This window comes from Sabethes cyaneus, chromosome 2 (assembly GCF_943734655.1).
Source record: "Sabethes cyaneus chromosome 2, idSabCyanKW18_F2, whole genome shotgun sequence".
NCBI classification, from domain to species: domain Eukaryota; kingdom Metazoa; phylum Arthropoda; class Insecta; order Diptera; family Culicidae; genus Sabethes; species Sabethes cyaneus.
In genome coordinates this window covers 85,497,038-85,641,216 of record NC_071354.1, presented here as the reverse complement: position 1 = coordinate 85,641,216, position 144,179 = coordinate 85,497,038, and the positions used below count along the sequence as shown (strand labels likewise).

The window sequence follows — 144,179 nt, the reverse complement described above, 5'->3', positions numbered from 1 at the left end:
AAACTTACTATTTTAGCACTGAAATTTATAAATATAAATTTTGAAACTGTAAATTTAAAACTTACTATTTTGGCACTGAAATTTAGAAACATAAATTTTGAAACGGAAAATTTAAAACTTACTATTCTAACACTTAAATTTAGAAACATGAATTTTGAAACTAAAAATTTAAAGCTTACTATTTTAACACTGAAATTTTGAAACATGAATTTTGAAACGGAGAATTGAAAACTTACTATTTTAACACTGAAATTTAGAAACATAAATTTTGAAAGGGAAAATTTAAAACTTACTATTCTAACACTTAAATTTAGAAACATGAATTTTGAAACTAAAAATTTAAAATTTACTATTTTAACACTGAAATTTAGAAACTTTAATTTTGAAACTGTAAATTTTAAACTTACTATTTTAACACTGAAGTTTAGAAACATAATTTTGAATCTGAAAATTTAAAACTTTTACTAGTTAAACACTGGAGAATTTAGAAACATAAATTTTGATACTAAAAATTCAAAACTTTTGCTATTTTAACACTGAAATTTAGAAACATAAATTTTGAAATGGAGAATTTAAAACTTACTATTTTAACACCGAAATTTAGAAACATGAATTTTGACACTGAAAATTTAAAACTTACTATTTTAACACTGAAATTTTGAAACATAAATTTTGAAACGGAGAATTTAAAACTTACTATCTTAACACTGAAATTTAGAAACATGAATTTTGAAACTGTAAATTTAAAACTTACTATTTTGGCACTGAAATTTAGAAACGTAAATTTTGAAAGGGAGATTTTAAAACTTACTATTCTAACACTTAAATTTAGAAATATAAATTTTGAAACTAAAAATTTAAAACTTACTATTTTAACACTGAAATTTTGAAACATGAATTTTGAAACGGAGAATTGAAAACTTACTATTTTAACACTGAAATTTAGAAACATAAATTTTGAAAGGGAAAATTTAAAACTTACTATTCTAACACTTAAATTTAGAAACATGAATTTTGAAACTAAAAATTTAAAATTTACTATTTTAACACTGAAATTTAGAAACTTGAATTTTGAAACTGTAAATTTAAAACTTACTATTTTAACACTGAAGTTTAGAAATATAAATTTTGAAATTGAAAATTTAAAACTTACTATTTTGGCTCTGAAATTTAGAAACATAAATTTTGAAAGGGAAAATTTAAAACTTATTATTCTTACACTTAAATTTAGAAACATGAATTTTGGAACTAAAAATTTAAAATTTCCTATATTAATACTGAAATTTAGAAACATGAATTTTGAAACTGAAAATTTAAAACTTACTGAAATTAAGAAATGTAATTTTGAAACTAAAAATATAAAACTTTTACTAGGCAAACGCTCGAATGTAGAAACATAAGTTTTGAAACTGAAAATTTAAAACTTTTGCTATTTTAACATTGCAATTTTGAAACATAAATTTTGAAACCGAGAATTTAAAACTTACTATTTTAACACCGAAATTTAGAAACATGGATTTTGAAACTGAAAATTTAAAACTTGCTCTTTTAACACTGAAATTTAGATATTATAAATTTTGAAACTGAAAATTTGAAGCTTACTGAAATTTAGAAACATAATTTTGAAACTAAAAATTTAAAACTTTTGCTATTTCAACACTGAAATTTGTTATTTTTATGCTCCTGATTCATTTGATTTCCTTTTATTTTGTTAATAATTTTTTTGATTGCTAAATTTATATTTTTGTAAAATTCTTTTACTCTGTATATAATTTTATTTTATTTTTTTTGCCTTCGGGTTTATTAATTTTTTTTTCACTTTTGTACTTTGTATGACGTAATTTTTTTTATAATTCATTTTTTTGTTTTCTTATTCATATTAATTTTACTTTTTACACTTGAAATTTTTTTTACTTGAAATTTTCATTAAGTCGTATGAATAAAAAATTTGCTTTAATTCTCTCGTGAAAATTACACACGAGAAAACAAAGCAAACTGGCTTATTCATACGACTCGATTGTCACTTTTGTTTTCTTTTTCCTTCACACAAATCAAATTTTTTAACCCTTTATAAGACAGTGGCTACTATATTGCCACCAACGAACAATATTAGTTTTGCTTCTGTAATAATGTTGATATTATTATAGAGGCAAAACAAATATATTTCATTGGTGGCAATATAGTTGCCACTGCCTTATAAAGGTTTAAAAAAGTATGAAGGCAATAAGAGGCAAACTGTCTACCGCGATGACAAAAAGCATGATATAGATGTGCTCTGCTCTAATTTGTGATATTAATAATTGGTAGCTTCTACACTGGCCGCGCACCCACCGATAATGTCTGCTTCCCGTTATGAAGCGAAGCCTTCGTGTCCAGGTCCGATCTCTGTACCAAAACCGTGTAGCTGGAACAGTAATCTGGACCCGGCCCCGACGAGGCAACGCCCCAGAACGGCCAGAAGCAGTCCTTGATGGCCTGGGAGCGGAGGGAAAACAGCAGCCAGAAGGACCAGGATCGTCGGACAACGACTCTGTGCCTGTCGGCAGCTTTTTTTCCTCAGCCGATTTAGAACACTCTGGTAGGTCGACTCTGCTGGCTACTGGTTGCTCGGAGATTTCTTCTTCATTCTCTCCGGAAGTCCTGACACAGGCCAGAACCGACCTAATTTCATATAACTCTATTAGTTTATACTGTATTCTATTAATATTGCACATATTTACCTTTTAATTTTGTTTATACAACGTAAAATCCAAGACATTTTTGAGTGGAGTTTCCAAAAAGCCCTCTTTCCTACACCATCAAAACCCGAAGGCTTGAAAATCATTGTTCGCACCTATATTTATAGACTTTTGCAGAACAAACGAACTGAAAACTGTTTGCTGTGATTGCAGATGAGGCAAAACGCAACTGACGGATGACAGAAATTGTGTGACATATGACAAATGCGGTATCGAATGATCGTATCGAAGTTTTCAAGACGAATTCATGGGCGGACATTTGGATGTATTTTAAGCCAATGTGGACACTCCGGAACGTCCGTTTTTGGTTCTACCGGAACTCGGAACTGTCCGTTTTAGATTTTCTTTGAAAATATGACAAATGGGGTATCAAATGACAGGATTTCTCAAGACGAATTCTTGGGTGGACATTTGGATGCATTTTGAGGAAATGTGGACACTCTGGAACGTCCGTTTTCGGTTCCATCGGAACTCAAAACTGGCCATTTTGATTTTGCTTTGAAAATATGGCAAATGTGGTATCAAATGACAGGATTTTCCAAGACGAATTCATGGGTGGGCATTTGGATGCATTTTGACCCAATGTGGACACTCCGGAATGCCCGTTTTCAGTTCCATCGAAACTCAAAGCTGGCCATTTTGAATTTTCTTTGGAAATATGACAAATGGGGTATCAAATGACAGGATTTCTCAAGACGAGTTCTTGGGTGGACATTTGGATGCATTTTGAGGCAATGTGGCCACTCCGGGACGTCCATTTACGGTTCCATCGGAACTCAAAACTGGCCATTTTGATTTTTCTTTGAAAATATGGCAAATGTGGTATCAAATGACAGGATTTTTCAAGACGAATTCATGGGTGGACATTTGGATGTATTTTGAGCCAATGTGGACATTCCGCAACGTCCGTTTTCGGTTCTACCGGAACTCGGAACTGGCCGTTTTAGATTTTCTTTGAAAATATGTCAAATGGGGTATAAAATGACAGGATTTCTCAAGACGAATTCTGGGGTGGACATTTGGATGCATTTTGAGGCAATGTGGACACTCCGGGACGTCCATTTTCGGTTCCATCGGCACACAAAACTGGTCATTTTGATTTTTCTTTGAAAATATGGCAAATGTGGTATCAAATGACAGGATTTTTCAAGACGAATTCATGGGTGGACATTTGGATGTATTTTGAGCCAATGTGGACATTCCGGAACGTCCGTTTTCGGTTCTACCGGAACTCGGAACTGGTCGTTTTAGATTTTCTTTGAAAATATGTCAAATGGGGTATCAAATGACAGGATTTCTCAAGACGAATTCTTGGGTGGACATTTGGATGCATTTTGAGCCAATGTGGACACTCCGGAACGTCCGTTTTCGGTTCCATCGGAACTCAAAACTGGCCATTTTGATTTTTTTTGAAAATATGGCAAATGTGGTATCAAATGACAGGATTTTCCAAGACGAACTCATGGGTGGACATTTGGATGTATTTTAAGCCAATGTGAACACTCCGGAACGTCCATTTTCGGTTCTACCGGAACTCGGAACTGGCCGTTTTAGATTTTCTTTGAAAATATGTCAAATGGGGTATCAAATGACAGGATTTCTCAAGACGAATTCTTGGGTGGACATTTGGATGCATTTTGAGTCTATGTGGATACTCCGGGACGTCCGTTTTCGGTTCCATCGGAACTCAAAACTGGCCATTTTGATTTTTCTTTGAAAATATGGCAAATGGGGTATCAAATGACAGGACTTTCCAAGACGAATTCATGGGTGGGCATTTGGATGCATTTTGTCCCAATGTGGACACTTCGGAATGGCCGTTTTCAGTTCCATCGGAACTCAAAGCTGGCCGTTTTGAATTTTCTTTGGAAATATGGCAAATGTGGTATCAAATGACAGGATTGTCCAAGACGAATTCATGGGTGGACATTTGGATGTATTTTAAGCCAATGCGGACACTCCGGGACGTCCGTTTTTGGTTCCATCGGAACTCAAAACTGGCCATTTTGATTTTTCTTTGAAAATGTGGCAAATGTGGTATCAAATGACAGGATTTTCCAAGACGAACTCATGGGTGGACATTTGGATGTATTTTAAGCCAATGTGGACACTCCGGAACGTCCATTTTCGGTTCTACCGGAACTCGGAACTGGCCGTTTTAGATTTTCTTTGAAAATATGTCAAATGGGGTATCAAATGACAGGATTTCTCAAGACGAATTCTTGGGTGGACATTTGGATGCATTTTGAGCCAATGTGGACACTCCGGGACGACCGTTTTCGGTACCATCGGAACTCAAAACTGGCCATTTTGATTTTGCTTTGAAAATATGGCAAATGTGGTATCAAATGACAGGATTTTCCAAGACGAATTCATGGGTGGGCATTTGGATGTATTTTGACCCAATGTGGACACTCCGGAATGCCCGTTTTCAGTTCCATCGAAACTCAAAGCTGGCCATTTTGAATTTTCTTTGGAAATATGAAAAATGGGGTATCAAATGACAGGATTTCTCAAGACGAGTTCTTGGGTGGACATTTGGATGTATTTTGAGGCAATGTGGCCACTCCGGGACGTCCATTTACGGTTCCATCGGAACTCAAAACTGGCCATTTTGATTTTTCTTTGAAAATATGGCAAATGTGGTATCAAATGACAGGATTTTTCAAGACGAATTCATGGGTGGACATTTGGATGTATTTTGAGCCAATGTGGACATTCCGGAACGTCCGTTTTCGGTTCTACCGGAACTCGGAACTGGCCGTTTTAGATTTTCTTTGGAAATGTGGCAAATGGGGTATTAAATGACAGGATTTCTCAAGACGAATTCTTGGGTGCACATTTGGATGCATTTTGAGGCAATGTGGACACTCCGGGACGTCCATTTTCGGTTCCATCGGCACACAAAACTGGTCATTTTGATTTTTCTTTGAAAATATGGCAAATGTGGTATCAAATGACAGGATTTTTCAAGACGAATTCATGGGTGGACATTTGGATGTATTTTGAGCCAATGTGGACATTCCGGAACGTCCGATTTCGGTTCTACCGGAACTCGGAACTGGTCGTTTTAGATTTTCTTTGAAAATATGTCAAATGGGGTATCAAATGACAGGATTTCTCAAGATGAATTCTTGGGTGGACATTTGGATGCATTTTGAGCCAATGTGGACACTCCGGAACGTCCGTTTTCGTTTCCATCGGAACTCAAAACTGGCCATTTTGATTTTTCTTTGAAAATATGGCAAATGTGGTATCAAATGACAGGATTTTCCAAGACGAACTCATGGGTGGACATTTGGATGTATTTTAAGCCAATGTGAACACTCCGGAACGTCCATTTTCGGTTCTATCGGAACTCGGAACTGGCCGTTTTAGATTTTCTTTGAAAATATGTCAAATGGGGTATCAAACGACAGGATTTCTCAAGACGAATTCTTGGGTGGACATTTGGATGCATTTTGAGTCTATGTGGATAGTCCGGGACGTTCGTTTTCGGTTCCATCGGAACTCAAAACTGGCCATTTTGATTTTTCTTTGAAAATATGGCAAATGGGGTATCAAATGACAGGACTTTCCAAGACGAATTCATGGGTGGGCATTTGGATGCATTTTGACCCAATGTGGAAACTCCGGAATGCCCGTTTTCAGTTCCATCGGAACTCAAAACTGGCCATTTTGATTTTTCTTTGAAAATATGGCAAATGTGGTATCAAATGACAGGATTTTCCAAGACGAATGCATGGGTAGACATTTAAATGTATTTTAAGCTAATGTGGACACTCCGGAACGTCCGTTTTCGGTTCCATCGGAACTCAAAGCTGGCCATTTTGAATTTTCTTTGGAAATATGGCAAATATGGTATCAAATGACAGGATTTTCCAAGACGAACTCATGGGTGGACATTTAGCTGTATTTTAAGCCAATGTGGACACTCCGGAACGTCCATTTTCGGTTCTACCGGAACTCGGAAATGACCGTTTTAGATTTTCTTTGAAAATATGTCAAATGGGGTATCAAATGGCAGGATTTCTCAAGACGAATTCTTGGGTGGACATTTGGATGCATTTTGAGCCAATGTGGACACTCCGGAACGTCCGTTTTCGGTTCCATCGGAACTCAAAACTGACCATTTTGATTTTTCTTTGAAAATATGGCAAATGTGGTATCAAATGACAGGATTTTCCAAGACGAATGCATGGGTAGACATTTAAATGTATTTTAAGCTAATGTGGACACTCCGGAACGTCCGTTTTCGGTTCCATCGGAACTCAAAGCTGGCCATTTTGAATTTTCTTTGGAAATATGGCAAATATGGTATCAAATGACAGGATTTTCCAAGACGAACTCATGGGTGGACATTTAGCTGTATTTTAAGCCAATGTGGACACTCCGGAACGTCCATTTTCGGTTCTACCGGAACTCGGAAATGACCGTTTTAGATTTTCTTTGAAAATATGTCAAATGGGGTATCAAATGGCAGGATTTCTCAAGACGAATTCTTGGGTGGACATTTGGATGCATTTTGAGCCAATGTGGACACTCCGGAACGTCCGTTTTCGGTTCCATCGGAACTCAAAACTGGCCATTTTGAATTTTCTTTGAAAATATGGCAAATGTGGTATCAAATGACAGGATTTTCCAAGACGAACCCATGGGTGGACATTTGGATGTATTTTAAGCCAATGTGAACACTCCGGAACGTCCATTTTCGGTTCTACCGGAACTCGGAAATGACCGTTTTAGATTTTCTTTGAAAATATGTCAAATGGGGTATCAAATGACAGGATTTCTCAAGACGAATTCTTGGGTTGACATTTGGATGCATTTTGAGCCTATGTGGATACTCCGGGACGTCCGTTTTCGGTTCCATCGGAACTCAAAACTGGCCATTTTGATTTTTTTTTGAAAATATGGCAAATGGGGTATCAAATGACAGGATTTTCCAAGACGAATTCATGGGTGGGCATTGGGATGCATTTTGAGCCAATGTGGACACTCCGGAATGCTCGTTTTCAGTTCCATCGGAACTCAAACCTGGCCATTTTGAATTTTCTTTGGAAATATGACAAATGGGGTATCAAATGACAGGATTTCTCAAGACGAATTCTTGGGTGGACATTTGGATGCATTTTGAGCCAATGTGGACACTCCGGGACGTCCGTTTTCGGTTCCATCGGAACTCAAAACTGGCCATTTTGATTTTTTTTGAAAATATGGCAAATGGGGTATCAAATGACAGGACTTTCCAAGACGAATTCATGGGTGGGCATTTGGATGCATTTTGTCCCAATGTGGACACTCCGGAATGGCCGTTTTCAGTTCCATCGGAACTCAAAGCTGGCCGTTTTGAATTTTCTTTGGAAATATGACAAATGGGGTATCAAATGACAGGATTTCTCAAGACGAATTCTTGGGTGGACATTTGGATGCATTTTGAGCCAATGTGGACACTCCGGGACGTCCGTTTTCGGTTCCATCGGAACTCAAACTGGCCATTTTGGTTTTTTTTTTGAAAATATGGCAAATGTGGTATCAAATGACAGGATTTTCCAAGACGAACTCATGGGTGGAGATTTGGATGTATTTTAAGCCAATGTGAACACTCCGGAACGTCCATTTTCGGTTCTACCGGAACTCGGAACTGGCCGTTTTAGATTTTCTTTGAAAATATGTCAAATGGGGTATCAAATGACAGGACTTTCCAAGACGAATTCATGGGTGGGCATTTGGATGCGTTTTGTCCCAATGTGGACACTCCGGAATGCCCGTTTTCAGTTCCATCGGAACTCAAAGCTGGCCATTTTGAATTTTCTTTGGAAATATGACAAATGGGGTATCAAATGACAGGATTTCTCAAGACGTATTCTTGGGTGGACATTTGGATGCATTTTGAGGCAATGTGGACACTCCGGGACGTCCGTTTTCGGTTCCATCGGAACTCAAAACTGGCCATTTTGATTTTTCTTTGAAAATATGGCAAATGTGGTATCAAATGACAGGATTTTCCAAGACGAACTCATGGGTGGAGATTTGGATGTATTTTAAGCCAATGTGAACACTCCGGAACGTCCATTTTCGGTTCTACCGGAACTCGGAACTGGCCGTTTTAGATTTTCTTTGAAAATATGTCAAATGGGGTATCAAATGACAGGACTTTCCAAGACGAATTCATGGGTGGGCATTTGGATGCATTTTGACCCAATGTGGACACTCCGGAATGCCCGTTTTCAGTTCCATCGGAACTCAAAGCTGGCCATTTTGATTTTTCTTTGGAAATATGACAAATGGGGTATCAAATGACAGGATTTCTGAAGACGAATTCTTGGGTGGACAGTTGGATGCATTTTGAGCAAATGTGGACACTCCGGGACGTCCATTTTCGGTTCTACCGGAACTCGGAACTGGCCGTTTTAGATTTTCTTTGGAAATGTGGCAAATGGGGTATCAAATGATAGGATTTTCCAAGACGAATTCATGGGTGGACATTTGGATGTATTTTAAGCCAATGTGGACACTCCGGAACGTCCATTTTCGGTTCTACCGGAACTCGGAACTGGCCGTTTTAGATTTTCTTTGAGAATATGTCAAATGGAGTATCAAATGACAGGATTTCTCAAGACGAATTCTTGGGTGGACATTTGGATGCATGTTGAGCCAATGTGGATACTCCGGGACGTCCATTTTCGGTTCCATCGGAACTCAAAACTGGCCATTTTGATTTTTCTTTGAAAATATGGCAAATGTGGTATCAAATAACAGGATTTCTCAAGACGAATTCTTGGGTGGACATTTGGATGCATTTTGAGCCAAAGTGGACACTCTGGAACGTCCGTTTTCGGTTCCATCGAAACTCAAAACTGGCCATTTTGATTTTTCTTTGAAAATATGGCAAATGTGGTATCAAATGACAGGATTTTCCAAGATAGAGCAGTTGAAACACCCAGTGACAAAGTTGAAAACTTGTGTAATTGCTCTTTTTATCTGGGGGCCGTTAATTTTGGATCACAGACAGTAAATCGCGTGCTCTTAAACAGTATTAAGCTAACTTAGGACTGATTTATTATTTATTTATTATTTATTATCCAATGCTCATGCTAATAAAGAATAGATTAGACAATACCGCTGTTGCCTGCTACAAACTATAGCTGCACTGTGATCAAATTTTACACCTGGTTTGATAAAAAACCCTCAGAGTTAACTCAGCGCATGATATTTTCCAACAGAACTCAACATTCGGACGGATCCTTGGAGGCTTACTTCCTCCCTTTTGTGTATCCTTCCTTTTTGCTGAAAAAGGGACACACGTGTTTCCCATAAACTTAAGCTATTAAAAAGCGATATATTAATGTTTTAAGGAACTTTAACATGCTTATTGTTTTGCACGAATATCATTTCACAAGTTTCGCTTGTACATTCATATAGTTCATTTGATATTATTACTTTGTGAACTTATTGTTGCCTTTATAAATGTACTGATGTGTGTAGAGAGCGACTCGGATACCCTAGGCTTATCCATGAAAGCCACCAACACTCGTGGACTAAAAATGCTTCGCGCTAATGGCATAGTTCCTCTGCCGAAGAGCATTACCACAGTCGTGATTGGTCGATGCTGGGATAAAAAGGGCATGAGCGTTTGATATTCGTACAATTACTATAAGCAATTATTTATTTAAAATTAATGAAAACAGAACACAAGTTTATGATCGGGTATTTCGTAAATCTTAAGATATTGAGGTGAATTCCAAGAATTATTCTTATACGAATGGTGTTATCGAGAATCGAAGGAATCGAAGGAAGGTCCTATATTATTATAAACATTATATTATTATATTTTAATATGAGTCCATTTAGCGTTACCCAGGTTGCACCACGAGGAGGCGGACTCTTTTGCAACCCGTTGTGTTGGTGTTGTATGTCTGGGCGTATTATGTTTTTGTATGAATTAATGTGTATCTGTTTGTATGTGTACATTTTGTTATGCAAATGTTGTAACTGAATGTGGGTCTGTAGACATGTGTAAATTTTGTTACATTTTCAATTGTCATTTAAAATTTGGATATTTAGAAAACTCAGAATTTAAATTACAAACATCAAAATTTAGAAAATAATTGAACAATTGGCAAAATATTTCGAAACAGTTGAGTAGAGAAGCAAAGAACAAAAGTAAACGAAGAAATATCATAACATACGAAGAACAAAGATCAAAACAAACAATTCAATTGATAAGAAAACGAAAAGCCAAAATTTTAAATTTTGATTTAAAAATTTAATTTAAAGCTGTAACTCAAAATTGATACTGAAATATAGAAACAGTTATTTCGAAACTGAAAATTTTAAACTTACTATTTTAACACTGAAATTTAGAAACATAAATTTTGACACTGTAAGTTTAAAACTTACTATTTTAACACTGAAATTTAGAAATATAAACTTTGAAACAGAAAATTTAAAACTTACTATTTTGGCACTCAAATTTAGAAACATAAATTTTGAAACGGAAAATTTAAAACTTACTATTCTAACACTTAAATTTAGAAACATGAATTTTGAAACTAAAAATTTAAAATTTACTATTTTAACACTGAAATTTAGAAACATGAATTTTGAAACTGTAAATTTAAAACTTACTATTCTAACACTGAAATTTAGAAACATGAATTTTGAAACTGTAAATTTAAAACTTACTATTTTAGCACTGAAATTTATAAATATAAATTTTGAAACTGTAAATTTAAAACTTACTATTCTAACACCGAAATTTAGAAACATAAATTTTGAAACTGAAAATTTAAAACTTACTATTTTGGCACAGAAATTTAGATACATAAATTTTGAAATTAAAAATTCAAAACTTTTGCTATTTTAACACTGAAATGTAGAAACATGAATTTTGAAACTGTAAATTTAAAACTTACTATTTTGGCACTGAAATTTAGAAACATAAATTTTGAAACGGAAAATTTAAAACTTACTATTCTAACACTTAAATTTAGAAACATGAATTTTGAAACTAAAAATTTAAAATTTACTATTTTAACACTGAAATTTAGAAACATGAATTTTGAAACTGTAAATTTAAAACTTACTATTCTAACACTTAAATTTAGAAACATGAATTTTGAAACTGTAAATTTAAAACTTACTATTTTAGCACTGAAATTTATAAATATAAATTTTGAAACTGTAAATTTAAAACTTACTATTCTAACACCGAAATTTAGAAACATAAATTTTGAAACTGAAAATTTAAAACTTACTATTTTGGTACAGAAATTTAGAAACATAAATTTTGAAACGGAAAATTTAAAACTTACTATTCTAACTCTTAAATTTAGAAACATGAATTTTGAAACTAAAAATTTAAAATTTACTATTTTAACACTGAAATTTAGAAACATGAATTTTGAAACTGTAAATTTAAAACTTACTATTCTAACACTGAAATTTAGAAACATGAATTTTGTAACTGTAAATTTAAAACTTACTATTTTAGCACTGAAATTTATAAATATAAATTTTGAAACTGTAAATTTAAAACTTACTATTCTAACACCGAAATTTAGAAACATAAATTTTGAAACTGAAAATTTAAAACTTACTATTTTGGCACAGAAATTTAGAAATATAAATTTTGAAACAGAAAATTTAAAACTTACTATTTTGGCACTGAAATTTAGAAACATAAATTTTGAAACGGAAAATTTAAAACTTACTATTCTAACACTTAAATTTAGAAACATGAATTTTGAAACTAAAAATTTAAAATTTACTATTTTAACACTGAAATTTAGAAACTTGAATTTTGAAACTGTAAATTTAAAACTTACTATTTTAACACTGAAGTTTAGAAATATAAATTTTGAAATTGAAAATTTAAAACTTACTATTTTGGCTCTGAAATTTAGAAACATAAATTTTGAAAGGGAAAATTTAAAACTTATTATTCTTACACTTAAATTTAGAAACATGAATTTTGGAACTAAAAATTTAAAATTTCCTATATTAATACTGAAATTTAGAAACATGAATTTTGAAACTGAAAATTTAAAACTTACTGAAATTAAGAAATGTAATTTTGAAACTAAATATATAAAACTTTTACTAGGCAAACGCTCGAATGTAGAAACATAAGTTTTGAAACTGAAAATTTAAAACTTTTGCTATTTTAACACTGCAATTTTGAAACATAAATTTTGAAACCGAGAATTTAAAACTTACTATTTTAACACCGAAATTTAGAAACATGGATTTTGAAACTGAAAATTTAAAACTTGCTCTTTTAACACTGAAATTTAGATATTATAAATTTTGAAACTGAAAATTTGAAGCTTACTGAAATTTAGAAACATAATTTTGAAACTAAAAATTTAAAACTTTTGCTATTTCAACACTGAAATTTGTTATTTTTATGCTCCTGATTCATTTGATTTCCTTTTATTTTGTTAATAATTTTTTTGATTGCTAAATTTATATTTTTGTAAAATTCTTTTACTCTGTATATAATTTTATTTTATTTTTTTTTGCCTTCGGGTTTATTAATTTTTTTTTCACTTTTGTACTTTGTATGACGTAATTTTTTTTATAATTCATTTTTTTGTTTTCTTATTCATATTAATTTTACTTTTTACACTTGAAATTTTTTTTACTTGAAATTTTCATTAAGTCGTATGAATAAAAAATTTGCTTTAATTCTCTCGTGAAAATTACACACGAGAAAACAAAGCAAACTGGCTTATTCATACGACTCGATTGTCACTTTTGTTTTCTTTTTCCTTCACACAAATCAAATTTTTTAACCCTTTATAAGACAGTGGCTACTATATTGCCACCAACGAACAATATTAGTTTTGCTTCTGTAATAATGTTGATATTATTATAGAGGCAAAACAAATATATTTCATTGGTGGCAATATAGTTGCCACTGCCTTATAAAGGTTTAAAAAAGTATGAAGGCAATAAGAGGCAAACTGTCTACCGCGATGACAAAAAGCATGATATAGATGTGCTCTGCTCTAATTTGTGATATTAATAATTGGTAGCTTCTACACTGGCCGCGCACCCACCGATAATGTCTGCTTCCCGTTATGAAGCGAAGCCTTCGTGTCCAGGTCCGATCTCTGTACCAAAACCGTGTAGCTGGAACAGTAATCTGGACCCGGCCCCGACGAGGCAACGCCCCAGAACGGCCAGAAGCAGTCCTTGATGGCCTGGGAGCGGAGGGAAAACAGCAGCCAGAAGGACCAGGATCGTCGGACAACGACTCTGTGCCTGTCGGCAGCTTTTTTTCCTCAGCCGATTTAGAACACTCTGGTAGGTCGACTCTGCTGGCTACTGGTTGCTCGGAGATTTCTTCTTCATTCTCTCCGGAAGTCCTGACACAGGCCAGAACCGACCTAATTTCATATAATTCTATTAGTTTATACTGTATTCTATTAATATTGCATATATTTACCTTTTAATTTTGTTTATACAACGTAAAATCCAAGACATTTTTGTGTGGAGTTTCCAAAAAGCCCTCTTTCCTACACCATCAAAACCCGAAGGCTTGAAAATCATTGTTCGCACCTATATTTATAGACTTTTGCAGAACAAACGAACTGAAAACTGTTTGCTGTGATTGCAGATGAGGCAAAACGCAACTGACGGATGACAGACATTGTGTGACATATGACAAATGCGGTATCGAATGATCGTATCGAAGTTTTCAAGACGAATTCATGGGTGGACATTTGGATGTATTTTAAGCCAATGTGGACATTCCGGAACGTCCGTTTTTGGTTCTACCGGAACTCGGAACTGGCCGTTTTAGATTTTCTTTGAAAATATGTCAAATGGGGTATCAAATGACAGGATTTCTCAAGACGAATTCTTGGGTGGACATTTGGATGCATTTTGAGCCAATGTGGACACTCCGGGATGTCCGTTTTCGGTTCCATCGGAACTCAAAACTGGCCATTTTGATTTTTCTTTGGAAATATGACAAATGGGGTATCAAATGACAGGATTTCTCAAGACGAATTCTTGGGTGGACATTTGGATGCATTTTGAGCAAATGTGGACACTCCGGGACGTCCATTTTCGGTTCTACCGGAACTCGGAACTGGCCGTTTTAGATTTTCTTTGAAAATATGTCAAATGGGGTATCAAATGACAGGATTTCTCAAGACGAATTCTTGGGTGGACATTTGGATGCATGTTGTGCCAATGTGGACACTCCGGGACGTCCGTTTTCGGTTCCAACGGAACTCAAAACTGGCCATTTTGATTTTTCTTTGAAAATATGGCAAATGGGGTATCAAATGACAGGACTTTCCAAGACGAATTCATGGGTGGGCATTTGGATGCATTTTGACCCAATGTGGACACTCCGGAATGCCCGTTTTCAGTTCCATCGGAACTCAAAGCTGGCCATTTTGAATTTTCTTTGGAAATATGACAAATGGGGTATCAAATGACAGGATTTCTCAAGACGAATTCTTGGGTGGACATTTGGATGCATTTTGAGCCAATGTGGACACTCCGGGATGTCCGTTTTCGGTTCCATCGGAACTCAAAACTGGCCATTTTGATTTTTCTTTGAAAATATGGCAAATGTGGTATCAAATGACAGGATTTTCCAAGACGAACTCATGGGTGGAGATTTGGATGTATTTTAAGCCAATGTGAACACTCCGGAACGTCCATTTTCGGTTCTACCGGAACTCGGAACTGGCCGTTTTAGATTTTCTTTGAAAATATGTCAAATGGGGTATCAAATGACAGGACTTTCCAAGACGAATTCATGGGTGGGCATTTGGATGCGTTTTGTCCCAATGTGGACACTCCGGAATGCCCGTTTTCAGTTCCATCGGAACTCAAAGCTGGCCATTTTGAATTTTCTTTGGAAATATGGCAAATGGGGTATCAAATGACAGGATTTCTGAAGACGAATTCTTGGGTGGACATTTGGATGCATTTTGAGCAAATGTGGACACTCCGGGACGTCCATTTTCGGTTCTACCGGAACTCGGAACTGGCCGTTTTAGATTTTCTTTGAAAATATGTCAAATGGGGTATCAAATGACAGGATTTCTCAAGACGAATTCTTGGGTGGACATTTGGATGCATGTTGTGCCAATGTGGACACTCCGGGACGTCCGTTTTCGGTTCCAACGGAACTCAAAACTGGCCATTTTGATTTTTCTTTGAAAATATGGCAAATGTGGTATCAAATGACAGGATTTTCCAAGACGAATGCATGGGTAGACATTTGAATGTATTTTAAGCCAATGTGGACACTCCGGAACGTCCATTTTCGTTTCTACCGGAACTCGGAACTGGCCGTTTTAGATTTTCTTTGAGAATATGTCAAATGGGGTATCAAATGACAGGATTTCTGAAGACGAATTCTTGGGTGGACATTTGGATGCATTTTGAGCAAATGTGGACACTCCGGGACGTCTATTTTCGGTTCCATCGGAACTCAAAACTGGTCATTTTGATTTTTCTTTGAAAATATGGCAAATGTGGTATCAAATGACAGGATTTTCCAAGACGAACTCATGGGTGGACATTTGGATGTATTTTGAGCCAATGTGGACATTTCGGAACGTCCGTGTTCGGTTCTACCGGAACTCGGAACTGGCCGTTTTAGATTTTCTTTGAAAATATGTCAAATGGGGTATCAAATGACAGGATTTCTCAAGATGAATTCCTGGGTGGACGTTTGGATGCATTTTGAGCCAATGTGGACACTCCGGTACGTCCGTTTTCGGTTCCATCGGAACTCAAAACTGGCCATTTTGATTTTTCTTTGAAAATACGGCAAATGTGGTATCAAATGACAGGATTTTCCAAGACGAACTCATGGGTGGACATTTGGATGTATTTTGAGCCAATGTGGACATTTCGGAACGTCCGTGTTCGGTTCTACCGGAACTCGGAACTGGCCGTTTTAGATTTTCTTTGAAAATATGTCAAATGGGATATCAAATGACAGGATTTCTCAAGACGAATTCTTGGGTGAACAATCGGATGTATTTTGAGCCAATATGGACACTGCAGAACGTCCGTTTTCAGTTCCATCGGAACTCAAAGCTGGCCATTTTGATTTTTCTTTGAAAATATGGCAAATGTGGTATCAAATGACAAGATTTTCCAAGACGAACTCATGGGTGGAGATTTGGATGTATTTTAAGCCAATGTGAACACTCCGGAACGTCCATTTTCGGTTCTACCGGAACTCGGAACTGGCCGTTTTAGATTTTCTTTGAAAATATGTCAAATGGGGTATCAAATGACAGGATTTCTCAACACGAATTCTTGAGTGGACATTTGGATGCATTTTGAGCCTATGTGGATACTCCGGGACGTCCGTTTTCGGTTCCATCGGAACTCAAAACTGGCAATTTTGATTTTTCTTTGAAAATATGGCAAATGTGGTATCAAATAACAGGATTTCTCAAGACGAATTCTTGGGTGGACATTTGGATGCATTTTGAGCCAATGTGGACACTCTGGAACGTCCGTTTTCGGTTCCATCGGAACTCAAAACTGGCCATTTTGATTTTTCTTTGAAAATATGTCAAATGGGGTATCAAATGACAGGATTTCTCAAGACGAATTCTTGGGTGGACATTTGGATGCATTTTGAGCCAATGTGGACACTCTGGAACGTCCGTTTTCGGTTCCATCGAAACTCAAAACTGGCCATTTTGATTTTTCTTTGAAAATATGGCAAATGTGGTATCAAATGACAGGATTTTCCAAGATAGAACAGTTGAAACACCCAGTGACAAAGTTGAAAACTTGTGTAATTGCTCTTTTTATCTGGGGGCCGTTAATTTTGGATCACAGACAGTAAAACGCGTGCTCTTAAACAGTATTAAGCTAACTTAGGACTGATTTATTATTTATTTATTATTTATTATCCAATGCTCATGCTAATAAAGAATAGATTAGACAATACCGCTGTTGCCTGCTACAAACTATAGCTGCACTGTGATCAAATTTTACACCTGGTTTGATAAAAAACCCTCAGAGTTAACTCAGCGCATGATATTTTCCAACAGAACTCAACATCCGGACGGATCCTTGGAGGCTTACTTCCTCCCTTTTGTGTATCCTTCCTTTTTGCTGAAAAAGGGACACACGTGTTTCCCATAAACTTAAGCTATTAAAAAGCGATATATTAATGTTTTAAGGAACTTTAACATGCTTATTGTTTTGCACGAATATCATTTCACAAGTTTCGCTTGTACATTCATATAGTTCATTTGATATTATTACTTTGTGAACTTATTGTTGCTTTTATAAATGTACTGATGTGTGTAGAGAGCGACTCGGATACCCTAGGCTTATCCATGAAAGCCACCAACACTCGTGGACTAAAAATGCTTCGCGCTAATGGCATAGTTCCTCTGCCGAAGAGCATTACCACAGTCGTGATTGGTCGATGCTGGGATAAAAAGGGCATGAGCGTTTGATATTCGTACAATTACTATAAGCAATTATTTATTTAAAATTAATGAAAACAGAACACAAGTTTATGATCGGGTATTTCGTAAATCTTATGATATTGAGGTGAATTCCAAGAATTATTCTTATACGAATGGTGTTATCGAGAATCGAAGGAATCGAAGGAAGGTCATATATTATTATAAACATTATATTATTATATTTTAATATGAGTCCATTTAGCGTTACCCAGGTTGCACCACGAGGAGGCGGACTCTTTTGCAACCCGTTGTGTTGGTGTTGTATGTCTGGGCGTATTATGTTTTTGTATGAATTAATGTGTATCTGTTTGTATGTGTACATTTTGTTATGCAAATGTTGTAACTGAATGTGGGTCTGTAGGCATGTGTAAATTTTGTTACATTTTCAATTGTCATTTAAAATTTGGATATTTAGAAAACTCAGAATTTAAATTATAAACATCAAAATTTAGAAAATAATTGAACAATTGGCAAAATATTTCGAAACAGCTGAGTAGAGAAGCAAAGAACAACAGTAAACGAAGAAATATCATAACATACGAAGAACAAAGATCAAAACAAACAATTCAATTGATAAGAAAACGAAAAGCCAAAATTTTAAATTTTGATTTAAAAATTTAATTTCAATCTGTAGCTCAAAATTGATACTGAAATATAGAAACAGTTGTTTCGAAACTGAAAATTTTAAACTTACTATTTTAACACTGAAATTTAGAAACATAAATTTTGACACTGTAATTTTAAAACTTACTATTTTAACACTGAAATTTAGAAATATAAATTTTGAAACAGAAAATTTAAAACTTACTATTTTGGCACTGAAATTTAGAAACATAAATTTTGAAACGGAAAATTTAAAACTTACTATTCTAACACTTAAATTTAGAAACATGAATTTTGAAACTAAAAATTTAAAATTTACTATTTTAACACTGAAATGTAGAAACATGAATTTTGAAACTGTAAATTTAAAACTTACTATTCTAACACTGAAATTTAGAAACATGAATTTTGAAACTGTAAATTTAAAACTTACTATTTTAGCACTGAAATTTATAAATATAAATTTTGAAACAGAAAATTTAAAACTTACTATTTTGGCACTGAAATTTAAAAACATAAATTTTGAAACGGAAAATTTAAAACTTACTATTCTAACACTGAAATTTAGAAACATGAATTTTGAAACTAAAAATTTAAAATTTACTATTTTAACACTGAAATTTAGAAACATGAATTTTGAAACTGTAAATTTAAAACTTACTATTTTAACACTGAAATTTAGAAATATAAATTTTGGAACTAAAAATTTAAAACTTACTATTTTAACACTGAAATTTAGAAACATAAATTTTGAAACTGAAAATTTAAAACTTTTGCTAGTTAAACACTGGAGAATTTAGAAACATAAATTTTGATACTAAAAATTCAAAACTTTTGCTATTTTAACACTGAAATTTAGAAACATGAATTTTGAAACTGTAAATTTAAAACTTACTATTTTGGCACTGAAATTTAGAAACATAAATTTTGAAACGGAAAATTTAAAACTTACTATTCTAACACTTAAATTTAGAAACATGAATTTTGAAACTAAAAATTTAAAATTTACTATTTTAACACTGAAATTTAGAAACATGAATTTTGAAACTGTAAATTTAAAACTTACTATTTTAACACTTGAATTGAGAAACATGAATTTTGAAACTAAAAATTTAAAACTTACTATTTTAACACTGAAATTTAGAAACATAATTTTGAATCTGAAAATTTAAAACTTTTACTAGTTAAACACTGGAGAATTTAGAAACATAAATTTTGAAAGGGAAAGTTTAAAACTTACTATTCTAACACTTAAATTTAGAAACATGAATTTTGAAACTAAAAATTTAAAATTTACTATTTTAACACTGAAATTTAGAAACATGAATTTTGAAACTGTAAATTTAAAACTTACTATTCTAACACTGAAATTTAGAAACATGAATTTTGAAACTGTAAATTTAAAACTTACTATTTTAGCACTGAAATTTATAAATATAAATTTTGAAACAGAAAATTTAAAACTTACTATTTTGGCACTGAAACTTAAAAACATAAATTTTGAAACGGAAAATTTAAAACTTACTATTCTAACACTTAAATTTAGAAACATGAATTTTGAAACTAAAAATTTAAAATTTACTATTTTAACACTTAAATTTAGAAACATGAATTTTGAAACTGTAAATTTAAAACTTACTATTTTAAAATTAAATTTAGAAATATAAATTTTGGAACTGAAAATTCAAAACTTACTATTTTAACACTGAAATTTAGAAACATAATTTTGAATCTAAAAATTTAAAACTTTTGCTATTTTAACACTGCAATTTTGAAACATAAATTTTGAAACGGAGAATTTAAAACTTACTATTTTAACACCGAAATTTAGAAACATGGATTTTGAAACTGAAAATTTAAAACTTGCTCTTTTAACACTGAAATTTAGATATTATAAATTTTGAAACTGAAAATTTGAAGCTTGCTGAAATTTAGAAACATAATTTTGAAACTGAAAATTTAAAACTTTTGCTATTTCATCACTGAAATTTGTTATTTTTATGCTCCTGATTCATTTGATTTCATTTTATTTTGTTAATAATTTTTTTGATTGCTAAATTTATATTTTTGTAAAATTCTTTTACTCTGTATATAATTTTATTTTATTTTTTTTTGCCTTCGGGTTTATTAATTTTTTTTCACTTTTGTAATTTGTATGACGTAATTTTTTTTATAATTCATTTTTTTGTTTTCTTATTCATATTAATTTTACTTTTTACACTTGAAATTTTTTTTACTTGAAATTTTCATTAAGTCGTATGAATAAAAAATTTGCTTTAATTCTCTCGTGAAAATTACACACGAGAAAACAAAGTAAACTGGCTTATTCATACGACTCGATTGTCACTTTTGTTTTCTTTTTCCTTCACACAAATCAAATTTTTTAACCCATTATAAGACAGTGGCTACTATATTGCCACCAACGAAAAATATTAGTTTTGCTTCTGTAATAATGTTGATATTATTATAGAGGCAAAACAAATATATTTCATTGGTGGCAATATAGTTGCCACTGCCTTATAAAGGTTTAAAAAAGTATGAAGGCAATAAGAGGCAAACTGTCTACCGCGATGACAAAAAGCATGATATAGATGTGCTCTGCTCTAATTTGTGATATTAATAATTGGTAGCTTCTACACTGGCCGCGCACCCACCGATAATGTCTGTTTCCCGTTATGAAGCGAAGCCTTCGTGTCCAGGTCCGATCTCTGTACCAAAACCGTGTAGCTGGAACAGTAATCTGGACCCGGCCCCGACGAGGCAACGCCCCAGAACGGCCAGAAGCAGTCCTTGATGGCCTGGGAGCGGAGGGAAAACAGCAGCCAGAAGGACCAGGATCGTCGGACAACGACTCTGTGCCTGTCGGCAGCTTTTTTTCCTCAGCCGATTTAGAACACTCTGGTAGGTCGACTCTGCTGGCTACTGGTTGCTCGGAGATTTCTTCTTCATTCTCTCCGGAAGTCCTGACACAGGCCAGAACCGACCTAATTTCATATAATTCTATTAGTTTATACTGTATTCTATTAATATAGCACATATTTACCTTTTAATTTTGTTTATACAACGTAAAATCCAAGACATTTTTGTGTGGAGTTTCCAAAAAGCCCTCTTTCCTACACCATCAAAACCCGAAGGCTTGAAAATCATTGTTCGCACCTATATTTATAGACTTTTGCAGAACAAACGAACTGAAAACTGTTTGCTGTGATTGCAGATGAGGAAAAACGCAACTGACGGATGACAGAAATTGTGTGACATATGACAAATGCGGTATCGAATGATCGTATCGAAGTTTTCAAGACGAATTCATGGGCGGACATTTGGATGTATTTTAAGCCAATGTGGACACTGCGGAACGTCCGTTTTTGGTTCTACCGGAACTCGGAACTGGCCGTTTTAGATTTTCTTTGAAAATATGTCAAATGGGGTATCAAATGACAGGATTTCTCAAGACGAATTCTTGGGTGGACATTTGGATGCATTTTGAGCCAATGTGGACACTCCGGGACGTCCATTTTCGGTTCCATCGGAACTCAAAACTGGCCATTTTGATTTTTCTTTGAAAATATGGCAAATGTGGTATCAAATGACAGAATTTTCCAAGACAAATTCATGGGTGGACATTTGGATGTATTTTAAGCCAATGTGGACACTCCGAAACGTCTATTTTCGGTTCTGCCGGAATTCGGAACTGGCCGTTTTAGATTTTCTTTGAAAATATGTCAAATGGGGTATCAAATGACAGGATTTTTCAAGACGAATTCTTGGGTGGACATTTGGATGCATTTTGAGCCAATGTGGACACTCCGGGACGTCCGTTTTCGGTTCCATCGGAACTTCAAACTGGCCATTTTGATTTTTCTTTGAAAATATGGCAAATGTGGTATCAAATGACAGGATTTCTCAAGACGAATTCTTGGGTGGACATTTGGATGCATTTTGAGCCAATGTGGACACTCTGGAACGTCCGTTTTCGGTTCCATCGGAACTCAAACCTGCCCTTTTTGATTTTACTTTGAAAATATGGCAAATGTGGTATCAAATGACAGGATTTTCCAAGACGAATTCATGGGTGGACATTTGGATGTATTTTAAGCCAATGTGGGAGGGGCTCTGTAGCCGCAAGGTTACCGAGTCTGCTTTGACAAGCGAATGGTCATGGGTTCGAATCTTAGTAGAATCAGGCCATTCGATGTCAAAGTGACTTTAGCATGGGTTTATTCTCAGGCCCCTCATCGCCCTTCCTTCATGCTGAGTTCTATATTATCCCGATATGGCCTATTGACAGTGCAAAAATGAGACCCTTATAGTAAAAATGCACTGGTTTGCTACGCCAGGGATGACTATAATTGGGGACTGTGCGCTGTCATGTGGAACGAGGTGGGTAAAGTAGAGTAAAGTATTGAAAGAAGGGTACCCAATTACACACAAGCACGCATAAAAAAAAAATTCAATAAGCATATCGCTCACTCAATAGCGACTATAGCCAAAATAAATGCAGTGCGGGTTATACAACAAACACCCGGGCGATATCACAATAGATCTCACCATAATGGTCGCAGTGATGAGTCCATACAGGAAAAAAAAAAAAAAGCCAATGTGGACACTCCGGAACGTCCATTTTCGGTTCTACCGGAACTCGCAACTGGCTGTTTTAGATTTTCTTTGAAAATATGGCAAATGTGGTATCAAATGACAGGATTTTCCAAGACGAATGCATGGGTAGACATTTGAATGTATTTTAAGCCAATGTGAACACTGGAATGTCCGTTCTCGGTTCCATCGGAACTCAAAACTGACCATTTTGATTTTTCTTTGAAAATATGGCAAATGTGGTATCAAATGACAGGATTTTCCAAGACGAATTCATGGGTGGACATTTGGATGTATTTTAAGCCAATGTGGACATTCCGGAACGTCCGTGTTCGGTTCTACCGGAACTCGGAACTGGCCGTTTTAGATTTTCTTTGAAAATATGTCAAATGGGGTATCAAATGACAGGATTTCTCAAGACGAATTCTTGGGTGGACATTTGGATGCATTTTGAGCCAATGTGGACACTCCGGGACGTCCGTTTTCGGTTCCATCGGAACTTAAAACTGGCCATTTTGATTTTTCTTTGAAAATATGGCAAATGTGGTATCAAATGACAGGATTTCTCAAGACGAATTCTTGGGTGGACATTTGGATGCATTTTGAGCCAATGTGGACACTCCGGGACGTCCATTTCCGGTTCCATCGGAACTCAAAACTGGTCATTTTGATCTTTCTTTGAAAATATGGCAAATGAGGTATCAAATGACAGGATTTTCCAAGACGAATTCATGGGTGGACATTTGGATGTATTTTAAGCCAATGTGGACATTCCGGAACGTCCGTGTTCGGTTCTACCGGAACTCGGGACTGGCCGTTTTAGATTTGCTTTGAAAATATGTCAAATGGGGGTATCAAATGACAGGATTTCTCAAGACGAATTCTTGGGTGGACATTTGGATGCATTTTGAGCCAATGTGGACACTCCGGGACGTCCGTTTTCGGTTCCATCGGAACTTAAAACTGGCCATTTTGATTTTTCTTTGAAAATATGGCAAATGTGGTATCAAATGACAGGATTTCTCAACACGAATTCTTGGGTGGACATTTGGATGCATTTTGAGCCAATGTGGACACTCCGGGACGTCCATTTCCGGTTCCATCGGAACTCAAAACTGGTCATTTTGATTTTTCTTTGAAAATATGGCAAATGTGGTATCAAATGACAGGATCCAAGACGAATTCATGGGTGGACATTTGGATGTATTTTGAGCCAATGTGTACATTCCGGAACGTCCGTGTTCGGTTCTACCGGAACTCGGAACTGGCCGTTTTAGATTTTCTTTGAAAATATGTCAAATGGGGTATCAAATGACAGGATTTTCCAAGACGAATTCATGGGTGGACATTTGGATGTATTTTAAGCCAATGTGGACACTCCGGAACGTCCATTTTCGGTTCTACCGGAACTCGGAACTGGCCGTTTTAGATTTTCTTTGAAAATATGTCAAATGGGGTATCAAATGACAGGATTTCTCAAGACGAATTCTTGGGTGGACATTTGGATGCATTTTGAGCCAATGTGGACACTCCGGGACGTCCGTTTTCGGTTCCATCTGATCTCAAAACTGGCCATTTTGATTTTTCTTAGAAAATATGGCAAATGTGGTATCAAATGACAGGATTTTCCAAGACGAATTCATGGGTGGACATTTGGATGTATTTTAAGCCAATGTGGACACTCCGGAACGTCCATTTTCGATTCTACCGGAACTCGGAACTGGCCGTTTTAGATTTTCTTTGAAAATATGTCAAATGGGGTATCAAATGACAGGATTTTCCAAGACGAATGCATGGGTAGGCATTTGAATGTATTTTAAGCCAATGTGAACACTCTGGAACGTCCGTTCTCGGTTCCATCGGAACTCAAAGCTGGCCATTTTGAAGTTTCTTTGGAAATATGACAAATAGGGTATCAAATGACAGGATTTCTCAAGACGAATTCTTCGGTGGACATTTGGATGCATTTTGAGCCAATGTGGACACTCCGGGACGTCCATTGTCGGTTCCATCGGAACTCAAAACTGGCCATTTCGATTTTTCTTTGAAAATATGGCAAATATGGTATCAAATGACAGGATTTTCCAAGACGAATTCATGGGTGGACATTTGGATGTATTTTGAGCCAATGTGGACACTCCGGAACGTCCGTGTTCGGTTCTACCGGAACTCAAAACTGGCCATTTTGATTTTTCTTTATCAATATGGCAAATGTGGTATCAAATGACAGAATTTTCCAAGACAAATTCATGGGTGGACATTTGGATGTATTTTAAGCCAATGTGGACACTCTGGAACGTCCGTTCTCGGTTCCATCGGAACTCAAAGCTGGCCATTTTGAATTTTCTTTGGAAATATGACAAATGTGGTATCAAATGACAGGATTTCTCAAGACGAATTCTTCGGTGGACATTTGGATGCATTTTGAGCCAATGTGGACACTCCGGGACGTCCATTGTCGGTTCCATCGGAACTCAAAACTGGCCATTTCGATTTTTCTTTGAAAATATGGCAAATGTGGTATCAAATGACAGGATTTTCCAAGACGAATTCATGGGTGGACATTTGGATGTATTTTAAGCCAATGTGGACACTCCGGAACGTCCGTTTTCGGTTCTACCGGAACTCAAAACTGGCCATTTTGATTTTTCTTTATAAATATGGCAAATGTGGTATCAAATGACAGAATTTTCCAAGACAAAGATAGGAGGTTTTGTGCCTACTGGAGAAGGAACGTTATAACGGTTCCACTCCAGCGGGCTTTTCCCTTCTCAAATAAACAAAATAAACAAAATATTAATTACTGTTGAAAAAAAAATTCTTGGGTGGACATTTGGATGTATTTTAAGCCAATGTGGACATTCCGAAACGTCCATTTTCGGTTCTGTCGGAACTCGGAACTGACCGTTTTAGATTTTCTTTGAAAATATGTCAAATGGGGTATCAAATGACAGGATTTCTCAAGGCGAATTCTTGGGTGGACATTTGGATGCATTTTGAGCCAATGTGGACACTCTGGAACGTCCGTTTTCAGTTCCATCGGATCTCAAACCTGCCCTTTTTGATTTTTCTTTGAAAATATGGCAAATGTGGTATCAAATGACAGGATTTTCCAAGACGAATTCATGGGTGGACATTTGGATGTATTTTAAGCCATTGTGAACACTCTGGAACGTCCGTTCTCGGTTCCATCGGAACTCAAAACTGGCCATTTTGATTTTTCTTTGAAAATATGGCAAATGTGGTATCAAATGACAGGATTTTCCAAGACGAATTCATGGGTGGACATTTGGATGTATTTTGAGCCAATGGGTACATTCCGGAACGTCCGTGTTCGGTTCTACCGGAACTCGGAACTGGCCGTTTTAGATTTTCTTTGAAAATATGTCAAATGGGGTATCAAATGACAGGATTTCTCAAGACGAATTCTTGGGTGGACATTTGGATGCATTTTGAGCCAATGTGGACACTCCGGGACGTCCGTTTTCGGTTCCATCGGAACTCAAAACTGGCCATTTGGATTTTTCTTTGAAAATATGGCAAATGTGGTATCAAATGACAGGATTTTCCAAGACGAATGCATGGGTCGACATTTGAATGTATTTTAAGCCAATGTGAACACTCTGGAACGTCCGTTCTCGGTTCCATCGGAACTCAAAACTGGCCATTTTGAATTTGCTTTGAAAATATGGCAAATGTGGTATCAAATGACAGGATTTTCCAAGACGAATTCATGGGTGGGCATTTGGATGCATTTTGTCCCAATGTGGATACTCCGGAATGCCCGTTTTCAGTTCCATCGGAACTCAAAGCTGGCCATTTTGAATTTTCTTTGGAAATATAACAAATAGGGTATCAAATGACAGGATTTCTCAAGACGAATTCTTGGGTGGACATTTGGATGCATTTTGAGCCAATGTGGACACTCCGGGACGTCCATTTTCGGTTCCATCGGAACTCAAAACTGGCCATTTCGATTTTTCTTTGAAAATATGGCAAATGTGGTATCAAATGACAGGATTTTCCAAGACGAATTCATGGGTGGACATTTGGATGTATTTTAAGCCAATGTGGACACTCCGGAACGTCCGTTTTCGGTTCTACCGGAACTCAAAACTGGCCATTTTTATTTTTCTTCATAAATATGGCAAATGTGGTATCAAATGACAGAATTTTCCAAGACAAATTCATGGGTGGACATTTGGATGTATTTTAAGCCAATGTGGACACTCCGAAACGTCCATTTTCGGTTCTGCCGGAACTCGGAACTGACCGTTTTAGATTTTCTTTGAAAATATGTCAAATGGGGTATCAAATGACAGGATTTCTCAAGACGAATTCTTGGGTGGACATTTGGATGCATTTTGAGTCAATGTGGAAACAACAGGACGTCTGTTTTCGGTTCCATTGGAACTCAAAACTGGCCATTTTGATTTTTCTTTGAAAATATGGCAAATGTGGTATCAAATGACAGGATTTTCCAAGACGAATTCATGGGTGGACATTTGGATGTATTTTAAGCCAATGTGGACACTCCGGAACGTCCGTTTTATGTTCTACCGGAACTCAAAGCTGGCCGTTTTAGATTTTCTTTGAAAATATGTCAAATGGGGTATTAAATGACAGAATTTCTCAAGACGAATTCTTGGGTGGACATTTGGATGCATTTTGAGCCAATGTGGACACTCCGAGACGTCCGTTTTCGGTTCCATCGGAACTCAAAACTGGCCATTTTGATTTTTCTTTGGGAATATGGCAAATGTGGTATCAAATGACAGGATTTTCCAAGACGACTGCATGGGTAGACATTTGAATGTATTTTAAGCCAATGTGGACACTCCGGAATGCCCGTTTTCAGTTCCATCGGAACTCAAAGCTGGCCATTTAGAATTTTTTTTTGAAAATATGTCAAATGGGGTATCAAATGACAGGACTTTCCAAGACGAATACTTGGGGTGACATTTGGATGTATTTTGAGTGGATGTGGACACTCCGGAACGTCCGTTTTCGGTTCCATTGGACTATAATGCTGACCATTTTGAATTTTCTTTGAAAATATGGCAAATGGGGTATCAAATGATAGGATTTCTCAAGAGGAATTCTTGAGTGGACATATGGATGTATTTTGAGCCAATGTGGACACTCCGGCATGCCCGTTTTCAGTTCCATCGGAACTCAAAGCTGGCCATTTTGAATTTTCTTTGGAAATATAGCAAATGGGGTATCAAATGACAGGATTTCTCAAGACGAATTCTTGGGTGGACATTTGGATGCATTTTGAGCCAATGTGGATACTCCGGGACGTCTATTTTCGGTTCCATCGGAACTCAAAACTGGCCATTTTGATTTTTCTTTGAAAATATGGCAAATGTAGTATCAAATAACAGGATTTTCCAAGACGAATGCATGGGTAGACATTTGAATGTATTTTAAGCCAATGTGGACACTTCGGAACGTCCGTTTGCGGTTCTACCGGAACTCGGAACTGGCCGTCTTAGATTTTCTTTGAAAATATGTCAAATGGGGTATCAAATGACAGGATTTCTCAAGACGAATTCATGGGTGGACATTTGGATGTATTTTAAGCCAATGTGGACACTTCTGGACGTCTGTTTTCGGTTCTACCGGAACTCAAAACTGACCATTTTGAACTTTCTTTGAAAATATGGCAAATGTGGTATCAAATGACAGGATTTTTCAAGACGAAATCATGGGCGGACATTTGGATGTATTTTGAGCCAATGTGGACACTCCGGAACGTTCGTTTTCAGTTCCATTGGAATATAAAGCTGGCTATTTTGAATTTTCTTTGAAAATTTGGCAAATGGGGTGTCAAATGATTGGATTTTTCAAGACGAATTCTTGGGTGGACATTTGGATGTATTTTGAGCCAATGTGGACACTGCAGAACGTCCGTTTTCAGTTCCATCGGAACTCGAAGCAGGCCATTTTAGATTTTCTTTGGAAATATTTCAAATGGGGTATCAAATGAAAGGATTTTCCAAGACGAGTTCTTGGCTAGTAATTTGGATGTATTTTGAGCCTATGTGGATACTCCGGAACATCCGCTTTCGGTTCCAACGGAACTCAAGCTGGCCATTTTGTATTTTTTTGCTAATGTGGCAATTGGGGTATCAAATGACAGAATTTTCCAAGACAAAGATAGGAGGTTTTGTGCCTACTGGAGAAGGAACGTTATAACGGTTCCACTCCAGCGGGCTTTTCCCTTCTCAAATAAACAAAATAAACAAAATATTAATTACTGTTGAAAAAAAAATTCTTGGGTGGACATTTGGATGTATTTTAAGCCAATGTGGACATTCCGAAACGTCCATTTTCGGTTCTGTCGGAACTCGGAACTGACCGTTTTAGATTTTCTTTGAAAATATGTCAAATGGGGTATCAAATGACAGGATTTCTCAAGGCGAATTCTTGGGTGGACATTTGGATGCATTTTGAGCCAATGTGGACACTCTGGAACGTCCGTTTTCAGTTCCATCGGATCTCAAACCTGCCCTTTTTGATTTTTCTTTGAAAATATGGCAAATGTGGTATCAAATGACAGGATTTTCCAAGACGAATTCATGGGTGGACATTTGGATGTATTTTAAGCCATTGTGAACACTCTGGAACGTCCGTTCTCGGTTCCATCGGAACTCAAAACTGGCCATTTTGATTTTTCTTTGAAAATATGGCAAATGTGGTATCAAATGACAGGATTTTCCAAGACGAATTCATGGGTGGACATTTGGATGTATTTTGAGCCAATGGGTACATTCCGGAACGTCCGTGTTCGGTTCTACCGGAACTCGGAACTGGCCGTTTTAGCTTTTCTTTGAAAATATGTCAAATGGGGTATCAAATGACAGGATTTCTCAAGACGAATTCTTGGGTGGACATTTGGATGCATTTTGAGCCAATGTGGACACTCCGGGACGTCCGTTTTCGGTTCCATCGGAACTCAAAACTGGCCATTTGGATTTTTCTTTGAAAATATGGCAAATGTGGTATCAAATGACAGGATTTTCCAAGACGAATGCATGGGTCGACATTTGAATGTATTTTAAGCCAATGTGAACACTCTGGAACGTCCGTTCTCGGTTCCATCGGAACTCAAAACTGGCCATTTTGAATTTGCTTTGAAAATATGGCAAATGTGGTATCAAATGACAGGATTTTCCAAGACGAATTCATGGGTGGGCATTTGGATGCATTTTGTCCCAATGTGGATACTCCGGAATGCCCGTTTTCAGTTCCATCGGAACTCAAAGCTGGCCATTTTGAATTTTCTTTGGAAATATAACAAATAGGGTATCAAATGACAGGATTTCTCAAGACGAATTCTTGGGTGGACATTTGGATGCATTTTGAGCCAATGTGGACACTCCGGGACGTCCATTTTCGGTTCCATCGGAACTCAAAACTGGCCATTTCGATTTTTCTTTGAAAATATGGCAAATGTGGTATCAAATGACAGGATTTTCCAAGACGAATTCATGGGTGGACATTTGGATGTATTTTAAGCCAATGTGGACACTCCGGAACGTCCGTTTTCGGTTCTACCGGAACTCAAAACTGGCCATTTTTATTTTTCTTCATAAATATGGCAAATGTGGTATCAAATGACAGAATTTTCCAAGACAAATTCATGGGTGGACATTTGGATGTATTTTAAGCCAATGTGGACACTCCGAAACGTCCATTTTCGGTTCTGCCGGAACTCGGAACTGACCGTTTTAGATTTTCTTTGAAAATATGTCAAATGGGGTATCAAATGACAGGATTTCTCAAGACGAATTCTTGGGTGGACATTTGGATGCATTTTGAGTCAATGTGGAAACAACAGGACGTCTGTTTTCGGTTCCATTGGAACTCAAAACTGGCCATTTTGATTTTTCTTTGAAAATATGGCAAATGTGGTATCAAATGACAGGATTTTCCAAGACGAATTCATGGGTGGACATTTGGATGTATTTTAAGCCAATGTGGACACTCCGGAACGTCCGTTTTATGTTCTACCGGAACTCAAAGCTGGCCGTTTTAGATTTTCTTTGAAAATATGTCAAATGGGGTATTAAATGACAGAATTTCTCAAGACGAATTCTTGGGTGGACATTTGGATGCATTTTGAGCCAATGTGGACACTCCGAGACGTCCGTTTTCGGTTCCATCGGAACTCAAAACTGGCCATTTTGATTTTTCTTTGGGAATATGGCAAATGTGGTATCAAATGACAGGATTTTCCAAGACGACTGCATGGGTAGACATTTGAATGTATTTTAAGCCAATGTGGACACTCCGGAATGCCCGTTTTCAGTTCCATCGGAACTCAAAGCTGGCCATTTAGAATTTTTTTTTGAAAATATGTCAAATGGGGTATCAAATGACAGGACTTTCCAAGACGAATACTTGGGGTGACATTTGGATGTATTTTGAGTGGATGTGGACACTCCGGAACGTCCGTTTTCGGTTCCATTGGACTATAATGCTGACCATTTTGAATTTTCTTTGAAAATATGGCAAATGGGGTATCAAATGATAGGATTTCTCAAGAGGAATTCTTGAGTGGACATATGGATGTATTTTGAGCCAATGTGGACACTCCGGCATGCCCGTTTTCAGTTCCATCGGAACTCAAAGCTGGCCATTTTGAATTTTCTTTGGAAATATAGCAAATGGGGTATCAAATGACAGGATTTCTCAAGACGAATTCTTGGGTGGACATTTGGATGCATTTTGAGCCAATGTGGATACTCCGGGACGTCTATTTTCGGTTCCATCGGAACTCAAAACTGGCCATTTTGATTTTTCTTTGAAAATATGGCAAATGTAGTATCAAATAACAGGATTTTCCAAGACGAATGCATGGGTAGACATTTGAATGTATTTTAAGCCAATGTGGACACTTCGGAACGTCCGTTTGCGGTTCTACCGGAACTCGGAACTGGCCGTCTTAGATTTTCTTTGAAAATATGTCAAATGGGGTATCAAATGACAGGATTTCTCAAGACGAATTCTTGGGTGGATATTTGGATGCATTTTGAGCCAATGTGGACACTCTGGAACGTCCGTTTTCGGTTCCATCGGAACTCAAAATTGGCCATTTTGATTTTTTTTTGAAAATATGGCAAATGTGGTATCAAATGACAGGGTTTTCCAAGACGAATTCATGGGTGGACATTTGGATGTATTTTAAGCCAATGTGGACACTTCTGGACGTCTGTTTTCGGTTCTACCGGAACTCAAAACTGACCATTTTGAACTTTCTTTGAAAATATGGCAAATGTGGTATCAAATGACAGGATTTTTCAAGACGAAATCATGGGCGGACATTTGGATGTATTTTGAGCCAATGTGGACACTCCGGAACGTTCGTTTTCAGTTCCATTGGAATATAAAGCTGGCTATTTTGAATTTTCTTTGAAAATTTGGCAAATGGGGTGTCAAATGATTGGATTTTTCAAGACGAATTCTTGGGTGGACATTTGGATGTATTTTGAGCCAATGTGGACACTGCAGAACGTCCGTTTTCAGTTCCATCGGAACTCGAAGCAGGCCATTTTAGATTTTCTTTGGAAATATTTCAAATGGGGTATCAAATGAAAGGATTTTCCAAGACGAGTTCTTGGCTAGTAATTTGGATGTATTTTGAGCCTATGTGGATACTCCGGAACATCCGCTTTCGGTTCCAACGGAACTCAAGCTGGCCATTTTGTATTTTTTTGCTAATGTGGCAATTGGGGTATCAAATGACAGGACTTTCCAAGACGAATTCATGGGTGGATATTTGGATGTATTTTGAGCCACTGCGAACACTCCGTAACGTTCGTTTTCAGTTCCTTTGGAATATAAAGCTGGCCATTTTGAATTTTCTTTGAAAATTTGGCAAATGGGGTATCAAATGACAGGATTTTCGAAAACGAACTCTTGGGTGGCCATTTGGACATATTTTGAGCCAATGTGTACACTCCGGGATGTCAGTTTTTTGTTCAACTGGAACTCAAAGTTGTTCATTTTGAACTTTCTATGGAAAGTTGGCCAATGGGATATCAAATGCCAGGATGTCCGAGACGAATTCTGCGGTGTACATTGGTATGTATTTTGAGCCAATCTGGGCACTAAAGAAAGTCCGTTTTTGGTTCCACCGAAACTCAAAGCTGGCCATTTTGAATTTTTTTTGGAAACATACTTTCGACGTTTGTTTTCAGATCTTTGCGTTCCTGATGAAACAATTCAAACTGTGTGAACAAAGCTCTTTGATGCACTTTCTCCATGCTAAATTTCAATTAGTTCTACCCAACGATTCAAAAGTTTGAGCAATTTTTGTGTGTTGCGAGTTTATCGTACACACCATTTATTGCGGATCTTTTTTGGTTCGGCCATTCGTCGTGGAAAGGATCGTCGGTAAAAATGTATGTTGCTTGCTTCGTATGCCTGTCAACAAAGGCGATCCATCTCGAAATAGTACATGATTTGACCGGCCAATCATGTATCATGTGGAAAAATTTTTGTCTTCAATAGTGGACAGTTTTCATCCCAGTTCGTTCGCTTTATTTTGGGGGCCTGTGGGAGGCGGGTATGAAATCTCGCTTTGTAGAAATAAATACTGTCGTTAGCCAAAAAGAAGGTATTGTCCAATAACCTCTCTTGTCCAACTATGCAGAAGATTTGAGAGCATTGACTCCTGAACATTTTTTAATCGGCGATGTTTAGTATTCTGGAGCCAGATTTAATTACGATCAAATATAATAATCTTGTTCGATTCCAGGAAGTGAAGCGTTCAGTCGAAGAGTTTTGAAAATGAAATGAAATCGTGGAACTACACCAGTCAAACTTTATCAGCGGTTCAAATGGTAAACCGAAGGCCGCGGTCCTTTGATAGAGGGCACATTAGGTTTGCTGAAGCAAGACAACTTGCCTCCTCTTCAGTGGAATCTAGGACGCGTGGTGTCAACGCCCCCCGAAAGCGACAACAGATGTGTTTCTACTTCCAATAGGCCATCCAGAGGTGATGAAAGACCAGTACAAAACGACAGCTCTAGCAATAGAAGAAGATTTTGGTTGAAGGTTGCAATTTTTGGTTTACGTTGTTACTGTATATTTATTTATATTAAACTAGCTGACCCGACAAACTTCGTATTGCCACAAATTAACTTGTGTTGTACATAAATCATGAATCTCGGATGATCTTTGTCACTATCTCGAGTTTTGCAAGCCCCCCAGTGGGCGGCGCTTCCGACGGCGGGTCACCGGCAACACTCGCGACCGGCTCGTCCTGAATGATCTAGTGTTACTATAGATAGTTTTTGTGGTCTTGTTATTGATTACTGTTTTATGGAAGAGTCTCGAATTTCTCGAGTTGGATTAGTTTTTGAGTTTCGCAAAAATTTCTGTTTTATTTGTATGAGAGTCCATATCCCCCTACCACAGGGGTGAGAGGTCTCTAACTATCATAAAATAAATTCAAGACTCAAAAATCTCCTACACGCCAAATTTGGTTCCATTGGCTGGATTAGTTCTCGAGTTATGAGGAAATTTGTATTTCGTTTGTATAGGACCCCCCCTCCTAAAGTGGGGAGGGGTCCCAATTCATCATTGAAAAAAAAATTGTCTCCAAAAACACACATATGCCAAATTTGGTTCAATTCGCTTGATTAGTTCTCGAGTTATGAGGAAATTTGTATTTCATTTGTACAGGAGCCCCTCCTCTTAAAGTGGGGAGGGGTCCTAATTCACCATAGAAAATTTTCTTGCTCTCGAAAACCTTCACATGCCAAATTTGGTTGCATTTGCTTGATTAGTTCTCGAGTTATGAGGAAATTTGTATGGAAGCCCCCCCTCTTAAAGGGGAGAGGAGTTACAATTCCCCTTATAAAGATGGAGGGGTCTCAATTTACCATAGAATAAATTCTTGTCACCGAAAACACCCACGTGCCAAATTTGGTTCTATTTGCTTGATTAGTTCTCGAGTTATGAGGAAATTTGTATTTCATTTGTATAGGAGCCCCCCCTCCTAAAGTGGGGAGAGGTTCTTATTCATCATAGAAAAAATTCTTGCCTCCAAAAACACCTACATGCCAAATTTGGTTCCATTTTCTGGATTAGCTCTCGAGTTATAAGGAAATTTGTATTTCGTTTGTATAGGAGCCCCCCCCCCCACTTAAAGTGGGGAGGGGTCCCAATTCATCATAGAAAAAAATTTTGTCTCCAAAAACACACACATGCCAAATTTGGTTCCATTTGCTTGATTAGTTCTCGAGTTATGAGGAAATTGGTATTTCATTTGTACAGGAGCCCCCCCTCTTAAAGTGAGGAGGGGTCCTAATTCAACATAGAAAATTTTCTTGCCCTCGAAAACTTTCACATGCCAAATTTGGTTCCATTTGCTTGATTAGTTCTCGAGTTATGAGGAAATTTGTATGGAAACCCCCCCTCTTAAAGGGGAGAGGAGTTATAATTCCCCTTATAAAGAGGGGAGGGGTCTCAAATTACCCTAGAATAAATTCTTGTCACCGAAAACACCCACATGCCAAATTTGGTTCTATTTGCTTGATTAGTTCTCGAGTTATGCAGAAATTTGTGTTTCATTTGTATGGGAGCCCACCCTCTTAGTGGGGGGAGGGGTCTCTAACCATCACTTAAACCTTTCCTGGCCCCAAAAACCTCTACATGCAAATTTTCACGCCGATTGGTTCAGTAGTTTTTGATTCTATAAGGAACACAGGACAGACAGACAGACAGACAGACAGACAGACAGACAGAAATCCTTCTTTATAGGTATAGATATATATATATATATATACTAGCTGACCCGACAAACTTCGTATTGCCACAAATTAACCTGTGTTGTACATAAATCATGAATCTCGGATGATCTTTATCACTTCTCGAGTTTTGCAAGTCCCCCAGTGGGCGGCGCTTCCGACGGCGGGTCACCGGCAACACTCGCGACCGGCTCGTCCTGAATGATCTAGTGTTACTATAGATAGTTTTTGTGGTCTTGTTATTGATTAATGTTTTATGGAAGAGTCTCGAATTTCTCGAGTTGGATTAGTTTTTGAGTTTCGCCAAAATTTCTGTTTTATTTGTATGAGAGTCCATATCCCCCTACCACAGGGGTGAGAGGTCTCTAACTATCATAAAATAAATTCAAGACTCAAAAATCTCCTACATGCTAAATTTGGTTCCATTTGCTTGATTAGTACTCAAATTATAAGGAAATTTGTATTTCATTTGTATGGAAGCCCACCCTCTTAAAAGGGAAAGGGGTCGTAATACACCACAGAAAAAAAATTCTGCCATCTAAAACTCTCACATGCCAAATTTGGTTCCATTTACTTGATTAGTTCTAAAGTTATGAGCAAATTTGTATTTCGTTTGAATGGGAGCCCCCCCCCCCCTCCTAAAAAGGTAAGAAGTCCTAATTCATCATGGGAAAAATGGTTGCCTCCAAAAACACCCACATGCCAAATGTTGTTCTATTTGCTTGATTAGTTCTCGAGTTAGGAGGAAATTTGTATTTCATTTGTACAGGAGCCCTCCCTCTTAGAGTGGGGAGGGGTCCTAATTCACCGTAGAAAATTTTCTTGCCCTCGAAAACCTTCACATGCCAAAGTTGGTTCCATTTGCTTGATTAGTTCTCGAGTTATGGGGAAATTTGTATTTCATTTGTATTGGAGCCCCCCCTCCTAATGTGGGAAGAGGTCCTAATTCATCACAGAAAAAATTCTTGCCTCCAAAAACACCTACATGCCAAATTTGGTTCCATTTGCTGGATTAGTTCTCGAGTTATGAGGAAATTTGTATCTCGTTTGTACAGGACCCCCCCTCCTAAAGTGGGGAGGGGTCCCAATTCATCATTGAAAAAAAAATTGTCTCCAAAAACACACACATGCCAAATTTGGTTCAATTCGCTTGATTAGTTCTCGAGTTATGAGGAAATTGGTATTTCATTTGTACAGGAGCCCCTCCTCTTAAAGTGGGGAGGGGTCCTAATTCACCATAGAAAATTTTCTTGCTCTCGAAAACCTTCACATGCCAAATTTGGTTGCATTTGCTTGATTAGTTCTCGAGTTATGAGGAAATTTGTATGGAAGTCCCCCCTCTTAAAGGGGGAGAGGAGTTATAATTCCTCTTATAAAGAGGGGAGGGGTCTCAATTCACCATAGAATAAATTCTTGTCACCAAAAAAAACACCCACATGCCAAATGTTGTTCTATTTGCTTGATTAGTTCTCGAGTTAGGAGGAAACTTGTATTTCATTTGTACAGGAGCCCCCCCTCTTAGAGTGGGGAGGGGTCCTAATTCACCGTAGAAAATTTTCTTGCCCTCGAAAACCTTCACATGCCAAAGTTGGTTCCATTTGCTTGATTAGTTCTCGAGTTATGAGGAAATTTGTATGGCAGCCCCCCCTCTTAAAGGAGAGAGGAGTTACAATTCCTCTTATAAAGAGGGAGGGGTCTCAATTTACCATAGAATAAATTCTTGTCACCGAAAACACCCACATGCCAAATTTGGTTCTATTTGCTTGATTAGTTCTCGAGTTATGAGGAAATTTGTATTTCATTTGTATAGGAGCCCCCCCTCCTAAAGTGGGGAGAGGTTCTTATTCATCATAGAAAACATTCTTGCCTCCAAAAACACCTACATGCCAAATTTGGTTCCATTTGCTGGATTAGCTCTCGAGTTATAAGGAAATTTGTATTTCGTTTGTATAGGAGCCCCCCCCCCCCTCTTAAAGTGGGGAGGGGTCCCAATTCATCATAGAAAAAAATTTTGTCTTCAAAAACACACACATGCCAAATTTGGTTCCATTTGCTTGATTAGTTCTCGAGTTATGAGGAAATTGGTATTTCATTTGTACAGGAGCCCCCCCTCTTAAAGTGAGGAGGGGTCCTTATTCAACATAGAAAATTTTCTTGCCCTCGAAAACCTTCACATGCCAAATTTGGTTCCATTTGCTTGATTAGTTCTCGAGTTATGAGGAAATTGGTATGGAAACCCCCCCTCTTAAAGGAGAGAGGAGTTATAATTCCCCTTATAAAGAGGGGAGGGGTCTCAAATTACCCTAGAATAAATTCTTGTCACCGAAAACACCCACATGCCAAATTTGGTTCTATTTGCTTAATTAGTTCTCGAATTATGCAGAAATTTGTGTTTCATTTGTATGGGAGCCCCCCCTCTTAGTGGGGGGAGAGGTCTCTAACCATCACTAAAACCTTTCCTGGCCCTAAAAACCTCTACATGCAAATTTTCACGCCGATTGGTTCAGTAGTTTTTGATTCTATAAGGAACACAAAACAGACAGACAGACAGACAGACAGACAGACAGACAGACAGACAGACAGACAGACAGACAGACAGACAGACAGACAGAAATCCTTCTTTATAGGTATAGATAACCTTGTAATATTCGGCATACAGTATTGTCGCTATGACAATACATAATTTTTATTGTTTTGTGATTATCCTGTAAACGTTTAGTTTTAAATTATTTCAATTACATAAGCAAACCCGCTTTTCATTGCCATAGTATAACGCCCTATTTCTTGGCATGGCAAAGTGAAACCAGATTCTTCCATCGTTTGAATATTGCGGATCAGACGTTTTTATCGAATTTGCGTACGGAAAGATAAAAATTTCGTTTGATTGCCTCTGACACGAAGCATCAGTTTGTTGAACATCGCATGCACTCGTCAGGCTCCCAGATGAGGGGCTACCAACCGTGAGGGGCTAGCGAATGATGAACTTTGACATAGTAGGTACCTACCGGAGAGTTTCGCAGTATGATGCCGTACCACTTCGAGGATTCTTCGCTCGCGCTAAACGAGCGGAACGAAGATGGAGTGCTCCGCTTCGGTAATGTAATTCATAGCAAGTGGAGTGCTTCTACGAGATCAATAAATTGGCCGATTGTATTACTTTTTGAAAGACGATACACCGGAGGGGGAAAATCAACGTTTCACTTGTACGTAGCAGCCGTCAGAGAATTTGATCCATTCATCAGTGCAAACTGTTTTGAAGCTTTATTCGTTTGTATAGGATTTCGTTCGGATTTCAAGGAAATTGTGCTGTAATAGGCGTGATTCATATTTCATTTCTATATAAATAACGGAAATTTAGCGGTTGTTTGGTACAGAGAGGATACGATGGGTAAATAGTAATAACACTTCAAATGGAGGAAGAAGATTGTGTAAATTTAGAAATAAAAGAAAAAGACCAAAGACTAAAGACTAAAGACTAAAGACTAAAGACTAAAGACTAAAGACTAAAGACTAAAGACTAAAGACTAAAGACTAAAGACTAAAGACTAAAGACTAAAGACTAAAGACTAAAGACTAAAGACTAAAGACTAAAGACTAAAGACTAAAGACTAAAGACTAAAGACTAAAGACTAAAGACTAAAGACTAAAGACTAAAGACTAAAGACTAAAGACTAAAGACTAAAGACTAAAGACTAAAGACTAAAGACTAAAGACTAAAGACTAAAGACTAAAGACTAAAGACTAAAGACTAAAGACTAAAGACTAAAGACTAAAGACTAAAGACTAAAGACTAAAGACTAAAGACTAAAGACTAAAGACTAAAGACTAAAGACTAAAGACTAAAGACTAAAGACTAAAGACTAAAGACTAAAGACTAAAGACTAAAGACTAAAGACTAAAGACTAAAGACTAAAGACTAAAGACTAAAGACTAAAGACTAAAGACTAAAGACTAAAGACTAAAGACTAAAGACTAAAGACTAAAGACTAAAGACTAAAGACTAAAGACTAAAGACTAAAGACTAAAGACTAAAGACTAAAGACTAAAGACTAAAGACTAAAGACAACGTACAACTGTACAACGTGGCCCGAGTATGACAACATTTTTTAACTTTTTAGTTAAAATTTGACAGTTCGATGGTTCGATGGCGAACCATTACAAATTTTGTCAGATTGATAGTTGTTTTGAACACATATAAGGTGAGAATGAAAATATGTTTCTGTAACAGCGAATTTGTACATTCAATCCGGGTTGTAACTGTATGAATTTTTGGTGTTCATTTGATCCTATTTGATAGATAAAATTCATCTCATTTCAACCCGGGTTGAATAAACAAGTTCGTTATACGGTAAGCATCCAGGCATTGTTAAATAAAAATCTAAGGAAAAATCAGTGAAATACATCAAAGCTCTCTTCTTCACCTGTGCATATCTCACTGGCTCTCAGAATAACCAACGGACTGTCAAAAATAATCATGGTTCAGTGCAAGGTTATTTTTGACAGAAGGTGAAATAACTATCGAACTGTCAAATTTTAACTAAAAAGTTAAAGTTTCGGGAAATGGTTCACAGCCTTAGAATGATACAAATATGACAGAACAATGCTCTAAAAACGGCAGAAGAGTATCGAAGAGAAATAATACAAAAATAAAGCAATAATGAAAGTGAAAGAAACACTTAAATACACATTAAAGTAAAATAAAATGGATACACATTTCTATTTGTGGTACAACAATGGCCTAGAAATAAAACAAAAATGTAAAAATAATGCAATAATAAAACATAAAAGATACAAAAAACGAAAGCAAAAAATATAACAAATATGAGAAAAGTGCAGAGTTGATACAAAAATGACCTTAGTGATAGAAACATGACAGAAAAATTATTTTGAAAGGATGCAAAATTAAACAACAAAAGAAATAAACACACAAAAAAGTGAAAAAGTAAAAAAATATGAGATGGAAACAAAAAATGATACAATAACAACATGAAGATGATTTGAAAATGATAAAAAAATACCAGAAATAACATAAAAATGAAATGAAAAAAGATCACAAACAGGATCCAATAATTTAAGAAAATTAATATAACGCGGACCTAAAATTGAAAAATGATGCAGAAAAATACAAAAATAACCAGTTCTGTATATTTTGAAGTCTTTTTGGGCGTTTTAGGTAGTTCTTTTTCCGCCATTTGTAGTCTTTTATTGGCATTTCTTGTCGATATTCTTTTTATCATCTTTTCACCGCATTTTCTGCACCCAATCCTATTTTGTCACTTGGTTGGCGTTTCTCGGCAGCTATTCATCGTCTTTTCGGTTGCTTGTCATCATCATTTTCGTCAACTTGTTGTTGTCTTTTAGAAAGTTTTTTGTCAGCCCTCTGTTGTATTTTAGTAGTCTTTTCATTACCTTTTTGTTATATTTTTGTAATATTGTCATCGTTTTTTGAAATTTGTTTTTGGAATTTCTTGTAGCGTTTTTTCGACAACTTTTTGACATTTTTGTCGTCTTTTTGCTGCTGTTTTGGTGCTCTTTTTTCTCCGTCTTTTTTGTCCTTTTATATATTGTTCTTATTATGCCAAATTTTTTGTGGTCTTTCGTTGTCTTTTCGCCAGCTTTTTATCATATTTTGTTGTTTACAAGTTAGACAATGTCTTTTCGCCAGCTTTTTATCATATTTTGTTGTTTACAAGTTATACAATACTGACACGAATCTATACAAGAAATAATGTCAATTATAACAATGAATAAATAACAATACAAAAAAGCACAAACGGCGCAGAAAAGTATGAAAATTGAACCAAAAATGAAAAATGGTACGAGAATGATACAGAAATTGCATCAACATACATCAAGGTACAAGAAATAATACAAATGTAAAGCAATGATGAAACCAATAAGCGGATATAAAAATTTTGAGGCACAGAAATATAAAAAATAACACAGCGAAAGTGCAAATAATTAAATAATGATTTCTAAAAGATTCAAACAATACTAAAATAACGCCGTAATAAACGTAAGACAGACACTGAAAAACCACAAGAACAACAAACGAAAAAAACAAAAAATTAATAAATACAAACAAGCACCAAAAAAGATGAAAAATAATTAATACTCGATGTGCCTTTTTCAAAAATAGGGCAAATGGGGTCTTCCAAAACCACTATTCCGGCGTTTGTTCTTCTGTTCTGACGTGTAGCCGCAGTGAGCATGCAACTCTTGGCCTGGTTCTTCTCATCTGTAACTCTCTGGCATTCGGCATCAAACCAGCTGTTATGCTCTCTTCCACGCACCGTGCCTACCTCCTCTCTCACAACTAGTTCGATGTCACTATGAAGATTCCTCCACAGCCCACTTATACAGGAATCCCCCTAATAACGCGATGGGTGGTGCTGTATGCCCATCGCGACATCTCAGCGGTCCATTAATCAATAAAGTTGATTTTTGATACTTGACTAGGTTGTACCACATACTAACAATGTTCCAAAAATCAACTTTATTGGTTAATGGACATTAAAAAAATCGCCATGGGCGTACACCACCACCCACCGCGTTATTCGGGGGACTGCTGTATCTTCTTTCCGTTCTTCCTACGGTTCTACGATTCGTTGATCAATCAAACTTTCTGGCGGATTTCGCTGCCACGCCATCTACCGGCAATCGCTGGATGTTGAAGCGCAGCGTCCTCTCAGTGTGAGCCTTCACTGCGTTTTTTTTATACTATATTTTCAAATATACAAAAATGTTACAATCGTATGTTACAATCTAGTTTTTTAATATTTACATAAAATGTTCCGATTGCGAGGTAGTTTTAACATGTTTTTTTGAGCAATACCGAGAACCGAGCAGCTCATATGTGGAACGTTTCACGATTTTGCGTGTCATCCTTGCGCAGGGGCCATGCTAATTTTCTCTGTATCGTTCCAATTTTAGTATATGTCCAGCCGAAGTTAGGACATGTTCGACAATCTTGTGCGAATCTTACACATGACGATATAGTGGTCAGAGTCGATATTTGGTCCCCGAAAAGACCGTACCTCGATGACATGCGGGAACTGTCGACCGTCAATCAGGACATGATCGATTTGAGAGCTGAGTCGCCATTTGAATGCTTTCAGGTACACGATGAAAAAGAAACCTGAAAGACGTAAAAATAGCGTTTCTTTGGACCCCGACGCATTGAACCATATGGCCATAATAATCGTTGTGCTTGTTGTAGGCATTTCAATAAAATAAACCATTTATTTGACTTTAATATTAGCAAAAGTAGGTTTAGAAATGCAATAATTAATTCAGACAATTAGATCAATATGAGTAATACTAGTCTGTACTGCACTGAAGACTGTAATCAACAATCAACAATAGACACTGAAATGAAAAATGGCATAGAAATAATACAAAACAAACAACAAATAATAGAAAAATGATCTCACAACGTTCAAAAATGATGCAAAAATGGACCAATGGTACATTACATACTATATTAATGCAATAATAATTGGCACGAAAAGTCCCTACGATAAAACTGAACCTTGTCCTGGTGTAGGGCTTTTTAACTAATCAGTAAATGAACAGCGGTCACGTTTACTTCTGAATGTGGGTATATGTCAAAATGCTTTTGTGATTTCAAGTGGAACAAGCGTTGTTCAGAAAGTGCTTTTATTCCGTTTAAGAATAAGGCCAGTATAGGGATCTCTGATAATTAATAGATGAATGTTTCTGGGATTCATCTCTATTTATAATGTCGGATTGATTGGGTCGGTCGGGGGCTTAGGGTTAGTAAGAGGATGTAAGCGGGATACCAGATCCGGTTGGTTGCCAAAGGGCCACTCTATAATTATTACGGGTAATAATAGAAGTGCTTAGGTAGCAGTTGGGAAAATTAGGTCAATTCGTATCGTGTGTTCGAGTCTCGACGGGGTGTTGCTGCTGGATAGAGTCGGTGGGATTTTTGCACTGGCCCCGTGGCTGTCCTGTGCTCTGATGGCCGACCACGGGGTCTGTCGATGGGGAGGGGTCGAGTCTTAGAGAGACGTTTAAGCCCATAGCTTTCCTGCACTAGCTCTTTGGTGCGTCTCTATATCTTAAAGCTTCTGTCGACTACCGCGAACGTCCAGCTTGTGCTGCGCTCAATTTACTTTGTATCATGGGACAGTGCATAAAAGGGGGATGAAAGATTAAATTTGCCCTGATAAGTTATTAGTGGTTATCAACGGCTCCGAAATTTGTCTTTCCTATTAGTTCATTTGTGGTTGTTTATGTTGGATAATTGATAGCGGACGAGCGGTTGAGGACCGCTGTCAGGCGGGGCTAACGAATCCTCCACTTCTTCACCATACTACATTTGACAACTCAAGTAGTACAAAATTCCCAAAGCACATTTACAAACTCGATCTACCATTTTTCTTCTCATCATCATCATCGTCATCATCATCATTATATTTAAAACATGACGTTCCGGCTTTTGGCAGAGAGATCTTAGAGTCAGTTCGTGGAGTCCGCGCAAGGCCGGAACGCCTCCGCCTGCGGGCATAGGTGTGACGGCTATGATTGGGGCTCTGCCTGTGTTTTAATGGGCGACATTGCCTGTATCGTCAGGTAGAACTGATGTTTGAGATCTCCCTGACATTTTGTTAAGGTGAAATTAGCAGTCATCGATTCTGCCAATTTCAAACGCAGTTTTTTTGTTTGAAACAAAAATTCTGTTTATAAAAATATATTCGCTGTGTTCAGATTGGCAAGAAGAATGCAGTTTTTACATTTTTACAAACAGTACCCCGCTTTTGGGCCCAAAAACTGCTTCCGAAATTGGGCTCTCCGACGAAAAATCAATGATTGCTAATTTCCCGTTAACATCACAAAAGGGCCCAGTGCAGAGTTCTATACGTTATAAACCGACCAGTTGGATAACCCGACGAAAAGGAAAAAAATAACTGGCACGAAAAGTATACAAAGATGACGGACAAAAACACAAACATACACTGAAGTCGCTTTTTACGCGGTTTTCTACGCGACTATTTTTACGCGAATTTCGGAATTTACGCGGTTTTTTTACGCGAATTTCGGAATTTACGCGGTTTTCGGAATTTATACGGTTTTCGGAATTTACGCAGTTTCTTTTTACGCGGTTTTCGGAATTTACGAGGTTTTTTACGCGATTTTCGGAATTTACGCGGGTTTTTTACGCGATTTTCGGAATTTACGCGGATGTGCTCAAAACGTCTATTTTTTCGCGTAGTGTTGAAATCCACAGTTTTTTTACGCGAAATTTTGATTTTATACGCGAATTTTGGAATTTACGCGGTTTTCGGAATTTATGCGGGTTTTTTACGCGATTTTCGGAATTTATGCGGTTTTTTTACGCGGTTTTGATTTACGCGGGACGTATTCTTCGCGTAAAAAGCGACTTGAGTGTAATTAAAAAAATATATAGCCATGCGACAAAAATTAAACATTTATGATAAAAATATTGAGCAAAACGTGAAAAGTCACGCAGAATTGAGGCAAAATTCTGACTTCTAATCTTCTAAAAATCTAATACAGTGGACTCTCGGAAAGGTAACTCTCAAAACGTTAATTGTTCAGAAAAGTTTAGCGAATATTTGCTCTCATGCAACGCTTTAAAAAGCTAATTTTCCTTAACTTTTCGGGGCATAACAGTTTATTGGTTGTCCAAATGCTCGTTGACACACGTGTATTTTGCTTCTGTTTAATCTGATGTTTAATTTTCATTTTTTTGCTGGTTGCCTTTCTACAGTTTTATACAGAGTAGCATCTTTGCAGGAATTAAATTAAAATCTTGCATCAGACAGTTGTCACTATAGTTTGAGGCATATAGTTACTTAATGATGTTTATAACATGCTTAAAAAGCGTAAAACCAGATTAACTTAAGCGAAAATGTACAGCAACAAGGAAGCAAACTATTGACTATTTGAAACTTACTGAAAGGAACTAATATTATTTCATAGAGCCTCATATTTCCTTTTATTGTAACTTCCACTTACATCATAATGTGTAGGGTAAGCGTACCAGTAGTAGTATTTAGTAGTAAAATTCCAAATTTTTGGTCAAAATACAGTGATATCAGAACAAGTATACATGCACACGCGCACGATATGATTGAAAAATTCTTAATCTTTCTAAAAATGACGGTTGGAGTCATTAAAAATTCGAATTTTTAAGAGAGAAGATTTTTTCTATCATCATTGGTTTGCCTATAGTGGTGGTATGGTTCCTACCGAGGTCCGTAGAGTTGAGGCATCGTGAGCCCATAATGGAGGCAATACATCAAACATACTATTACTGCCATAAAAATTTATACAAACTGGCTCTGCTTGTTTGCACGAGATTACGTACACACTTTATATGATCGACAGATTTAAATTTCTTAAATTCATAAATAAATAATATCAGAAAAGATAAAATTCAAAACCTATTTTAGCAACTATGCAAAATTAAATTCTAATCAGGAAATCTTAACAAAACCAGCGGAAAATTTCTACAAATTTCATTTTACCGCTAAAAAAAGTGACGATTGTATCAAGTACACCTGTAAAACCCATGTATAGATTATATTGGGTGCGCGACGTTAGGCATACGGACGTTAAGCATACGTACGATAGGCATACGGACATTAGGCATAATGGACGTTAGGCATAACGGACGATAGGCATAATGGATGATAGGCATAATGGACGTTAGGCATAACGGACGATAGGCATAATGGATGATAGGCATAATGGACGATAGGCATAATGGATGATAGGCATAATTAACGATAGGCATAACGGATGATAGGCATAATGGACTATTGGCATAATTTAAAAAAATCGCTTTCCTACGAATACGCACTTGACTCAATCATCACAATATAACACAATAGTGCGTCACAATATAATAAGAACCGGAGCCATCCATTCAACATAAAGTCATTTAGCATAATGCTGCTTGGCATTACGTCGTTTGCCATAGAAACATCTATTAGGCCATTTGACAGAAAAACATGGCATAACCACATTTTCATAGAATTTCGTGAAAAATGTTTTACGACTACCGACTTTTGTTAGTTTTTCCTACCCCTCGCATCGACTCACCGAGTTGATATCGAATGGTAGAATAACAAATAACCGAAATTCAAATGGCCGAACATTATATTTGGCCGTATTATGAAGGGCCAAACCCTTATTTGACTGAAACATAAAAGGTTGAAATACGAAAGGTCAAGCCCCTACTTGACTAAATCTCGTCGTAAACTTTTATTTAGAAAAATATCAAATGAAGGAAAAATAGCATTTCGTAAAACACTGGCACCTTAATCTAAGAACAGCAAAACGAACACATTCTGTACCTTATGTTTTATTTTGGTAACTATTTGTAGTACAAACAGTTTCTTTCTCTTAGGCGCAAATAAGTTACGGTCATTTTAATCCATTAAGCCCCACACATTTTTGCAGCAGAGATAAAAAGCTGAAACTCTCAGGAAAGTTTTGTTTTGGATCAACTAAGAAAAAACCGCAGAGATTTTTAATTTTGTCCCTATGTTTAGCAACGATACGCCGAAAAAATGCAAACGTATGGATTTACAGGGTGTGGGGGGTGGTATGCACTTTTATGTAGCTTTAGCGTTTCGGAGAGATTAGAACATTATATTCGAATCTAGAAGTAGGTACTGTCATTGTCGTTCCCGCTTTCACCGGTTTCGCCTTAGCCATCAGAGGGTAAAGTTACTAGTTTGAGCTAAATGAAAATTAGCAATACCTGTTATGTTTGCATGGCTGTAATTTTGTTATATGTAACATCTAAGCTTTAAGCAAAAACAGATCGATTAGATTTTTTCCCGATCTTTCTTTGTTTCTTAGGGTCCAATTTGGTACCTCAAACCTAGCCTTCTCTAAAATCGAGAGAAGGTTGTGCGTTGCGTTTTCGCAACGCTGGGAGGAAGGGATTAAGGAGCGAGACCTATTTACCGTGTGAGTAGCAAACATTTCCTCGATGATTCAGGGCGAGACGGCAGAAGGCCGCGAGTGTTCGCCGGCGACCCGCCGTCGGAAGCGCCGGCCACTGCGGGGGAGCAGCCCCCCTGCAGAAATCACCTCTATTTAGGGGCATGCGTTTTCCTAGGTTTACTGACTAGTAGGGGTTATGCTTTAGTTGAGTCCGAACGAGCGTTAGCGAGTAAGGGCAGTATATAGGGCTTTGCTAACACATTCGCATCTACAACGGGCACACATTACATCAAAACAGCTGGGATTCAATAGCAATTATTACAGAAAATATTGTTTAACTAGGGTTTTCATTGCTATTTTATTATTTATTTTGCACGAACAGAGAGTAAACCTATTTATTAAGCAGTTAGCCGGTTTATGTGTCAGAAACATAAAACAAGGTACTTTTGGTATGTGTGATACGTCGCTGTTTCCCAGCGTTAATTTAAAAGAGATAAGGTTCAATTGATATATCATTATATATTTAGATAATTGCTGCCTATTGCAGGAAGAAGTACAAGTCACTTGAATAAGGAGCATTTGAATTCGGAATATAAAGCTGGGATGCACCCTACAGGTTTCCTTCAGTTCAATAAATAGGTATCTGCATGTGGCATTAAGTTTCTACATCTGAGAACCTTTCTTGAATTAGCAGACTTAACTTGAATGTACAATTCTTTTGTTACCGCCATCCGGGGTGAGATTGTGCCAAAAACCAAAAATGTTTATTTGTGAAAATTTATTATATCTATAGCGACTGGTGACCTAAATTCAAAATGATGATGAACATAACATATTTATTCATAACTTAGAATGGAACACAGATAATATTAGCAAATTATTTAGCCTACACAGGGTTTCAAAGTTCGCGATCAAAAATACTCGGAAATAACGCTTGTAAAAAATGTCCCGCATAAACCAACCCAAACAAGAAATCGCATCAACTTGCTATCTTGAAGGTATATAAACTAATCATTTACAATGTATTGAAAGGTTTTTATGCGTTGGATAAGTTTTGATTACGAAAATAATATTTTTCGAAACTTTGTACTTTTCGAGCTTCACGGGGGTGAGATTGTGCCAAGCCATAATGATCGATCCAATTTGTGGATTTCACATATACAACAAAAATACGTCAGTATACACAAGTACACTCACATTCTTTACTATTATGCACAATATTTTGATAGATTAGATTGCAGCATCCATTTTGGAGCACACAGCATCAGACCTATGATAAATAATTTAAACTAATTTTTACTTTTTCTCTGGAAATTTCAGATGCTTTGAATAAACACTTTAATATAAAACGAATATATTATACCGTGTATAAACTGCCAGTTTTAAGGAGGGGGAGGGGGTGGGATAGGCCACATGTTCTGCGGCCGCGAGTTCTCGAACGAAGTAATGGTTACTTTTGTTAAATGATCAAATAGGGGTGCCCCCTTAGGATACACCACTTCATATATCTCCCCCTTGTTAACTCTAGAAACGCTACTGGCTATATAAAGGCTGTTCATTGACTACGAACGCATTTTTAGTTATTTCAGACCTCCCCGGGTTATTTTCGTTCATACTTTTGTATGATGCGTGTTTTTGGCCGACTCCCTACCCTTAATAGTTCATGGACGGCCCCATATGAACTACTTTATACTGATATTTATGTGTATTGTTTATAAACATGTTCACTGTTTAGGTTTTTTGCTTAACTTTATGTTTTTGGCACAATGTCACCCCCTAGAAGGGGTGAGGTTGTGCCAAAGTTCATGCACTTCTAGTAAAACTAGGTTTCGTTGTAACTAAACCATCTCTACGGTAGTTGTTAATTGAACAATTTAGTATATATTGACAGGTTTAAAATCATCTTAGTTCCTAAATTGTGTGTATACTGAGCTAAAAAACAAAAACATATGCTTTTTTGGCACAATCTCGCCCCGGATGACGGTACTCAGAAAAGTTAATATTTCGGAAAAGTTAATAGACCCAATTCCCAATCGAGAGTCCATTGTAGTAAATTAAGATAATCTTTAGTTAGTTTAGTTACTTGAACTCAGTAAAAGCAAACAAAATCAAGAAAAAAAACACTCGGGGGTATGTTTGAGTGCAATAAAATTAAATCCAAATTAAAGTTATATTGTATTAATTAATACAATTATCCAAACGTGTCTGCTGGAGTACTGCGCATTGCAAAAAACCTCCTTCTATCAAGGTCTGGGCATACTAGTGATGATGATAATTATTTAGCTAAATGAAACTTAATGTAGCTTCGCTTTTAATATTGTGTCACAGCAAGATAGATATATCGTTTTCCAGTTTTGTTAGTTAAAAGTAGCAAAAGTAGTATTTAACTTAATTTCACGGCTTGAAAACTTTGCAATTGATTTTGATATTTTGAATCTTGAAATTTGTTTTTATTTTGCTCTAAAACTTTGTTCGGGTAGAAGTTTTTAATTCCTCAGTAGGAAGAAAGAAATCTGTTGACTTTTTTAAACTAATAAACAATAAGTAATTGGAAATTCTTTCATAGTTATAGTTTTACTGTGTTGATTTTGGATTTTTTTCAATTGACATTATATTCTCTGAATGACTTAGTCACTGCAATTCAAATACAATTTAGCTGAAAAATAATTTATTTACAGATGTATATATATAAAACACTAAAAGTTCACTGGAGCTATCTTTGACTTTGTTTGACTATGCTAATAGTTTCTAATAATACCTTCATCTTCGGTGCACTGCTCTGAATAAAGTGCCTGAAGTCTGACTGGCAGATATAAATCGTGCTACTTGGTGATAGTTTTTACGCTATGAAATGCTTGCTCTGGAGTAGGATAGCAGGATCCTATGAAAACGACGACGGCGACGATGAAGAATGATGATGGTGATACTATGATGACGGCGGTAATGGAAGGTGTTGCCTATATAGCTTATATCTAGCACATAAATCTCACTCGAATCCTTCATTTCGGGGATGGGTGAGTGTGTTAGGTGAATGTGAAAAAAAAACTTTCTGCCATAAGTTTTTGCTAAAAAAACAAGTCCTCCAGCGTCTTCCACTTGTCCTATGATACTGCTTCTGTTGTACTGGTTTTGCTGTTATCATTCCTAGTGTTCATTATTTGTTATAGTTCAACAGCATGTCAGCCGCTGGTTGAATGAAATTTGAGTTGCTTGCTTAGTATGCTTTCGTTCCGAGTGAAGTCATATCCCTAGGATAAATTGTGTTTAGCTTTCTGTCGATGATAGCTAAGCTGGTACGTAAACAAGCTTAACTAGTTTTGAACTAGGGGAGTGGTCCTTAGACTAGCACTCATTCTTATAATGCTGGGGAATGCAGAAAAATCTTAGTTAGGCTTTGCGGTATTATACATTTTTTCTTTGATTCTTTATTTGTATTGGATTGTTAATTTCAATTTACAACAAATAAGATTCCACTTAGCATGATTAGTGTTCTGCTATCAAATGTGCTGAAAACTGTTGAATTACGCGGTGATGTGTGATGTGTGAAATAATTAAACAGAAATAATATTATTTGGTTTGTCTTTAACATTCAACTTTAGCACAAAACGAGCGTCCCTAAGCCCGTGCGGAACGCCCAGCATGTTTGCTTATCATCAAAAGCTAAACTCGGGCACCGAGTCGTAACCCTCTGGTGGGTCTGTCTAACTGTCCCTAATAAATCCATTTCATTTGTCCATTGTATCCTGTTGCAACAAACTGCCTCAGATGTTGCGGCTGAAGCTGTACGCCAAAATACGCCGAATAAAACGGTAGCAACTGTGAACGATAGTACGACATATATCCTACTACCTCCTGTCGACGGCAGTAGCTTGCTTTATATTCGTTCGTCGAATGGTGTTCTCACAAAGTAAGTTGTAAGAATACCTTTTCCTTTGACTGGAATGGGACCACGACACTCGCAGGAGTATCCGGCGGCCATCAGCACTTTTGCGGTATTTTCCGTTACCTGTGCGTTGATAGAAAGAAAAAAAAAGGAAAAACAAAAATCGCAATGAGAATACGTAGAATACGACTACGAACGACTATCAAGCTTTCTAGAATGGGTTCCTAGGGAAAAATGCTGCGAGTTCAAACCTGATCAGAGCAGGTGGCCTCGGTTGTTACCTTACGAACGGGATGATATATGACTTTCGAGTTTGCAAAGTAGAATGAGTGTGGTTCCTTGCTAGCTTGCCACGGTTCAACTTTTACAGGCATACTGCCCTACATAATAGCAATAAACGGAACAATGTTTTCTCTGCCAGTCGTTAATTAGAAAGTGCTGCAAAACCCGCGGGAATGCAGAGCTACGTGAAAATTTTTATTGCTGTTATTTGTTGAGAAATGACTTTCTTAGCCGGCGGTAAGCGTTGCTATTTTTCATAGTGTCAAGTGAAAACTTGTTGAAGAACGGATGCCATTAGAGATGGAGGAACTACTTTACTGAACATGGATGGTTTTGCAGCAGTTTCAGTGGTTGAAAACGACTCGAATGATACGGTAAAACTTTGCATTTTTAGCTAAATATAATATCTATCAAGGATCAAGTAGAAAAAGATCAGCAAGTAGAAAATTCTCTTGAAATTTTTGCTTTGCAAGAAAATTTAAAATATAAGCTGCGAGAAAAGTACAACATCCCCTTGGATTTAAATATTTATAACTGCTAATTTCATTTTTGCTGAATGGAATTTTAAAACCAATTTTTTTTATTCGCAACGTAAAGTATTCGTAAACCTACTGCGAATAGCCAACCACGCTCGCTAGATGCGTAATTAATTCCGTGCAATTCAACCAAAAAACTGAGGAGAATAATTAAAACAAAACGCCACATAGCAGCGTAGGTACCTGCACCCGTCCCATAACGCCGCAGGAGTCCATCCGGGATGCCACATTAACCGTGTTGCTCCAGATGTCGTACTGCGGTTTTTGAGCTCCGATTACACCGGCTATCACCGGTCCGTGGTTCAGTCCAATTCGCAACCGGAACCGTTGGAATGACTCGCGGTTAATCTGGTCCAGGGCTGTCATGAGTGCGATGGCGAAATCCACCAGCGTAACCACGTTGTGTTCCTCGGTCCGCTTGTCGTCCTTCGTGAGCAAAAAAACAAGACGAAAAATAAACAATGATGATGGTAACCGGAACGATAAACAACAGTTGAAAAGAATCTAAGTACGGTCTAGAGGACAACAAACGATGTGTTAATTGAACACAGGTAATCTGAATAGGGTTAAATATTCCAACTGTATCAAAAGTATACCCATTTTTAGATAATTGGAATGCTTAGTGTAATGAAGCGAACATTGTAAAAGGTCAACCAGCCATAAAGCCATATTGTTAAAAGGTTTACTATTAAGCTATACTCACCAGTTCATTGTTTTTCTTTGCGAGTGGACATGAAAATAAAAAAATAGAAAGAAAACATAATTATGCTATCCAACCACCGTGACGTTAAGAAATTTTTAAGGGCAACAAAATACATTTCCTACAGGTTGCGCGCTAAGTGAACCCAAATATGGCCATCGAACAGAAAAGAACAACTAACAGGAAAGGTAAATATGTGTGCTCCATTTAGGAGCAGTCCCTACGGACTTAATGAATAGGACCGTTCCTTGATGAAGGTAAATGGAGATTATTTCGATGCTTTTCACTGGAAGAAATTTCTATACATCTTTTATTGCTGGGCACTGGAGCCCCGGGACCGTTGAGTTGAGATATGTCCTGAATAAACGGAACGAAAGATTTACCTTAGTTAAAAAAAGCTGACTTTAATCTTGCTAACTGCCCACTCAATCATGCAAATACGTTGAAAAGGAGCGGATTTGTGAGGTTGACCAAACCCTTCGGCTTACTGGCAAAAGGGTAAAAATAAACTAATGAGAAGCTTTTTGTCGAAGCAATTAATGACCAACGTCAGTTCCGATACTGCTTAAAATCGTTTCCAATTTATTAAATCGTAGATGACTTGGGAGGAACATAGATTGGAAGGAAAATAATTTTCAAGAGTTTTCATTGATTATCAACTTTTTTGTTGATTTTTGAATATATCTTATTGGTTATAGCTCCAAAAGCCATTTTGTTTGATTTTTATTGGGAACACGTATTGATTGAAAAAGGTTATGTGCAGCTCGTGCTCATTAATACAGCTGAAATGGTCGGTGGCTTAAGAGAAAATACAATATCATTTGTGGAGAAAAAATATATTTCACATCCTGTCCAGAAATCGTCAGTAATGACGGAGCATTCTCATCTGTTATACTGAAACTTAAAGGAGGTTTGTCCTGATGAAACTAATAAATTTGGCACAAAACAAGTTGCAAATAAACTAATGAAACGTGCCAATTTTCGTCTCGATATGCTGACTTTGTGGCGAAAAAGTTAGCTGAGATTCTGTGAAATATTGAGACTTCTGAGTTTGTTTCCCGTTTTGTAGATAAGACAGCTGGAATTGGAAACACGTTTAGGTTGAATAAAATACCGCTATTGCGCTAGTTTATTCATAAGAGTTGTGATCTATAGTTTTCCCATACTGGCAAAGCACTTATGCCACTATGTGTATCAACATTGTGCCAGGCGCCTCCATAATTCTGTAGTTTGATGGATGCGTCTGATTAAATGAACTGTTTGGACATACAAAAGCCCATCGCTAGATAATTTCAAAGTTTCTAAATGGCCAATTTATGACGGAATTCCCGTTTTTAACTTCTTATAAGTAATTTTAGTCTTTCCAACAGCCGGAAATGGTAGAAGAAAATAATGAGACATAGTATAGTTGCTAGTATCTTTACAGTGTGAATAGACGTGATGGGAAAGAGCGAAAAATTAGATAAGGGTAGGGTTATTGAGGCAACACTTACAGATCTTAAGACAAAACCTGTAGAACAAGATTTCACCAGCCAATTCGGTTGTGGGTTACTGCTGTCTAATTCTCCGGACACCGAGTACTCTCCGCCAGATCTCGCACAACCTGGTCTAACCATCTTGCTCGCTGCGCTCCTGGTTGTGTTGCTCCTACCGGATTTGAGGAAACCATATTTGCAGGGTAGTTGTCTGGCGTTCTTGCAACATGGCCTGCCCATCGTATTCGTCCGGCTTTAGCCACCTTTTGGATACTGGGTTCGCCATAGAGCTGTGTGAGTGCATGGTTCATCCTCCACCTCCATACTCCGTTGTCCTGCACGCCGCGGAAAATCGATTTTAGCACTCGTCGTTCGAAAACTCCGAGTACTCACAAGTCCTCTTCGAGCATTGTCTGCTAATAATACGCCTCCGAATCTCACGGCTGGTATCATTGTCCGCCGTCATCAGTGAGCCAAGGTAGAGAAATTCGTAAACTGCCCCAAACTCATCGCCGTCGATCATTATACTACTGCCCAAGCGGCGTTGGTCAACCTCGGTTCTGCTGGCCAACATGTACTTTGTTTCTGGGATCTTTTCTGCGTCGTGCTTCAGTCTGGTGTACTGTTCAGTCACCGCAACACCTTGTAGCGCTATGTTGAACAGCAGGCATGAGCGACCATCACTTTGAGAAAGCCCTCTGTGTGATTCGAATGGACTCGACAATCCATCCGAAATCCGAACACAGCACTGTGTACCATCCATCCTAGATTGAATCAGTTTGATGAGCTTCCTGGGGAAGCTGTTCTCGTCCATGATTTTCCATAGCTCTTTCCGGTCGATGGTATCATATGCGGCTTTGAAGCCAACGTACAAATGAGGCGTGGGAACTCTGTATTCACGGCCCTTTTGAAGGATCTGCCGCAGTGTAAATATTTGATCCAATGTAGATCGACCTTCGACAAAGCCGGTTTGATGGATTCCTACGAATCTGTTCGCAATTGGTGATAGTCGGCGGAAAATGATTTGAGACAGCACTTTGTGGGCGATATTGAGAACGGTGATCGCTCGATAATTCTCACAGTCCAACGTATAGCCCTTTTTGTAGATCGGGCAGATAACTCTATCTTTCTACTTCTCCTGTTCGTAGCTCCTGTGTAGCTGTTCCGTATCCCAAATTCTAACATTTGCTGGTGCATACAAACGGCCAGCTTTTATGGTCCCATTAGCTCCGCTCCGATGCCATCTTTCCTAGCTGATTTATTGTTCTTTAGCTGCATGATGGCCTCCTTAACTTCGCCTATCGTTGGGGCTGATGCCTCTTCCCCGTTTGTTGCACCGTCGAAATCGCTTTCCCCGCCGCCATGGTTCTCCGCCTGGGTGCCATTCAGGTGTTCATCGAAGTGCTGCTTCCACCTATCGGTTACCTCACGATCGTCCGTCAGAGAACTGCCATTCTTATCCCGACACATTTCGGCTTGCGGCACAAGACCTTTGCGGGATCCGTTCAGTTTCTGGTAGAACTTTCACGTTTCCTGAGAACGATGCAGTCGCTCCAACTCTGCATATTGGTCTGCCAGGTAGCGCTTTTTCTCCGGAAGATATAGTTTCGCTGTATCTTTTTCTGTTTGTGTCTTTCCATATTTTGACTTGTGGCACTGCGCATCTTGGCCGCCCACGCAGCGTTCTTCTCATCCATCACCCTCTATTCATCGTCAAATCAATCGTTCCGCTGATTTCGTGTCACATGCCCAATGGAGTTCTCCGCTACACTGCTGATGGCTGTTTTGTGGATGTTTCAACAGTCTTCGAGAGGGGCTTCGTCCAGTTCGTCCTCTTCCGGCAGCGCGGCTTCGAGTGAGTGCGCGTAGTTTGCGGTGATGTCTGGCTGCTTTGGCCGCACGAGATCTAACCGAGGCTGGCGTCGGTACCAAGGAGAGTTTTGGGCGCATCTTAACAATCACTAGGTAGTGGTCCGAGTCAACGTTAGCGCTTCGATAGGATATAACGTCAATAGTGTCCTAGAAGTGCCGATCAAGTCGATCAAAACGTGGTCGATCTGTGATTCTGTCTGATTTAGTGACCTCCATGTGTACTTATATAGGAGTCTGCGCTGAAAGAAGGTACTAAGTACGCCCATGTTTTTGGAGGCGCAAAATCGATAAGTCTTATGCTCATTTCATTGGTCAGCAGTTGTGCGCTTGGCCCACTGTGTGCGGCTTATAGGAGGGCTCTGCAATGATAATGGTGCAGGTTATACAGATTAACCTGAACCACTGTGATACGGCACAGCAGTTGCTTTGGCATACGGCAGCCGAAACGGGGTGCGATATTGCCATTTTCGCGGATCCTTACCGGGTCCCCCGGGGCGGCGTTAACTGGGTAACCGACAAGGGTCGGATGGCAGCGATTGCTGTCATGGGTAGATACCTCATCCATGGGAGGTGGTATCTACCGACCAAGAGGGTTTCGTGATTGCTGTTGTCGATGGCGTCTGCATCTGTAGTTGCTACGCTCCATCTAGGTGGTCGCCGGGGCAGTTTGACCGAATGCTAGACGTGCTTACCGACGAGCTCACGAATCGAAAGCTGGTTGTCATTGCAGGGGACTTCAATGCTTGGGCTGTCGAATGGGGTGCAATACCCCAAGGGTCAAAGCTTACTGAAAGCTCTATTCAAGCTGGACGTAAGTCTGGCTAACGTGGGATCCGTTGTTTGCCAACATGGGCTGGAGGGTGTCAGATGAGTGCACGCATAGCGACCACCAAGCTATACGGTACACGATTTAACGACGGATGCCACGCGGGTTGAAGTCGACAGGAAGACGGTGGAAAGTGAAGTCCTTCGACAAAGACCGGTTCGTTGAAGTACTCAACGCAGAAAGCAACCGCTCGAATCTAAGTGCCCGTGAGCTGACCAACATTCTAGTACGAGCATGTGATACCACTATGCTCACGACGGGGCAGGCAACGAACGGTCGTCACTCGGTATACTGGTGGAGTGATACCATTGCCCAACTCCGCTCCAGGTGCCGCAGAGCGGGAAAGTTAGCGCAGAGGGCCCGCACCGATGCAGATGCTGAAGCTCGGGGGCTCGAACTTAGAGCAGCCAGGTTGGCGCTCAACAAGGAGGTTAGGCGAAGAAAGCGCCCGGTCCTGACGGGATTCCGAACGAGACATTCAAAGTGGCGATCCAAGCATATCCCGATATGTTTAGAGAGACGCTTCAGAATTGCCTAGAGGCATGCGAATTTCCAGACAAATGGAAAATCCAAAGATTGGTACTGCTGCCAAAGCCGGGGAAACCGCCTGGTGATCCCTCGTCGTACAGGCCAATTTGCCTATTGGACACGTTGGGCAAATTGCTAGAGCGGGTAATCCTAAACAGGCTGACGCCGGTGGTGGAGAGCGATGTCGGGCTGGCAAGCACGCAGTTTGGCTTCCGTAAGGGGAAGTCCATGGCTGGTGAATGGCTATAACAGTGTAACCTGACCACTTTCAGTTATAGCAACTCTTACCCCTACCTCCTCGTGGTGCCAGCTGGTAATACAACCAAGTCCCGGGAAAAACCAGAAACTCCCCTCTGGTTGGACCCGTGGTTGTAAACAGACAGGGAGAGAGGGACACCTAGACCTTAAACTTCTGGTCTACCAGGTGTCTGAACGGTCCGTTGGGACCCATTGGGGCCGATGCCAGTAAGGTTTCAACTTCGGTAAACTGGCGGCTATGTTATTGGACATGATTCGGACACGATATACAACACGACTTAGGGCTGGCACTTGCGACGAGCTCCCCTAGTAAAGTCACGTGATAGCGACTTGAAACGGCGAGGTGGCAAACGGTGCATGTGTCTCCGTCCCGTAAAACCTGGCAGGCCTTCAAGTACGTTCCAAATCTATCGACCGGCGACCACCGGGCGGGAGTAGGTTCAGATGCTTTTTCCTGATTTACGCCGATCTGGCTCTGAGGTGCAGTTGCCCATAAGGCGCTGCCCCAACCCTCGCATGGTTCTCCCTGTTCCATAGATCGCCATGGGATCATTAAAGCGACTACTTCAAATGGGTTTGGATAGCGGCTTGAAGGGGGACCCTTTAGAATCAGAATGAGTCTTCTAAACAAATTTACAGCAAGTGCGGATACGGTGGAAAACCCGTTCGCGAGGGGAGGCATCCAACGTTCTCCACCAAGGGTGGAGAAGGATGCAACCCGAAGTGCTAGTGTGGGTGGCAAGGGCAGCGGTACGCCTGCCACGCCAGACACAGCGATGAACGGCCCATCGCTAATCAAGGCGATGGGAAAGAATAGAGAGGAACTACCCAAAGTGGTAGCCGCGTCACAGCAGCTCGATTTAATCATCGAGTTCACGTCAGGTCGCGGCAATTTCTCCAAGGACCTGAAGCAGAGCTTGCTCATGCTTCGGAGAACCTTGTGTGCTGCGACCAAAGTGCATAACGACCTCGTGGCGCATGTAGGAGAGGTGAAGACCGTGAAGGCGTCGAAGTCGGTACAAACGGATGCCTGCTCGTTGACGGCGTGTCGCAACGTGGCCCTGGAAGCCACGGAGAGCGCTACCAACAGCGGTAAGGCATCTGCTAAGCGTCTGAGACAGTCCCCGGGGGATGGCACCCCTGGTGGACCAAAAAAGCGCCTGATCGGTAAAAGCCCTCAGGCTAGCGAGTTGGTGGAGCCAACCGACCAAGCAGCGGGAAACACCAAGACGGGTGGCCCGTGGATCGAGGTCACGGCCAAGCGGAAGAAAAGAAGAAGCTCCGCCAAAAAGAAAGCTTCACCTAAACCGACAGGGAAGCGAGCGAAGAAGGGCGACGCTCTTATCCTGAAAACCGACGGGTCGAAATACTCGGAGGTTCTGAAGGCCATGAGAGGAGATGCCCTACTCAAGGACCTGGGCGCGGACGTGCGGAGCATCCGCCGCTCACGCACGGGCGAAATGATCCTTGAGTTGAAGAAGGACGCCACCAAGAAGAGTTCCGCATATAAGTCGATAGCGGAAGAAGTGCTCGGGGAGGGAGTGCAGGTACGTGCTCTCACACCAGAAATGACTCTCCAGCTTAAAAACCTGGATGAGATCACCGATGTGTGTGAGGTCGTACAGGCCCTCAAAGAGCAAAGTGGAGTGGTGGTGGCAACTGAGGCGGTTCGCCTGCGTAAGGGTCCTGTCGGGACCCAGGTAGCCATCATACGACTTCCGCTGGCGGACGGAAATGAAGCCCTGAAAGCTGCTAGGCTAAAAGTGGGGTGGTCGGTATGCCCACTAAGCGTGCTGAAGCAATCGGAGGCTTGCTTCCGATGCTTCGAGCACGGGCATAAGGCCTGGAACTGCAAAGGGCCAGATAGGAGCCAATTGTGCAGAAGATGTGGCAGTGCTGGCCATAAAGCAAGGGACTGCGCGGAGCCTCCCCAGTGCTTGATCTGTACCGGTAAAAGGGACGCAAAGCACGTAACGGGAGGTCCAAGGTGCCCGGCTGGTGTGCCGGCGACCAAGCCACAATCATAGTGCAAGTGACACAACTCAACCTGAACCACTGCAGCACGGCTCAGCAGCTGTTACACCAAGCAGTTTCCGAGTCGGCAACGGACGTTGCCATCATCTCGGACCCATATCGCGTCCCTGCCGGAAACGGCAACTGGGTGTCGGATGGGTCCGGGACGGCGGCTATATGGACGACAAGCAGGTTTCCGGTTCAAGAGGTTGTGTCAACCGCAGACGAGGGATTTGCGGTTGCCAAAGTGGGTGGAGTGTTCTACTGCAGCTGTTATGCTCCGCCGAGATGGTCTATCGAGCAGTTTACGCGGATGGTAGACCGAGTATCAGTTGTGCTGACTGGTCTAAGGCCGGTGGTTGTGGCGGGAGACTTTAACGCTTGGGCGGTAGAGTGGGGAAGTCGTCGCACGAACCATAGGGGTCGGATTCTGCTTGAGGCTCTGGCAAAGCTCAACGTAGATTTGGCCAACGTCGGCACCACAAGTACCTTCAGTAGGAACGGTGCGGAGTCTATCATCGACGTGACATTTGGCAGTCCTGGTCTGATAGGAGACTGGAGGGTAGATAATGGCTACACTCACAGTGACCATCAGGCGGTCCGCTATGGTGTCGGTCAGATAACGAGGCGGCAGGTGGCGAGTAGAGCCAACACTCCAACCACCCGTGGATGGAAGACATCATACTTCGATCCCGAAGTATTTGTGGAAGCGATCCGGAGAGAGTGCGGTGATCGCGGTATGCCCGATCCGAACGCTGATCATTTGGTTGAGGTACTGTCGCGATCGTGTGACGCTACCATGCCTAGGAAAGGTCGACCTAGGTATGGCAGGTCACCGGCTTACTGGTGGACAGATGAAATTGCGGAACTCCGCGGAGCCTGCTTTCGTGCGAGGAGAATTATGCAAAGAGCTCGTTCGGACGAAGGCAGGGTTGAATGTCGAGTAGCACTTGTTGCTGCACGCGCAGCGCTTAAGAGTGGGATAAAAGCTAGTAAACGAGACTGCTTTGAAAGGTTATGTGCTAGTGCCAATGCGAACCCGTGGGGTGATGCCTACAGGGTCGTAATGGCAAAGACCAAGGGCGTGATGGCGCCCGCTGAGCAATCACCAGAGATGCTGGAGCGAATCATCGAGGGCCTCTTTCCGCGCCACGAGCCAAGGCCCTGGCCCCAGGCCGCTGAGTCGTCCCACGGCCGACGTTCCAGTATCTCAGACCATAGCGTAGGATGGTCGGCCTCCCAGCCGAACATCCAAAGTAACGTGGGCGACGGCGGTTTGGAAGTCGGGGAGGAAGTGACGGTTACGAACGAGGAACTCATCGATATCGCTAAATCCCTAAAGGTGAGCAAGGCACCGGGGCCAGACGGTATCCCGAATATGGCCATTAAAGCGGCTATTCTGGAGGCTCCCGAATTATTCGGGGCAGTAATGAATAGATGCCTGGAAGCTGGCCACTTCCCGGACAGATGGAAGCGACAGAACCTGGTCCTATTGCCGAAGCCGGGAAAACCTCCGGGTGTCCCCTCGTCATATAGGCCGATCTGTCTACTCGATACTGCCGGCAAGGTGCTGGAGAGGGTTATCCTTAACAGACTCGTACAGTACACGGAGGGTACAAACGGGCTGTCAAGGAACCAATTCGGCTTCCGAAAAGGCAAATCTACGGTGGATGCCATCTTGTCTGTCACTAAGACAGCTGAGGTGGCAATCCAGCCCAAGAGGACAGGTATTCGTTATTGCGCAGTTGTCACGCTCGACGTGAGAAATGCGTTTAATAGCGCTAGCTGGGACTCCATAGCCAGCTCGCTTCGGAGCGTCCAAGTGCCGGTGTCGCTGTACAGAATTCTGGAAAATTATTTCCAGAATCGTGTGCTATGCTACAACACGGAGGAGGGTCAGAAATGCGTTCCAATCACCTCAGGGGTTCCGCAAGGTTCCATACTGGGCCCGGTGTTGTGGAACGTCATGTATGACGAGGTGTTGAGGCTAAAGCTCCCGGTAGGGGTGGTGATTGTCGGCTTTGCGGACGATATCACCTTGGAAGTCTACGGCGAATCTATCAGAGAGGTTGAGTTGACGGCTGCCCACTCTATAAGCATTGTTGAAGATTGGATGCGATCCAGGAAACTGGACCTAGCGCATCATAAAACGGAGGTTATTGTGGTGAACAACCGCAAGTCGGTGCAGCAAGCAAATATCAGCGTCGGGGACTGCACTATTTCGTCAACGCGGTCCTTAAAACTCCTTGGAGTCATGGTCGACGACAAGCTCAAGTTCGGGAGCCACGTCGACTATGCCTGCAAGAAGGCTTCCACAGCTATTTCGGCATTGTCTCGTATGATGTCTAATAGCTCTGCGGTATATGGCAGCAAGCGAAGGCTTTTAGCCAACGTGGTCCAGTCCATACTCAGGTATGGCGGGCCGGTGTGGTCATCGGCGTTAGGTACCAAAAGCTATCTAGCCAAGCTGGAAAGCACCTATCGTCTCATGTGCTTAAGAGTGGCGAGTGCGTATCGCACAGTTTCACATGACGCAATCTGCGTCTTAGCGGGTATGATGCCTATTGGTATCATCATCAGCGAGGACGTAGAGTGCTTCAACCAACGTGGAACTAGAGGCATACGGAGTACCACGAGATCGGCCTCGATGATCACATGGCAGCGGGCATGGTCTGATTCCACAAAAGGCCGGTGGACACATCGACTTATCCCGGAACTATCCGGATGGGTCAACAGGCGCCATGGCGAAGTCAACTTCCACCTGACACAGATTCTGTCAGGGCATGGTTGTTTTAGACAGTATCTGCACAAGTTTGGGCATGCGGAGTCCCCCGAGTGTCCGGAATGCGCGGACGTCGAGGAAACTGCAGAACATGCTTTCTTCATGTGCCCTCGTTTCGCGGGCGTGAGAAGCAACATGATGGCAGTTAGCGGACAGGACACTACTCCGGATAACTTAGTCCAAAGGATGTGTTCTAGCTCGGACGTCTGGGGTGCGGTCAATGCGGCTGCTACTCAGATCGTACTTGAGCTACAAAACCGCTGGAAAGCCGATCAACGGCGAATAAACAGCCTAACTACCATAGTCCAGTAGTTATCTAAGAGGGTGCGTTAAGCACAATAGCCCCTCCCTGAAGTAATACCGATAAGGTGGTTCCAGGGGGGATTGAGGCTGGAGACTCGAGTAGGGTTTTAGTGGGTCTGGATCTTCACGATCTTCACGAGATACCAAACCCCACACCCTGAGCTGTCTTCTCAGGTGTCTGATAGCAGATTTCCCTACTCGTTAAAAAAAAAAAAAAAAAAAAAAAAAAAAAAGGGGAAGTCCATATCAGCGTCGGGGACAGCACTATTTCGTCAACGCGGTCCTTAAAACTCCTTGCAGTCATGGTCGACGACAAGCTCAAGTTCGGGAGCCACGTCGACTGTGCCTGCAAGAAGGCTTCCACAGCTATTTCAGCATTGTCTCGAATGATGTCTAATAGCTCTGCGGTATATGGCAGCAAGCGAAGGCTATTAACCAACGTGGTCCAGTACATACTCAGGTATGGTGGGCCGGTGTGGTCATCGGCGATAGGTACCAAAAGCTATCTAGCCAAGCTGGAAAGCACCTATCGTCTCATGTGCTTAAGAGTGGCGAGTGCGTATCGCACAGTTTCACATGACGCATCTGCGTCTTAACGGGTATGATGGCTATTGGTATCATCATCAGCGAGGACGTAGAGTGCTTCAACCAACGTGGAACTAGAGGCATACGGAGTACCACAAGATCGGCTTCGATGATCACATGGCAGCGGGCATGGTATAATTCCACAAAAGGCCGGTGGACACATCGACTTACCCCGGAACTATCCGGGTGGGTCAACAGGCGCCACGGCGAAATCAACTTTCACCTGACACAAATTCTGTCAGCGCATGGTTGTTTTAGACAGTATCTGCACATGTTTGGGCATGCGGAGTCCCCCGCGTGTCCCGACTGCGTGGACGTTGAGGAAACTGCAGAACATGCTTTCTTCATATGCCCTCGTTTCGCGGGCGAGCTAAGCAACATGATGACAATGAGCGGACAGGACATTACTCCGGATAACTTAGTTCAAAGGATGTGTTCTAGCTCGGACGTCTGGAGAGCGGTCAATGCTGCTGCTACCCAGATCGTACTTGAGCTACAAAACCGGTGGAAAGCCGATCAACGGCGAATAAACAGCCTAACTACCATAGTCCAGTAGTTATCTAAGAGTGTGCGCTAAACACAATAGCCCCTCCCTGCAGTAATACCGATAAGATGGTGCCAGGGGGGGATTGAGGCTGGAGACTCGAGTAGGGTTTTAGTGGGAGTGGATCCCACGCCCCAGTAGGGGGGTCGGGATTCCAAACCCCTTTCCCTGAGTTGTCTTCTTAGGTGTCTGATAGCAGATTTCCCTACTCGTTAAAAAAAGGGAGAAGTCCTCTGTAGACGTTATCAAGTCCGTCATAGAGAGGGCCGAGAAGCCTATGAGACAGAAAAGACGAGGTGACAGGTATTGTGCTATAGCCACAATCGATGTCAAAAACGCTTTTAACAGCGCTAGCTGGGGTGCAATTGCGCTAGCGCTGCATAGGATGAGGGTACCGGGTCATCTATGCAGGTTGCTTAAAAGTTTCTTCGAGAACCGGTCGCTAGTGTACGACACGGCGGAAGGGGAGAAGAAGTACAAAGTGACAGCGGGTGTTCCACAGGGCTCGATTTTCGGCCCAATGCTCTGGAATGTCATGTACGATGGGGTGCTGAGGCTCGAACTACCCACTGGGGTTGAGACCACTGGATTCACCAATGATATCGTCCTTATAGTGGTAGACGAGTTTCTAGAGGATGTGGAAATGCTGGCATCGGACGCCATAAGCGAAATAGAGGGTTGAATGACGGGCGTCAATCTACGATTGGCCCATTATGAGACGGAAGCGGTGATGATCAGTAACCGCAAGACGGCCTTAGAGGCCAAAACCATCGTTGGACGACAAGTGATTGTCTCCAAACGAAGTGTGAAGTACCTGGGTGTTTTGGCTGACAACAGGCTGAACTTCACCAGCCATGTGGATTATACTTATGGTAAAGCGTCAACAGCGGTTACTGCGCTGTCCAAGATTATGCCGAACGGTTATGGACCAGTGGAGCAGTAAGAGACGCCTGATGGCCAGCGTTTCCACGTCGGTGCCACGGTATGGTGTACCGTCATGGCACCGGCTTTGGAAAGTCTTCCCATATGCATACTTCTAGGTGAGGACATCGAGTGCCAAAGGCAGAGGAACGTCAGGGGCGCTAGGGACAGAGTTAGGATGAACTCTTTTAGGCGTTGGCAGGCGGAATGGTACCACGCGGAACACGGCAGGTGGACCCATAGGCAGATCCAGAACATCTCGTCCTGGATCGGTAGAAGAGATGGTGAGGTAAACTTTTTCCTTACCCAGTTTTTGTCGGGCTTTAAGAAGTATCTACATACGCGTGGGAGAGTAGGCTCGCCCTTTTGCCCCGTTTGTACGGTAGCCGAGGAAACGGCGGAGCATGTGATGTTTCACTGCCCGCGTTTCGTGGCAACTCGGTGGGTGATGCTTGCGGTCGTTGGAGAAGACACCAACGTCGACAACATCGTGCCGAGAATGTGCGCGGAGCAGCGCGCATGGGGTGCCGTCGATAGGGTGGCAACAGACGTGATAACGGGATTGCAACGGCTACAACGTTTGCTACGACAGGGCCTGACATAGCTTAGGTAGGGTCAGTAAAGGGCTGAGTGGGCAGTCCAGGCCCTAGGTGAAGGATGGCGGTATGAAGATACAAGGGTGTTGTGTGGACCCATACATGCAACGGATAAGACGGAGTGCTTATGCAGGTCCTCCTTCCTGAAGTAAAACCTAACGGTAGTTCCGGAAGGGGTTCAGGAAATGGACAGCAGGATAGTTTTTAGTAGGTAGGCGCATGTTGGTACCTTGCGAATCCTATTCGGCACCGTGAAGGTGCTGTCTATGAAGATTTCCTCCCTGTATAAACAATATAAAAAAGCACACCTCCTGTAACGCTACGAAGTCGGACTTGCGGCTCTTCAATACGTCGGAGAGCCCTCGAGCGCTCCCTTCGAAGTTGAGAGATCGGCAGTTCCACGTCCCGAGTTTCCAATCCAAGGCCCTTTTTCGTCGCGTCTATTCCGATTGTTCCAGTTCGAATTTCCTTGTTCTTCGTTCAGTGCTTTAGTTTTTTTTTTGAGGTGGCGGCTTACAAAGCCTGCAACACCCAACCGTTGTTTCGCCGGAGGACCACGAAGCTCGAAGGAGCCCCGTTGTTTTCTGAACCAATCGAAGATCATCTTTCAAGCTATTCTTTATGGTTGAGTGCAAAATTCCCATTTCCCTGGCCACCTTGCCAGTCTGGACTGATCTCGCTTCCGTCGAATTCGCGCTTTCACTCGTTTGACGGCTCCCAGTGCCCTTATACTGCGTCGACGGTCAGGTTTGGGCAGTATTTTCCAAGAACCGGTTTCCTTGTATCGCTTGATGGTACGAAAGATGAATCTTTCGTTCATTTTGAGTGGTTTCAGCTTCTTTAAAATATCATATAGACAAAAAATTTCAAAACACAGACTTATCACAAGTTCCCTTTTTGCGGCCATAATTACCTCGTAATTACGAATGAAAATTCAAAACACACTTGCAAGTTGTGCTGACGTTTGAATACATATTAAACGAAAAATCCGGGGGTTGCTTGACAAGCGAATGGCCGTGTGTTCGAATCTTAGTAGAATCAGGCCATTGGATATTCTTCCTCGATGAGTTCTATATTACCTCGATGAGGCCTCTTGATAGTGCAAAAGTCACTCTTATAGTTTAAGTGTGCTGGTCAGGGGAACGCATTGAACCCTCGCCAATATGTAATATGGGATAGTACAAGCGGTTGTATAACATTTCGCCGAAGACCATATCGCGGAGTACCGTTTCGCGGAATACCATTTCGCGGAAAACATTTTCGCGGAAAGTACTATTTCGCGGAAAGTACCAAAACGCCGAAAACCCTTTCGCGGAAAGGACTATTCCGCAGAAAACTGTTTGGCGGAAAGAACCATTTCGCGGAAAACCATTTGGCGGAAAATATTGTTTCGCGGAAAACCATGTTAGTAGCAAACGTTTCCTAGATGATTCAGGGCGAGCCGGCCGCAGGCAACGGCGAGTGTTCGCCGGTGACCCGCCGTCGGAAGCGCCGGCCACTGCGGGGGGGCAGCCCCCCCCGCAGAGATCACATCTGTCTAGGTCTATTCGTTTTCCTAGGTCTACTGACCTCTAGTTAGTTTTCCCTAGTCCTCGCATCGATTTAACTTTCGTTGAATACAAAGCAGCGAAGCCGCTTTTTGCGGCTTCCAAACTGAATGAGCGGTGGTTCTCCGCCAAATAGTACTTTCGGCGAAAAATTTTTCCGCGAAATAGTACTTTCCGCAAAAATGTTTTCCGCGAAATGGTACTTTCCGCGAAAATGTTTTCCGCGAAATGGTTTTCCGCGAAACAGTATATTCCGCGTTATGGTCATCCGCGAATTGGTTTTCCGCGAAATGGTATTCGGCGAAATGTTATACAATCGTACAAGCAATAAGTAACGAGTGGGTACAGTACAGCAACCTTTGAAGGATAACCGCAATAACACAAGCAAGCATAAAATTCAATAAGGATATCGCTCGTTCAATAGGGATTATATTTAGCAAATAGAAATGCAGTGCAAGTTATATAGCAAATACCCGGGCGATATCACAATAGATCAACGAGACTGGTCATACTAATAATTCGATACAGGAAAAAAACGACAAATATGAGGGCACATCTCTGATTAACCCATTTTTAGTTGAACATGTCCAAAAACACTGACAGTTATTACTATTGACCCTGTGTTTTTTTATATTTATTTTAAATATGCCCTTATGATATTCGAGTTGTTCCACCTTGTCCATAAAATTTTTAATAACTGCATTGATTCCCTGCAACTTATGCAATTTAATACCTTATTGATTCAAACTTTCGTATTCGAAAAAAATTGGACATACTCATTGGTTTGTAACTTTCTACCACGTGTGTAGAAAAGACTGAAATTTTGACTGAAAGTTGTTAAGAGTATATTTCTTACATCGGCAGAGTTTCATCAAAATCAATTGAATGACTACAGTGATATCTTTGGAACAAAAAAGAGCGCGCAATCTTAATCTAAAATCTAAAAGCTTCTTAATGAAGAATCGATAAACAACTCGGAATCGCACATTCTAATATATCCCAGAGTCAGAATGGAATGGTAGTCCGAATGGTCAAGAAGCATCAGACTACCAAGCGGAAGGTGGTAGCGGTTAGAAACGTGACACCACCAACTCAGAAAATGTCAGGATTGTAGTTAACCGTATTAAAGCACTACCTGAATATTCCGATTCGGGATGTAGTAAAAACCGGCGACATTTGCAGTTTATTTTGTACAAAAAACAATGACACGTTCTAAACTACACATGCTACAAAGTTCGGAAGACACCAAACCGGAATGACAAGTACACAGTGTACAGTGAGTAAAACTCGCGCAAGAAAGCTGTACAGGAAGTGGCTCTCAAAATTGTTTTGCATTGTGATAAATGATGAAACCTACATCAAGGCCGACACCAGACCAGACAAATGCCGAAATAGGAATTGCTCAGAAACACCTGGGTATAGTAAAATAAATGCATGAATAAACTGTGAAAAACAATTAGGTATATTGCAAAAAGGGACGTGGTACACAAGGGACTCTAAAAGCTACTTAAGCGATAACTCACAGCACATTCAACAGTGCCATTTACCGCAGAACATAAAATTGAAAGATAATCTTCGCTGCATGCAGCTGTATGGGGGCAGTAGAATGCCCCAATATGGAAAAACGGAACACCTGGATGAAATCCTTCTATGAGTGTATTCAAGCCACCGCAAGACGTTTGCAATGATCATAATGTTTTTCCCTCCTAAACTCAGAATTATTCTCAAAAGAGCAGTATCTAACTCATTAACTTCGCTGCTTTTCAACATACGGCTGTAATCAACAAAAAGCACCGTAAATCAAATGGGAGTGGTGTGGCAGCACACCCTTAAACTTTGGGACTTTCGGCCCGCGACTTTCACAGCCCACGCTTGTGGCAGCAGTTTAGGGAATGCACCACAACCCTTAGTGAGTTCTCCTCTAACTACTTAAACTGAGTCTCAAGACTTTTTAAAGCAAGAAGAAAAGTAAAAAAATATAAATTATCAGGTTGGGTTCGCAAAGATTAATCGAAAAAATAATTTTTGAAGGGAAAAGGCAAAACAACAAAAAATATTTAATCCGTCGTATCCGTTTTTTCCTTCGATAATGACTGTTAGCTAATTTACATGCGAATGGGAAAGCTTTTGTGTCCTAAAATAATGATCCGACGAAACAAAAAGGTGGGTTCAATTTGCATCGGTATTTGCGAGGATTTTGAAGCTTGAATGATTTTTTTCGATTATCATGTTTTCCATCATGGGCAACCATCCGGCCCTGTGTGCACTACTTACCGTTGCTCCTTCCTCCTTGCCTGGCCGCAGTCCGGACGCAATCATGTACGTACTACCGATGGTTTTGATTTTTTCAATGCCGCTAAACTTAGGCTTTAGCAGAAGCTTGTCGAAATCGCATATGATCTCGTTGAGCAGCCGTAAGCACTCGAGGCCTTGCTTATTGACGTCGGTTTCGTCGTAGAATTCCTTGTAGTTGGGAATGGAAGCGAACATTACTGCCACTGAAGAGTAGCTCTCGTGGTACAGCTCCTGAATGGCGCGTTCCTTTTTCAGAAAATGCTGGGCAACGTGGGCAGGCAAAATATTTTCCAGCAGAATCTGTAGTGACACAGGTTGAAGTAGAAATAAATTGGAAAGTTAGAGCTAATTCAAAGTTGACTATGGAGCGAACGCAACGATGCGCCCATCATAGCCAGCAGGTGCTTGTATTGGAATTTTATCGACGTTCAACAGGCGTACTTGTTGTTCGAGCGGTGTTCCAATATTGAATGTGGATAAAAACCAAGTGCCCTAGCTAAATCAAATTTTTCTACTTTGTTTCCTATCATTGAGCGCCGCTTACCTTATTGATCCCTCGCATTGTTTCCACCTCCTCTTGTTCGACCTTTAGCTTGGCTTTCCAGAGAAAATCGGTTCGCGACACGTACTCACCCTGCCGGTCCAAAGTGTGCAGGACGGACGCTATCAGCAACAGGAACAGCGCTCCCTGAAATGCTAGAGGCCATCTGTGGGAAAATATAACGGTGAATGAAAAACAGGGAGAGCTGATGACACCGAGACAAACGATAAAGCAAATTAATTAGGTTCAAAAGCTGTTGTCAACTGTTGCATATTTAATGTAGGGGAGCAGATGGACGAAATGCATTATTGTTGGGAGAGCTATTAAACAGTGTATTTGGTCATTACGACAAGCCCTATCACTTCTGGTTGAGCAAACTTTGTCATACTGTCTGTAAATTTGATTACAGTTGTTTTAAATGCATTATTTTAAATAAGGTTTCGTTATTTTCAATAACGTTTTACAACAATTTGCCGAACGTGCTTGACATCGCGTAGTCGTTCTTGTGCATCAAACGAAGCTATGCAAGAAAACAAGCGTTGCTTGTTTTGGGGTGGCTCGACTAGTACCTCCAATTAGGGGAGTAAATTGATATTTATGCAATACTTACGAGCTGTACAGTATCTGATACGTCTGGAAGAGTGAACTCTGCCACAGTAGTGAACATTGAACCCCGCCAAAGAGAAGCATCAGTAGCAGCTTGATGATGAATCCTTGCTTGAGGAAGGCAGACACAGTCGCCAAACTGATTGCGCTCATGTATATGTAAACGGGCGCTACTGGGGCATACTCCACCTCAAAGGTTACCGTTTCGGTAGTGTTGTTTACAAGATGCACATCCGCTATCACCAGATCGTCAAAATTTATCTACGTCACAGGTTAGATGTACAGTTATGAAACATATTAAATCATGATAAAGACCATTATTACCACACTAAATATGGCACAAGCTGCTATAAGCGCTGTTGAAATAAAAAATATTGCTATCCGTAAAGTCCGGCTGGCGGCAATGACCTGTCCAGGGCCGTTGTTGCCCGGTGGTGACAGATCAGACATCTGATAGTTGCTAAGATATAAAAATAGACCTAACGCTACGGTTGTTGCACTGAGTGAACCAATGACGACTACATTGCTACAAACGATTGAAAAACAAAACGAAATTGAAGAATTAGTTTTCATTACATGAATCGTTGCCGAAATCTGATCCGCTAGTGATATCCTACCTTTTAAATACTACTATTTGTATCAGTCCAATCGTTAAAAACAGGATAAACGAACAGAAGAGATCAAACCTAAAGTTCGGGTCCGGCTGTGCGCGGAACATGGTTTCTCTGGCGCTGTTCCGATATCTCATGGTTACCGGTTGCAGCTTGTTTGGCGGTCCCCAGCACTGGCACTCGCTAAAATGGTTATCCTCCGGCAGAATGTTGGATTCGATCATGGCGATGCTCTGTGGATTTTAAACAGATATTCATCAAGTTTTTTTTTCAAAATTCACAATGTTAAAGTCACTAAACACTAAGGACAAACGACGTAGAACGTACAATATTCAATCCTTGAAAAAGACTTAAATACAAAGTCGAAACGTCGGAAAGAATTTAAAAAATTGGTCTGATTACTATAGCAGACTGAAAAGCCCGGAAAAAAACTAGTAAAAAGTGTATAATGAGAAGTAAGTAGCGAGTCGTGAGTAGTGAGTCAGAAGTAGTGAATCATGAGTAATTAGTGGTGAGTAGTGAGTAAATAGTTATAATATCGACCAACTGGTCGTGTGCCATGAGGCGTGATTGGTGAGCGCAAAGGAACGAAAAGTGAACAGAAATTAGCGAAAAGTAATCACAAAGGAGCGAAAAACGAGAACTAAAAAACGAAAAGGGGAAAAGTGAGAAGTAACAAGATAAAAATGAAAATCTAGAAGTAAAAAGTGACAAATATTAAGTAAGAAGTAAGAAGAGTGAAGAGAGAAGAGAGAAGTGTTAAGTGAGAATTTAGAAGTGAGATTTGAGAATTGGGATGTTAGAAGTAAGATGTGAGAAGTGAGAAGTGAAAAGTGAGAAGTGAAAAATAAAAGTGAGAAGGTATGAAGGAGAAATGTGAAGTGAGTATTAAGAAATAAGTTCTACACTACTTGATCTCACGTTTGACCTGTTTCTAATACTGAGGCTGGCAACTGAAGCCTGCGAGTATTTTTACGTGAGTGAGAAATATAGAAATTTTCTAAAATAAATATAAAACATATGGCGAACGTACAATATGTCGTAAATTATGGATTTCGTATATTCTAGTAAACATACATAATGGTGATCGAATTTATAGCGACGTTATATATGGATACTTTCGTATGGTACTGTATTAATGATTGTCTCTCAGTTATCGACCTCGAGACGCGGAGCATCAGCGCGTTATCTTTGAACGCAGTTTTGAGCACTCTTATTATGGTGAAATTAATCGTGATCACTTCTTCTTCTTCTAACTACGTAGAGTTGAGGTGGCTTTTACCGAATCGAGAATTTCTCTCCACTGATCTCGGTCCTGGGCTACTCATCGCCAATTCGTAGAGCATCTCTACACACGCAAGTCGGCTTCAACCTGGTCGAACCATGCCCTTTATTCTTGGTACCGGTGGGATTCTTGAAGGGAACTAATTTCACTGCACAGTCGTCCGGCATTCTTACGACGTGATCAACACACCGTAGTTTTCCAACTTTCGCTGGGTGTACTATGGAAATCTATCCAAGTAGTGCCTGCAGCCAGCGTGGTTCATACGCCTAGGCCACTCTCTGCTTTCCGTTTGTACTTCCCCAAAAATAGTCCGCACCTTTCGTTCAAATACGACAAGTGCAGGCATGTCTTCCGTAAGCAATGTTACAGTCTCAAGTCCGTAAAGGACTATCGGTCTGATAAACGATTTGTACATCGTCAGCTTTATGTGGCGGCGTATGCTCCCTGATCAAAGCTTCTTGCAGAGGGAATAGCAGGTCTATTTCCAGCTTGATTGCGTCGTTGAACCTCCTTACTCGTACCCGGCAGTGACCAGAGATCCCAAATATACGAACTCATCGTCCACTTCCTGTTCGTCTTTGGTTAAATTACATTACAGTTCATGTTTGTTACATTCAAGTTACAATCCAATCCTCATAGCCTACATTTCCGAAGTGATTCGCGATAAGGGTGCAACTAGCAAAGTGTAAACAATGAAGAATATCACTGTGATAATTAGCCAGTACATTTTCAAGTCATAATTTAAATAAGAGTTACAAAAATCAAGTTTAAAGACATAAATTGGTGTAGAATAAATCAATGTTATAATTTCACAACAATACTGCATAAAATTTGTGCATTCAAGCTCAAAATCTAAGTTTTATAGTTGAACCCCTTGGAATGAGCCTCAAAGCATTTTGACAATGAGATTCGCCCAGCCCTGTTTCGCCTTGTTTTGATTTTTTATTTAATTTCGCCTGAATACAATGCGCCTGTGCTTTGAAAACAACGCAGTTTCGCTCTTTACTATCGCCTGTTTACAAAACGATTTGCAAATAAGCCTGTTACTTCATAACAATGAAAGGGGCTAAACTGCAAATTATCTTTTGTTTTGATTAAACACTTCTATCCCCACTAAAAACTTGTTAATAATTCTAACGATTAAAACAGAAGAAAGGATTCTTGCCAAGGATATTATCAGTCTTTTTAAGGCTGATGGTGAAATAAAACGATTTGTTTACAACTTGCTAGTTGAGCCCCAATCGCGAATCACTTCGGAATTTTAAACTAGCGTAGATTTCTAGGAGTTGCTTACTTTTGCCGAAGATCGTTCTTCTTGTTTTGATTCTGGTTTGTCGGATCACACTTTCAATAGCGATGTTGAATAACATACCATCACCTTGCCGCAACCCTTTGCGCGATGCGAAGAGACTCGAGAATGCCCCCGAAACATGGAGGCTACGCATTAGAGATGGTCGGGTATGAAACTTTGAATACCCGAACCCGACCCGTACGCGATTAAGAAAAAAATTAAAAAACCCGTACCCGACCCGAACCCGCAAGTTTATTATTTTTGATACCCAAACCCGACCGCAACCCGTCGGGTACGGGACGGGCCTTGGTACCCGACCATCTTTAGTGTTAAATGTGGTCAATAGAGATACCCGACCCGACCCGTACCCGGTTTCAAAAACAAAAATTAAGAACCCGTACCCGACCCGAACCCGCAAATTATTTTTTTTTCATTACCCGAACTCGACCCGAATTCGGCGGATACGGGTACGGGTGCGGGTTTCGGGCAAATTTTCCGCTACCCGACCATCTCTACTACGCATCACTCACCAGGGCGTCAGTTTATCCGGAAAACCGAACTCGTGCATTATCTGCCATAGCTCTTCGCATTGGACTGTATCGTATGCTACCCTGAAATCCACGAAAATATGATGCAAGGGCACGTTGTACTCCCAACATTTCTGAGGGATTCGACTTAGAGTACAACTTTGATTCATAGTCGCTGTTGCTGCTGTAGCTGTTAACGTTTGTAGGTTCCTTGGTTAACTTCCGTTCCGTCTCCTTCTATTATGTTGCCATTGAAATGCCCAACGAAGAGCTGCTTCCACTTGTCGACCATTTCGAGCTCGTTTGTGATCAGGTTTTCCTTCTCGTCCCTACACATATGTATTCCTTACGAAATTAGTTAGTACATTAGTGTTTCTCATAATCGTAGTCAATTTATTCCGCGCTTGTCGATACTGGGCCAAGTTCTTCCTTGTGCCAATACTCAGATAGTTTTTTCAAGCTTTTTTCCGCTCCACCATTTGTTGGCATTCCCCGTCAAATCAGTTATTTTGTCCATCTAGGAAACTAGGCGCGCGTATTTCTCGGCAACTCGTGAGTTGTCTAATTCCTGACTTTTTGACCGCGAGGTATATACCGTCGATAGTTTTGATCACACATGGACTGCTACTGGGTAATCCGAGTCAATATTCGCACCCTTTAGGGAGCGTATTTTGGTGATGTTCGAGATGTGCTATACGTATTCACCCGGTCTAGCATTACTTGTCACGAACGAAAACAAGTGTGATATGACGATATCACTATTCTTTTCTATTTCCTTTCGTAGCTTTCTTTTAGTAGTTTGCCGATTATTATTCAACGGTATTTTGTCGTTCCAAGCACACCAAGTTAACAGATGTTTCATTCTGACCATCTGTCTTTTTAAGCGCACGCGGTATTTAAAGTAGGGGTTAACGAAGCGCACGCGCTGTTGCCAGGATGTAAAACCATAAAATAAACCCATGCGCAAAAGCATAGGGTTTAGTTATAGTAGCAGTAGGGGAATAATGTATATTCAGCCCAATAGAATGTTTAGGCAACTAGGGTGGAACCCTAGTAGAAAACCGTTAGATTATATCCTGCCGATTGTGTCGCATTACAGGAGGATATTAATCGTCTGCTAGTCTGGTGCAGTGACAACGGCATGCGTGTTAACAGCAATAAGTGTAAAGTAATATCATACAGTCGCCGTAACACCGTTTTTCTTCATCAATACAGTATGGGACCGGATTGTCTGGAACGTGTTAACTCTATTCTCGACCTAGGCGTTACTATTGACTCTAAATTGAGGTTCGACGAGCATATAAGTAGAGTCACTGCTAAAGCATACACCGTGCTTGGTTTTATGCGACGCCATGCGTCTGGATTCACTGACGTTTATTGCCTCAAGACGCTATATTGCTCTCTCGTACGCACCATTTTGGAGTATGCTTCCCCGGTTTGGGCTCCTGCACACGTAACACAGATCCTTGCGATTGAGCGGATTCAGAAGAAATTTGTGCGATTCGCCTTGCGTCAGCTACCGTGGAATGATCCAGTCAATCTTCCCAGTTACATAGACCGTTGTCAACTGATTAGCCTAGATACACTCGCAGTCCGGCGCGTCAAACAGCAGCGTCTATTTATATTCGACCTAATAACAGGCAATGTGGATTGCCCGGAACTCCTGTACCAGATACCGTGGAATGTACCTCCTCGTCGGCTTCGCAATCCACCGTTATTGGCCATCCAATTCCACAGAACAAATTATGGTGTGAATAATTGTTTTAATGTCTGCTTGCGTTCCTTCAACGATGTTTGTAATGTGTTCGATTTTACTCTGTCTAGAAATGTGTTTAGTAGTAGAATCCGAGGCTTAAGTTAGTTATTAAGTAAACAATCTGTACGACGTAGTCGAAGATGGTGAAATAAATTAAATTAAATTAAATAAATGCTCCTAGGGGAGAACCACTAGAGGGCTACGAAAGGGACGCAAGGGGGAAATTTAATAAAAAGGCTGTCCAGCCTAAAAGCGAGGTTCAATATTTAAAAGTATTTTGGTTTAACCACACGTAGGAAATACCACACGCCACACAAGCATCGTGTCAAAACAAATCAAGCAAAACTACCGACCATACGATTGCATTGAAATACATAACGAAAAAGTAAGCAACGACCGCATGCATACAACTCACATCCCAAGTAACAAAGTTCATTTTAAGGTCCACTTGAAGAGGTTTCCAGCATTTTCTTCTTAAAACCGATCATACATCTTATAATTCTTCAAAATTGCGATAAAACAGCCATAAAACCCTTATAAACCTAGGGAGGCCCACACTAAAGAAGGTTCTCAAGAATAATTCCAAAGGTCCTTTTAAAACTTGTAATTTTTATCGATACTTATTTATAGTAACTTTCAAGAGTCGCTTGAAACTGAAAGAAAACCACCACAAGTGTTGCTGATTTTATGGTTGTCTCCTCAAAGAACGCTTGCAAGACAACATACACTTTTCGCAGCCTTAAAGTTTTTAATTGACGGAGAGCTATAAGAGAAAAAAGCATTCACAGATATTACTTTTCCAAAATGGATATAAATGAAAATTGAAAATAAAAATGGTAACAAAAGCAGCTGCTTTGTAGCACATAAATAAAAAAAAAATTCATGCCACGCTCAGTTTGTCGATGTTTTGTGACATGAAAGTTATAAAATTTTGACGCGCCGGTAATTTTTGCTAGATTATTGAAAAATATAATTAATAAAAAAAATTCAATAGTTTCATTAAAAAGTTGATAGCTACCAAATTTTTAACAAATTGCGGCGAAAAGCCTTTTATATGTTCAAACATTTATTTAAAAAGTTAAGATCACTTATGGTATTGCAAAACACTATATTTATAAACGCCCATATGCAATTGGCTACAATTTCAAAAGCAGTCAAAACAGTCCTGTTCGCCATTTTTTCAATGGTTTTATCTAAGTCAACCAGAAAGCGATTCTTAGACTAACATTTCTTGCACAAGACAAAGAAAACTTTTCCAAGAGGGCAATAAGGTCATCTATATTTATTGCATTCTTGAAGAAGACAAGCTGCGCTTGCATAAGAGTTGTTAGAATTACTTAAGGGAACCAAGCTTCTCGCAATCATTCCAGTATAAACAAAGAAAACGTCAACGACGTGTCGATGTTTGTGCTGGAGATTCATATACTTCCCCTTAGCGCGATAATTTCAAAGTACAGCAGACATGTTGATTGTCAATATAAATTGATTTTCAAAATTAAAAGAGGACTGCACGACAGTTCCATGCGGAAAATTTATTCTACAGAATTTTTTATACACTTTATCGTTATCATCGCTTTTACAAGATACGCTTCAATTGCTTCGATCCCTTCAATCATTTTTCAAACAAAGATACTAACTAGTGATATAGAGGTCATTCAGTTAAAAAATACAAACAACTCTAAAGGAAACCCGCACCGTCTCCGGCAAAACACAATCGAACCAAATTTATCTAATTACGTACAAATCTACCACTGATAAATCATCACCGGCACCGTCATTCCCCAGCTCTGCTGCTCTCGTCATTCATTTTGTGACTCCGCTGATTGTTTATATGAAAGAGTTTTCAAAATATTGGGCCGAATTTTGCTTAAGTTCCGTTTGAAAGATCCATATTTTTTCAATTTTCTCCTGGTTCAGCCATCCGTTTTGACAGATCAGTTGTTTACGCTAGAATGTTCTTCTTTAAGAGCATGATTTCTTTTTCAAGAATACACGGTTTTAAGAGAGTTTTATGGTAGTATCGTTGAGATAAACCAATCTTGCAGAAGAATGTCATAAATTTTTGTCAAATCTATTGCTAAACTTTAAGGAGCGTCGTTTTTAAACATAAATCAAGTATCCATTAAAACTGCTTATAAGGTGAATTACACTTATTGATAATACAGTTTTATGCGTGTTTCTTCAAGTCTCCTTCAGTCATACTTCAGAAATATTAATCAAATAAGATAAAATTCACTTGGGGAAAAACATTATAAAATCTGATACACTTAGCAATGCTTTGATAAAACTACTATAAGAAATGAATAAGACCAATTGGCTTTTGGATTGTTACTTGGGAAGTGCATGCATATCGCTGACTTGTCTTTTTCGTGTTCAGTGTCGACCAGCGTTTGGTGAGGATTCCAAACACATTTGTTGAGAATGGTTAAACCACAGACAAACAGACGAGACACTCGCTTAATTCCATCGTCCAATCAAAAACCACTCATTTTTCAAAAAAGCATGTTTCGCAACATGGACACACCGTGGCGCGCGAGTGTTGCTTCGAGTTTTCAGTATAAAACCATACAAATGTAAAAATCCTACAGCATAAAACCCAGCAAACGCAAGCTACTCCGCAACATGCATAATAGAGGGTGCTAGTGTGCAAGCAAAATGTGTAGGACAATGGTTTTTAAAGGATTTTCTTCTATGTGTCGTGTCAGTTCGTCAGTGGTTAAACCATCGAATACACTAAACATAGAGGATTTTTTTATACATTCTGTCCCGGTAGTGTAGCCTTAAGAACATATTAAAATAAGTAAAATATCAATTCGCGTTAACGATTATTTTGAGGCTCAAAAGCCATGGGTATAAACGTCCTTCAGAACTTCAGACTCTTCTTTATCGATAGACTTCGCAGCCGGTTATTAAAGTACAGGAAAACAGTACAGAACTAGTGTAAAGATCCTGTTGACTCAATAGCGGCACCGCCCAGTCGTGATTCGAACCTGCGATGACTGGCTTGTTTGACCAGCATCGTACCCCGGTGCTAACTGGGCGGGCAAGGATCGAGGATTCGAGGCTTAAAATTACGTATTTCAAAGAAACGTATTTTAAAGAGAAAAACCGGTCATTGATGCGAATATGGTCGATTTGGTTCAATGTTCGTTGGTCAGGTGATCACTAGGTGGCTTCGTGTATACCTTTGCGAGGAAAGAAAGTGTTGCTAAAGGCAGTTAATGCATCGCTGGTCGTTATCTTGCGTGTCGGTGTGCAGGTTATGGGCCGATCTTCTACCATCTACCACAATAGTTTCAAATGAAGGGTACCCTATAGAAGAGGGAAGAAATGGGTCCGATCACTGGTCTATACTAGGTCATCGCTTTCCTGCCGATCTGGAGGTTCATATCTCCGATGATGATTTTGATGTCCCATGGCGAACAGCTATCGTACGTTGCCGTTAATGTCAATGCCAAATGTTCCGAGTGGAATTTCCTTGATTGTTTGTAGTAAGGTTGATTTAGGTAGGTTGCCTTACTAGGGCCAAACTACCGTGTCTCGTAATGGGGCTATCATCTTAATTTTAGTACCAAAACAACACAATCCAGCCGCCCGCTCTGGATCCAACGCTGTGGTGAACCACTCCTAACCTGGAGTACAACCGCGTCTTTGTTAGGGATCGTCAAGCCATCAAGAGCCCCCCTTGACATGGGAGGACACGATCAGCATCCGTACGAGTGCCTCCTTCCTTACAGCCTTTGTTCGTCCCGGAATCGGTTACCCGATCTCCGCTAAGGTTGCTAGTATTCCGGTGTTACAGTGGTAAGGCGGTACCACGAGACGGCAGGGATAGGAGTTGCTGGATCAACGGTAAAGGATCACCATGGGGTCTATTTTATCCCTGCAAATATGCGAGGCACCGATGTTACGCATTATCCGCATCGCCGTTCACCAAGAAGATACCTATTGAGCCATTCTTTTGATACAGCGTCTTTAACAAACAGCAATCTCAGTCAGGGGCGGACTGGGAGTCAAAGGGCCCACCGGGCTTTTGAGATTAGGGGCCCCAGTTTGCAATATTCTCATGATAGTAAATTAACACAAAAAACGACATCTACTTAAAAGACATCAACGTTACAAGGACAGTAAATCGAATGAATATGGGCTCTATTTTGTAAGTTATGTCGTGCAATTCGACTCGACTCAGGCACTGTCGAGTGTCGAGTATCGGGAGAACGGACAGCATAGCGGCTCGATGCTCGAAACAAAATAAACTCAGTCGTTATTAGGATCGAGTTACCAGCTTTTAGCGTGTGCGTCATATTTGCGCTTCACGGTACTTTAGTTTGGACGCATTTTTCTTCAACCCAATCTTCGCTACTTTGAGTTTTAGTTTGTTCAGCCACCACCACAGATGTTGTTCTATCGACAATATCCATTTCATTGGGAAAACAGACGAACTAACTAGATTTGCTGAAGATTGTGCCTGTGTGTTGCTCCTTTCATAACATCCTGAAACGGCATGTTGAACAGCCCACATGAGAGACCATCACGTTGATAAAGTCCCCTGCGAGGTTAGAATGGCCATGATTTTACGGTCGATGGTATCTTACGCAACTTTGAAATCAATGAAATAATTGTGCGTTGAATTCTGTATTCATGGACTTTTTGGAGGATCTGCCGCAGCATGAATATTTGATTCTTTACTGACCGTCCTTCAGAGAACCCGAAAAAGAACTTTCCACATTTTGATGAGTGCCACTGTGCATCTTTGCCAGCAATGCAACGTTTTCCTCATCTATCACCCATTTATATTTCTGCAGATTTTAAGTTATAGGGTTAATGACATGCAAAATTGCAAGTATCAAATAAGCTGATTTTATAAATGATAGGATGTCACAGTTCAATATATATGAGTAGCTTACTGCGTCTACACGTCAGAACAGAACAGTTCATAATGCAGGCGATTCCCGTGCCGAGTTATGGCTATCCCTGGGATTAAACTCTTGGATTCTCGTATAAGAATCCTGCTTCTATAAGCAAGGTATTCTGTGCGAATCCTCTGCAGAATTTTTTCACACGATTCCAATGTGAGGAATGCCCGAGACCCTGGTCCTGGTAGAGCTGCGGAAAAAAGCACCCACCGTCTAAAACGCCAGTACGAAGAGCACGTGCTCGTCAGTCCAGAGGAGAGGTTCGCCAGCAACGACACATGGAGTTTCTACAAAACGGTCAGGTGCAAGAATTTTGCCATGCCTGTGATGTGCAATGATAGTGCTGGCAACCTGATTACTGACAAAACGACGATAGCAGCCAGGTGGAAGAGTATTTCCAGACGCTGTTGAATAGAGAAGTAAACACGAAGATCAGCAGGCATAGGATAAGAATTTTGAGAGACGTCCAAACTGTGGAGCCACCAACACAGGAGGAGGTCAAAAGAGCAATCAGTGTGCTGAAAAACGGTAAGGTTGCTGTAAAGGATGGTATCCTGGCTGAACTTCTAAAAGCGGGGAGCGAGCAGCTGTACGAAACAATTCGCCACCTCATTGTCAGGAACAGAATATGGGAGGAAAATAAATGGAGAAGTGGTTGATTGGCCTCATTTCCCATAATTTTAAAAACGGACATCGACTTGAGAGAAAAAACTATCGAGGCATTACGTTGCTCAATTTTGCTTATAAGGTGCTCTCCCTATCCTGTGTTTAGACTGAGTCCGTTAGTTGAGTTCTTTGTCGGCGAGTATCAAGCTGGTTTTCATGAGGGTCGCTTCACGATGGATCAGATATGCGTTTGCGTCTAGTAACTGACGAGTTCCGGGAGTACAACTTGCAGACTCATAATATTTTTATGGATTTCAAGGCGGCATACGATTCAGTCAAACGAAATGAGCTGTGACAGTTAACGCTAGGACATGGTTTTCCCACAGAACTAGTTACGTTGATTCGTGTGAAGCTGGATGAGTAAAAATTATGAGTCAGAATAACAAATGAGACCTCACGTGCTTTTTGATTTTGCGGATGACGTCGATATCACCGAAATCAACAGTTGAGCAGCGTAAGAAGCCTTTAGGTCATTTATTGAGACATTGCGACTTACCATTAATACCGTCAAAACGAAGTACATGGCGTGGAAATCCAAATGGTGTAGGTGTCGAAGAGGAACTGAATATATTTTGATATGCTCGTGACATGTGACAACGATGTAAGTCGCAAAATAAAACGACTAATTGCAGCTGCAAATTGGCCTTTACGCAGGCATTACATTTTGTAGCTGAAGTCCCGTTGCTTGCCAATTTGTATAAAACTGACGCTCTAGAGAACACTAATCCTCTCGGTGGCCCTTTACGGACATGAATCATGGACGCTAGATCGACAAATGCTTGGGGTTTTAGCGCAAAATTTTGCAAAATCCAAAATGGAGTGTACCGCAGACGCATGAACCACGAGCTGTATTAAGAATGCAAATATGCTGTTATAATGAACATAGTACAGTGTGGCAGTCTGCGCTGGGCTGGTCACGTGTCCAGAATGCCCGACGAAAGAGTAGCCAAAATTATTTTAAGTAGAGAATCAAGAAGAGGCCGTAGACTTCGGAGTAGACATCGCTATCGCTATCGAGGATGATGCGCGTTCAGCTGGTGTTCGAGGGGCTTGAAGAAAGGTAGCCCAGGATTGAGTACTGGAGGACCATATTTCATTCGGCGCAGGATCGATAACGGACCGTCGCCACTGAAGTGAACTAAGTATGGAGCTTAAGCCTACAGTTCAATATTTATAAGTAGTCAAATATCTGCGGATGAAATACTAATTCTCCTTTTAAATACTCAGAATTAAAGCTGGTAATATTCTCGGAACTTGGAACCAACAGTTCAACTTAAATGATTTCATGAATCATGGGGCCCCAGCAATCGAACATTCGTGAGTCATAGAAAAAGTTCAATTGAAAGAGAAATTTTGGTTCAAAGCTCTAGGCCCCAACAGTCCCATTTAAAGCTGAATTTTCAATCTGAATCATCAAATCTGTTGAGTTCATAAATCATGCGGCCCCAGCAATTGAACATTCGTGAGTCATAGATAGAGTTTAACTGAAATAAAATTTTTGGAAAATCTCATTTTGTGTAGCGACGAAATTTTTACTGGGTGGGTTAGTCCGCCCCTGATCTCAGTAGAGGAAGAGAATGGAAAAAGTTCAGGAGTAATGAAAGTAGGAACCGGGTGTGAATAGTGGAGGAATAGCGCACTAGCGTACCGTTGAAAGCCTAGAATAAAAGTGAATGAAATAGCAAGCGGAGAAGAGTAAAGTGTTGAAGCAGCAGAAACCCAAACCTCGTCGGAAGACGGGCAAGAGAGACGCCCAAGATGTTCATGCGTAGGTGGAAATGGCATGCTGAAAGAGAGAGACGAACTTGATATTAGGTAACTAGCAGAAAATGTTGTAAAAACCACGCCGATCATGGAAATTGTCTAAGGCCTGTCTAATTTCCTAAGGAAAGTTCTTAGAAGAGAAGACAAATAACGGCCGCAAGTTGGAGGTAGGAGGGAGGAATTAAAGTTTGACGGTCAGTTTGCTCGAGACGAATTGGCGGTGAAGGTTCCAGGATCGAGTACAATAGAGACACGTTCTTGACACAGCACGAGTTACCCTTGCGCTATTGCTAGAATAGTTGTTACAATCTTAAATTTGTTTCTATTCAAAGATATTTAAAAAAATTCTAAAAATTGATCAATTTCACCCAAATTTACGGTACACAAGGTTAGCTAGGCGGTGCAATATATATAACGAAATTATAAATTCTTCAATAAGCATAAGAATGGTTGCTAAGAATGTAAATTAATTATTCTAATGTTATCGCTACAATTGCACGCACTTTTAAATGCTTTTGAAAATAGCTTAAATATTGTAATATGAAACGATTGAAGTGTTATGCCATTTTAAATCACATTTCGAAAAAATTTTTTTTGAGCTACACATACTCTTATCATATTCAGTATCGATGTACGGTGTATCGTAATACTTTAAACGATTTTTGTCAATACTCAGAACTATCTACATGCTGTTAGACTAGCATACACATGAATTTCTTTAGAATTCGAATGACGCATTCACGAATGTTTATCACCACTTTGCTAATTGGGCTAAATTCATTGCCGCCGTGGGAGCCTGAGCTCGACACTTACCGCTAATCCGATGTTTCGCGCCATTTTCGAGTCTGTTATGTTCGCGAACGGTTTATCCGCTCCCCAGCATTCCACGTATTTGGTCATCTTAGTGGACGGTCGGTTGCGCATCAGTGGCCCCGGGGTGGCAACCATCGGCGACCGGAGGCAGTCGATGTTGGTGATGGACATTTTACGCATATCGCCGAATATTGAGCTGGTCGATTTTCGCCGCTCGGCAAACGCAATCAGGCCTGCGAACGAGTCGGTTGAAAGGTGGACAAAATTCGATATAAAGTATGTATAGAAACTACGTAAAAATCTATTAACGTCAGAAGGATGAGGGCAAAATTGGCAGCATCGATGGATGGTTTCACCACAGCCAAATATTTGGCATTTTAGCATGCTTCAGTCTGCCAAATTATCAATGCGGCTCACATTTTCTAGTATATTTCAACCTCGAAGTTGAAATCGGATTTAGCAGCGTGAGTGAGTGAGCAATCCAAGAATAATAAAATTTCAATCACGACGAAAAAGTGCTGTCGTTGGGTTCAGATCCGAGCCACGCACTTCAACCAAGCGCAAATATGCACAGTGAACCGTGGCTAATTGAATTGGGATAAATCCGATATTTATAGTTTTTACGTAAGTTGGGAAATTTAATTTCATAATAATATGAATACTTTTAACCATTAAAAAAATTGGGAAAAATAAACAAAGAGTTTCAAACTTTTTTCAGACGCATCCCTCTGTGCGATCGGATATACTCAGTACTCACCTTGCACCGACAGTTTCCGGCTGCCGACCCGCTCAGGCAGATGTCCGTTGGTGGTGATAGGCTCCACCGGCAGTGTGAGGCAGGATTTTTTGCTTGGTTCCTGTTGCTCCCCTTCGTCACCGTTTTCAGTCGTTTCCTCGTTGATTGTCTCGGTGGTGATGGTAATGCTGGCTTGTTTGATTAGCGGCGAGGGCGAAGGGGGCGGCAACGGGCTTCCCGGGATGCTGGGAACTATGGTGTGCGGAGTGGGCGGGGGCAGCAATTGTTCTTGCTCCTCGGGAATGGATGCGTGGGACCGCCGCAGGTCCTCCGGAGTTTTGGGCGTTCGTGGCGTTTTTGGTGTTTTCGGTGGTTCGCCCAGCGAAACGGTGTCCAGGGAATCTGGCTCGTTGATTTGGATGGTGGTGGTAGCGGTCGGCGACGGAGTGTGTGTGTTCGAGATGGGCGATGGCTTTGGAAGGTCGTTTGTCGTCTTCTGGGTAAAGTTTTGCGTGGAACGAAAATAAAACGAGTGCAGAAAATAGATGAAATGTAAATTGGCTCGATGCTGGGGTTGTAGTTTATAATGGCTTGATTTCAATAAAAATTTATTTCTGTGGTTCATGGTTTTGTATCTTGATTGGTTTTGTATTAAAAACTATTTGTTGAAATCGATATTGACGTCAACATTTACAAAAAAAACTTGATTATAAATATATATTTCGGAACATCAATCATGCTTCTTTAAAATATTTTGATTTTTTTTTAATTGTTGACAGTTACTTTTACAGCTTGGGTTATTCGTGACTTCTGCGGAGTTGGCATTTGAACCCGGGTCTTCAGCGCGGGAGACGTGAATGCTAACCACTACACCGGGATTGCCCCATAGAAATAACAGTAAAGTAAAGAGTGCTGTAAAAAGTCAAAATTTACCCAACATTAACATATAATCCCTAATTGAATTAAATTTGGAGATTGTCTGGCTTCAATGAACCTAATATTTATTGGCTACAAATAGCAATCCTGAAAGCAATGGAAAAAAAACTCCAATTCCATCCACGTACCTAACTGAAAATATGTTATTCTATTGACGACTAGTGTGCAGAGGAAAAAGCATATGTACTGTGTATGTATGTGATGCTCAGAAACCATTCAACAGGTAAAAAAGCAAAACCAAAGCAATTCCGGTACCGAACCTTCAATGTATAAATCTAACAATATGTGGCTGCTCGTCCAATATAGTACCAGTACGTTGGTACCTAAACTTTTCCAGCTGTGTAAATGTCGTTCCTCGTGTTAGATATTTTCCAATTGACTCATGGATCGGTCGGTGTCTGCTCAAAGATGAACAGTCTAGTCAGGATTAATATTGGTTCATAGCATTATTCATGAATCATGAAGCAAATATTGACAAATCAAATTCTCAATGTTTGCCCATTTTCCTAGGATCAAATTTTTGCTGTTTGCTTAGTAGAAGTTTCTGGTAGCTTACAAAAACTTACTATTATCCTTCCCGTACTCTCAGTTGGCTTGCTTACTAGGTTTATTGGAAATTAAGACACTGAAGATTGGCTTAATAATTAGAATTACTTCAAGAATTAATTTGAATCATTCAATTTTTATTTTAGTTTCCGTAGAACATTTCAAATCGCTCTTTTCCTTCATTTTGACCTGTTTAAAAAACATTTATTGGATGTGTAACAGCGTTTTTGTTTGTCTTATAATGTTTCTGTGGATTTAATTATTCCACGGATAACAACCAGTTGCCCATGTGACTGCTTAGCCGCCGCCGGTGGAAATTCCTTTATTTTCAGGGAAGATGTTTGATTCGATGATTTTCGGTTTGAAGAGAAGTTTAATTAAAATTTGCCTTTGCCGCTCCCGGCAAAACATGGCGAAACGACTTTCGCGGTACTTTACGCGGATAATTAATTCTGCTTTACGTGGTCTCGCTGCTGGCAAAATTTGTTCTAATTTTCGGAAGAGATTGAGCTGGCCCGGTCTGTGCAGTTCGTTCAATACCACAACATAATGGCTATTTTTATGGCCATTTTATGCGTGTTCTCAGAGTTTATGAGTTTTTAAACCACTGGCGTGCCAAGAATAGGCTACACTACGGTACGTGTTCCACATTACGTTTAACATGCGATGTAATACACAATGATTTGTGGATTATACCCAATGTTTTATCAAGGGTCAAGCACGCGTTTTTGATTTTTGAGATTTCAAAAGCAGTTTATGCTTAGAAACCCGATTTAATCCACATGGTGTTGCAAAGAACATTCGTTATACTATCTTATTTATTATTTGAGATAAAAATCGATACGTCGTTGTAAGTTGTAAGAGGAAATATTAATCTTTAACATATATATTGAAAATACGGGGTAAGTGAAAATGGAATTCACTACTCACTTCAACCACATTTTCTCCAATTGAAACTTTCCAGAAATAAAAGATGCAATTCCAACGCATCCATTAAAATTATAGATTATTTATAATTGACGTTCCAAACACCAAAATTGAACTTTAAATTTGAGCGACATTTTCAATTTGCGTTGTAAGTTGGACACAGCTTTCTATAATTAATCCTTTGGTAGCAGTAGAGATGGTCCGATCACTTTGACTCAATTTTGATTCATTTGATAGTACCGTCTTAGTCAAGCAACAGTTGACAAAGCTATATATGGGGTATTTGTAGAACTGGGTAGGGAACTAGCTACAATTGTGCTGAACAAAGTTTTGCTGTATCTTTTGCAGTTACGGTGCTACAATGCTAGTACCTCATTAGTAACTAAGTGTACGTTCATTTAGTTACTAATGAGGTACTCGCATTATAACTCCATAACTATAAAAGATACAGTGCCTGTAGCTCGTGATTCATACGCCTTCGCCACTCTCCGCTTTCCGTTTGTACTCTGCCTATTTTTGGTGCAACACCTTTCGTTTAAATACGGCAAGTGCACGTATGTCTTCCGTAAGTACAGTTACTGTGCTTGATCGTCTTGCAGAGGGAAAAGCAGGCTCGATTTCTAGCATGAATGCGTCGTTGGATCTCCTTTCTCGTATTATTGTCGGTAGTGACCGACACAAATATACGAACTCATCGACCACTTCTAGTTCATCGCCGTCAATAGTCACTGTCCGTGGGAGGCAAACGTTGCTTTTTTGAAGCCTCATCCTACCATATATTTGGTTTTTAACGTATTGATTTGTTATAACCCTATCCGCCAAGCCTCCGGTTTTAGTTTGGCGTAGATTGCTTCCGTTTGCCCAAGGTTTCTGGTAAAGATGTCTAGGTCGTCTGCGAAGGCTAGGAGTTGGCTAGTTTGTCTAGTTGGTTTGATGGCCGTTCGTCGGATCACACCTTCAATAGCAATATTGAATAACCTATAGAGCAGTCCATGCCCTTGCCGCAAGTCTCTGCGCGGTTCGAAAGCGCTCGAGAGTGTTCCCGAAACACGCACGTAGCACTTCACAGTTGGCAGTTTGTAGCAGTTTGCAGGTAGCAGTTTGTCCGGAAAACTGTACTCGTGCATTATCCGCCCTAGCGGTTCGCGTTCAACTGAATCGTATGCTGCTCTGAAATCCACGAAAATATGGAGCGTGGGCTCGTTATACTGTCGACACGAACACAGACGCGACGACACTGTTACTTATTTTTCTAAAATCATAGTAATCGAAATTACAGTTAACAAATGGTGTATTTAACTGTTGTTCCTGTCTGTGAAGCAAGGTGATCACAAAGAAAAAGTATGGGGATATTTGATCTTGAGACTTTTAGTCAATGTTCACTGATTCGTGATTGAAAAAAATTGTAATAGAAGCCACATAATTGCTATATCTACTAGACCCTTAGTAGATCGGTATCTAACTAAACCATGAAAATCCATTCATATTTGGCAGAGCTATTTATTAGCGTTCAAAATCTTTCATATTTTCCTGACTTAGTTAGAATAAATATGGAAAGAAGATGACACGCTGCGGTAAGACGTAGTTCTTTGTCAAAAAATTCCAGAGTTTTTTTTCTTGAAAACTAAGAAAAATACATTTTTACAAAATTCAGTGACTGTTTCGAACTTGATGGAGCAAGTCAGAGATACAGGATGCGTGTCGAATTTTTGCAGTAAATGACTTGTTTTAGAAAATTAACACCAATTTTTCATATATACGAGGATTTTTTGTGTTTTTTTTCGTATTAAATGGGAATTTTAAATTATTTCATTTAAAAAAGCGCCTTCGTTTCAATGACTGTTGATAAACGCTTCTGGAAACTGCCGTATGCACATTTTACCATGTTTCGATCCATAGACGTCATCACCTCGATGATCTTAACTTTGCGCGACGTGGTGTGAGGCATCCTATTGGTATCCCGCTTGACGATCCTCCACACAAAATAATCCAAAGGGTTGATATCGGGACTGCTAGGGGGCCCAATTTCCTTCTCAAAATTTCCGGAACATTTTCAGCAAGTCAGTTTTGTGTTTTGTTGGCATTATGAGCAGGTGGTACGTCTTGTTAGAAGATGAAATGACGGCCTGTAGCAACCTCCTTCCCCTAGGGGACAACAACATCCTTCAGAACCTTCAGGTATACATTGGCTGTTACCTTTAGTCCTTGTTCAAAGAAATACGGAGGTATTACAGCCTGCTCACTGGACACTACGCCTAGAACCATCACATGGGTCGGAAACTTTGTTGACATGGCGATAGGAATCTGACTACGATCTGGTGCAAGTCACCTGTCATTCTTTCGATTCACCTTTTGATCCTGTTAATTTTTCTTTTATTAGAGAAAAAGATGACAGAATCATTATGATGAGGTTGCTTCAACCAACTTATTAGAAGTTTTTTAGCTGTCTCCAATCGCGTTGATCTGGTCGCAGCATTCATGAATTGACCTCTGCGTAGCGCATACGAATACCAACATACCAATGTTTTTGGCCATTACTCGCCGGGTTGAGAAGTCCTAACATCGAATTTTCCGAGCCATGGACCTCGCTGGATTCTTTTTAATAATTCTTTTCACATTTTTGACCCTGTTTCGTTCAGCGGCGATGGAACAGCACTTGTATGCCTTCCGGATAGGCGTGTAGGTGTGTCTTACCGACCGAACTGTCACTCCTTTACGCTTGCTTCGGCGCGCAATAAAACGACGACGGCTGACCGATCATTTTCTTGTTTCGACATCTTTCAGTTTACTCAACACTGAATCTCGGATGACGTTTGTCACAATCTTGAGTTTTGCAAGTTTCCGGGGAGTTCATGGGTGTTTTAATATACAAATTTTAGGACCCGGGTTCAAATCCCTACCCCGCAGAAGTCACGAATGACCCAAGCTGGTTAAAGTGACTATAAGGCCATTACAAATTACAAAAAAAAAATATACAAATTTTCCTCACAGTAAAGTAGAAAACAACTCCCCTCATTGCTTAGCCTGATAGAACAAAGTGGATAGCATTTAAATATTTGCCATCATTACAAATCATTTCGCCGAATACCATTTTGCGGAACACCAATTCTCGGTTGACCATAACACGGAATATAGAGTTTCGCAGAATACCATTTCGCGAAAAACTTTACGCGGGATGTACCATTTCACGGAAAATCTTTTCGTAGAAAGTACCATTTCGCAGGGGTGACCCAACTGAAGGAAAGTAATAGAGATCAGTAGATCTAGGAAAATAAATAAACCTAGATAGAGGTTATCTCTACGGGGGGCTGCCCCCCCGCAGTGGCCGGCGCTTCCGACGGGAGGTCGCCGGCAACACTCGCGGCCTGTGGCCGTCTCGCGCTGAATTATCTAATGTTACTATTGATAGTTTTTGGTGATCTTGTTATTGATTAATGTTTTATGAAAGAGTCTAAAATTTCTCGAGTTCGATTAGTTTTTGAGTTACGCAAAAATTTCTGTTTTATTTGTATGAGAGTCCTTATCCCCCTACCACAGGGATGAGGGGTCTCAAACCATCATTAAAAAAATTCCAGCCTCCAAAACCCCCCACATGCCAAATTTGGTTTCATTTACTTGATTACTTCTTGAGTTATGAGGAAATTTGTATTTCCTTTGTATGGGAGCCCCCCTCTTAGTGGGGGAGGGGTCTCTAACCGTCATAAGAACTTTCCCTGGCCCTAAAAACCCCTGTATGCAAATTTTCACGCCGATCGGTTCAGTAGTTTTCGATTCTATAAGGAACATACAGGTAGACAGACAGAAATTCATTTTTCTAGGCATAGATATACCGTTTAACTTACAAAAATTCAATTCAGTGTTCTAATTGTAAAAATATTGAAAATATTTGTTTTTTTTTGTGTTTTCATGGAGTGCAGACCAAATGAATTTTTTTTACATTTTATCTAGAACCCTGAGATTTTTACATTTTATCTAGAACTCTGAGATTTTTTATGCTCAATTCAATATTCAATTCAGTATTCAAAAATTATTGGATATTGGATATTGGATATAATTGGAATGGAAAATTATGGATAAAAAATAAGAATTTTTAATACCTCAAAATAGTGGACCTCTTGTTCGCCAAGGGGCCTAACAGTTTCAAAAAAAGTTGAATTTTCAGCAAACCTTGTGATCTATATCATGTGAATTTTCATAAATTTGCAATGAAACAACTAACAAATTGCCCGGTTCTGTAAAGAAGAAGAACAGGACTTTCAAAAGGAGTAAAAAAATTTGGCAGCCATCTTGGATTTGGTCGCCATATTGGATTTTGGATTGGATTGGAAATAACATATTGGGCTTACCTGCTACCAAGGCCGGGTGGATCAGCCGGCCTGAGCAAAATCTTAGTTTTGAGGTCTGGCATCTGGGAACCACGCAGTATCGCACCCCCTAGCTCAGCTACTCAATAGAGTATTACCTGGTATGGCCGCGTGGAGGCGCTAGGTAAAAGCTTGGGCTGGCAAAAGATATATTAGTCGCTCTCTCGCTTGCCCTCCCCATTTCATACCCACGCATGGTGCTTTGCATTTATCAGCAATAAAAAGTAATTCTCGTTGAAACGGGGCCGCTACTGATACAAGGTCTTCAAATATTAGAACTTTTGCACCTTATTGGTTGAAAATGGTTAAAAAATGAGAATTACATTTTTAATACCTCAAAATAGTGGACCCCTCGTTCGCCAAGGGGCATAGCAGTTTCAAAAAAAGTTACATTTTCAGCAAACCTTGAGATCTATATCATATGAAATTTTATGAATTTGCAATGAAACAACTAACAAATTACCCGGTTCTGTAAAAAAACAGGGCTTTCAAATGGGGTAAAAAAAATTTGACGGCTATCTTGGATTTAGTCGCCATATTGGATTTTATCAATAAATCGCTGTTTTCGCCATGAGACCCCCAATCGATTTTTGTTTTAAGACCACCATTGGAAAGCTGAGAAAAAATGTTACAATAAATATCCATAACATTAGGTGTGCAATGGCATTAACTGAAAAAAACAATCAGTTATCTACAGCAAGGTTCACAATTTTCCTATAATTCTTATGATATTTCTGAAATTTGCTATGAAACAAAGTACAAACGACACAGTTTTGTAAAGAGGAGAGATGGGGCTAAAACAAAAATCGGTTGGGGAGCTCATAGCGAAAACGAAGATTTATTGATAAAATCCAATATGGCGACTAAATCCAAGATGGTAGTCAATTTTTTTTACCCCATTTAAAAGCCTTGTTTTTACAGAACCGGGTAATTTGTTAGTTGTTTCATTGCAAATTCATGAAATTTCACATGATATAGATCTTAAGGTTTGCTGAAAATTCAACTTTTTTGAAATTGTTAGGCCCATTGGCGAACGAGGGGTCCACTATTTTGAGGTATTAAAAATGTAATTCTCATTTTTTAACCATTTTCAACCAATAAGGTGCAAAAGTTCCAATATTTGAAGACCTCGTGTCAGTAGCGGCCCCGTTTCAACGAAAATTACTTTTTATTGCTGATAAATGCAAAGCACCATGCGTGGGTATGAAATGGGGAGGGCAAGCGAGAGAGCGACTAATATATCTTTTGCCAGCCCAAGCTCCTACCTAGCGCCTCCACGCGGCCATACCCGCTAATACTCTGAGCTGAGCCACCCGGCCTTGGTAGCAGGTAAGCCTAATATGTTATTTTAATTATTTGTTTCGTTTTAGCTCATCAAGCACCTCCTACTGTACGATTAAAACTTTGACCGTAACAAGTTTAAATAATACACATGGATATCATGGATATGGAAAAAACTAAATTAATTATTGGATATTAGATGCACTGATGGAAATTCAAATGACGCAATTGTATTTAACGCGACGGATTGCTGGTGAGATTATTCTATTTTTGCATATATATACTCAATATACACTATATACCGTTTATCTACACTCCTTGAAAATGTCAGAAAACCAGACATTTTTGCGATTATTGGAACGTTTGAGTTTCAGTTTTATATTTTTTCTGAAAAGCTTTTTAAATGTCAAAATCGTTAAATTTTGTTTTGTACTTCAAAAGCTATGTATATTTAAACAAAGGGTTGTTTAAAATGACGATTTTGGATTAAAACCATACAACAAAAAAAAATACGGTTTTTGGGGCCATCGCAACCGTGTCAAATAAAAAATACGAGTAAAATTTTCTGAAAAGAAATCCATGTAATACTAAATTTAAACTAAGTCGAACAAAATTTTAATGTCTTTTTTGTGGAATTACTGTTAAAATAAATTAAGTAAAGATAAGCCAAAATAAAATTAAACTCAGTAGAAATAACTCAAATAAAGCTACATTCTATCAATATAATTAGCAAAACAAGTATACTACGTGGGGTCAGTCCCGGCGTAGTGGTTAGTATTCATGCCTCTTACGCCGAGGACCTGGGTTCAAATCCCAACCCCGCAGAAGTCACGAATGACATAAGCTGTTAAAGTGACTAATCTAACAAAAAAAAGTATACTATGGGTTGCAAAAGTTTTGTGCTCTACCTTCTATCTAAATCTGGTCACGCCAGTGACTGTATTTTTTCATGCTGGTTACAGGTTGCGTTTTTTTATTGCCCATTTTAGAAATTATTGATTTAGTGAAAATTATGACATGATCCAAATGCTTTAAGTTGCAATTCTCGTTAAACTAAGCAGAAGAGCTCTGCCTGATCGAGAAGCTGTAACGAAATTTTAATAGGTTATGCAAAACAGGCTTCATTTTTAAATTTTTGCTCAGTAGATGCTCATTTGACTGCAATGACTCCACGAAACTTTGGCTACCAACGGGGTAGCAGTCGCATAGTGACGTAAATACAAAAGATAAAACTAAACTTTCTTCAACAATAATGTAGATAATAATTAGCTCTACAATTGCTCGTTACATTACTTTTTCGAATTCCGTTTAGCTGAGGCGCTGTAGTCAAATGAGCATCTACTGAGCAAAAAACCGAGAATGAAGCCTGATGCAAAGTCATCAAAAATCTTTGCTAAAGACATGAAATTTGTCAGTCGAATAATGATAGCTTTGTAACAAATTTGTTAACCGAAAGTCAGACGAAATTTTCATCTGAGTTCAACACAAAACTAAGTTATAACTCTAGATTGAACGGCCTCATTCAAACAGTCACCCGAAGCTTGCTAGTCTCCTGGGAACGATCCATTAAGCTTTGATGATGCCCTATGTTCACACATCCAATGGAATGAAAAACTGAAATATGAGTAACACCAGTTGTTAGATATGTTTCAGTATTTGTTGTTAGAGCAATCCAATACACTCACTACAGGAGGAAAACAACAACGGGACTGATTTGATGATAACCACAGCAGTAGTGATGATATGAAAATGTTGATCTACCAAAGCTTTTGTGACGAGAGCACAGAACTCACACAATTTGAATTATTCATCAAGAGGAATGGCAATTTCGTTTTCCATTTTTTCTTCCCCTGTCTCTAGCCTGATGTTTGGGAGACACATAGGTCTCCATTACCACATTGCTATCTTGTTTTCGAGTACAATGGGTGGCTCTTGTGGGAACTTTATTTTCCGGTCCACGCCAAATCCCATAGCAACCAGGCATGGTTCATTAAAATGAAATTGCCAAATGTACGAGCAGCTTTGGTAAGTAAAGAAAATGTCTCTTGTTGTAGAAGGTAACTGTCTAAATACGAAGAAAGTTTAAGCTTTACCTTGGTAAGTCCTGCGGGTAGGATAAACATCGTGAACATTTAACCTAAATGCTTTACTCTGCGGCTTACTTGTGGGAGGCGTTGCGGAAAATTATTCTGGTAGATTATTGGTCTGGCATTATATTTCAACGATTCGCTTCTTTTTGTTAGTAATATACATTGAATTGATTCATTTTTATGCGAAACTGACTAAAAGCAGCAACTGTTGATGTATGTTATTGCAAAATTTAATCAATTGCTGACAGGAATAAAATATTACAATGCAATATAACTTATCAACGACTAACTTGTGAACAAAGAGACGCATATTGTGCTAGGAAACGATGGCGATGGAAAGTTCGTGAAATAGCTTCTGCCACGAAGCTTAGCACATGGCAATCTCATATTTCTTTTCGCTTATAAATGGATTAGCTTTTATCAACTTTTCGGCTTTCCATGTCTATTTCATTGTTTTCGCTATTCTGTCAGCCTGTTACAGCTGCACCATTCCGAACGGAAAATATATGGTTCAGTTCAACTCACCTTCGGAGGTACGATGAGATATGTTTCAATTTTGTGATCCGCCAGGTACGATTCTCGGCTGGCTCCTCCGCCCGGTTCTACTTCGAATTTATCGCCCAGATAGTCTAGTGTTGCTTTCGTGATGTGAACACGTCTGTAATTGACGGGCGATTGAAAAGATAATTAGAAAATAAAATTAGCCGCTTGATAGTTTCGTGATTTCGGTGCAAAATCCGCGCTTATACCCTCGGTCTGATGCTAAGAAACGACTTGACTATTCTTACCCGGCAACGCCTCCACTTTCCATGTGATTTGCCAAGGTTACATCGTCACTCCACACGTCGAATTGCCATTTACGTAGCCCCAGCACACCGCACAGCACATTGCCCGTGTGGATTCCTATCCGCATGTCAACGTTGAATCCTGTCGCTTCGCGGACAAATCTGTTGGTGAAAATTGAAATATTCCAGATGATTATTGTGGTTCAGACTTGTTATAATTAGATGACAAATGGTGCACATTTTTCATCATTTTTCAGTATGAATTTATACTCAATTACCATCAGTATGCTATTTTTAATTTCACTTTACCAAGTTTGATTGTATAAATTAGTTTTATTCGAAAGTACAAAGAGGCTATATTCGGAAGTAGTAATTGTAAAAAGGGTTTATATTTATAACACTGGACAAAAACAAATAAATTGAATTTAGAAAAATGTGAAAATGCAAAACCAAATATTTTTGAAATCCGCAGTCGAATCGAAATGTAGTCTTCGAAAAGTTGAAGATTTTAAGGAATTTTGTATAATCTGCACCGCGCGAGAAACTTTTGTTTTCCTTTGCTTATTCTTGACAAATTTCTAGTACGGATGTTTGAAACCCAAATACGTTATTGTAAAAAAGTAACCATTGTTCATGTAAAGTGGGCGTAAGCAATGTTCATTTTGTAAAGTGGACACTTGTTTTTCAAGTGAACCAGGGTTGATTCTTAACGAAAAAATTGTGGAAACTATTTCAGTGTGTATATAAAATGCTCATTTTTGCAACACAACAGGAAATATCAAAATAAGTACAAATTTCTAGACTATGGGTTGGATTAGCATGTCGGCGCTCTGCATTCTACATAAATGGTGTAGTTCGAAGGAAAAGTTCGATCGATGCGTTTTGATGGACGACGAATCGTACGTCAACTTTGACACAAGTACAATTAAAGATCCGCAATTTCCTAACGCTGTGCAAGAGACAAGTGTGGCTGATTACATACGATACATCGGAACAGATAAGTTTGGAAAATCTAGGTATGGCATGCATTCTGCTCGTGTGAATTGAAAAGTTCTTCGTATTTCATAACGGGCACGATCCACGACGACTCCATCTATGGAGGTACTTTTAAAGTGGTCGACTTTGTTTACCTTGGTACGTTAGTGGCATGTGACAACGATGTGAGCCGTGAAGTAAAAAGACGGATAGCGGCTGCCACCAGGGCCTTCTACGGATTACGTAGTCAGGGACCTCACATAGTCTACAACTCCGTACAAAATTCGCGCTCTATAAGATGCTAATTCTTCCTGTGGTACTCTACGGCCACGAAGCGTGGACGTTGAAAGAAAGTGACCGACAAGCTCTTGGAGTTTTCGAGCGTAATATCCTGCGATCAATTCTTGGCGGCATATTAGACGAAGGAGTGTGGCGCAGGTGCATGAATGCGGATATTGTGAAGCGATTAAAATACGGCAGGCTACAATGAGCCGGCCACGTAGCAACGATGTCGGATGAGAGACCAGCGAAAACAATATTTAGCAGAAAACTCGACAGAGGCAGACTAATTCGAGGCAGACCTCGTGGTCGTTGGATGAGCGCTGTTGACGAGGATGCTAGGACAGCGGGTGTTAGGGGCGACCGTAGAGCGGTAGCCTAAAACCGAGTAATGTGGAGACGGCTCCTGAATTCAGCATGGATTCGATAAACGGATTGTTGCGACAGAAAGCCGCATTGTAATATTCCCTCGCAGTTAGCTTCTATTGTAGAGCCGAATCTAGTCACAAAAGACTATTGTTCGACCGAACGTGATACGCAGGAGCTATTGTTCTGAATGTGGAAGAAATCTATTCACTACCAGTGTATAAAAGGCGATAGATAAATAGCAATCATTGTTCAGTGCAGTAGAAGCCACCGCCGCTGGCGGATGGTTGCCGTCCGATAATCTAGCGTTTTATTTTACTGTGAAGAATCCAGTCCCGTTGGTAACCGGCCCACCCTAACGACGATCACGAACACGGATTGTCGCCGTAAAAGTAAGAGTAAAGTAAGTACTTATTTTATTGAAGTAGTTTTCCGTTCTAAGAGATAGACTGATGAATAAAATTTTAAGAGTTACTCGGTTGTGGGCTCCCTTTCTTCAATTTCTGGGACACTGAGTACTCGCCTGCAGATCTAACCATCGTGCCATCCTGGTCGTTTGGACTGGATTTAAAGCAAACACCACCTTCGCATGGTAATTGTCCGAGCATTGTCCACGCTTCTTATCCGTAAAGAGCAGTCTGTCTAATGAGCCTCTTGTACAGGGCACACTTTGTATGGGGGCTTAGTATGCTTGACCGCAACGGCTAGTGAAGCCCATAGTAAGCACGATTTCCGCTGACAACACGCCTCTGAAGCTTACCGCTGCAGCACGCTAGTGACATTGTCTCTCCTTCGCGCTTCCATCAGTATACTGTTTGGCTAGCGCCGTAGATATTCTGCCAACCAGGGCCCGACAACGTCAGCTTCAACTGCATAGCGTCACTTAACAATGAAGTAGTGAAGTTTCGGTTTCACCAGAAGCAGCACCGCTTCGATTTCCACCTGGCTTAAGTCAGCGTCAGTGAAACGGGTTTCACTTCATCATGACTATCGGTTTTAACTTTTCATTTGTACTTTTCTATAAAATATTCAGAAGAAGGCCAGCAACTTTGAATGCAAATGAATCGAATTTGAGCAATATTTCCTGCAATGCAACATATTTTACTTGCTTTACTCATATGTCCATGTCCGCCGGTAGAACAAAGCGATGAATCAGGGATCTCCACCGCTGACGGTAACCCGCCATGGCTTTTACCTGTCGCCAGGACAGGTTTTCGTCTACAGCCCGGAGACCGTTGGCTAAGCTGCGTCGCCATGACCCTCTGGGTCAGTCTCTTGTACGCTGTTCTTGCAGATTCTAGTCGAGTAAGTCTCTGCAGATCTCGTGCGCATCTTTCCTCAAGGTGTGTTTGATCCACTTCCACCTACGATCACGAATTTCTGTGGCTATCGGCCGTTGATGACATCGACGACGGAGTTCCGGTATCCAGACGTTCGGTATACAGTCTTAAGGCTACCTGGCACGAATCATCTATCGCAGGCAGCGATTAATAACAGTATTTGCGTTGTCTCCACCATGTTTCATATGTTAAGTGATCTGGTTTGAGCACCAAATGACCTGCAAAGGCACCCTGGCCTTCCTGATCAGTTTATCAGCTATATCAGTCTTGGTACTACCATCGGGCGTTGTCTGGTTACCAAGCTATTGAAAACAGTCTATCTGCTCAACTCGTTGTCCCGCTACTGTGAAGTTGGTGGGATTGTTAGTGTTCACTACCATAGACTCAGTTTGTACTACATTGACTGTGAGACCTACTGCCTGGGTGCTCTCGGAATGGTCATCTAACTTGCTTTGCATATCGTTACGGCGTTGTGCGAGCAAGACAATGTCATTGGCTAGGTCGAGGTTATTTAGCTGCTCAATCGTTAGAGGATTCCATGGTAATCCTCGGTTTGGTCTACTGTCAATCGCTCCGACAGATATTGGTCTCTATAACTCCATTAGTATCTATATCTATGAGAGACACCAGCGATGATAAAAAGCCGCCCTATCTCATGCAAGCAGTAACTTTTTTTATTTTTATTTTTTAATATGGTTTTAACTATATTAAAAGCTCTTCTATTCCTTCCCGTGTGTACCTTGATGGAATTGAATCTACAACCGTTCCGGACTCTTGTGAGCAGTTTGCAAAGTTTTTTACGTCTGTATTCTCCGATAAGACCGCTTCTGATTTGAACGCACAAATCGCTGCATCATATGTTCCAGCTGATTTGATCGACTTGACTGTGTTTGAGATCAATAACGAAATGGTAATTGCCGGTGCAAAAAAGTTGAATCGTTCTTTCTCCGCCGAACCTGATGGTATTCCAGCTGTGTTTTGAGTCGTTGCATCGTGCCATTGGCCACTCCTCTATGCACTATTTTCAACAAATCGTTTGAACAATGCAAATTTCCGAATATTTGGAAGCAGTCATTTATGTTTCCCGTTTATAAAACTGGCGACCGTAGAAACGTGAGAAACTATCGTGGAATTACTAGCCTATCTGCAGCATCAAAGCTGTTTGAGATAATCGTGAGTGGAGTGATGTTGTCCCGCACAAAAAATTATATCTACAGCTCAGCATGGTTTTATGCCTGGTCGTTCCGTTTGCACAAACATGATGGAATTGACTTCGGCTTGCATCTTGCATATGGAGAACAAGAAGCAAGTTGATGTAATTTACAGACTTGAAGGCAGCTTTTGATCGAATTGATCATGCAATATTATTGCGAAAACTTTCCCGGCTCGGTGCATCTCCACAGATGATACAATGGCTGAGCACTTACCTGCGTGGTAGAATGTTGCATATGAAGCTAGGTTCCTGTGTATCTTCTCAATTTACTAACATTTCTGGAGTTCCGCAAGGCAGCAATTTGGGCCCGTTGCTTTTCTCGCTGTTTCCAACGACGTCACCTTCCAGTTGGCTACTGGATGCAGACTTGTGTATGCTGATGACCTTAAACTGTTTCTGGCAGTTGAAAAAGTTGATGATTGTCGCCGCCTACAAGCTCTACTCGATATTTTTGTTGTTTGGTGCAAACGATACTGGCTCACAATAAGTGTTGCTAAATGCGAGGTGATGAGCTTTTATCGCTTAAAAAACTCGATCTTCTTTAGTTACCGAATTGACGGACTAGAATTGCGCAGAGTCGAACAAGTTACGGACCTTCGCATTTTACTTGATACTAAGCTAACGTTTAACGCACATCGCGAGTCAATTATTTCTAAAGCAACGCGTCAACTCGGATTTATTTCAAAAATCGGACGGGATTTCAAGAATCCACACTGCCTTAAATCGCTATATTGCGCCCTTGTCCGACCATTGCTTGAGAACTGCAGCTTAGTATGGTGTCCACAGCAACTGTTGTGGAACTTGCGCATCGAAAGAGTGCAAAGGAGATTTATCCGAATAGCTCTGCGACATTTACCGTGGTGTAATCCGGTGGAACTTCCACCGTACATGGATCGTTGCCGCCTACTTGACCTCGAATCTCTGGAGTATCGACGTAAAACCCAGCTGGCGATGTTGATGTCTAAAGTCATGAATGGTGAAATCGATTCCCCACAACTTTTATTGCTCATGGACTTCCGCGCTTCACAACGTAATTTGAGATCGACCGGTTTACTGCAAGCACCATTTCATCGTACTGCTTTTGGATGTAACGAACCAGTAACTGCCTGCGTCAGGATATTTTCGAGAGTAGAAGAACTGTTCGAATTTGGACAGCCATCGCATAAGTTTGTGCAGAAAATACGAAGTAGCAATCTTTTATAGTAATTAGTATTCATGTAGACCATTACAGTCAGATGAATTAACAAAATAAAAAAAAAACAATTGGTCATTCACCACGCTAACACAAGCAGTAACTCTTATAGGGTCAAGACGTTGTTGTGTAATACCTTGCACGAGAACGCGTCGTACTGAGCCTCCATGAGATGAATTAACTTATCTAAAACTACTCTACGCCTAAGTGTGTCCCAGATGTTTTCGTGGTTGAGGCGGTCAAACGCTTTTTGAATTCAACGAACCTGTTGTTCGTTGTCTGGAGTTCTGGAATTCGTTGATCTACTGCAACATATGGATATGGTCTACACATGATCGGCCAGAACGTAATCCAGCTTACTACCGCCGGAGAGTAGCGACGGTCTTCTCCTGGATCCAGTTGAGGACTGAGGAGGAGGGTAATACAGAGTAACGTGATGCTACGCCAGTTTCCACATTCAGTTAGGTCGCTTTGTTAGGGACTTTAGCCAATATGCCCTGCATCCAGTCCACCGGAAAAGTTGCGGTTTCTCATATATTGCTAATAAGCTGATTTTAATTTTTTAATTTTATCTCTTCGAGGGAAGGAAAGCCCGTTGGAGTGAAGCTTCTTTCAAGCCTTTTCTTCAATAGGCACAAAACCTTCAATCTTTTCACAATACTACTACGGTAAACTAGGCCCTATCATAATTCATTATTTATAAGATTATATGAAAGGATAAATTGAATTCGACGATTTGGTATGGACTAGAGCCGTCTGGACTTTGTAGAGCCAGAAGAATGCTGCGTTGCAAAAGATCACAAGCAGGGCAGTCGAATGGCATAGATGTAGCAACATGTGGTACGGGCAGCAGGAGAACCGGAGATCTTGGATTCAGGATAAATTGCTCAGTTTGCTGATGATTGAAGGTGAAGGTGTCGTGAGTTCTGAAATCAACTGATGCATCATCTGGGCTGACAGAGATGGGTCAGCTTTGAGCATTTCGGTTGAAATACTGTCTATACCTGGTGCTTTATTGGGTTTTATACTTTTGGTGGCTGCATTAATTTCATCCAGTGATGGCACCTCAGAGTTGAACAATGCGACGAACTGTTGGCGTCATACGCTCAGCGTATTACGTTGCTGGTATTGTTGGTCTCTGACATTTGAAACTCGGAAAAGTTGTTCAAAATATTCAGTCCATCGCTTAAGCTGTTCTGTACGGTCAGTCAGTAGCTGCTCAGTTCTGTCCTTTAGCGGCATCTTTGTATTCATCCTGGCACCATAGAGGCGGCGAGAAATACTGTACAACAAGCGGATATCACTATTGGTAGTGGTGGTTTCTCCTTGTTCGGCTAGAGGGTTAGTTCAGACTCTCTTGTCCCGTTTACAAGCTCGTTCAACATCCCTCTCCAGTTCGGCGTATCGTTGCCGGGCAGCTGTCTTAGCCGATCTGGCTCACTCTCGCTCAATGCCAGCTTCCGCCTCTCTCCGGTCGTCGATCTCCCTCCAAATGTCATCCAAAATCCACATGCATTAATCAGTTTAATTAGCTTTCCAGAGAAGCCGTTCTCGTTTAGAATTTTCTACAGCTCTTTTCGGTCGATAGTGTCGTTTGCAGCTTTGAAATCAACGGATGTGACAGGAGTCCAGCGTACTAGATGGCTCGAACAGATCGAAGCTGACTTGTGAGCATGGCCCGACAACGTCATCTTCAATTGTTTCACTTCATCAAGACTATCAGTTTTAACTTTTCCTTTGTACTTTTCTATCAAATATTCAGAAGCAGGCCAACAATTTTAAATGCAAATGAATTGAATTTGAGTAACGTTTCCTATAATGCAACGCACATTATAATTAACCCGTTCAATATCGGCAATTCGTGCCTGACTTTCAGTCGTCGCCCATTCAAACTGCCACCAACTTCAATTGAAGCTTGCTTGAAACGTTCTGTGCAACAAATGAAACAAGTCGCTTCATGATGAAGCGAAGGTAAGACAAAGTCAGCTTCATTTATTTGTTTCGACCATGCCGGGCCTTGCTTGTGAGTGTCGAGATGCTACGAAATTCGTGATAAGTAGGAAGGAAGGACAAGTTAGGATTGCGTTTGGAAATGCTGGCTCATCTTTTTGCGGTTGCTGCAGCATGCCTGTTCCGGATTCCTTCTGATTCAGGCTTCCCAACAGTCGTCAGACGTTTTCTGAACACTAGTAATGTTTGTCACAGTAGAGTTGGTCATTTTGAATGATTTTGATAATGTGTTCTAAAATAACATTCAGATACGCTGTTCCTTTTGCTTCGACGCCATTTTTTCAACTAGGTAATTAAAGAATATGGCAAACAATATTCCGTACGCAATCTCTTTTATAAACTAGGAGTGCTTAAATTTTTAACAGCGCCATTGATTTGATTCGATTCAATTTCTGACCGTTCCACCCTTTATGCGGTAAAAAACTTGTTCTTCATAAATTTTGATTGTTTTGCCATTCTATTCAATCCCAACTGGTAATTCCTATTTTCCTCCTATCTTCAATAATATTGTACGATTTTAACATCAAAATTATGATGAGCAGATATCATTTCAGCTTCTCGATCTCTAGTTGAGTTCACGCGACTGTTCGCAAACTGTATCAATATTATTATAGTAGTATAATGTTCAGAAGTAAAGAAGAAAATTGCTTTTTCGTTTAGCAACGCGTAATTAATCACAATAAATTTAATTAAAGCAGTTTGGTTTCGTTATCGCGATAAAATCTCTTTACTTAAGATGGATAATCTCTTGCCTCCCATCAGTTCCGCTTGGTCCTTTGTCGTAATATCGACTTGCGGATGAAAACAAACAAAATGGCACTACAGTTCAGCCGCTCGCTTGTCTGTGCTGTGAGCTTCGCTCTGATGGATCGCTAATGAGCTGTCAAGTGTCGCATCGCTGCTTGTGAAGTTGAAGCTGGACTTCTTCGTCCGTCAGATTTATGCGCCGCCAGGTAAAAACGGTTCGCCGGTCAGTTGTTGTGATTTAATTAAATTTTATTTGCTGTAACATCCGAATTTTTAATGAATTCAAATATACGTTAGGCTATGGTTTTTATGTTTCGCGTTTTCCATCTCTGCTCTGTTGTGTGCACCAGGTATACCTTTTTGCTGTTTGGCCGTGGTGTTAACTCGAATTTTCAGCACCCGAAGCTCTGACGTGTGCAATTTCCGTTGTAGTCGGCGGTTTATGTTCGTGCAATCCATGTCATTTTCAGGATTTAAAAACATGGCGCATGGCGGATATGAAATGTCCGTATAGCATCCGTGATTGTTTTAAATCCAACCACTTTTTTTTTGATGTCATGCATTCAGTGACCGGAGTTTGTCATAGATTAACAAAAATATGCCATTGTACTCACTTTGTTTCTATTGGGTTTATGAAACATTATGTCGGCATATTTATTACGATGATGACGCTTTCGGTTAAATCGGGTTTGTCGAAGATTACCATTTTTAGTTGCTTTCAAAAACTGATGGAGTAACATCAGCTACATAAACAGATCTGATTTATAAACTTTTCAATACCACTACCGTTGAATACTCCTAGTGGACGGTGTCTATGAAAGTCAAGTATCGCCTCTACCAGTCCAATATTGGCATCAAGTTCAGAAACAACTTTGTTTCGCAGTAAAACATCGTTATTCTCAAGCGAACTCGAATTCCCACAACTTTTTGCACAACTTGAAGGAACGAAGTTAATTGTACATGGTAGAGAAACTTTCGTTTTAGACGACAACTAACTGCAAAAACTTGACCTTGATTCGTGATACGAAATAGTGCTCGCCGGAATCTTAAAGTTAGCGATCCTTTCAGGCGCTTATCGCTATCGGTATGTCGTAATTTATCCCTATTGGGAAACAACAACACCCATTAGGGTGACAACATTTTTAATTCCACGCGGCTTATTCATAGTTATATTTTTGATACACTTACAATTAACATTCTTCTAACAATTTAAGTTAAATACATTGCGTCATAAGTTGCTTGTACTCTGGACGTAATCCAGAAATTGCAAGTGTAACTCTAACACCAGATAACTGACAGACTGCAACGCTTACAGCCACATCCTTCCGGCTGATGAATTTCCGACCCGGGAGATTAATCACCAGGATGCCAAAAAGATGCCTATCAGCATCTCTTAATGTCAGTACGCTTAAAGTGGCATGATTATATGCCATCTCGTAGGCGCGAGATGCGAGATATAGACTTACCGTATAGCGTCTATCATTTGCAACCCCATGTTGACACAGTTGGCGGCATGATGAGGCCGTGATACCGGAAGTCCCGACACGCAGTAGTAGCAATCACCGAGAATCTTGATTCGCAGACACTGGTTTTCCTGATGATGGTGGAAACGGTGGGCGGAAAGATTGGTTGTCCCAAGGGGTGTGAATCGCGTCATATTGTTGGAAAGCAGAACGGAAAGAAAGAGAAAAGTTAAGACCGCTATGAGAAATTGAGCACATTTTGATATCCTGAGGGGAAAATAAAGTAAATATAATAAGAGACAATTTGCTACAAGATGTTGTAAAGTCGCATGATTTACTACAATGGTATAGCTCAATCGTAGATTCAATTAGTTCAATTCAGCGGTGAGTTAAATTGATGATGCGATTACGTTCAACTGTGCGATAGATTGAATTTTCTAAGATGTTACCTGTAAAACCGCATTAGTTAGTAACATGAGTTAGTAAAACTCATGTTAGTTCAAAACTTGACGTAAAACACAAACCGCATCAGTTAAAAAAAACCAGCACTCAAAAACGCGTAGGAGCGTCTTGAAAAGCGAGCAAACAAATCGTTGTAGTCTAATTATGGCTGATCAGACCGAGTATTTAACTCAATTTAACAACTCACATTACGATATTTTATTACACCGAAAAACCGTCTGGCGATTTGCTAAAATCGCATAAAATTTAATATCTGGATTACCCTAATCTTGTTACCGACCGGTTGACAAATGCAGTAATGGGAACAAATTAGCACCTCATATATACCTTGCCCGTGTAGGCGACAAACATACCTGTGCAATTTGGTCGAATCGACCGAACAGCTCGTTGAGTGTTTTGACCAGATCGGATGCGGTCAGCTGCTCCGAGAGGGGTGTGAAGTTTACGATGTCCGCATACAGGATGGACACGTTGTTGTGGCGTTGGACGTGCATCTCGTGGAACCGTGTCTGGCCGCTCTGGCCACCGGCCGTCTGACAAGCGTCGGCCATTTTCAGCATGATGCTGCGTTTCACCTCGGCTGCAATGTAGGCCGGAATTACGCTCAGCAGCAGCTGCTCCTGCTGTTCTCGTTCGCATTCCAGTCGGACCCGCTGCTCGATTCCGGTCCGAGTGCCGTCGACGGCATCGATGTGGGCTGAGTCGGACATGATGCGGTAGTACAGGCCCAGGACGGATGCCGACGCTAGGAATATCATTTCCGCTAGCAGCTGGGGAAAGAAGTAGGTCGGCAGGTCATGCACTCCCGTCCAAAGTCGGAAGCTTATGTGCACCAGGCACAGAATTACTGCCAGCACCACCGACACCGGCCAGGAAATGGGCAGCATCGTGTGGACACCCTGTTGAAAGGAACCGACCGTAAGGATGGCCAGACAAACAAGATAATGAAAGAAATTTAAAGGATGATTGCACGTAAATTGCATCGGTGATGAACTGGCAAAAACACGAATATGGGAACAGTAGTGGTGCAGATGTGTGCTGTCACCGATGACTTGTTAGTGGTCGTTTTAGATGAGTTTGCAAATAGCATTGCAACTGAAGGGTGGTTTTAAAAATAAGTATTGCTTTGCTCGTATGGTATTTTCCTGTACTGCAAAAAATAGAATATTGTGCCCTTAACTGAGTTGAGTGAATAGTTTTGTTAACAAGAAATGCGCAAGTTCACTATTGAAATTAAATATGCACTAATTTTAATGGTGTACTGTTGTTATCTTTAGATTTAAAATGCTTGTATTATGCAATTAGCCAATTAATTGCGTTCTTTTTTAACGTCTAACTTGTAACGCAGGTTTAAAGGTTTACCAGTACCGTACTGCACTGCCCATGGATGCATAGTCGACGTAACGACCAGTACCATGATTGTTGAGAAAACGCATTTTTATCGTGAAAAACGTTTAAAGTCATATAATCTTTACTATAAACTTTTTCAATCGAATAATCTGTAAATTTAGTAGAGTTTATTAATCAAAACAGGACTGATGGGGTTTTATGATTCATTCGTCATTTATTGTGTTTAAAAAATGCGAACGCGAGTTTATGCGAATAAACAGACTATTTTTTTGCACGATTATTCCCATAACTTGGCGTAAAGCTACAAAAACAAATAGGTTGCTATGCTGATTGATTATGCGGGGAATTACGTCAACCATTAGCATTACGTGAAACCAATAGCAGAGTAACTCAATTTTCCTAAATTTCTCGAATATTTTCGAACAAACATATGTTCTTTGAGTATTGGGCATGTGAACAACATAGGTCAGAGTGCGTAGGACCGAAAAAGTATATTTTCGTCATTTTGGTTTTTACGTCAACTATGCATCCATGGGCAGTACAGGGCCTGGGTACGAATCCGGCTATAATTGCCTCCGATTATAGTTTGTTTCGAACCGCGGCTTGATTTTATAAAAAATTTACTTATATCCCACAAATTATTTTTTTGCCCCTTGATTTTTCAAGCTAATTTTGGTGGGGAGGGGTGACAAAAACTTTAAAAAATAATCGCAATGGCCTAAGCAATCACAATAAATTTGCTTTATTAACAGTATTATTATAGTCTTATAGCTAGCTATAAGCGTATTTTGACTCGTATCCTCTTGGTATTTCACAATACCATAGTAAAACCAGAGGTACTGATTATTATCGCAATAAAACCTTTATAATATTCAAGTTAAACCAAATGGTTTTAGCATTGTTACTGGGACTAAAACTGTAATTGAAAACCTGATTTAATCCACCTAGTGGTGAAAGGAACCTTTGTTATACGGCCTTACTTGCTATTTGAGATAGAACTCGACACGTTTGGTTTACATGAAATTTTTGGAAGTTTAATAAGTTTACAAAATTTGAACCAAATAGAAGCACTTATAAATTTTGATAGTTCCTTTTTTCATGAAATTGCTGAGTAAGTTGTTACCAATGAGGGTAAGTGCAAGTAAAAGTAAGTTGTAAGATGAAATATTATTCTTTAACATATACATTGCGTAATAAAGGTCTAGTTTATAAGTTTTTGAACTATGCATAATTTCCTGTAATGCCATTCTATTTGATTCTCGACAATAAAGTTTTCTTGAATAAATTTCATCAATTTTTATTAACCTTCGGTTACTCACGCTATTGTATTTTGTACAACATGTGTAGGTTTTTGAAAGCCATTTTGTTATAAAGTTACAAATCGTATATACTAACATATATTCTTCAGTAAACTTGTTATGAGCAAAATGTCAGAATTATTCAATGCATTAATACTTTAAATTGTTAGGAAACAAGATTAGCATAAACCGACATCACACAAACGAAGCAAATAGCATGTGAGGTTGATTGACTCCAACTGAAATTTTCTCTCGTTTCTTCATATGGAAAAATGGTGTCTGTATGCAGCAAAACTACCAGCAAATGTAAAATGTTTAAGATGTATCCGTCTGTTGGTAGTCGAGTAACTCGGGGTCAAAATCAGGTTATTTTTTACAATTAAAGTTCTACAGTTCCTAAACAAGCAAACATAGAGGTATACTAAATTCAGCAAAGTTGTGTATTTTTATTATTTGTACAACTTTGTAATACATGAAAAAGTCATACAACAATTACAAGAAGTGTTAGAATAGAAAAACCGATTTTACAAATTCATATACTATGAATAAGATTTTTTTATTTCACTTTTAGGGGGATTAATCAAAATTCAAATTCTACCAGACGATAGAGCTTTCAATTTCAAGAAACTCTTCCAAAGGTTCGATAAACTTAAAACCAAGTTTTCCTAGTCAAAACTCTAGTGCGCACGTTTTCTTTGGTTTGGAGTTATTGTGCGCGCAAGTAACCGTCTTAAAAAAGTTGGCGCGAGTGTTCGAGGGCTAATATCTTTTGACCGGTAAAACCAATTCTTGCGTAATTTTACATGTATATTCGTAGTGTGAAAACCTCTCGTTTGATATTAAAATAATTGAAATTAGGTAAATTATCTTGGTTAAAACCATTATAAATTATTGCTAATTTTGGTGTGGTGTATTCGATTGCTCATAACTTTCAAATTAAACGTCCAATCAGAAAACCATTCAATAGTGATCTATCCGGCTATATTACCTGCCAAATGAAACTAATAGCGCGTAAATAGGGTTGGCCATCTTTGAGAAACAGGCGTTCATTTGTACCTAGTCAAAACAGGTTTTTTAAGGCTAACTTTTAAACTGCTTGTCCGTTTTCAATAAAACTTAGCAAAATGTTTAGTAATAGTAAGAGCTTTCGTTTGGTACTAAGATCGTTAAAATTGGTCGCTTGGTTCCGGAGAAAACCGTGTCACGTAGTTTTCACATTTTTGCTTATAACTTTTAAACGAAAAGTCAGACCACGAAACCATTTAATAGTGATATACTAGGTAATAATACCTTTCAAACAAAAGTAATAGCGGTCAAATCGGTTCAGCCATCTCCGAGTAACAGGCGATAGAAAATTCGGAGCGAACACACATACACACATACACACATACACACATACACACATACATACACACACACACACACACACAGACATTGCTCAGTTCGTCGAACCCTATCGATTGGTACATGTGACTCGGCCCTCCGGGCCTTGGATCAATTTCGTGTTTTTCGACCAATTTCTAAACCTTTGTTATATAGTATAACAAAGGTAAAAAAGGAATTAACGTTGGATTTAAAAGTGAAGTTGCAACGAAATTTGAATAGGACGTGAAACAGTGTAGGAAATTAGACTTTAAGGTGAAACGGTACTGAATCCAAACATGGCAGGAAATATGGCGCCCATGTGAGGATATTGCCACGCGTTAGATGCAAATAAACATGTTTTATGGGTTTCGTAGCATTGTTAGAAACTTACTATACTCAATTAATGAATAAAATAGGGTCTTACTTGTTGCTTTTTGTTTATCAACGCAAGCAGTGGGAGCCATAGTTTTCCGTATCGCGATTTTTCCCGTTTTCACCGTTTATTGCGAAGTTTCTAGCTCTTAATGGATGCTGAGGTAATTTTAAAGTATGTATATGAAGTGGTTTTGTCCACAAATAAAACAACTTGATAAGAATGCCAATGTAATAATGAGGAAAAATCAAAACAAAAGTTATACAACAACTGAGCGTAAGTTGTGCAATAAAAAGATTTGAAGGTTTTTTATTGTTGGAGGATTTGACTACTTTGTCCATTAATTTGAACTTCTGTAGTGTAGTAGTAACGCATTTTACACAATTTTTGTTAGGAATTCCACACAGATAGCTATGGGAACCCATTTTATATTAGTTGACCGGTATAGTAAGCGGTTTTGCCAAATAAAATTTGCTTTTATTTGTTCAGTTGGCAATTTTTTCTAATCGTGGTGCGTGACCTTGAAGATTAGTGAATTGAATTTTCGGGAGCATGGCTCCATTATTGCCAAATCTAGAAGCAATCTTGGGTTCATTTTTTGTATCTCAGTGAAGTTCCGTGATGTATATCGCTTGTGTGTCTCATATTCCAGACATATTGATCCATTATGAAAATAGACGCTGTCGTACGGAGCCCTTTCTGTAGCATTTGGATAGTTAGAATCGAAAAAGTTCAATTAAGATTTACAAAGGGGCCATCCATATACCACGTGGACAGTTTAGAGGGGGGTGGGGGTATGGAAATGTCCACGCTTCTCCACGGAAGGGGGGGGAGGGGGTATCGTAAATGTTCACATGGACAAGTTTTTTTTTTCATACCAAAAACAGAAATCAGAAACAGAAATATTGAATTAATTATACAAAACCATTGATTAAATAAAGGCTCAAATAAAGTTTTACTATATCTTCTGGTGAGGCATATGTTGCCGTAAACACATGAATACATGAGCATTACGGAAGGATTCGTCTTCAGAAGATTTTACGAACCGCGTCGCATCGCAAAAGTCCTGTGTTGTGTTGAAGTAGACGGAATAGCTGAGGTGCTCTAGTTAGACAGGGATACTCTTGACGGAGAAGAATCGTCAAGCAAAAGTCAAACTGAAACTGACTTTCTTGCAGTCGATAATAATTCGCTGTTGACAAGATTACTATGAACACAAGAATTCAGGTCCTAACACCTTGCATACGGATCTTAACGCTGGGAAAATTTGACAGAAAATGCACGGAAAAACGAAAATTTTCGCAGCGACTCAAAATCCGTGTACATTGGGTCGGCCTTTAGACTGGAGCGTATGTTTTTTTTTATAAATACTGATACTGCATAAATCAAGTTGAAAACAAAATTTAGCACCATGCATTTCTGTTTTGTTAAATTACACATAAGAAAGAAAATGTCCACGTGGACAAACAGAGAGGGGGGGTGGGGTTGAGTGAATGTCCACGCTTGTCCACGGTGGGGGATGGGGGGGTTGAAAATTGGTATTTTTCTATCCACGTGGTATCTGGATGGCACCAAAACATGGTTTGATATTCCTCTATGGTGAAACAGGAGTAAGTTTCCGCCGTACGAAGTACGATGTCCATTTTTGGGAATCTCCTGGCCCTTGCAATACGACGAAACAATCAAAGAACGATCTACTGGGTCAAATTGACGCACCGCGGATTCTTGCCAGAACAGATCTCAATGTACAGCCTCGTCCTCTTCGAAATTGCAACATTAAGAGGCTCCAGCAACATAGAATCCGTTACGCATTCTGTTTGAAAAATATCAAACAACGAATCGCAAGCTGCCAGAATGCGATTTGTCCGTATTTTGGACCAGTCACGGACAGTGGGCATCACAACGGTGCGGTGGTGTATTTTTTTAGTTCGGACTATACTCTCCAAAATGACTCACAGAAAATAATCCATTTGATTATTGATTTGCATCTGGTGAATTCGACAACCATTGTGTGGTCTGTACTAAACTGTTCAGTTAGCTTAGAGGTACGATGCTGTCAGTCATGTCAGTCTAACATGTCAGTCGTCTTGTGTTCGAATCTCGGCTGTGCGGTGCTGCTAGAATCAATTGGATCGTTGCACTAACCCCATAATTCTAATGTACTATAATAATCGGGTACGACACCTGTTTTCTTTATCGACGGATCATATCTTAAAGTCGTTTTTACCCAAGGCTTTGCTTTGTGCTTGTGTAGTCGAAATGATATTCGAAACATTGATTTTCAGCCATTCTTGGTTCCTTCGGGTTTTTTCAGACAGTACCGGTTCTTGTTGAAACCAGGGCTTGAAAAGGGATCGCAAGTTGACTGCGACTGCGTGGATGCGTACGCTTTTTGCATTCAACTTGCGCTTCGGTCTTGCGAAAACGATCTTTTGACAGTTTTTTTTATTTAGTCAATTTGCCGCTTGCTCCGCTGCCGCCAACAATCCATGTGGCCTCTGAAGAGAAGTCAATAGTCGTTTTGCCGATTTGCGTTCATATTGAAGAGCGTAAACTGCAAACTGACTGGAAGCATAAGGTGACGCATTTTTTCGTTTCTATTTTTGTCTCCAAATCGGCTAAAATTTGCCTCCCGGCGTCGTTTCGACACAAACCAAATGTTCGTTTGTGTTGGATGGCATCCGACCGGTTTCTTCCACTCGCATGTAGAGTAAGGAGGGGCAAAAGTGCGATGGAAGTAAAAGTGCGATTCAGTGATTTATCAGTGCAGATTCCGAGGGCATGGATTGGTGACAACTTGGATAGCTTAAATCTATCGTAAACATTTGTTGTTTACGATGCATGGTTGCTGAGTTATGTTCGTTTATTTGTTTATTTTTATTTAAGACCTTTAAATCTCTTGGTCATTCAGGTCGATGCTGCAGAGTTATGTGCAAATGTTATTTTAGAGCGATTTTGATGTAATATTTGGTTATGCGGCAAACACGATATCAACAGGAGTATATTACTTGTTGAAAAATTTTAGCAGCGTTTTACATCACTCACATTCTCATATCTCTTTTGAAAATGCGGTGAGAAAAAAATACAAACTATATTTCGCTTTTCGATAAATTGATCAAACCCCGTTAAGCGCCTAGTGGGGCAAAAGTGTGATGTGATTCGGTCCGGCGAACACTAATAAATAGTATGTGAGCAATCAATGTATAATGTTAGGCCATGTATGTAGTATGTATGTCTACTTTGCTTGACGAAATAAATAAATAAATATTAGCTTGACTGACTGAATTGAGCCTAGCCTTCTCTAGAATCGTTTTCACAACGCTGCGCTGGGCGGAAATGGGTTAAAAGTTAATTTTTTATCACAAATAAGTTCAAGATATTCCCAAGCAACACAGCTTGTTATAGAACAGTATAATATTACATATATCAGAACTTATCTATTACCTGAAAAGCGCAAAAAAATTAAGTCTAATGAAACAAGTATTGAAAGAAGTATGTATCAGGTTATTTCGTACCAATTTAAAACGTTATTATAGCATAAGCTACAACTTGTTCTTCCAGTAGTTTAAATTTAGTAATGAAGACATAATAAAAACTTCGTGTTGACATGTTGACAAAACAAACATTATATATCTGATATGAGCTGTCAAATAAATTCATGTTATCCCAAAACATCTCAAAACTTTAATAATAACGACATATGTTTTCACAGTACGTTTATAGTATTCTTAAGCGACTACTTTCCACGAATATTATTTTCTAACTTGTTTTGTGTGTTACTTGGGTTCTATCTAGCCAGACCAGCTCGAAAGCATTCCATTTATCTTGATAAAGTAATTATTATAGGGATTGAGGGACGAAGCTTATGGCTTATATGGAAAATTGATTAATTGAGTTTTAGAAGCATTGAGAAACTCTTCTGCTACTGTTTATAGTACTGGAGAAAACAAACATCCAATCTATTCTACAGTCGAATGCATATGACATGAAGACTTTTTCCTCTTTCGGAAATGCTTGCATCACTGCAGCTGCAGAATAACGACCAAGTGCAGTCAGCCGGTAAATCAGCAAGATAGCACTTTCGTTATAAAACCTTTATGTGCCAAACACTTTCGAATGCTTTTTATGTGTCTGGAAGAGCAACTGCAGTAGCATTATCTTTGGCTTTGTTAGTACATACCGTATTAGTAACTTTGAGTTCTCGTTGAGTAGTGGAATGCTAAAAATCATCTGCAAAAATTAAATTTTCATTGATGTTTGTCATCATCTGATATCAATGACACTGATAGATAGTCGTCATTCCAGTCGCCACTTTATATACAGGCACGCTAGCAATTATATCAAAAAGTAGGCAATATTCGTCATTGCTTAGATTCTGTTCAATCCTGCTCCACTCCTTCGTATTGTGTTTGTTCTGTCCACTTCCATGTTTCTGAGCTGCAACCGTAAGGGTATCGTATCGAAAAAGTAATTACGAGTTGTCTTCTTTGTATTCTTTTATATTATTGCATGTACGGAAATTGATTTACGGTAGTGGGTTATGTATGAATATGTTGTCTGTCTTTGAGAAGTTGAGAAATCGTGCAGAAAATGTACGGGTAGGTAACACCTTCTCATTTATTTAATCCAAATTTTTAGTGTAGTATATTTATGTATGATCATATCATTTGATTTTTCTAGTTTTTTTTTATATATTTTGTTGAGGTACTGCGGAAACCCTCCAATTTTTGTTTATTTAAACTTCAGTATCTAAATTCGAATTAGCTATGACCACCCTAGCGCAAGCTACTAGCAATTATTAGGAATAATTCTCGGTTTACTGGTCATTCGAAGTATGCATTCGTTTCCCAACTGCATGGGCATGTGCTAGGATCGAAATTAAAAAGCGGAAATTGAACAGAAGATGCAAAATCATAATTGTTTTTTCCCACTCTGGTTCCCACCGCCTATTTCATTCCGATGCATATCTCGTCATCAGGATCAGATCGGGCAAGATGGTGCTTTTATTCGCAGCAGGGAGCCGTCGGAATGCGATTATACGTGTTAGGCAGTGTCAGTCACAATTGCTGTTAGAATGAAATATGGGGCTGGAAGTTATTTTCTTTGTAGACTTTTCTTCCACTCGTTGCTTTAAATGATGCCGAGCGGATGTTGAATGGTTTTAGAGATAGGATGTGAATTAGAAATTTTCGCGAAAAGGTCGCTGAGATTGGGATTACAGTCGATGATGGTATGAACAGTTTGGGAGTATCTCTTTTAGTTGCATTGAAAAACTACTCTGTTTCGACGTTTTTCTGGATCATTTGTACTGGTATGCCATGGCAGTGGTATACCATTTTCGTTTTAATTAATTCAGTTCAACAATAGATTCGTTGGGAATGTTAGTGCTCTACCTACAAATTACAATTTAATCAAATGAGGTAGCTTAATGGAAACCCTGAATGAAATGAATATGAATGTGTGTTACTGCTCTTTGTGTGACTACCATAAACTTACCAAAATGAGTGCAAACAGGGGAAGTGGCGCCAGCTGAGCACCGACTGCGATTGCAATGGTTGCAATTGTTCCGGTGGTTAATATGGCGAATCCGAGAGCAGCGAAGGGTGAGTTCATCACCAGCGGAAAATGCAGCGCCACCAGAATCCCACACAGCACCAGGGACGCGAAGGTGAGCATCGTCAGATCGGCCACTATCTATAAATCAACTGTTTTCAGTATGGTTTCGCTTTTTCGTAGGATGCAAAGTTATTCATACAATGGTAAAGTATTATTGGGGGATTGAGATATAGAGCAGAAGCAAACAAAAGTTTTTTGCTAAGTTTCTCAAAGAAAAAGAAGTCCTAGTAACCAGTAGTATGCATTCCATACCCGATGTTGACTCGAAACGTTCGCCATCGTTCGGTGAATTTAAGCTGACGACTATAGAAGGATAGCACTAAAGCGATTCTATTATATTATCTTACCGCTTTTTGCAGCTGGCACAGCACGATTGATACCAGGCAGGAGAGTATCGATATTCCCAGTCCAGAGATGAATAACGACTTTCGCAATCGTTGCCGGTATCGGGTGTACAGATCGTCCAGATGGCAGTTTTCTGCGAAAATAAGAGAACACATTTGGTTTGTGGTTAGATATCGTTGAATAATCCACCTTCAACTTTATCATGAATAGTAGACTTCACGATAAAAGTTTTTTAAAGATGATCACTCTTTAATTCTAGCATTCGACGTCTGGGCAGAATTTGAAACCTGAAATAAGACGATAATGTGATACCCTCTGTAGCAAAAAATGTCACATATTGCCGAGAATATTAATATGCTTTCCTCTCATTCCACAGTTTTACTAGATTAATTACTAGACAGCTTTATAACCAACTCATGTCCTTTAGGTCTTGATACTTAATAAAAAAAAACAAGCACTTCAAAAAGAAACAAGCATCTTGTAGTTGACATTTTAATTCTTTTGTTACCCTCTAACGTACGGCTGTTCCCCGAGGGAACATCCAGTTACCTGGTGTTTCACCCAGAGTGCCGCAATGAAACAAAGGCCGCTTCGGACGTAAAGCGAAAACAACGGCGAAGGCAATTCCGATACAGTATGCCGCCCGGAGGGCTTTTCGCTTCCCTCTGGATGGGAATTTAATCCAGACAGAAGAGCACTCACCGTCGAGTGGTGCTTATAGCGATTAATTTAATCGTGTGCTCCAACGTAATAGCCAAGAAGGCAAACACTTTTCAGGCCCAACGATGCTAAATGATTTTCTCGGAACCCCTCGGAAGGTGGAAAATTTGATCTGAAAGCAACGAAATTGAAATTTAAAGAATAGTAGAAATGTGTTTTATTATTTCATTTGTTTAAATTTGCTATCACAAACAGTATTAAGTAGATATAATTCCAGTTTAAAGCAAAAGTCCCTTAGACATGAAAACTGTAAACACATTAAATCAGTCAACATCAGCCGCAGATTGTTGACGTACTTGAACAAGGGTCATTTACGTCTTTTAACTGCTTTGAAAGACAATAGCGCTTATTTAGAAAATCTGTTCTGCGGAGCATTATTGTTTCTTGCCTGAGTGCCTAATTCTTTAGAGACAATTTAGTGGCTTTGTCAATTTGTTGATACCGAAAAGGCCATTTGTTCTGATTGTCCTTTTGAAGTAGGACATCCTAATTGTCAGCATTGGGAGATTTTAGGTGAATATCGTTTCAAAAATGAGGCATGGGTGAGTTCTGTTTAAAATGGTTAGTAAATGGAATGAGAATTTGTAATCTGAGAAGCACGTTTCTTGCAATGATAGGTGGATTTGTGCTTTGCCCATGTGACCCGTATAAGGAAGGCAGGGAAACTTAAGTAATAGAAAAGGCTGAATCGGGAATATTTGACAACAGCGGCACGTATATAATGGAGAGAGGTTCCAGTACCTTCAAGAAGGGCGACATGTTTCAGTGCGTTATTAGTAGATCCTCTGGGAACCTAAATATTTATACGTGACTTATGTTGCAGTTTTGTTTCATTTCGTCGTTTCTCGTGTTGCAAAACAAGAAAAATCCTATGTATAGTAAAAATTTTAGTTGAAAATTTTAAATATCTGGAATGTACAATGCAGTAGAATGTGTGTGAGAAAAAGTACAATAATTTTACCACCAAGAAATGTTCAGGTTTCTGATAACAAAAGTAAATTTACTTTAAACTTCTAGCACCAGGTAAATAAATATGAAACCAGAATTTTCCAATACTTGGCTCTAACTGACAAAATAATCTTCATCGTAGTGCATTATTGGCAACATTACTTGTTTTGACATCTAGAAAAAGATTTCAACTCCAAACAAAACAAATTTCACTGTGAAGCATAGGTTTGAAGAGCTTTGAACATGCCCACTTTTGTGGTTGGCAAGTACGACTAGCATTGATTTTCTGAAAGAAAACTGCTGGTAAAGATCCAGAAGATCGGGAAATAAATTCTGCACGAGCTGAACGAAAGACAGCACGAAAACCAGAAAAAAACATGCAAAATGCTGCTCGCCAGGTAAAAAAGGAGTCGTGACAGGCGATGAGAAGTTGATTTATTTCGAGAAATCTAGTTGTCAAAGATTTTTGGTAAGCCTAGAACAACCATGAACAAAGGTTGAGCGGCCAAATTGCTACGGACGAAAGACAATACTTTGTGTTTGGTAAGATCAGAAGGGTTCGATCTACTATGAGCTACTTTGGTTGAAAACGGCTAGAACTCCAAAAAAAGACACAGTGATTTTGTTGCAAGACAATGATTCATCACACACTGCAAAACCGGTTTAGGAAACGATTAAATTCACGTGTGGTTTAATCACTGAACTGGGTTCCTTCCGAGTATCATCTATTTGCAATGCTGGAACACGCACTTGCTGAATATTACTACAAAAATGGGAAAAATGTATAGCTATCGATGAAAAATACTGGGTTGGACCACCCCAAGATTCCGATTTTTGCTAAGTGTACGATGAGAACCAAGTAGTACCTGCAATTCATGGTTAATTGGCCTGCGCCACTCCCCACTTTCCTTATGTACTCCACCAAAAAAAATCCGCGACACCTTTCGTCTAAATACGACTAGTGTAATAGTCTGATCAGCGTTTTGTACTTCGTCAACCGTGTGCAGCGCCGTATGGTCCTTGATCAAAGCGTCTTACGGATGGAATGCATTGTTGAATATTCTTAGTCGTATTATTGTTGGCAGTAACCAGAAACTAAAATATATGAACTCATCAACGACTTCTCGTTCATCACCGTCAACAGTAACTGTCCGGAGTAGGCGAATGTTCTTTTCTCAGGAGCCTTTTCCTACTATATATTTGGTTTTTGACGCATTGATTTGTAACCAACACCCGATTGCCGCCGTTTTTAGTCTGGCGTAGACTGCCATCGCCGTCCCGAGCTTTCCAGTAGTGATGTTAAACCCAAATCCACGGATTTTTGATCAGTTATTAAACCACCAACCAAATTTCGGATCAGGTTTTGAACCAGATTCCGGACTTGGGCCATACCAGCTTAAGGATAAGATTTGGGACCACATTTTTTATCGCGTTTTGGACCTCATTTTTGATCAAATTTTGGATCAAATTCTGAACCTGGACTACATGCTGGATCATTCCAGATATTGGAGCTGCATCGGATTCTAGACCAGATTTTGGTCCACATTTTTATCAGATTTGGATTTGAATAATATTTTGGACCACATTTTTTATCAAATTTTGGGCCAGATTCTGGACCTAAACCAGGTTATGTCCCTTGCTTCGGTTCTGGACCAGATACGACATTTTTTATCAGATTTTGGACGAGTTTTTAAATAAGATTCTGGAACTGGATCAGAATATAATTCGGATTTTAGGTCACAATTTTGATCAGTTTTTAAACCATACATTAGATTTTGGATCAGGATTTGAACCGTATTTTGGTCCTGGACTAGATTATGATCTACATTTTTCATCAAATCTTGTTCCAGATTTTGTAACAAATTTTGGAACAGATTTTAATTAGATTCTGAACCAGATTGTGGACCATCTGTGCGATTAGATTTTCGGCATATTTTGGACCAGATTCTCAACCAGAACACCTGCGGTTGTTTGGACGTAGTCAGGTATATGAGCCGCTCCGAATTATAGTGGTCTATTGACCATTTAGTTAATTGTACAGGAGACGCAATTGTCTAAAAAACTCTATAATAAATTCTATACAATTATTTTCTCGAAACCAAGTGTTCTAATGTGTAGTGTATAAAGTGATTCAACATGAGAATACATAAAAATCTCAACTTTTGTCAAAATATACGATTTATTCACACCAATGTGCATAGACCACTATGATTTCATATATATTTTCACCGTTTTCCTCAAAACGTTCCGCAACATAGTGGTCTATATCCATGGGATTTGTAAATGGCTGTATCTTGCACTGCTGACCGGTTAGCAAGTTGCGGTCTTAGGGAAGGGGTTATTCAAATGACTACCAGCTTTAGGATGGTATGGAAAATAGCGCAGAATTATCTCACTACGTGGCGCTAGTGTATATGTAATATTCATATACAGGCTGTATCTTGCGCTGCTGACTATCTAGAAAGTTGCGGTCTTCGGGAAGGTTATTCCAATGACTACCAGCTTTAAAATAATATCAAAATAGTACAAAATTGTCTCACTACTACACTGCCCATTGATGCATAGTCGACGTAACGACCAGCACCATGATTGTTGAGAAAACGCATTTTTATCGTGAAAAACGTTTAAAGCCATATAATATTTGCTATAAACTTTTTGAATCTGTCAATTTAGTAGAGTTTATTAATCAAAACAGGACTGATGGGGTTTTATGATTCATTCCTCATTTATTGTGTTTAAAAAATGCGAACGCCAGTTTATGCGAATAAACAGACTGTTTTTTGAACGATTATTCACATAACTTGGCGTAAAGCTACAAAAACAAATAGGTTACTATGCTGATTGATTATGCGGGGAATTACGTTAACCATTAGCATTACGTGAAACCAATAGCAGAGTAGCTCAATTTTCCTAAATTTCTCGAATATTTTCGAAGAAACATATGTTGTTTGAGTATTGGGCATGTGAACAACATAGTTAAGAGTGCGTAGGACCGAAAAAGTACATTTTGGTAATTTTGGTTTTTACATCCATGTACTGCCCATGGCCAAGGCCCAAGGCTATGAGAAATAGTTAACTTCAACACTCAATTTTTTCTCTAGCTACGTTAACTACCTGTAAAAAATCCATCTACCATCTACTAATGGTACTTCTAAGGCCAGATAAATCACACCAACTCACTTAATCTATTAATATCAGTCACGTGAACACATTCCCAGTTACTTTCTAAACATTTTGCACGACTCATGGAAAATTGTATAGTCAAAGAAAATTCGGTTCCAACTTTTCAAAAGGGCCAATCTGCAAAATGTAAACAAACCGAGTGAGAGTTATTTTCTGCTGGACTAGTATAGGAAAAAAAACCCTCACTCGGTTTGTTTACACTTTGCAGATTGGCCCTTTTGAAAAGTTGGTGCCGAATTGTTGCATTTTTTCACTAATTCTTTTAAATCGAAACTTGCAACAACTTAATAGGCAATTATGTCACATAAATAAATAAATAAATAAATGGTAAATAGTTAAATATTAACTAATTTCTCAACTAGTTAATTAGCAACTGTAACCTAAACACCCTTTCCAAAGAAAGCAGCTTGTTATAGTTGAATCGTTTGTTTGAGAAACCCCACAAACGCCATTTTTATGAAAATTGCCTTTTTAACAGTTTTCGGATCCTTGAGGATATCTGCACCTTCCCTCAAAATTCTAGACAAAGTTAGTTCCACGAACCCCTTTTAATTGGGGTTACAAATATCCGTTTGTTTGAGAAACCCCAAATATCCATGTTTCCGATAATCATCTAGGGCGGAGCTGCACGCTATGTCTGAAGGCACTTATTATTTAACTTACATGCACCTCAGATTTCTCTTCACAGGATGTTAGTATTAATCAAAACAATTAATTTAGAGCAGGTCTTAAAATATTCTATCTTGGGTTTTTTGAAAAATTCAATTTTCAAGCTTATTTAGGGGTCATTCCCTCTCAAGTGATCATATCCGTTGTAGTTGACCACATCCGATTTCAACCAAATTTGGTATAATTGCTCATTCCGACCCCACCTTCATTTTCCCAAAGTTTTGTACGGGTTGATCAATCCCCCTTGCAGTGACGCTTCTCCATTCTTTTTCCAGATTTTCGAAAATACTCAATTTTCACTGCATGTCACTGCAAGGGGGATTGTTCAATCCATACAAAACTTAGAGAAATTAAATGTGGGGTCGGAATAGGCAATTATACCGAATTTGGTTGAAATCGGAAGTGGTCGATTACAACGAACATGATCTCTTGAGAGGGAATGACCCCTAAATAACCTTGAAAATTGAATTTTTCAAAAAACCCAAGATAGAATATTTTAAGACCTTCTCTAAATTAATTGTTTTGATTACTACTAACATCCTGTGAAGAAAAATCTGAGGTGCATGTGAGTTAACTAATAAGTACCTTCGGATATAGCGTGAGCTGCGATAGGTACTAAATTATCATTCAATATTTACATGCAATGTTGTAAGCAGTGTTAACTCGTTGCTTTTCCTAATGCGTGTAATCCGTCGAGTACTCCTGAGTAACTGTAAAATCAATAGTGTACCCGTTCGAAGTATTTAAGGTGCTGTTCGCGTATCTCCGTTTCATTTTGGTATAACGTAATTTGAAAACAGACCCTTAATCTCAGATTTTGCTCCATAATCATAGTACGGTTGTTATCCGAGATTTAAAATGTTTATTTTCTGGTTAAATATCTTTACTACTAGCAAAGTATTAAGGTATTCTATTCGTTGTGAATTCGTGTTACTCTGGTCCATTTATGCAATTCAAAAATCGCCGTTATTCCATTTACCTTTTATATTTTAACAGGTAAATGCAAACCATGATACAAATTTCTATTGAAAAGTACAAAACTTTTTCTAAAACCTGTATAATTCTACTTCAACATTTTTAATAAATAATATTTAGCGCCCCTTCCCTCTTCTTCTTCTTAGCGGTACGTACTAAATTAACATCCCCAATTATATATGGTAGCTAATTACACACTATGAACATGGAAATATCACAAGTTTGAATAAAAACGGTCTAAAACTACTCAAGTGCACTGGCAATCTCTCGTTTGTTTGAGAAACCCCAAATATCCATCAAATTTAAAGTCTTGTAATTTTAGCTAGAATCATTATTTTGATCAAAAGATAAGTCTACATACATTATTTTAGATACTATCATAGAACCTCATACCAAAAAATATAAGGATTGGTTCAAAATTTTGAAAAAATCAGTTTTTTGTTGTTTTCCAACAATAGTGTCGAGTGGACTTGTGGGGTTTCTCAAACAAACGATTCAGTTATTACTAAGACACTAGCGCCGCCCATTGAGTAGATTATTAATTATTTTCCATACCATCTTGAAGGTAAGAGTAATTTTATAATTTGAGTCATAAAAATCCTTTTGTTATAATTTTTTCACTGATAATTAATGATGATGATTTAAAAAAATTCTTCACCCTGTTAATCGAGTATAAAATCCGGATAATCGGTTGGCCTCTAGGTACGATGCTGATCTAATAAGCTAGTCGTCGTATATTCGAATCTCGGCTGGGAGGCACTGTTAGAGTCAATAATCAATAGTCGCAGTAAATTGCCCTGCAATTGTCCTGTACTCAGCTGGCTGCGAAATTTGTCTTAAAAAAACAGAAGATCAAGTTTCGATTACGGAATGAAAATCAGGAAAATATTGAGATAGAGATGAGACGATAAAGTGAAGAAGAAAGATAACTACACTGTTACACTTAGATTTGTGTAAGAATACATGTTATTAAAGTTTCCAAACGATTTTATATCTAAATACTTTAACTAGACTATTTTCAACATATAGAGGGTAAACTTGAAGCGGAACAGTACATTTCACTACTGTGAGTAATTTCATATTCGTTTGAATGAAAAATTATCTCATACACTTTTGTTTGAATTGCAATTTAAATTTAACCTGTACTATATTGAAAATAATGTTAAAATATAAAATAATATTGAATGAATTGAAAATGGGTCATTCCACGTCAAGTGACCAAGAAAAAGTAAAACTTGTAATGGACCTTCCTGGATTTTTACCAAATTCGGTCAGAATTCCAAAGGGGCTGATGCCCCTTTTTATAAGCAAAAGCCGTCCCAAGTACCAATGTTAGTTTTATTGCACTCTTATTGCGGGGTTTAAGACCAAAATTGGTCTTATAAACCATCATAAGAGTGTTATAAAACCCAAATTGTTACTTGGGCTGTTTTCGTCAAATCCATTCATTTTCTTTTGCTTATATCTCCGAAAACATTAAGTCTAGAAAGGCACTATTCTCACATTTTCAAAAACATTGCCCTATGAATTTGAAAAAATAGTATTTTTTTTAGTATCAATGCTGCCAAATATTTTTTATTCGATTTAAAAACTAAATTTCTATTTTTCTCCCAATGAATATAATTTGATCTCAAAAATTCCAACTCCATCGTATTTCCCAGATTTTTTATATAAAAATCAAAAAAAAAGTTTAAAAAAATTTCCGAAATTTAAACTAAAAAGCTGGCAACACTGCTCGGGAAAATGTTACTACATACCGTATACATGCTTTCACAACAGGGCATAGAGACTCACTGCTTCATGAAAAAAATATTTTGCTCTTGGTTTTACATAAGAAATTGGAGGCCGCTTGCTTCAAAACGTTGTCTCTGGATCGGCGAGGAATACTTCGTGACGTAAAAAAAATGTAATGTAAAAAAAATCTGTGGAATACGATGGAGTCGGAACTTTTGAGATTAAAATGTATTCATTGAGAGAAAAATGGAACTTTAGTTTTCAAATCGAATTAAAAAATAATTGGCAGCACTGGTGCTAAAAAATACTACTTTTTTCGAATTCCTTGGGCAATTTTCTTTGAAAATGTGAAAATAGTATCTTTCTAGACTTAATATTTCCGGAGATATAAGCAAAAGAAAACTAGTGGATTTGACGAAAACAAGGCTTTTGCTGATTAGTGGGGGGGAGGGGTCTCCCATAGAGGGAGGGGGAGTCCAATCGGCACCAAAAAAAAACAATAGTCGACTTACGCTTATTAACTACTTTCACCTAATGCCCAAATTATGGGAATTTTAGCTCAATCTCTGTTACAAGTAAGTCCCATGCACATAGACAGAATGGTCATTCTGTTCCGGACCAAAAATTTATCATGAAAAAAAGCATGTTGGAAACCTACTATTTTGTAATTTTTAGTGTTTATATAGTATATCAATAGTATATCAATAGACCACTATAATTCGGAACGGCTCATATAATGCGATTATATAGCCATCTACGATGTGTGTAACCTCACTTGCTAATGCTATGCTAATGCTAATTTTGGACTAGACTCTAAACCAGAACTAGAAGTTGTTCCTTCATCGGATTCCAGAGTTTGGACCATATTTTTATTAAATTTGGACCAGGCTTTGGATTACATTTTGGATTACATTTTTTCTCAGAGTTTGGATTTGGTGCAGATTTTGAGCCACAGTTTTTTGATCAATTGTTAAACCAGCAACCAGACTTTGGATCAGATTTTGGACCTACTGTCTTACCTGCTTCACAACGAATATACGTGTTATTGATATAAAATGTATACTATACCGTTTTATTCGTTTATAGCGTATATGCATTTTATTCAGTTAATACGAATATCAAGAAGTTTTTTGTAAGTTATGTTTTTATTATTGCTTTAAACCTGTAAAAAGTTGCACAAATAACACTCTAGTTTAACAAAGAAAGCATTGCATACTACTGTCACTTTAAAAATAACGTTTTTGTAAGTTATTTTCAGGGGTGCGAATTAAGCCAGAGAACGTCGCTCATTTCAACTTTTCCCGATATTGAGCTCGCGCGAACACAACATAAATTCGCTATGAGTCAGGTAAAACAGTAGGTCGTATTATGGATCTGGACTATATTTTATCAAATTTTGTTCCAGATTTTGAAACATTTAGACTAGATTGTGGACCATGTTTTAGATCACAATTTTCAAATTTTGGAACCAGATTTTACACCTGGTTCCAGACCCGTTGCGTGACATTGTGGCCGCCTTAGCGATGACCCGATTTGACGCCCCCTCGTTTCTTAAATTAGTGTTACTTTCAAGTTTATTACTTTTAAAATTAGAACCTCACACATGATTCGTTTGACGGAGGCCAATCTGGCCAACTGCACGCTACTGCAATGGGCCATATTACCGAGTCTCAGAGTTGCGAAGCCCACGATCGTGCGGTCTAATTTTCTCACACACGTGTACTCATTCTGACGAACACGCCGTTATAAGCATTCCTTTCGGACTTTCGCTCTTATTTATTCATACACGGCGACGAGTTTTTGCGAGTGTGATTTAGCTAACAACTACGGTCGACGCTCTAGTTTGTCATTGCAGCCGAGCTGCTGATATCCATTACTCACGACGGTTCACACTCCCGCCCGTGAGTAGAACCGAGAGCGAAGATGAACAAGAAAAGAATAAGTAATGTAAAATATGTATCCCAGTGCGCGACCAGCCCTCGCGGGCAGCTGGTTGCTCAAGAGTTATTTGACTCGCGAGTGGGTTATGCAGAAAGACGATATGAGGATGTGCGTTCGCGAGTATGTAGATGGCAAAATGTCCACACAGCAACGGCAGCTGTTTATCTTACGCTTGCGAGAGTGGCGTAAGCGTTGAATGCCATGCTCCTCCTACTCTCTCGTGTGAGAGAAGGCATCGTTGGCTTCTCGCTCGATTTGCAACTGTGCCGAGTTTCGTGATGTGGGAACCATTTTAGCTGCAGTGCCGAGACATCACGCTTCTTAATTCAGCTGCCCACTCCGGATGAGACGCTGACGTGAGTCGCTCCTACACTGGAATCCAGGCTCACTAGGTTGAGGAATGACGAGTTGCCAAGAGCCGCCACTTACATAAGGACAGACGCTCATGCCTGGCAAGGCTACTCTTCGTGCTGACACTCAGTATTCGCATGAGTGCCTCCTTCTCTTTATATACACGACATTAGTTTGCACTGGGTGTTGCTTCCCGATCACCACTAACGTTGCTCGTATTCCGGTTCCGGTTGGTATCACGAGGAGGTACGTTTTACGCATGGTGATTTGGCAACCTCTTGGTAGGTTACCTTAGGTAGTAGTATGGGTTACAGGACCGAGAGTTGAATACAGTTGAAGAATTAATCTAATTGAGTGGTTGGGGCGAACCAACCACTGGTTGAAAGTCCCAATAAAAAAAGGCCCAACAATAAAAAAAATATAATTGTGCGAATATCCATACAGACGAGTAAACGGAAACCATTGTGATTAAATTTTATGATAAAGAACTCTGCTGGGCTTCAAAATATCCCTAAACCAAAATAAGGTTTTAGATTTTAGCACTGATTTTTGTCTGAATTATACTCCATTTGCTATTCTATTGTGTTACCATGCGTCTCCATTGAGTTATTTTGAACAGTTTTTGCAACTCAAATTTACTTAAAAGCAAATTTCTATGACTAATGTTCGACAGTTACGTTTGCGTCAGTTATTTTTTTGCACTGAGTAAACAAAATCGTTGTACAAGAATACTTGGCAAACTAGTCAACCAAATCCCTCTGACTCGTAAATCAAGAACGTCACCAGTCTTTAATCTTAGGATGAAATTTCTATCAGCAATTCGGTCGTACAATATCTGTTTCCAATATTCATTCGGTTGGAGTAAATCCAAATTTTGAAGGCAGACAGAAGCATTTATGATTGGCGTAATAATCAGTTTCATATGAGCGACGCGACAGTCAATCATAAATACAAGTGGCTGGAGGTCTAGCTTGGTTGGCAATCTGCCCACACCAGGCCGTTGAGAAATTTTTCGCCCCCAGCTGCTTAGTTCAGTGCGGATGACTTTTTACACAGTCTCTAAAAATAAAAAGGACTATTTTTGCTTTTCTGATTGAATTTATCGCTTTACTTTTGATTGGGTATACAACTATCGTCTGTAGACGATAAATCACTAAACAATTTTCCGGGTGCGGGACGTTGCTTTCACTCTAGTAAGTTCATCTCATCTGGATCTGTATCTGGTAAATTGTATCGGAAACTCCTGTAGGAAATGAACTCTATTGAAGTACAAGTTATGAGTCAGACGAAGCAGATGGAGGCGAAAAAATACATAAATCGGGATTCAACACGTTGTGTGCCAAACGAGGCAAAGAAAAGAAAGTTGGGTTTATGTGTGTATATATAGGAAAAGCCATTGTGCTTCTGATAGCATGTTTACCCACAGTCTTCCACACAGCAGAGAATGAGATAAAATTTACTTTCCCTTCAGTAGCGGAAGTTTTATTTCCGTTTACATGACACCTGCAAGGACATACAGGTGAAAGGATGATGTAGATCAGAACCACAAGCATCAGCAAACAAACGGGAAACTCAATCCGCCAAATCAGCAGCGCAAAGTTTGGCAAACTTCTTCTGAATGCTTCTGACAGGGTTAGAGATTGAATGAAGGGAAAAAACAAATTATTGTTACGTGTTACGTTGAAATATTGGACGTACAAAAAGGGTGCAAGGGTAAAGAAAAATGTCAAAGTAATCCAATTTTATGTAGAAATAATATTATTCAAGATTAGCCGATAATATTTAATTGATACGTGCAAACTGATTGCATTTAAAAGGTGTTGTATGAAATGGATAACACATGTAAATGAATGTTATTCATTTTATGCAATCATTAGAAAGCTAAATCGAAAGAAGACACATTAAAATCCTCAATTAAAAATTAATATAATTAAAAAAATATTCAAAATATATCTGACAACATATGCTTATTATATTGGTTAAAGTCATCACTTTTTTTACAATGTGCAGTATGGCATCATAGAAAAATAATATGAAAAGCTTCCTCATAGATATGCTCAATATTTGAAACTGAGTTGAAATGCTTTCCCCAGCATCATTTTTTTTTGGAAACGACCTCTTTCCATTTCGATCAGCTGATTCATTCGTATTCGAAAGGAGCAGTTTCACTCAAATGGCCTTCCGGTAAATTACTTGTATTCTTTTTTCCGGGAGGAGATGTTAGATTTGAATGGTGGCATGCTTCGTGAATTGAACTGTGAACGTCGTCGCTCTCTCGGACCAAGAAGGGATGTATTCGAAGCCAAAGCACAGCCGGAAATGTTTATATTACTCACCCGATGGAGCATTAAAATTGGGTTGTTTATGGCAGTAGGATGTGTGCATAAAGCAAACACTTTCTTTTGTTCAAGACTTATTGGCAGCGAAGGGTGGCGTTCTGTTGCTTGTGTAATTATTTTAAAGTCGTCGAGTTTCTGTGAATAAAGAGAAGCGCTATGCGAGCAAAGATTTCACTGGCTGTTTTTTAAAGGTTGTTTTGTTTTGATGCCGTCCGTTACCGGGGAGATATTTTGATACGGCTTGAATCAGCTCAATAATATCATGTTTCATGAAATTTTTCTTTGCTTTTGTTTCTAAAACATTGCTTGAATGGGAAGCAAATATCTGTTCTGTTCAAAGACTGTTCAAAGACTTTCAGTTAAATAGCTAAATTTTCGAATTGAAATTCTACCCTCACGTAGATAAAAAAACTTTAAGCGGTGTTACTTTTCAATTTAAGTGCAAAAAGGCCCAACCGTCAACTTGTTTGTAAATATTTAGAAAATTAATTTTTTTTTTCATTTTTATTTGCCGTTAAGATGTTTGAATTTTTTATGCGATGATTAGAGTTTAGATATTTTACAAACGACCGCTTAGATTGCCACGGTGAAAAGCTGATGAAAAAGGAATGTTTTGTTTCTTCGACTTTCCATAAAGAATCCTGAGTATGCTATCGTTTTCGTTCGTTGTGACTTCATGCGATTTAGTAGCAACAAAATTATGGATTTTCTGCAAAAAAAAATTATCTATTTTGTCGTTTGTCCATACCGCCGAATTTTATTAAACGGTTCCTGTCCTTCGTGTGCCGAAAAAGTTATGTTGAATAGTACGGCTTGTGGGAACAAAGCAAAATAATGTAGGGTAATGTCGTTATCGTCGGGCCACTGTTATGGTCGGGCCACCACGATTTGTTCAGTTTTAGTAACTCGTGATACCTTTGTACAAGCATTGTAAAACTTCTTACTGTGACAGCTAACTTTTCACAATATTGTGAGTTTCAATCGTGTATTCAAAACACGCGTACTGAATTCACTGATTGAAACAATACAATAAAAGTTTTGCAGGTGCAGTTAACTTTTCTTCAAGAAATGATTCATGAAATGTAATTATCGGGACAAATATTGAAAATTTATTAAATGTGTTGTGTTCTATTCGAAGGCTATTGAAAAATCTCGTCCAGTTAGGTATTTGGGTAGGCTAAGGGGTAAATGCTACAAAAGCGCTTATTGTAAAGGTCGGGCCACTTGTATAGCCATGGTTGGGCCACCATAATTTTAAGCACAGAAGCACAATTTTCGCTAGAGAACGTCAGTCGCGGGAAATGTGATGAAATAAAGCCTAATTAGAACAATAAAAACCTAGATTGTTGTTGATTTTTCATTGCAGTAGTACACATCGGAAAACGCGATAGTAGTAATATTGATTTTACAAGATCACCAAAAATTTCGCAAGGATGTTATTAAAAATAGGATATTTATACTTATATGGGCCGTTGCTCACGAAATTCATTCTTTTGATGTCTCTACATAGAGTTTCAATACGTATTTCTTGGATTAAGAGCGGTGGCCCAACCTGTACAACGTGGCCCGAGTATGACAACATTTTTTGTCTTCACGTAAATGCCTATAACTTTATTATTTTTTAAGCAATCAGTTCAAAATTTTCCAGAAGTATAGCTTATTCTTAGACCTTTCGAACGATCTCTTTAGATTTTAAAAAATCTTTTTAAAACGGAAGTTATGGGCGAATGTCAAAAAGGCGGCCCAACCACGACGACATTCCCCTAAATTGTAAAATAGCGATAAGACGTGCCATTCACTTGGTAAAAGTGCCATACGCCGTAGTGCTCATAATTGACTAAAGTTGACCATTATTGAGTGTCTCAATAGGTCCAAATAAACAAGGAATGAAAAGACGAACTTTTTTTCTGTGAAATTCGACTAGTTACCCGAGCAAAGTTTTAGAAATTGAATTGAAAACAAAATTTGATACTTTGATATGACGGATTTTGATTACTCAGTGTGATTTCATTTTGGTCGACTTACCGGTTAAAATATCAAAATTGATAGCAAAATTTCCACGCCGTGAAATTAAATTGAATACTACTTTTGCTATCGAAAATATCAAACGGAATTCTAATCTTGCTGTTACATAATAGTAATGTGAAAGCTGAATGAGTTGTTATTTTGCTATCATATCCTCATCATATTGTTATCGTCATATAATTTGAATTGATCATTTCACTATAAACAAATTTATATGAAAATAGATTAATTCAAATATTGTAGGTTTGTTTACATCATAAATAGAATGTGTCAACACAATTTCTTTCAATAAAAATGAAAACAAATTGAAAGCAAAGTCTGATACATCATAAGTGCCATTTGGTTTCAGTAACAAAACATGATTTCTAGGTGATATCAACAGCAGAATATGTAATAACTTTGATATAATTTTGTTGTCAAACCTTGCTCGGGTATTGTGTTACTCTGACAGATTCATGTTTCGCTGACGACTTGCAGGCTTCATCAGTGTCTGTTTCGAAATAGAGTACACCCATACTGAAAATTATCCATGAGTCTGAGATTATCCAGTCTGCCCCAGAACCTCTTACATCAGAGGAAGCCAACAAGGGCCATTTGAATAACACAATTGATGAAAATTTGGCTCAAACGAAATCTCATTTCGACAATTCCAATTCATTTGAGGCTCATTTAATGTGCTCATTTAATGTAGGAATAAAGAAATAGTACCTAATTAAATAAAAAATGTAAAGCATTGAATTTGGGTCAATTTTATTTTTTTTTTTTGCAAAATTCGAGTATAAATTACAATGAAATGATTTTATACAACAAAATTAAAATTTACCAAAAATTAAACAAAAATTGTTGGACACAATTTCAGGCAGACATTTAGAATATGTTTAGAGTATGTTCGTAATACTACATTATTTACCCCAAAAGGGGGATGGTGTGGTATACAATGCTTACCACTTACATTAAATACCATTGTAATAATATTTACATGCAAAGTCAAGATCATAAAACAAACAAGTTAAAATTCAGCTATACAGTGCACAACTCTGTGCAATAAATTACGAATATTTTCCTTGCATTCGCTTGCGAGGGTGTATTTAGCTATCAGCCACGGTCGTCGCTCGCGCTCGTCGTTGCAACCCGACCTGTAAAAAACCGAACGTTCCGAGGGCGCGCTCGTGTGTGAAACGACGGTGTAAGACGAAGCAGAAAAAAAAGTAATGCAAAATCTGCTGTCATACATCGTGTCCTCTAGCTGTGGATTTCGTACGATTTTGCCAGTGCAGTAAGTGTTGGTTGCTGTTACCAATGTTGAACAAGATGGAGCTATCAACAGAAACAGGATAACGATTGAGAATGATGGACAAGCTGTGGATCCACCAACTTTAAGCGAGTTTAAAAAGCAGCTAGAGAGCTGAAAACGGCAAATCAACCGGAATGGACGACAGCTTTGCCGAACTATTGAAAATCGGGAGTGAACGGTGGTATTGTGCAATCCTAAAGGTATGGCCTGAGGAGGGATTATCTACAAACATGATGGCAGGTTTCGTATGCCCTATTTAGAAAAATGGAAAACGACTTGAATGCAGCAATTACCGAAACTCTATTCTGCATACAAAATTCTTTGCTGCATTCTATTTCATAGACTGAGGCCGTTGCAAAAAACCTCCTTTGGCGAATACCAGTGTAGTTTTCGAATCAGGCGCTCCACGACGGATCAGATGTTCAACTTGGCACAGATGTTCGATGAATTTCGAGAATTCAACTTGCAGACTCACCATTTGTTTATAGACTTCAAAGCGGCGTACCGACGGAATATGGAGGCGGAAGATGAAGCATGAACTCGCACAGCTCTTTGACGAACTCAGTATCCAAAAGGTGGGTAAAGGTCGGTTACAACGTGCAGGGCATGTTGCAAGAAGGCCGGACAACAACCCTGCAAAGATGGTGTTCGCTTTAAATTCGGTAGGCACAAGACGATCTGGGGTACAGCGAGCAAGATGGTTAGATCAGGTGGAGCGACATCTTGCGGAGAGTACGCGGTGTCCAAGGAATAGGAGAGTGGTAGCCCACAACCGAGTAAATTGGAGAAAATTTGTTCATCTGGCAAAGTCTTTGTCTTGATGCGGAGATTATGAAACCACTAAAACGCGGCTTGCTGCAGTGTGCAGGCTAGAGTTCTGAATTGAGAGACTGGCCATGGCAACTCAGTAGCTCGCGAGAACTTGTCATCATTAAACCAACGCAACGACACACGTTTCACGTAATCAGTGAGTGCCGTTGGTTTAATGATGCGAGTTTTTGAGTGACATGGCCAGTCTCTCAATTCAGAACTCTAGTGCAGGCCACGTAGCAAGGTTGCCGGATGAGAGACCAGTGAAAGCATTACTCAGCAGAGAACTCGACGAGAGAGCAGAGAGATCGACGACTTCGAGGTAGACCTCGTAACCGTTGGATGAGAGCTGTTAACGAGGATGCTAAAACAGCGAGTGTTAGAATCGATTGAAGATGGTCCTAAATTCGACACAGATTCAATCATCGGATTGTTACCGAAAACGTAAAGCAAGTAAATATGGAGGCAAACGGAAATAAAAGAAATCTCGGGTAATTTTTCAAATAGACCTATGTGACAATGAGAGATTCTCTTCGCGTCTCCTCTCTTTCGTTTTTTACGGCGATACTAATGCATTTTAATGCATCAGCTTTCCAAAAATCGGTTGCCGGAGTCCCTAGTTAGCTAAATGTTTTGAATCTTTTCTTTAAATTGCATTTATGTCGCCGTAATAGTCGGAAGAGCGGCACACCAAAGAGAATCTCTCATTGTCACATAGGTCTATTTGAAAAATTACCCGAGAAATCCCACAAGGTAGTACATCAACTATTCAGAGATCACATTAAATTATACAACTTGAATTTATAGATAATCCCGTAATAAACTCCTCTCAAAGTGTGTGGAATTAGAAAAGCAAAGTGTATCTGTTCTTCTCCCTCTTTTTCTCGCACAAATATTTTTGTTCTTGGTGCAAACGAAGCAATAAACCGTTTTAATGAAACTGCCAACTGACATGCTGTCACTTGCTCTGAAATGTAAACATATGGAGTCACAGTTGACACTTAATGTGTAAAGTTGCTATCACGAGGTTGAAAGATATAAAACAAATTTTATTCTGTGGTGAGTTGCCGATTTTATTGCTCTGCTAAAGTTTTCATTCTATTGTCAGAGTTTCATGTGTGCTTTTACAAGTGCTGTCAAGAAAACGTTTTAAGTGGAAATAAAAAAACCATTTGAAGCGAATGATGAATTGTAAAGTAATTGTTCTCTACAACATGTGTGTTTTCCATTGTTTAAACTATGCGTTAAGGTCCGACAAACATGCTAATTTAGTTGAAAATATTCTTCTGAAATCATCAATCGCTCTACCTAGAATAGACACCTATCTTCGAAGGATGTTGTCTCAGTTCGCAGTTTACAAGACAACTGATAGCGATACACTTTTCAATTAAAAGGGTAAATTAGACTCTTGTTGCCGACGGGCGAACATTTACCGAATGCTGAATCATTCCTTTCTTTCCAGTCAGTGAGAAGTGACTACAGATTACGACGGCATAATTAATTTTCCTCTCTGCTTCGGTGAAAGCAGCTTTCTTCGAGACACCACAGCACGGCTCACAATTCTAAGCTAAGGAAACAAGCGGAAAAATAGACATTGAATGTAAGAAAAAGCGTTCAAATTAACCTGCTATGATATCATCCATTTCGGGGGCGGCATCGTCCTCGTCTTCATTAATCTCCAGATCCAATTTATCCGGCTTCATGTCGCTTACGAGATCACTTTGTTCCGGACGCACCGCGGCAAACAACATTGGCCGGATGGCACTGGATGGCTGGCACTGCCGGCCGGGTGCGTTTGTTCAATCACGTCTAGCTTATGGCGCACTAATCAACAGTTCACTATTACTTCGGCTTCCCACACTACTGTCTGTTCTAAGCACCAACGCCGTCGTCGGCGAAGCGTCCCCAGGATAGGGTGTGGGCTGTGGTTACGACTGCATAACACCCCGTGCTATTCATTTCTCACGTGTGTTTTACCGGTAATGAATGGACAAAAATAGCACAGAGCTGTACGGATTACTTTGGAGTAGCTGTGGATTATATTACGTTGCTCTTATTCTGCATATTCTGTCGCTATACGGTCAGATCTAAGTACAGGTGATGGCAAACTTTTATATTCACATACAGGCGCACCCACACATACACACATATGCTATGCTTCGCTTGGGGATGCACTTTACCTAACCGGGTTTGATTTGGAATGTGCAATTAGTACCGGTGCATGTGGACACACTCACATTTCAACTGATAACTGTATCGTCTACCGCAGATTGCGGAAATCGTATGCTGAATGCCATGGGTGACAAGTCCGTTCGGGATTCCGGCGGTCGACAGGGGGCATTAGTTTGCAACTGTTGCTCTGAATGATTAATTTGCAACTCTTCTATTGCGGTCACTCAATTATGCCGTGCATTGTAAACATTTAAATGGTAATATAACTAGTTGAAGTTTTCTACGAGTTTTTTCTAACTATGCGCATTATCAGTGTGTTCCCTTGAAAATTCAAAATAATTGGAGAAATGCTAACGAAATTGAAATTCTTCATTCGGTACGTTCGAAAGAGAAACGAAAGGAAAAGTTTGCGCGAATTGCGCTGTTACCGTATTCAACTTCAAAGACATTCAATTTAATCTGGAAGTATTTATTTTCGAAGTACGTTTTTCGCCGTTCGTAGAATAAGCGCCAAGGCGTAAATCTCTGCAAAGTGATTTTAAATGAACTTTTTGCTTATTGCTTTCAGTTCGTTTGCGATTGAGACTGAGCAATAATTATTTTATTCGTATTATCGAAATTTTAAATTCGGTCAATAGGAATAGACAAAGTTTGTGGTGCTTTTAGATTACATAAAATAATTGCTTGTAGAGATAACGATAACAGTTAGGGAAGAGTTTTCAACGATGCAAGATTTACATATTTCTCTTAAAAAGGTACAAAAACATTTCTAAAGAAAAGCCTGGGTGCTAATTCCGTTATCGAAATTTGACCTTCTGTTTTTATACGACAGACTTCGCAACCAGCTGTTAGAATACAGGACAGTGCGGGGTCAGTGCTACGATCCTATTGACTCTAGCAGTCTCTCCCAGCCGAGATTAGAACATACGACGACTGGCTTATTAGACCAGCGTCTTACCTCGAGGCCAACTGGGAGGTACATTTCTACTTAATGGTACTTTATGATACTTTTCTAAAGAAGAGTCGCTTAAAATAATACTCATTTTCTCCTGAAACATGATTAATTTATACGAGTGTTTTACTTCAAACTAGTAACATTTACTCTGTTCTGCCGGATCATTTTTGTGTGCTAAATCATTCGATTTGGCTTGGGACCATCCCTTCTCTAGTTCCATAGATTTTTTGTGGAAGTCGAAATAATGAAAGAGGAACAAAATTATTTTTCCTTATTTGCCCACCACCGCCCTCTTTTGGGACCGCGACCGTTTTGTTAACTTTCTTATACTGATTCCCTAATGTCTATAAATAAGTACCCTGAGTTGGAGGCAGAACCGTCGAAGCGTTCCAGAGTTATGACGGTGTTTACACACAAACAAACATGAAATCATACAAACATAAATACTTGAGTATGTATGTTTTGCCATAACTTCGGAATACTTACACTGTTCTCCTCCAAACTTGGCACACCCCAAGTAACAATGCTAAGTTTTATTGGGTTCTAATAGCAGTTATCATGACCAATTTCATAAAACAGCTAATAAAGCTACGAGCTAGACCAGAACTTCCTGATGACCGCTATAAAACTGCCTTCTAACCAAGTGGCCCATCCTTCAGAAGGTTTTTATAATCTCTTCAAGAATCAGGGTATAAGCTCAAGTAGTCGTATCTGCTCTGCTGAAAGCATCTATAAATCCGGTTAAGCTTTCCTTGTTCGACTGCCATCGCCGTAATTTATCAAAGCTTTTCGCGGTCTGGTAAAAAGTATTATCAACTTGAAAATACATCCCTGCGCAGAAAAGTTGAAGTTTTACTGTCAGATCATCTTGATCGATTTGGTTTATAGTGACCATAATATAATATCCCATAGCATATTTAATAAGTTTTCTGCAATCTCCGTTGGTTTACAGTATATGCGGATTAAATTTTATCGTGCATATTAATATAGGTGGATAAATCAACGCGCCATTGAAATTTTGCATTTTCGAAAACTGGTTGTTTTTATTTATATTTGTAATTCATCTGACTAATGTCTACATGAAGTCTAATTACTATAACATATTAGATGCTTTTATCTTCTGCAAAAATTTATGCGAAGGCTCATCGAACTTAAATAACTCTTCAATTTTCAAAAAGGTTCTAATACACGCGGTAACTGGTTCATTATATCCAAAAGCAGTACGATGGAATGGAACTTGTAGTAGGCCAATAGAATGTAGAGTCCGTTGTGAAGCACGAAAATCCAGGAGTGACAAAAGCCTGGGAGAATCGATTTCACCATGGATGACTTTAGCTACGAACACAGCCTGCTGGGTTCTCCGTCGGTAGTCTAATGAGTCAAGATCAAGTAAACGGCATCGATCTGAGTATGGCGGGAGGTTCTCGGGACTGCGCCAAGGTAGATTTCGCAAGGCAAGTCGGATGAATTTTCTTTGCACTCGTTCTTTGCGCAGGATCCATGTTAATTGCTGAGGACACCAAACTATACTACAATTTTCAAGCAGCGATCGAACCAGAGCACAATATAACGCTTTTAGGCAATGAGGATCGTTGAAGTTCCGACCTGCATGTCGAATGTTAGTTTAGTATCAAGTAACACACCAAGGTCGCTAACGTAGTCTACTCTGCGCAGCTCAGACACCTCAATCTGATAGTTGAAAACAATCGGGTTTTTAATGCGGTAGAAACTTATCACCTCACATTTTGCCAGTTTCGTTTACACCAATCAACAAATGTGTCAAGTAACGCTTGCAGGCGGCCAGAATCGTCAGTTTTTCCAACAGGTAGGAACAGTTTCAAGTCGTCAGCGTACACAAGTCTGCATCCGATATCCAATAGCAAAGTAACGTCGTTGAAAAACAGTGAAAAAAGCAGTGGTCTCATATTGCTACCTTGCGGAACACCTGAGGTATTGGTGAATTGCGCAGAGATACACGAGCCAAGCTTCACGCGCAATACCCTGTCACGCAAGTACGAGCTGAGCTATTGCACTAATTGTTGAGATGCACCGAGTCGAAAAAGTTTATGTAATCATATTGTATGGTCAATTCAATCAAAAGCTGCTTTGAAGTCCGTATAGATAACGTCCACTTGCTTCTTATTCTCTATTTGCGAAATACAGGTAGAGGTAAACTCCATTTAATTCGTACAAACGGAACGACCAGGCATGAAACCATGCTGAGCTGGAGATATGTAGTTTTTTGTACGAGACAACATCATACTGCTAACAATTATTTCGAACAATTTTGACGCGGCAGACAAATTACTAATTCCGCGATAGTTCCTAACATTCCGGCGGTCGCCTTTTAATAAAATAAATGTACCTATTCAGTTAGTCAATCTCAATTTCTCGCAAAATCATTTAAGTTGCTTCCTGTGACAGCAAAATCGATTGATAATAACTTTCTTTCTGCAAAACTCTTTGCTTTGATGAATTTTTGTTTGATAGCTAAAAGAAGACACTAGAAAGTGGCAATATGGCCTCGCATAAAAAAATGATTTTGATGTTGAACTCTAATGTTCTTCATATTAGCAGCAATAAATCTATTTGGTTAGGGTGTTACCGTTTTAATAGCTCTATAAACAGATTTATTGCACTTTGTCAAACACCCGTAATAAGATCAATTTTGATTGGTGCGCCATATTGTATTCCTACGCCACACTTATGGTAAGTTTATAAGAAACGTAAACAAGCAAAGTCGTGGGATTAAACGTCCTTTCTAAGACTTGATCCTTCTTTATCGACAGACTTCGCAGCCGGCTATTAGACTACAGGACAGTTACGGGGCTAGTGCAAAAATCCTATTAACTCTATCTAGCAGCACCGCCTTGCTGAGATGCGAACATACGACGATTGGCTTGTTAGACCAGTATCGTACCTCGAAACCAATTAAGCGGGTTTAAGAGACGTGGTACAGCCAACTAGTTTTATCGTGGTAATATAAGCAACCAGAATAAATTTGCTTTATTAACAGTTTTATTATGGTTTATTAGTGTGTTTTGGCTCGTATCGTCTTGGTATTACAAAGCAAAGCCTTGGGCTTAGACGTCTTTCTAAGACTTGACCCTTTTCTATCGACAGACTTCGCAGCCAGATAGTTACGAGGCTGCACAGTGGTCCTGACAGCGAAATACGTGATCGCGTGAGACACATTCCAGCGTTACGGGACACTAACCCTACTATGCAAATCGGTTCCTGTTTCATTCCCTGGCATTCTAGTGGAAAATGAAGTACTCTTTGAACAATTATTTTACGAGGTATTTGCCAAAAAATTGGTGAAACAGGAGGCGATTCACAGAATGGGTGCTAATTGCGTCCCGTAATGCTGGAATGTGTGATGAGATTACTCTGAAACGTGAAATTTTTCGCTTATAATGTCTATAGGAATATTTCTTGCCCCTTCTTGTGAAAGGAACCTTTGGATGATTCCCTTAAAAGTGAGATACGAAATTCATTTTCACGTATATTCAAGATACCAAACCTGTACTTTTGACAAAGTTGTAGGAAATATCAATACAAACAACTTTGTGAAAGACACCATACTTGTATCTTTTCATGGAAATTATCTATGAAGCGTTATTCGTGGACAAACGCTTTAAAACAGTGTTTAAACCCTGACTTATTCTGGTCAACTTTTACGTGTTCATAGTGTTCTATGAAAGTTTTTTGTCTTGCTAAAATCAACGTTTTTGTAGAACATTATTATACGTTATTTTCTGAAGTTTCGGAGATCTTGAGGTGAAAATAGTACTTAAATAGTTTAAATTTAGTTTAAATATTTCCTAAGGTGGCGAATGGTGGCAGATCAAACAACTCCTACTTAAAAATAATCACTGTCTTACGTAATAAATACAGATAGATAAAACTCAGCGATTGTCATAGCTTTGAATCAAATTGCCTTGTTTTGTGTTCGGAAATTTTGCTAGTAAAATCTTGTTCAAATTATCCAAAATGGCTGCAAGAGTATCTAGCAAGTGCGTCATATATAGTTAATTATAATTATAATTTTGTATGTTACATGTTGTCAATAAAACAAATATTTGCTAGATTTTCTTTGAACAAGGATGAAACCAACGGCCGAAGCGTCGGATACATATACAACAAATATCGTTTTAAAATTATTTCGTAGACTGCAAAGGTCATATATCCAAACCAAATACTATTCACAGTCGAAACTAGTAAAATAGTTAATTATGTTAAATAAGGGCCGTTTACAGCATCATCAACGTACACTACCCCCACGAAGGTGGACCCGACGACGAGAATGAAGTGTTCTAGGCGAAGCTGAAGGCAACGTACGACAGCTGCTCGCCGCGGAATATCAAAATCGTTATCGGGTAATTCAGGGCTGGTTCGTTCACTTTGACTCAATTTTGATTCATTGGACAGTACCGTCTCAGCCGAGCAAAATTTGACAAAAATGTGTATGAAACATTTGTAGAACTAGTTATCATCTTCAATTTTGCTGAATAAAGTTTTGCTGTATCTGTTGTAGTTACTATGCTACAATGCTAGCATGTCATTAGTAATTAAATGAACGTTCATTTAGTCACTAATAAGGTACTAGCATTGTAGCATTCTAAATACAAAAGATACAGTAAAACTTTATTCAGCAAAATTATAGATAATAACTGGTTCAACAAATGTCCCATATGTAACTTTATCAAATTTTGCTCGGCTGAGGCGATACTGTCAAAAGAATCAAAATTGAGTCGAAGTGAACGAACAAGCCCTACGGGGATATGAACGCCCAGGTCACTTGGGAAGAAATGTATGAATCGGTGATAGAACCCCATAGCCTGCACATCGATACGAGTGATAACGGCCATGTATAAATTTCGCAGCTTTCCGAGGTTTGGTGATCTAAAGCACCTGTTTTCCACGCAAAGATATTCACAAAGTTACCTGGAGATCACCTGGCGTACAATGAACCAGAATGACCACATTCTTGTAGAAGGCAGATTCTTCTCTAACATCTCAAACACACGTTCGCTACAGGGAGTTGTTATTGACTCTGACCATCACCTAGTAGCAGTATAATGTGTGCTCAAAACTGTCAACCGTATATCAGACATGTCAAATCCATCCTACTCGGCTGAACATCAGGCAGCTAGATAACCCGCAATCTACCGAGAGCTACGCGCGAATACTCGATGGGGCACTGCCATCTTCCGAGGAGTTAGGTGCTTCAAACCTCGAAGACGGTTGGGGCAGAATACTCCTGGCTGTCGGAGAAGCCACTACCCTGGCACTAGATGAAGAGCCTCGGAGAATACAAAATGACTGATTTGATGGGTAATGCCAATAAGCGATGGAGATAAAGAAAATTGCTTGGAAAAATTATCTGAGCATTGCACTTTGCCAAATACCAACGAGCTGGGAACCAGTTGACCTCGATCCTGAGGAGTATTAAGCGCCAAAAGGAGGACAGAGATCGTTAAGTATTATAACAACTCTTTCGAGCCAATGACACACGTAGGTTTTACGAAAAGGTGAACGAATCTCGTAAGGGCAACGCACCGAAACCGGACATGTTTAGGGATGAAGGAGGGAATCTAATCACAAACGAGTGCGAGGTGATCGACAGGTGGAAGCACTTCTTCGATGACCACCTCAATGGCGAAGTTGCACAATGAGGCGAAACGGAATTTAACCTCGGAGTGCCCATGGAAGATAGTAATGTCCCAGCATATGGGGGGCTCCGTAGCCGGAAGGTTACCGAGTCTGCTTTGACAAGCGAGTGGTCGTGAGTTCGAATCTTAATAGAATCTAGCCATTCGATGTCAAGTGACTTTAGCATGGGTTTATTCTCAGGCCCCTCCATATACCCTTCCTTCATGCTGAATTCCTTATATTTACCCACTGAAGCCTCCTGACAGTGCAAATGTCCCTCCTTAGTGTATTGGTCAGAGGTACGAATGAGTCCTCGCCAGGGACGGCTATAATATGGGATAGTGCTGGCAGCGAGGAATAAGTGGGTAAAGTAGATCAAGCTTTGAACGAAGGGTAAACTCCAATACACACAAGCATGCATACATTTAATAAGCATATCGCTCACTCAATAGCGATTATAGCAAAAAGAAATGCAGTGCAGGTCATACAGCAAACACCCGGGTGATATTCCAATAGATCAACTATACTGGTCGCAGTAATGATTCCACACATGGAAAAAAAATGTACCAGCTTCTGATGTCCAAGAAGTCAAACGAGAAATCGGGTTGCTGAAACCGACAAAGTCGCTGGTAAGGACCGCCTATAGGCAGAGCTTTCTAGACATGGCCGAGAAACGCTGGCAACGGCTCTACACTGGGTAATTTCCTAGATTTGAGGAGGGGAAACTATCGGAGGAATGGATGAAAGGAGTGGTTTGTTCCGTCAACAAAAAGGCTGATCGGATCGACTGCTGCAACTACCGCGGCATAACGCTGGTAAACGCCGTCTACAAGGTACTTTCTCAGATCTTGTTATGCCGGCTATCGCCGGTAGCACAAGGTTTTGTAGGGAATTATCAGGCGATCTTCATTGGAGCTCGTGCCATTACGGACCTTAATTTTTATCATGCGACAGATCTTGCAGAAATTTCGGGAGTACAAGGTGCCCACACATCACATCTTTATTGATTTCAAAACAGCAAACGATACAGTCATTCGAGACCAGCTATGGCAGATAATGCACGTTCACGGTTATCTAGAACAGCTGACGCGTTGTATCGAGTGATGTGTTTCGAGTGCATCTCGGGGAAGGTCACGAGGGTTGAGACAACATAACAGCTTATCGTGCATGCTATTCAGAATTGTTCTTGAGGGGGAGATATGATGAGTGGGCTTCAAAACCCGAGGCCTTATCTTCATCAGAAGTAGCCAACTCTTAGGCTTCGCATATGACTTTGATATTATAGGAACTTTGCGGTGTCAGAGGCAATGCTTTATTTTAAAATCTGAGTCTAGGAGGTTTGGGCTAAAAATAAATGCTGCGAAGAACAAATGCATGAAATAAAGAGATTGTTGGCGATGAACTCGAAGTGGTAGATGAATTCGTGTTTATGGGATCGCTGTTGGCCGCGGACAATAACACTAGTATGAAGATCAGGTGGCGCATTCAAGCGGGAAACCATACT

The 144,179-nt window shown here is 39.5% G+C and overlaps 1 protein-coding gene and 1 non-coding gene across 2 annotated transcripts; both read right to left on the bottom strand.

Annotated features, from left to right (window-relative positions):
- Nucleotides 1-43,027: 43,027 nt before the first annotated feature.
- LOC128739017 (U6 spliceosomal RNA) lies at nucleotides 43,028-43,134 on the bottom strand. The gene has a single exon (XR_008412162.1). It is a non-coding gene; the product is annotated as a U6 spliceosomal RNA (small nuclear RNA).
- An 8,813-nt stretch (nucleotides 43,135-51,947) lies between these two features.
- LOC128738524 (adenylate cyclase type 2) lies at nucleotides 51,948-135,597 on the bottom strand. Its single transcript, XM_053833733.1, has 17 exons — nucleotides 135,518-135,597; nucleotides 116,907-117,037; nucleotides 116,440-116,637; nucleotides 106,911-107,456; nucleotides 106,099-106,226; nucleotides 96,514-96,672; nucleotides 96,251-96,383; nucleotides 85,603-86,077; nucleotides 84,846-85,078; nucleotides 71,834-72,060; nucleotides 71,541-71,742; nucleotides 71,221-71,477; nucleotides 70,614-70,776; nucleotides 70,049-70,369; nucleotides 53,528-53,542; nucleotides 53,008-53,250; nucleotides 51,948-52,129 (listed from the first exon to the last, which is right to left on the bottom strand). Exons 1-17 carry the CDS (start codon nucleotides 135,594-135,596, stop codon nucleotides 51,998-52,000), a joined length of 3,642 nt encoding a protein of 1,213 aa, XP_053689708.1. The 5' UTR covers nucleotide 135,597; the 3' UTR covers nucleotides 51,948-51,997.
- Between the last annotated feature and the right edge of the window lie 8,582 nt (nucleotides 135,598-144,179).

Bases quoted from the DNA above. Each gene is read 5' to 3' on its own strand.
- LOC128738524 (XM_053833733.1), bottom strand. From the start codon at position 135,596: ATGAAGCCGGATAAATTGGATCTGGAGATTAATGAAGACGAGGACGAT. The intron at 96,384-96,513 runs GTAAGAATAGTC...CGTCAATTACAG, and splicing joins GAAAGTGGAGGCGTTGCCGG to ACGTGTTCACATCACGAAAG. The intron at 70,370-70,613 runs GTAAGCGGCGCT...GTGTCACTACAG, and splicing joins CAATGCGAGGGATCAATAAG to ATTCTGCTGGAAAATATTTT.